This window comes from Sciurus carolinensis, chromosome 10, assembly GCF_902686445.1.
Source record: "Sciurus carolinensis chromosome 10, mSciCar1.2, whole genome shotgun sequence".
NCBI lineage: Eukaryota > Metazoa > Chordata > Mammalia > Rodentia > Sciuridae > Sciurus > Sciurus carolinensis.
The window spans coordinates 100,413,026-100,538,650 of NC_062222.1; the positions used below are offsets into that span (position 1 = coordinate 100,413,026).

The 125,625-nt window shown below is 39.8% G+C and overlaps 1 protein-coding gene across 5 annotated transcripts; it reads right to left on the bottom strand.

Annotated features, from left to right (window-relative positions):
- Window positions 1–13,497: 13,497 nt before the first annotated feature.
- Window positions 13,498–83,753, bottom strand: Dcun1d4 (defective in cullin neddylation 1 domain containing 4). 5 transcript variants are annotated; one of them, XM_047566943.1, is made up of 12 exons: window positions 83,636–83,706; window positions 66,674–66,775; window positions 61,333–61,403; window positions 61,139–61,178; window positions 52,433–52,547; window positions 48,968–49,059; window positions 41,968–42,038; window positions 36,839–36,930; window positions 30,926–31,034; window positions 18,983–19,087; window positions 16,886–16,988; window positions 13,498–16,762 (listed from the first exon to the last, which is right to left on the bottom strand). In XM_047566943.1, the coding sequence occupies exons 5-12, from the start codon at window positions 52,501–52,503 to the stop codon at window positions 16,707–16,709; spliced, it is 699 nt and encodes a 232-aa protein (XP_047422899.1). In that variant the 5' UTR covers window positions 52,504–52,547; window positions 61,139–61,178; window positions 61,333–61,403; window positions 66,674–66,775; window positions 83,636–83,706; the 3' UTR covers window positions 13,498–16,706. The 5 variants fall into 5 exon arrangements, with proteins under 5 accessions (XP_047422899.1, XP_047422896.1, XP_047422900.1 ...); XM_047566940.1 differs by lacking the exon at window positions 66,674–66,775 and having other exon boundaries at window positions 83,636–83,753; XM_047566944.1 differs by lacking the exons at window positions 66,674–66,775; window positions 83,636–83,706 and adding an exon at window positions 82,570–82,588.
- Between the last annotated feature and the right edge of the window lie 41,872 nt (window positions 83,754–125,625).

Genomic DNA, 125,625 nt, shown 5'->3' on the forward strand with positions numbered 1-125,625 from the left:
TTTGGAAGAACTCATGGGTGAGACCATCTGGGCTTGAAGTTTTGCTTAATTTTGTTTTGTAGGTTTTGCTGTTTGCTTCTTATTAAGCAGAACATACTGAAAAAAATGCACACAAATTTATACAGTGTAGTAAATTTTTAAAAATCTTTACTTATTTTATGTGGTGCTGAGACAGAACCCAGTGCCTCATACATACTCTACCTCTGAGCTACAGTCCTAGCCCCTATAATACATTTATGCAAACTGAATATAGACATGTAACCAGCACCCAGCCTGAGAAAAGAATATTATCAGCACCCTCCATGGTCACTTCTTGTCTTCTAGTCATTACTTCCCTTGCAAAAGGTAATCACTACCCTGACTTCTAAGATCCTGATTTAGTTTTGCTGGTCTGTACATTACAGAAAATCTATTGAGACTTGCTTTTTGGCTAAACACCTGTTTCATTTTGGTATTGTTTTGCATACACTTGAGAAATGTGTCTCTTCTGGAGTTATTGAAAGCAGTGTGCTACATAAAGTGAATTAGATTAAGTTTCATCATTGTGTTGTTCAAATGTCGAATATCCTTAATGTTCATTTTTCCATTTGTTCTATCACACGTTGAGAGAGATGCATTAATATCTCCCTCTGTGATGGTGGACTTGTCTATTTCTCCTTTTGCTTCAATCATGTTTTGCTGCTTTTATTCTGAAGACTTGTCATTAGATGGACTACATTTAGAATTGTTACATTTTCTATATAGATTGAACATTTTACTATTATAAAATTTTCATTATTGTCAATAATGCTAGTTATATTTAGTATTATCAATTGCCTTAAAATCTATTTTGTAGGGACTGGGGATATAGCTCAGTTGGTAGAGTGCTTGCTTTGCATGTAAAGGCCCTGGGTTCAATTCCCAGCACCATTGGAAAGGAAAAAAAAAAAAAAAAAAAGAAAGAAAAAGAAACAAATCTACTTCAGTTATTAGAACTGCTTTCTTTACCAGCCTTCCCTGTGATGATATTTGCAATGATCTATTTTATATCTGCCCTTTTATTTCACTCTTCTAGTATTGCAGATTTGCCTCTTTTATGCAGAATATAGTTAGGCTGGAATTCTGAAGTTCTTGGTCTTTTAAAGGGATCGACTTATTCATTTGTAACTAATGTAATTCGTGACATATTTGGGCTCAAGTCTACCATCTTGTTTGTATTCTACTTGTACCATGTATTCTGTGTTCATTTTCCTTTCCTTTCCTTTCCTATCCTCATTTTAGTTTTTATTACCCCACTGTATCCCTTCTATTAACCTGTCCTATAACCTTGCTATTTATAGCTATGATTTCACTTCAGCCTAAAGAATTTCTTTAGCAGATTTTGTACTACAAAGCTGCCAATGACATTTTTCTCTTGATTTTCCCGTTATCTGAAGTTGTCTTTATTTCATCTTTATTCATGAAGGATGTTTTCACTGAATAAACTCTGAATTGACAAACTTATTTTTGGTGTTAGTGCTGTGGGCATTGGTCCAATGTCTTCTGACCTTTATTGTGTTTGCTGAGAAGTAAGTGGTATTGCAGTTGTTTTTCCTTGTATGTAATGTATTATTTTCACCCTGGCTGCTTTCTTGGATTTTCAGCAGATTGACCATGATGTCCTTAGACATTGTTTTATTCATATTTGTCCTGCTTTGGATTTTCTGAGCTTCTTATATTTGTAACGGTATGTGCTTTACCAAATCTGGGGGAATTCTAGCCCCTAATTCATTCATTCATTCCTTCTGGCCTTCCTTCCCTCATTTTCCTTCTTCCTGCCTTCTAAAACTCCAACAACATATATGTTAAATCTTTGGTATTATCCCATAGATTCCTGAGCTAATGTTTCTTTTTTCAATCCTGTTTTCCTCTATTCTTCACATTGACTCTTTCCCTGTGGGTTTGCTATTTGAGGTATTGGAGGTATTGTTACTTTTTAACCTCTAGAATTCCCATTTAGTTACTATTTGTTGCTGAGATTTCTTATATTTTCACTTATTAGAAACAGCATCATTATAACTGAAAGGATAATAAACAAAAATGACGTTACCATGCTAATGATAATACACCCTTTAACATTCTTTTTGGATCACCTGAGGATCAGTCTTCCCTGAGTCTTCCCTTGGCAATGAGGGTATATTTTTCTGGTTCTTCATAAATGTAAATCTAGATTTTATCCTGGATATGGTGATCATTTTGGTGTGGAAATTCTATACTGTGTTAAATTTCTCCAAAGATTGTTGAGGGGTTTGTTTGGATTCAAATGGTAGACCTTGTTGTCTTTTGAGTGGCAAAAGTTTAACTTCTGCAGTTAAACTTTAGCTGGGCTACTTGCAATCTGCCCTGTATATCATAGTTCTGGGATCAGTTGAAGATTAGGGCAGAATTTACACTCAGAATTTGAGGTTTTCTGGGACTCTCTCTCACTTTCTAGAGGCTGTGTTTTTCCTGAAATCTGTTCTCTGATTCTTTGAAGTACTCTGAAGTTTCTATCAAACTTTCAATCTAGAAACTGTAAACTTAGGGACTTGGCTTATGCTGTGCTCTTGATTCAAGCGCAAACTTTCCTCTAGACCCTGGCTGATTTGCTCAGTGTCTTTAGCGAGTAGTTTGTAGTTTGTCTACAGTTTACAATTGCTATCTATGGTATGATTGCTTTAAGATATTGTCTCTGTTTTCCAGAAATTTTACTTATGTGAGCCTAAGTTTGGTTTATTTTTAACGCACTTAGAACTTTGTAGCAATCCTAAATTGGAACTTTTTAAAATCAGTTTAGGAAAATTCTTGGGACATTATCTCTTTAAATATAGTTTCTGTCACTTTCTCCTTTCTCCTTTTTCCTCAGGACTTCAATCACACATAGTTTAGACCTTTATACTGGGCCATAAATTTCTTGGCTCTTTTCTGTATTTTCTACTTTATTTCTTCTGTCTCTTTGCTCTACTGTAGATTTTTTTTCTGACCTATTTTCTTCTCGTTAACTCTATGTTGTGTCCAATCTTCTGTTACATCCAGTTCACAGGGTTATTAATTGTGTATATTGATTTTTTCAGTTCTAGGATTTCCATTTATTTTTTTTAGTTTCCAGTTCTTTGCTGAAATTCTGTCTCATCAATTTTTCTACATATTAAGTTACAGGAATTTAAACTCCACATTAGACAACTATAATATCTGAGTCTCCTATGGGTCTTTTTTCTATGAATTTTTCTCCTTTTAAAATAATTATTTTCCATTTTGCAGACCTAGTTAATTTATTATTAATTGTCAGGATTGTGTATAAGAAAATGTAGACATAATGTAAAGTTCTGGATAGTATTTTTTTTTAACTAGTGAAAGGTTTATTTTAAGGCTTCAATATTATTACAGATATACATCCAAAACAAAACCAAAAACTGACACCAAAAAAGCAGGCCAAGAACAGCTGGAAAAAATGGGTTTTGGACCTAAAAACTTTGGAGACTAAAACTGCCCCATCAGTTTCTCAAGGAAAAATGTTAATCTACCTTATATCTTCCTGACATTATAGATCTTACACCCACCTACTACCACCTGAATGTTTCACTCTATCTTAATTCAAATTCCTGAGAGAGTATGAAAGATTCAGTCAATCCTAGGTATAGATGCTCCTTGACTTACTATCACTCATGGATGATATACTTTTCCACAAGTTACTTCTGGTTCTGGTAAACAGTTAGGCTAGGGATGACCTTCTTAATCCCATCTGGGAGTGAACTAATTTAGAAGTGAGTTTTGGTCCTGTCTATTTCTAGCTCAACCTACCACTTAGACCCCTCAAAGTTTTTCAGGGTCCTAACCATAAGTCTGGGAGTTGACCAAATCTTATCCTCTCTGGAAGACTCTGAACTTTAGCTTCTTGCCCCATAACTTTTTACTTCCTTAGTAACTTTTCAATTCCTTCAAACATTTTAAAAAACATTTTTTCTAAAATTTTCCAGTTATTCTTAGCAGGCAGTTGTCTAAGATAATTTAGCCATTTTGGAAAGCAAAAGTATGTAATCCACATATTTCCAAAGAATGTTCTCATTTTTAGACCAAGAATTGTTCTTATTTCCTAGGTCTTTGGTCCCTCCATCTTATGGAGGATCTTACAGCTGATTTTCATATTAACAGTCACACCTAGTGGTTTTTCTTAAGAGCTTTCTGAAATCATAGGCCAGTGGGGCACATTATCTGCTTTTGCTATACGGTGAGGCTCCAAGTTCAGTCTGAGCAACTCGTGAATATAATGAGGGACTGTCTAATGCAATACATAGATCTTCTCCCATCCTAACCACCACTTGTTTCTTTGATGAGGTTGATTTCTTCCACTCTGCCTGATATGAGTAACACAATTTAATTCCATTAAATTAATGGGATACTTTGGGCAAACTGAGTTTTGAGTGGATCCTGTCTACTGTCGTGATGTGGGTCTTATTAAGAAACTGTCATCCCTCCTGTTTCTTAAGTGCCCAACCCCACAATGCATTAAGGCTGGTCTCACATAATCACAGTAACAGAGATGATGGCTGAGTTTCCCATGGATTCTCTGGTTCTTACCTCAGATGTTCTTTGAGATTACTATTTCAGTCAGTTTTTCAACATTGTGAACAAAATACCTGACAAGACTAGTTTAGAGGGGGAAAAGTTCATTTTGGCTCACAGTATCAGAGGTCACAGTCCATAGATGGCCGACTCCATTGCTCTGGGCCCAAGGTGAGGCAGAACATTATGAGAGAAGGGAAGCTGCTCTCCTCATGGCAACAAGGAAACTGAGGAAGTGGGTAAGGGGCCAGCGGGAAGGTGAATCATGGAAGGGAAGTGAAAAACATGAGATCAATCTTGAACAGACCATTACATAAGTTACATGAAGTGGCACAAATGGGACTCTGGCTCCATCTTTTCTCTCCTGACCTGTGCCTATGGCCTCATGGGGACTTCTCTACCACTAGATAACAGGAAGAGGAGATTCAGGTCTGGTTTATAGATGGTTCTGTATGATGTGCAAGTACCAAAAGGAAGAGGACAGTTGCAGCACTACTGCCCCTTTCTAGAGCACCCCTGAAGGACAGTGGTAAGGGAAGACCTCCCAGTATACAGAACTTCCATCAGTACAGCTGACAGTTCACTTTGCTTGGAGGGAGATATGGCCAGATATGTGATTATATATGGATTCATGGGCTGTGCCAGTATCTTGGTTTAGTGTTCAGACTTGGAACCTGATTATAAAGTTGATGACATGGAAGCATGGGGAAGAAGGATGTGGTTAGAATTCTTATGAATGGGCAAACACAAGTCATTTGTGTCCTATGCAGATGCTCACCAAGGGGTGATCTCAGCAGATTTTAATAATCAAGTGAATAGGATGACCTATTCTGTGGATACTAGTCAGCCTGTCCCTTGCCACCCTGTTTAACCCAACTGACTCATTAACAAAGTGGCCATGGTAACAAAGATGGAGTTTATGCATGGGCTCAGCAATGAAGGCTGGCCTATCTATGGCTCTGGAGTGCCCAGTTTGCCATCAGCAAGGTTAACACTGAGCCCCTGACATGGAATCATTCCTTGGGGTGGTCACTAGTGATCTGGTGGCAGGTTGATTACACTGGACTGCTTCCATTGGATGGGGCAGTATTTTGTCCTTATTGGAACAGACACTCAGAATATGGATTTGCCTTTCCTGCGCACAGTACTTGTAATAAACCTACCCTCTGGGAATTTATAGAATGCCATGCTTCATGGTATTCCATACAGCATTGTTTCTGATCAGAAACACCTCACAGCAAAAGAAGTGCAGCTCTGGGCCATGCTCGTGAAATTCAGTGCTTGTACACATTTCCTGCCATCCTGAAGTAGCTGGCTCAACAGAATTGTGGAATGGCCTTCTGAAAATGCCATTCATTTGGAAATACTTTGAAGAGCTGGGGAAAGGTTCTCCAGAGGGCTGTCCATGTTCTGAATCTGAACTACGGTGCTGTTTCTCTGACAGCCAGTACCCATGAGTCCAGGAATCAAGGAGTGGCACCAGTATTATCCCTAGTGACTCACTAGCAAAACATCTGCCTCTAGTTCCCTTGACCTTTACTCTGCTGGCCTAGGGGTCTTAGTGTTGAAGGGAAGAATGCCGCCACCAGGAGACAGAACCACGATTCCACTGAGCCCGAAGTTTAGACAGTCCCTGGCTGCTTGGGACTTTTCATGCCCCTGAACTGATGGGCAAAGAAGGAAGTTATAGTCGGTCCAAAGGGAACTTACTCCTCCTCCACAACCGAGGTAAGGAAGAGACTGTCTGGAATACAGCAGATCCTTTAGGCGCTTCTCCATTATTATGCCCTGTTCCCAAGGTCAATAGAAAAATACAGCTGCTTCAGTCCAAGCAAGACTGCTAATGGCCAGGACGCTTCAGGAACAAAGGTTTGGTTATAATCCCACCAGGTGAATAACCATGGCCAGCTGAGGTGCCTTCTGAAGAAGGTGTTGTAGAAGGTGGTAATTATACACACCATCTACAACCACATGCCCAGTTACAGAAATGAGAACTGTAATTAACATGAGTATTTCCTTATTTTGTCACAAATGCGTGCGTGTTCAAGTTTTAGTCAATGAATGCTGCTATAACAAAGTACCACAGAAGACTGGGTATCTTATACACAGAAATTTATTTCTCACAGCTCTGGAGGCTGGGATGAGGATGCCAGCGTAGTTGGGTTCTGATGCAGGCCCTCTTCCAGTCTGCAGTCTGTTGACTTTTCCTTGTATCCTCTGGGATAGAAAACTCTCTGAAGTTCCTTTTTATAAAGGCACTAATTTCATTCATGCACACTCCATCCCCATTACCTAGTTCTTACTAAAGGCTCCACCGCCTAACGCCATCACACTGGGGGTTAGGATTTCAACACATAACTTTTGGGGAGGTCACAAGCATTTGGTCCCTAACTTATTCTATGTATTTAAAAATATATTTTCTTTCTGTGATTTCCTTATCTTGTAAGATACATTGGATTTACATAAAAAGGTTTTGAGTACTGTTCATGTTATATCATAGTATATGAGATATATCAAGAGTAAACATGAAATACTTTTTCTTCTCTTCTGAAGGTGTGTATGCAGGACAGTTGTATCATGTTAAGTGAACAATGGCCTTACTGTCTTTACTTGGAGTCTGTGGTTTAAGATGTGTATGGGTGTACGAGAGGCGGGCTTGTGATGACTAATTTTATGTGTCGACTTGACTGGGTCATGGTGTGTCTGTGAGGGTGTTCCTGATTGAGATAAACCTTTGAATTGGTAGACTGAGGAAAGTAGACTGCATGCTTAATGTGGGTGGGTCTCATCAATGCAGCTGAAGACTTGAACGGAACAAACATGCTGAGAGTGAACTCTTGCTGCCTGACTGCACAGAATAGAACATCTGTCTTTTCTGGCCTTTAAACTTGTACCAGAACCTTGACTTTTCTTGGGGCTTTGTTGGCTTTTGGACTGGAGAATACCATTGGCTTCCCCAGTTCTCATGCCTTTAGACTCAGGTTGGAACTATACATTGGCTCTCCAGCTTGCTGACAGAAGTGCTTGGGACTTCTCAGCCTTTGCAACTGCATAAGCCAATTCCTAAATAAATAGTGTGTGTGTACATACACACACACGCACACAAACTAGTGGTTTTCTGGACACTCCTCACACACACCCTCCCCCCATAGCTTTGAATGCTCTGAAGTGTCACTTAACAGTGTATATTCACAGGGTTCCTCCATGAGTCTGAGCTTTAGGGTGGGGAACCAGGTGTTAACCCTGGACCCCAACACCATGCCTGGCACATGGACAGTATTCATGATTAACTGTGTGTCTAACTGTCCATCTCACTAGCATCCACGTTCTGCTTTTCTGACCCCTGCGTGCCTGGCTGATGTGATTTCTGTGCTGGCACCGGACAGCTCTGGCTGGACTGCACTGCGGGCTACCTTGTGCATGTCCTCTGATCCTTTGTGCATACTTTTTTTTTTCAAGTCTCCCCAGGTGGAGCTCCAGTGGCGCAATCGGTTAGCGCGCAGTACTTACAAGTCTCCCCAGGTCAGCAAGGAGGGTGTGCAGGCTCTAGCAGGTTAGGCCTAGTGGAGCTATGGCAGCTGCAGGGATGTCAGGGCTGGGTCCAGCCATCCTCATTTGCCCCTCAGCACTAAACACAGAGCACAACAGCTTCAGCACACAGGGCAGGGTGGGATGAGAGAAAGAGCACAGGGTTTAGGTAGAAGATGGAGGTCCCAGTCATTTCCCTTTCAATGACTAAGTGCGGATTTGAGCACATCACTGAAACTCTGTGAGCCGTTTGTTTGTTTTCATCTGTAAAGTGAAAGTTTAAAAACTTACCTCATGGGGTGGTAGTGTGACTCAAATGAAAGATTGTGGGAGAAAAAGCACTTTGTAAACTGTGGAATGTAATTATATGTTCTCAAACTTGGATCCACCCACAAATCAAAGTTATCTAAAACTTGAGAGAAAATCATCTCATTGGTACTTTTTCCAAACACACACACACATGGCTCTCAAGGAAGAGAAGAGATGGTTAGCAAATAATCACTTTCTGATGACCAAATGTGAGTATAAAATCTTATTTATACTGGGATCTATACAGTCAATCTCTAGTGATAAAATTATAGTTCCTGTTCAGAGTGTCACAAAGGAACAAGAAGCAGCCCCAAATACTTAACTGTTGTCCTCTATAGGAACTGACTGCCTTAACCCTTGAGCCAGGAAACATGGTGACCACAGATCTTGTAAAGTTCATTAAAGGATATTCTACTTAATCTGTAGGAAATATTTGTTAGAGAAAAATGAATTTACTCAATTATAAATGAATTCACCAACTCTGGGTTAATTAAAGCACCACCATGTATTTGATTGGTTTTATAAGTCAGAAAGTGTAGTACGTATCTATTAGAATGGTTAAAATTTTAAAAATTGGAATTAAAAAAAATTCAAGAGTGCTAAGTGCTGATGAGGATGCGAGGAGGCCCTAGAACTCTCATGTACTGCTAGGAATGCCAAATGGCATAATGACTTTGGAAAACAGTTTGGCAATTTCTTATAAAGTTAAATATTCATTTATCATAAGGCCCAGTAGTTTCACTAAATTCCAAAATAGCCAAGAGAAATACATATGTCTACCAAAAAAAATCTATATGTGAATATTTATAGCAGTTTAATCCGTAATTGCCCAGAGATGGAAACAACTCAAATGTCCATCAACACATTGTGACACAATCATTCAACAAAACACTACTCAGCAATAAAAAGGAATGAACCAAGGATATGAGACCAAATCTCAAATGCATTAAAAGCGAAAGTAAAAAATAGAAAGCTATATACTTCAGGATTCTGTTTGTATGACATTCCGGCAGAGTACACGTCAGTGGTTGCCAGGGCTTGAGGATGGAGGGAGGGGATTTCCTGCAAAAGGGCCCCATGAGATCCCTGAATGAGTCCAGCAGCCCACAGCGCTTACATACCTCAACTTTCCTAGTTCCTGGCAGACTTCTGTTATATCTTGGGCCTCCCCACCAAATTGCTGGGGTGGAGAGGGAACCTGGGTTTAAATATCAGCTTCCCAACTTTCTAGCTAAGTGACTTTAAAGAAGTCACTTAAACTCTGTTGGAAAAACAAACAAACCAGTTTTACCTACTATAGTCTTATAACAGATCACTCTGACATGAGGTCCATGGGCATCTCCCCACCAGCAAATTCTGCAGTAGTGGACACCAGCTGGATGTCCTCTATTTGGACTCAATTCTGACACTATCCATCCCACAGGTTAGGGGCTCAGTCCCCAAAACTGCCCTTCCCTCCACCCTCATCCCTTTAGATGCCAGTCACAAGCCTTGGTGGTTTTACCCATTTTTCTCACTGCTTAGCTATAAAATCAAGGTTTCTACACCCACCTTCCTTGGGTTCCATTAATTGCCTTGGTGGCTCTCAGAACTCAGGGAACAACTTGTGCTTAACCCGTTTATTATAAAGGATGGAAGTGAACAGACGCACAGGGTGAGGTGTGGGAGAAGGGGCATGGAGCTCCCTGCCATGCCACCCTCCAGGAACCTCCACATGTTCAGTCACCCAGAAGCTGTCTGAACTCTGTCCTTTGGATTTCTATGGAGACTAAGAGACTGTGTTGAGAACCCAGCAAGGCCTATCTGTTCAGATTCTTCCTGGCCTCTATGCAGCATCTCTCTCTCCAGGGTATGGGGCGGGACTCTCCAGGAAGGAGATTTTATGACTATCCTACCAAGGTTTAAGAACATTTCTTTAAGCTCCAAGACAAAAAGGCAGGAGAAGGTAAGTTTCTATGTAAGTTTCTATAACTTTCCTTGGTGAGAGAAATTCTAGATTGTTGTCTAGCTGGAGGGAGTTACAAGCCAAGGAACCACAAAGGAAAACCAAAACATATATCTTCATACTCTCCAAACCTCATTTTTTCTTCCATATCCTTCACATGAAGGTTGAAGGATGCTCAATGAGATTAGTATAAAGCATGTTGCCCGGCTGACCACCTTCCCTTCTAAAAGGAGTTAAATAATGTCAATAAACCACCACATGGCCTTCTTGACTACACCCCTAAATGCATTACAGTTTGCTGATATATCCAAGCTCCAGAATAACAACTCTCAAGATGATGCATGAATGTGCACATGACCTCTAAGGAAAACTCTCCACTCATTCCTGATTTCATCCCTGAAATGCCCTGTGCTCCAAAAGGAACTCTCAGCTCCAACCTAGTCAGTGTCTTTCTAATCTACCCTTTATAAGTGGCTAATACCAGTGGATTTAAGACCTCCCATTCAAGAGGGCCTTCCTAATGCTTCAACCTGTTTTCTATCTCCCCACTCTTCTCCCTACACTCTTACAAACCTAAAAGCCTGTTATCAATTCCACATAGGAATTCTGCCTAACACAATGGAAGTTTTTAATGTAACAATTATATTCGAACCTGAAAATCAACTTTGACTTGGGAGAAATAAGGACCTGGAAGGACTTATGAGGACTTTGTGAGACATGCAGAATAAGTTGCTAAAACGCATCTATTAATTTATCCAATGATTTCACGAGTATCTGTGATAGGCTTACATCCCTGTCCAAGCTGTTCTCAAAATGGAATAAATAGGAGCCATCACAGGTAAGGAAACAAAAATGAATGACCGAGCAGACAAAAAGATATGCAAAGGTTTTCAATATGCTTTCCAAAGTTGGCCCCAAACTTTTTAGTGACTTAGTTCACTTGTAATGAGTACAGCTGCAGCTCTTTGTCCTCACACATTTATCCTAAGATTCTAGAGAACACTGGTTTGTAATTTTAGATATTCAAATTAAGGCAATTCTGAGATGTCACTGCTGGAAAGTGTCAAAGGGAAAGAACCAAGCCTCTTGAGCTTTCTTTCCCACAGCCAGTATTCTTCACAGTCCACTTTCCTCAGAAAATGATTGCAAAGGAATTTCTTTCAAAGTACTGAACTTGTTTGGAGGAAGAGATTTACATTTTAAATGTTTTTTTTAAAAATTCCATTTAGTTACCATTGTCAATTTTTGTTTTTTAGTTTCTAATTCCTGGCACAGCCTATTCACAATGATTTCTAAGCAAGTACTTCTATACGTGGGATAATTTTTATTTCTTCTTAAGGCGATTGGAGATAAATGCTGGGAACAAATTCAGGCAGGGGAAAAGCCGCACATTATTCTACTAAATGTGCCAAAAGCAGTGAACATGCCCAATGTTGGATTATCTTCTGCCTACGAGCTCCAATAAGTAAACAGAGCCAGAAAGCTTGATGTGTTATTCTCCCACAGGACAGTTTTTCTTTCGAGCTATAACAGTTCCAAAGAGAATTCTTTTGTAACGAAATCATAAGAGCTTTTCTCTAATCTGCATAAAAGTTACTCTTCACCGGAGGATTTGGATCCTACTCCAGTGAGCTTGGTCTGATGTGATCTATCACAGCGAGCAAGGAAAGCAGGTCTGGCCTTTGGGTAGGTGCCAATCAAGAAAGGTGCTGTCCAGAAATAGCCCATTTTCCTCCTCCTGTAGCCCCAGGGTTAATGTTATGATCTTCAGTTATTTTTCTATGTGTAATGTTCTCCATTTTTCTTTCAGTTCACATTCCCCTGCCTCCCATTATTTTAAAGGGTATAAAAAGGTCCATTAGAGCAACCTTCCTGGATCTCCATCCTTCACAGGCAAATCTGCAATACATCTCAGCTGGTCTCTCCAAGTAGACATTAGTCATTCTCTCACCAGTCCCCTTGTTCCAACTGCATTGCTGGAAAACCTTCAATTCCTGCCCATTTCCATGTGGACTAATATTGTCCAGTAGAGTTCATCTTTTGTTGTTTTCCAGCACTAGATGATGTAACACATGCTTTTCTGTTTGTCACACTCTAGGTTGAGAATGCCCTATCCTAAGGCTTGTCACCTCTCCCCCACTTTCCATTAGTTTGGGATTAAGTTTTTTCTTTTATCTCCATCATCCTATTTCTGGAATCTTGAAGAACAGAGATCTTCTTGGTTTGATTCTTAGCTTTTGGCCTAATGACAACTGGAAGGACATCTATGTCACCAATTTAAACACTTTGCAACTAAATTCTGCTTTTTAGCAATCTTGTTTGCTACCTCCTCTTTCTAGGTTTCACTAAAACCCTTTAAATGTGTGTCAGTTCTTTCTGGATTTTCTTGGGTGCTAACAGGTCTTTGCTCAGACTGGGAACTCTGTTACCTCTTTCCTTACACAGTCTGGCCATACAGTCTGTGCCAGAGGGTCCTGTCCTCAGGCTGCTAACTTTCTAGTGTAAGGCCTTGTGGCGTGGAGCCAGACTGATAAGCAGCTTAACTGGATGGCAGCTCTGGGCATAGTAAAAATGGTTGTTTCTGCCTCGTTCATGGTCCACAGCAAGCACTCTAATTAGCTCGACATTTAGAAACACACAACACGCGGTAGCGAATTTTCTAAAATCACTATTCGTCTGGGAAGTGTTTTATTTCTTTTTGGTGATACTGGGGATTGAATCCAAATACAATGCTTTTATCCTTGGATATAAAATAAAATGGCAATCAAGGCCATTATTGGTACAAACGGGGGATTTTGATCTGGATTACACATCAGATAATATCATCAGTGTTAAATTTCCTGAGTATGACCATTTTATCATGGGAACACAGAATATTTTATTTTAAAATATCAGGTATGCCATATCAAATAATTCAGAAAGAAATATATTTATCTACAGAGAAAGAAGTGCACATGCACGCACACTCAGGAGTAGGGCAGGAAACGTGGTAAAATGTTAAATTTGAAGTGACAGGAATACAGGGAGATGTTCAGTATATAATTCTTGCATTTTTTTTTTCCTGTAGAAAAAGTTGAGGGGAAAAAAAAGGATTAAAAAACCAATACTTTAAAACTACCCATCTTTGAAGAGATAGAGAATAATTCACGAGTCAGTTCAGAAACCAAACACAAATACTTCTTTATTTATGGGATATCATTTTACATCAATTCCATTAAAACCTAAAACCAGTTTGCTGTACTCAAGTTAGGTGGCATAACAGTATTTTAGTTAAGCTGGGAGTCACAGGACTTGCACACTTTTATGAATGTAATGCAAATACTGACGACATGAAGCATTCACAGTTACAGGTTAGCTGCTGTTCATTTAACAGTAACCCCCAATAGAAATTATTTTATGAAAAAAGCAACCCACATTTTGGTCTCATTTACAGATACCCAACATTTTAGTTGGTCAATGAATTCTATACATTTATTATACAACATATGAAAGAATAAAGGATAAGGCTTACAGAGGTATTTTAGCAGTTGTAAGAATAAAAACCAAGGGCAAAAACTAACTTTTAAAGCTTTCTGTATAAACTTCAAAAGTACTCTAGAATGGAGACTGAGAGGCAACAGGAATCTGTTGTTCAACCAGAATCTAGGTTTGTCTAGTCAGATTTATAAAAACTTGAGAGTTCATGCTTCAAAAAAGATGCACGTAACATTACAGTGGATATTTGTGAAAAATTAAACCATGAAATTTCTGACCTACTGCAGCAGTAAACAGGTTAAAGTTGTATTCCCTAACAACAGAGTATTGCAATATGGCATTCAAAACTCAAGGGAAGAGAGAAAGGGTGTAGACTCAGGTACTAAAGAAAACCCAGAAGAAGGCACCCTAATTTATTTAAATTAGCCCATGCATAAGTGCTTGATGACTGTTCAATTCTGTGTGACTCAGGCAAATTCTTAAGAAGTATCTACCCTCTTTTCTCCCCTTTAATATAACTACATAAAATCAAGAAAACAAGGGCAAGCACTCTGCGACCAGCAGTCACAGAGGTTTGTGTCTCAAGACAGTTTAGAGATGACTTGGAGTTTTCTAAATATGCAAGATTATCCCTTTGGAATACTTACTTTAGTATCACATATCATAAGATACTTGTTTTTACTTGAGATTTCTTCTTATCATCAAAATGTTCACTGTGGATGAAATGGAAAATCTTCCCCTTATAACAATTCTTTTATTTTGGAACAACTGTGCTTAACTCCAGATGCTAACACGTTTAAATTAATTTCTAAAATATGATTTAGATTTGTTTTGCACAAAACAACAGTTGATCAAACTTAAGAATGGTTGCCTTTAAAGTGTGATTTTTAAGCTTCATTGGGGTACATCTGAAAATGAATCAATTCTCCACAGATCCAAACCTGCCTATGGCCAATCAACACTGTACTACACACGCATGAACCCTTTCAACACATCAGTCTCAATAGCTGTTGTTTGCCATCAACGTTTTCTATTCTTTCCAGATATTAATGTATGCAAAGTAATATTAATTGGTAAGGTTAAAAGTGAGACTACAAACAAGGAATGGTTAAGTATGCTTAATCACTATTGAGTTTTTAAAACTTCTGGTTTATTTCACAGCAAACCAAACCTTACTATTTGGTAGAAAAAGGAAGTAGTTGCATTCTACCATATCATGATTTTGTATATGCACACACACTGTATATACATACAAAATTTCTGTCTTTGGTGGTTCAGTTAGGGAAAAAAAATATGAAAATCTGAACACCGTTTGCAAAGAAACTGTAAAACAGTGGTCAAGAGTAGCATTGTCTGTGTGCTTTACTCATTTAATGCCATTGAAAAGTTCACATTTAATCTAAAAGATTTTTTTGGCCAATAATCCAAACATCTTCCAATCATTACATGCTCACGCCTGGATCTTTCTTACAACTACAGCATCACTTGTTCAAATGCACCATTAGCTCTTCACTTGGTTAAATCATTAGACTTTTGTGTTTTCACAAAACTTTAGGGACTGAGTTAGTCACTCAATAGCACCAGATAGTTGGGGTGAAAAACATGTTATCTATACATTTCCTCAAGAAGGGCAAGGCAAAAAGGAAAGAAAAAAAAAAAACCAAAACACAATAAAATACAAACCTAAAATACCATCCTATTCACTCATTTCCTCATCCACATAAATAATGGCTATCACCCTTCAGTACAAATAACTCAGATAATGACATGTGGCCCCTCCAGGAAAGGTCCTACTGTATGATCGGATTAGCTCAATGCTGGTGGTTTGTTGTCCACTGCCTGCAATGGACATGCTGCCAGGAAAAGCCTAGCATGAAAGAAACAAACAAAACAAAACAAAACACCACTCACTTATAGTATACCTTTTCCCAAAACACTAGGAAAGTAGACATCGCAAAAGCTCAACTAAAAATTCAAGCCACAACTAAAAGTGCTCTGCAGTTATAAATTGCCAGCGAACCAGTAGGTTTTCATGGAGGAGGCAAAATAAATTTGACTTTGAGTGGCACAGAAAACATCAGCAGACCAACACTGGCTACAAGAATGCAAAGGGCAGGTCGGGGGACCACTGAAGAAGGCTCATGAGAATTTAAACTCCAAATTTCAAAAGAAGGTGCATGTTAATTTGTTCATTTTTATCTATATTCAAGCTACTATAGTTTTAACACTAAAAAACAAAAACTCTTCCTTGCACGGTGGAAATGATCTGTGGCATGTTACATGTCTATACGGTCAAATAATTATAACTTTTGTCACTTTAAAATGCTAATATTGTCAAGTAAACCATATGATATTTGGCATATGCCACTGAAAAGTTATGACTGCTACTTCCTTCCAGAAGTTGGCCTCTTAAACAGTATGGTTAATTCTGGCAATTAATGTTTGCTTATGGTAACAGTTGTTTTCTTGTTTTCTGAAATGCTACATTTGAGACCAAATAAAGTATAATTGGTTCATTTGAAAAAAGGGACTAGAAATATGCCACAAAATTATTTTTACAATACATTTTTGCAGAAATAATCTCTAGGTGAAGCTTTTTCTTTTTATACACATATACAAAATTTAAACAGCAATATACACATAATCACAGTGAGGACGTTGGCAAATTCACCAATCTGTAGTGTAAATACAAACTGCAAAGCAGCCTTCCAAGAGAACAATGCTACACAGCAAGCAGAGCTGGCCCATTCAACAGCAAACACCAAAACATCCCTGTGAAAGGGAGACAGTGCAAGAAAAGCAGCATGCGCTTTGATACAAACAGCAATTTATGGCTAATGGGTGACATAACTGTGGTAACAGTGACTCTCTCGCTGCTATGCATAAAGTCCTAGGACATCTGTTTGTCTTTATACCACTCCACGAACTCGTCCAATAAAACTGGCCCTGGAGAGAGAGAGAGAAAGAAAGAAAAAAACACAACAAGATGGCTCTGAGGCTTTTCTCAGTGAGAAAGGCAGGCTACGTACAAGGATGTGGGTGGGGGGACACTCGGCACCCAGTACTTACATGCTCCATCTTCATCGTAGTTGCTGAGGTCAAGGTTAATTGTTCTGCTGAACTCCAGCACATTGCACCACTGGTCTTTGTTAATCACTTTATATTTTGATTGCTGATAGAGGGAAAAGGAATATGATTACACTTAAAATGAACAAGTAGGATGATTTCAATTCCTGTATGAACCAACCTAATAAAAGTTCATGTAGGGGTTAATCCCTTCCATTCAAACACTGATCCAGGAGGAAGCCAGGAAGAGCAAGAGTAGAATTTAAGATGACAATTTTCATAACAAAATATGGAGGGGAGGCAGTCCGATAACAAGAAGATCAAAGAAACACAATTTCATATATTCCTGGAAGTGAAATTTCTACACAGTGGAAGCACTTTCATGTCAAATGGGGATGGTACCTACTTCCTGGCAATGCCACAAGAATTAAGAGATAACTTAAAAATTTATGTAAAGCACTCTATCCAGTCCTTGGCACAAAGTGTTACATAAAGAGTAGCTCCCCTAACAACCCTCCACACGACCAGCGCTGCTCACTGCCCAGCTGCTGGCCTGAAGCACATACAGCAGTGGGCCACTTGATAGAACCTGCGTCAGTGCTACAAGTGGCCTCAGAACTAGGGTTCTTGCCTCTGAAGGAAATTACTGTTCAAATAATAAAGAACTTGAATCTGATCATAAGAGAAACTGGAATAGCTATGAAGTAGCTCCTCATAGTCCTTTTAGACAAGAAATATGCTATAGGTGTATTTTTAAATATAGTATCCCTAAATACAGATTTTAAAATAAAATTCGCAACCAACAATTTTTAAGTCCTTGCCACTAAAACAAAGGAGAACAATACAAATGCATAAAAAACAAAGAGAATTAATTAAGTCAATGGTTTTGAGGATGCAAACATAAGAAAAGCTAGAATCAAAGGATCACTGTTCTTTTAAAAGAAAATGTAAATTCATAAAAGAGTAAAAGCACAGACTATAAGTTTAACTTTCTACGCAAGTGGGATCAAAAACTAGTTTGAAACAGCTGGTAATGCTCCTGGAACTGCAAAGTCAAGTTTCCTCACAGCCAGGTCTTTCAGTTAAGGACCCTCCCCACTCAGCTGAGTCCTGCTCAGCTCACCATCTTTGTTCCAAAATAGCAAGCTTATCTCACAGGGTTGTCAGAGAAATGACAAGAGACCAGACCTAGAGGGGACCATTGGGTAAACAAATACTTACATTGAGTCCCAGATAATAATGTTAAAAGCAGTGTTTAATTAACAGTCCTCAAAGAATTGTATCAAGTGTTAGGTTCTTCTGAACTGTTACGTAAAATCAGTTGTAAGAAAGATTATTAGTTGAGGAGGGAAGCTGGAGTCTGGGAAGACTCTAGGATTTTCTCCAAACTCAACAATGTCTAGGGTATTCTTGCAAGCAAAGGGCATTTTTAAAAGGGCTGGGGCATGAGGACGAGGAGAATGTCAGAGACAGCCCAAGTAACTCAGATACCTCAGACACTTCCAGTGCTACAGTAGGACATTTCAACAAAACCAGCTCCTAAAACCAGCAGCTCAAAAATTCTGATCATCAATACTTAAAGTAAACAAAGAATGATGGAGTAGTGCTGGTTGCTTCTAACATAGATCTGAAGGAGATACTGTCAGTTTTCTCAAGTTGATCTAAATTCCCCAAGTTACTAGGAGATAAGAGTAAATAAGAATAGGTTACAAACTAATTTTAGTAAGAAGGCAGATAGCTGGTTTTTAACCTTTGCTTATAATAAAGCTAGAAATTCATCTAAAGCCATTAAAGAAAGAAAACCTTTTTTCCTATTGTTAAAAAGAGCAGGAAATATAAACAGCAGTGAAGCTTTTAAAACTGGGCTAAGAGAGGAGAGGCAAGGACAGAGCTGTAGCTGTATCTGATGCACCGTAACGTAGAACGATGCACTGCGCAACGACAAGAAGACAGGTCGTGCTGACTGACAGCAATTATAGCACCATGTTTACTATGAGTGATAAAATACGACAAACAAAAATGACACAAAATGGTTAAAGAAAGTACACTTGGTAGTTCTAAGCAAGCAAACATACATTTCATAAAATAACAATTTGGTACCTCTAAGAATTGGTGAAAAACTGGAAAAAGGGGCCAGATTTTTCCTAATAACAGTCCCAACATGCACTTGGCAGTGTTTATGTCTAGGCTGCGCTGGTCCTTTTCCTGTTTAACAAACAAAAACAAGGATGAGCCAGATGCCTCCAAATAATAAGTTCCAATAATCCAAATTTGTATTTCACTTCAACGAGAAATTTGTAAACAACTCATTTACCATACACCATTAAAAAAAAAAAAATCAAATGGAGACTAAGGCAGAGGGAAGGAAGGTAAGTCACACACAATGGAAATCTTGATCATTTTGGTATTATATAAATTTATTGTAATAAAGATTCAAGTCAATTGAATATAAAATCATGTAGCAGTATCTATAATCATTTCATGGAATAAATAAAAATCTATAACTTACTAACTTGCTTGTTTGACACTTCTGATAATTATAGAAATCATAATCGTTGATCCTAAAGCCATACTTAGTTAAATGGAATGTAAAGATTTGATTTCCATGCTTAGGAATCAGGTTTTCTTAACAAATATCATTTTTTCCAACAGTTTTAGTTCATGGGGTAAATATTTTTCTTGTACCTAGATGTGCCGGAATTAAATTCCACTTATAATAAATGCTGTGCTCTGGAGATTCCTAATCAGAGGATGTATTCAGCCACCTGTGCTGGGGGAAAGTAGGATGTCTACAATCCTTCTTACCTTAGATTTTTTAGACATGATTCTGCAAGCAAACTGTCCCTAACTAGTAACCAAGTGAAAGACATCTCATAAGGAAACCAGAAAAGAGATAAATGTAGATTAAGCTCACTCATCTTATATTTGCAATTAAAAATCCTAATTTCTCAATTCATCTTTCCAGTTTCCATTCTAGAACTACAAGTAGGCAGTTCCCATGAAAGGGAGAGAGGGCCTGGGTTCACAAGAGTACCTTACAAATCCAAAGCTAGCCTCCACGTGGTGCCTGAACTGTTGTAGAAATTTACAGAAGCTTTACAAAAGGACAATGTGCTTGGCTATCCCACTAGTGTGCAATCTAAATGCTCACCTCATTAAGGGAGGATGCTGTGACCACCCGCATCAGTCCCGTGTGCAGCCACACATACCTTCCACCCCAACAGTGAAGTGCTCTTTGGTACGCAGTGAATTTCTACCCATGACACTGATTTTAAGAGAAGAACTTAATACAGCAAATATAAGGGCCTCACTCAATAGCAAATGAGGGAGATGAAGATACAGAATGCTGCTTAAGGAAGATGTCTAATAGGTCAGTTTTGTTCTCAGTCATATAGTATAATGGGCAGGTCAAATGGCACCGTGCCACCCTTCTCTTTTAGAGGCTGCCCAACTCAAATCTGATGATGGCAGGGGCATCCCAATTCCACAGTTGTATGTGAACAGGGGGCCTCCTTCCCACAGCCTTCTCTGCCTGTCCCTTGGTCAGTACTCACAAAGGAGAGAAGGACAGTAGAAGAGGTGACCTAGAGAGTGTCTCTTGCCAACCAAGCTTCATTGGCTTGTTGCATTTCAAGTGCTCATGCTTCCGGGAAACACTGTGAAAGCATATGGAAAACAACCCCTTAGCCTGTAGCAGGTGTGGCAGACAGCAACGGCACACCATACCATAAAGCGATCCACAAGAAAAATGAGTAAATTGTTGAGAAACACACGCGGCACCACAGACCAGGCCAAAGTCCATTTGTCAAACAAAAGCTCACGTAGACCTGGGTTGATGACAGGGTGCTCAAAAGAGCATTCCTTTGCAGAGTTTGTCATCATTCACCAAATCCCCAAATCTCTAGTCTGGCTGTGAAATATACTGTGCTTTCTTCCATCATCATCAGTGCCTATGTCCCCACCACAATAGACATACACTAAGGTGACAAAAAAGAAAAAAGATACAAAAGGACCTGGACAGACTCTTTGCAACAATATAATCATCCGACAAACTGATGATCACGAAGGATTTCAACGCGTGTTTGGCAGTGATGCCAGAACATGGAGGAGAGGCATCAGACTCACAGGACCGGAGAGCTGAACAGCACTCACTCACTCCTGCTCTGCAGGGTGCCAGCCAGCAGCTCATCACTAACACCATCTTCTGCCTAGCAAATAAGAGAGAGATATTATGGATGCACTCACAGTCTGAACAGTGGCATCTCACTGACAACCAACAGTGCCTGTACGTGGACTTGTGCCTAAGTGCAAATGCCATAACTGGAAACACTCAAAATTCCTAGGAACAACACAGTTGAGAGAGCCCACAGCAAATGCCTACTAAACATCAAAATGGAGACACTCCCCAGGGTTCTCTGACTACAATGATCCCTAAGGGTATTCTCTGCAAAGAGGTTCCAAATTAAAAGTGAAATGAATTTCCCAGGATGCTATCAGGCAGCCATCAACATTATGGGCATCGAAAAGAAAAAAAAAAAAATCACCTTAACCATTTCAATGAGTACAGCAAAGAAATCCAAAAAGTCTTTGCAAGAAATTAAAATAGTACACTGTGAAAATCAATCCTGTAACCTTCTGCTCATGAAGCACCAAGAAGTAAGGGACAGACCAACAAATTTCTGTATCCCAAGGTGAGTATCTAAGCAGAAAATACCTGAGACAGCCTGCCAAGAGCTAACCAGCAATCCCAGAAGGCCGATTCAGATTAAAGGAGAGGGAAATGAAAACTTTTCTTTCTACCTCTTAACCCAAAAATGTATAATATTTACTAAACTTTAATTTTCTAAGATGAATAGAAAAATAATTTTGTGTTATTTCTCAAATAATCATAGAAAATGAACAGCTTTGGTCATACCAACTCTGCATCATACACAAGTAGATTTTATTTTATTGCCTTCCTTAAATATGGATTAAAAGCACAGCAGTTATAGAAGGGAAAAGGCCTTTAACAGTGCAGTTGCAAAACCAAAGGATCCCATTAGGAATAGTCTAAGAAGTTATATTTTATATGTGGAATAAATACACTCCTGAAGCTGAAGACTAATAACAGTTAATGTAGAATAAAGAAGTTCTATTAAGGTCTGATTTAGAGTTCCAATTTTTTAAAAGTACCTTTGTTTATGTAAGACTGTTCAAGTGTAGGTCCTCCTATAAGATGCCAACAACTAAGCTTTTCTTCCCTAAAGTGGCACAAGTGACTTAAAAAAGCAAAACAAAAACAGAATTTAAAAAGTTAATTATAAATATGTAAATTAAGTATATCACAAAAATGAATCTTTACATATTTAAAAGCATCCATATCTGCTAGAGAGGCCTCAAACTGTTCCAGATGATCTACTTCCAATTTTCACTGTTTTAATAGTTTGAAAATTACATGCAAAAAGAAGAAACTTTTACTAAAATTGTAATGAAAAAAAAAAAAAACTCAGCAGAAAAAAAAAATCCTGAAGCTTTTTAAGAGAAACTAGCTGGACTCAGGAAAAGGTATATTAGCGATTGTGATTCTAAACATAAATGAAGACCAACTTAGAAACTGTATGTGAAATCAAAAGGCCTCAATGAGACCCATGGCACACATCATGGCATTCTTGTGCTGAGACCCAGGGAAAATGCAGTCCTCCTTAACATAGCTGCCTACACCAACGCACGTGGGGTGAAACAGAGGCTCTCAAGAATTCAAATCGCAAACGCTGGTTCAGTTTGTGAAAGTGAAAATACAGAAAGCATTTTTTGAATGGTTAAAAAAAAAAAAAAAAGCATTAAAAAAACAAAAAGTCATAAAATCCAAGAGTAATCATCCACTTGTTGGGGGAAAAAAAAAATCTAAACTAATTATGCTCTTAAATAACTAAACCAATAATATTTTATGAGTAACAATATTTGCAAAGCAATTAACTAAACTCAACTTTTTTTTTTTTTTTTTTTTAGTACTGGGGATTGAACCCAGGGGCGCTTAACCACTGAGCCAATCTCCAGCACCACACCCCCTCTTAAAAATATTTTAACTAGAGACAGGGTCTTGCTGAGTTTCTTAGTGCCTCGCTAAGTTGCTGAGGTTGGCTCTGAACTATCCATCCTCCTGCCTCAGCCTCTGAGTTGTTGGGATTACAGGCGTGCACCACCACGCCTGGCTAAGCTCAACTTTTGACACCTCCTTTAAAACAAGAGAAAGATGTCTGTCGACAGGCACAAACTTTGCTTATTATTTTGTTTGGTACAATCATATTCTACTATACGTAAGCACTACTCTGACAAAATAAGTCATTACTGAAACCTGAGGTTTGCAGTTTCCTTTCTTCTAATTCTATGGTTAACTTGGGCCAAAAGGGTTCTTTCTTTAACACAAAAAATGTCCTAAACTCTTTTAATACCATTAGGATAGGTACTATTATCATTCCCAATTTATAGATAAAGAAACTGAGGCAGAGGAACTTAAAATTTTAACAATCAATAAATGGTAGAGCTGGAACTTAAACCAGGAAGTCTGATTCTGAGCCTGAGCTCTTTTATATAATACCATATTCCTTCCTGGGGTGGTAGTGAGGGAAGAGCAATTGAAACATTAAGAGATAAACAGGCCAATTTTGCTGGGCAAACCTGAGTTTTCATTTGGCAATAGCCAAGGAGGAATCTTAAAACTAACAAAGGATTTTTAGGACTCATGGACCTGCAATTAGATGACTACTACTTCATTTTACTCCTATTCTTGACCTCATCCGGGCTTACCTTTTGTTTTGTTTTCCTTATAATTGCAAAGAAATGTGACGGGAAAGGTGAGAGAGAAAGAGAGCGAGCATGCGTGCGAGAGAAGAGAGAGACAGAGAATGTGCGTGTGTGCACACACGTGCATGAGTACCTGTGCTGGAAGTTTGTAGAGAAAGGAGAACTAGACAAATATATCAGTTAGTAAGTGAGAAAATGCTTCATGTTAGAAGAGAAAGTAGGTCCAAACGTTCACAGATAAAGGTGAACGGCAGGAAGAATTCTCTTGATAACAGGAACTGTTGAACACAAGACCTTGTAAGTTTCCTTAGCAAATTCTGTCAGTAACAACCATAATCATTTCTAGTTTAGCTGTTATTTTTCTTGGAGGAACAAGTATGTTGACTTTGTGTGTCCTCTTAAATCTTCCTGAATCACCTCCTCAGAGACAATAAATAGAAGCCAATGGCACCTTCTGTTGGAACAGTGAGCACATCAAGAAACTAGTTTGATCTGGTAACAACTCACTGGTCACAAGAGCATTCCTAAAATGAGTTCCCCCAGGTGTCTCCTGCCTCCACAAGACCCCTCCATTGGACTGCTTTAAGGTCTATTTCAAGGAGTAAAAAGACAAAAGGCGCTACCCCCACCCTAGACCCTGTAAACACATCTCTCATTCTTAAGCTCACTCGTCTTGGTCCTAAAAGCTTCTCCTTCTTGGCATCCAGCAGCCTCACCTGTCCCCACTTCCTTCCTGATCCTATCTTGGTTCACCTGAACCACTCCACCAGGGCTTCTCTCAACTTTTGTACTCTAAGTCCACAAACTTCTCATTCTAAATCTGTTTCTCTTGGTATCAGGGAAGGATTACAATGCCTGGGGCGGGGCGGGGAGGCCCTACTGTTATGTGAACTCATGGTCTCTGCTTTTACCTGGTCCTCGATGCTGCTAATCAGTACCTCACTCAACCCAACACTCACCCTACTCAAAATGCCAAGTGCCAACCTCCCCCAGACTCCCAGAGCTTGCCTCCACTACTGAGAATGTTAAAAAAAAAAAAAAAAAATCAATTGTGCTGGCACAGACCAACTATTCAATCAAAATGAAAAATAACTGTATTTAGTCTTTTATCTCCTTCTCTTTATCCAGTCTTCTTGTTCTCACGAGATCCTTTTCAAAATGAACCAAGGATGGCACAGTGGCATATCTGTAGTACCAGTTACTCAGGAGGCTGAGGGGGGATGATTACTTGACACCAGAGTTCCAGACCAACTGGGACAACATAGTGAGACCCCCCATCTCAAAAAAGAAAAAGAACCAAGGAGTGGGGGAGGCTGTTATTTAAAGAACTCCATGCAATAGTTTGTATAATGAAAATAATTTACATCGAGGAGAAAAAAAACCCTATGCATGAAAACACTAAGACAAAATTCCAATTGTATCAGAGAACTGACCATTTGGCTCTTGACATTTTTATCTCACCATCTTTCTCTAACAAGACACAACGGGGTGGTGACAGTAGTTTGAGTCAGGAAAGACAGCATGGTTCTGGGAGGGGACTGGCCCAAATATCGAGAGCAGATCTCAGGCCATTAGCTGTCCCCTTCTCCCTGGCTCTGTTTCATCTCTGTATATTGGTAAGACTGGACCAGATGACCTGTAAGGTTTCTTTCAGCTTGGAAATTTCATGATTCTGTGACAATTATAAAACTATAAATAAGTACAGTTCAGAGAAAAAACTGGTGAAAAATAATATAAGTTTGTAGCTAATTACTAGTTTTAATTGGCTACAGGGTTGAAAGGTGAGGGAAGAAATGAATATCCACTCGGAACTGTAATTTTGGTGGAGAGATGTTAGAAGGGCCATTTATCATTTTATGGTATTATATTAGTTTCTTTTCTGGAGTATTTAAATGTAACTTAGAATACTTAACATGCTATTTTATTGTTTGCAATATAATATTTAGGATATTGAAATGGTCGGGAAGTTCAATTTTCATTAAAAGTCTGATTTTTAAAAGATCTGCTGTGTTGATTACAATGTATTATCTTCGGCAGTCATTTTCTATTAGGAAAAAAAAATACTGGGGGCAGGAGTTGAGCTCTGCTTCCAACCAAGGCCAGATTTCCCTTTTCATTTAAAAACAAGCAGAAGTCTGGACAAAAGATATGAATTTACTTCGGCTTTCACACTCTGCAGGAGGACCATGACCCCTGAGAAAAATCTAACAAGGTAAGTCCTACAGGACACACGCTGACCCTGTGGAGGCAGTTTCCAAGCTGTAACAAAGGAAAGGGAAACCTAAACTGAGCCCAGCAGTCTTGCCGAGTTGGAGAAAACAGAGCTTGGAGGTCAGGGAGGCAAAGAGAACTATACTTTGTGAGGAAAAATGCCAGTCAGGTGGGAGGCATACAGAGAGATACGGAGGTCTCCCGAGCAGTCTTCTTCAGTCTTTGGCTGAGGACTAATCTGCACACACATAAGGGGAAGGAACCTGACACTGGAGAGGAATCTACTGCTAACAACTAGGCGGGCACTCCCAGGGCCAGGTGTTGGAGATAGTTTGTAGTTCCATTAGTCAGCATGGAAAAATCTCAGGATACTCAGGGCACACTGAAGAGAGTCCTCGAAGGGTTTAGTAAGGCTAGAGCATCGCTAGAAGAAAGGCTGTTCTGACTAGCCCTAACAAAAGATCCACTCAAATTCAAGTAAGTTAACTACGCAGGAAAAAAAGAAATCCAACACTGTTTAAAGGACTATCAAAATCTAGTAATAACCAGAAACATAAAATTCATAATAACTAGCACCAACAAAAAAATACTAGAAAAGCAAAGACACTGAACAGTAGGACTCAGTCAAAAGAAAAATCAACCAATAGACACAGACCTAGAAATGACAGATGATAGAACCAAAAGGCAAGGCTGTTAAACATTTTCTAATGAACATATCCGAGATATTCAAGGAGAGACAAGGAAACATCATGAGGAGGAGAGAAATGGAAGATATAAAAAGACCCAAAAAGAACCTCTGGACATGAAAAGGGTAGTATCTAGAATGAAAAATATACTGTCTGGGATGAACAGGAAATTAGATACAGCAAAATAAAAAATTAATCCTAGAAGACAAAGTAGTAAAAATTATCCAAAACGAAAGGGGAGAAAACAGAAAAAAGTGAACAGAGTAGCAGTGCCGTGTGGAACAGGATCAAGCAATCTAACATAAATATTTTGTAGTCCAAGAAGAACAGAAAAAGAAATCAGAAGAAATAATAGCTGAAAGATTTCCCAACTTAACATAAACTCAAAAACTCACAGATCCAAAAAATTCAACAAATCCCAACTTAAGTAAGTGTAAGGAAAATAACAGTGCCAGGAACATCGCAATCACTTGCTGAAAAGCATGGCATTAATGCAGTTAGAAAGCAAAAGACATTTTTTTTTTATTTTTATTTTTTAGTTGCAGATGGACACAATACCTTTATTTTATTTATTTATTTTTATGTGGTGCTGAGGGTTGAACCCAGGGCCTCACATGTGCTAGGCAAGTGCTCTACCACTGAACCACAACCCCAGCCCCAAGACATTATTTTCAAAGGAATAAACAACAACAACAGACTTATCATGAGGAACTAGTATACAATGCAGAAGACAATGAGGAGATTCTACTGAAATAATAAAATATCAACCTAGAATACTTATCTGAGAAGTATCAGACTAAATTGAAGGTAAAAATAAAAGCTTAGAGAATCCATCACCAGTAGATCTGTACTGTGAGAAACATTAAAGAAAGTTTTTTTAGGCAGAAGGAAAATGATACCAGATAGAAATTCAGATCTATGCAAGAGGAATAAAAAGCACAGAAATGATGTATCAAATGTACATCATTTGAGTACTTGTAAAAGACATGTTTGCCTATTTAATACAAAAATGCTAACATCTTGTGAGATTTATAGCAGTAAAATGTATGACAGCAGCATTAAGTACGGGAGGGCAAATGAATGTGTGCTGTGGTGCCCATATGTGGTTCTTACATAAAGAGGTATATTATTATTTGAAGACAGACTGAAAAACTTTGAAGAGGTATACTGAAAGGCCTAGAGTAAACACTAGAAATATAAAATGGAGATACAGCTAATAAGGCAATAGGGGAAATAAAGTGGAATCAATGAAACTACATACCCTTAATTCCCCAAAAGGCATAAACAGGAATGAAAAAACAAAAACCAGATGAGACTGATAGGGGGAAAAATAGCAAGATAAGAAACACAAACGTAACCATACTAATCGTTACATTAAACATACATGATTTGAGCATATCAATTAAGGTAGGTATTTGTCAGATCCAACTACATGCTATCTATAAAAAATCCACCTTAAATACACAGAAATCAGTAAGTTAAAAGCAGAAGGAAGTAAAAAGGTGAATCATGCAAACTTCAATGAAAAGAAAGTTGGAGTGGCTGTTATTGGTATTTGACAAAGTGGACTTCTGAACAAGGAATACTACAGGAGATAAAATGAGATCCTTCACAATGCTAAATGGTCAATTCATCCAGAGGACCTAACGATACTAAAGTATGTCAAAGCCTAACATCTAAGCTTCAAAATACATGAAGAAACAAACAAAAGAAATGCAGAAGAAATCATTAGAAAATAGAATTAGGGAATTCAACACCTCTTTCTCAGTAACCGATAGAACCAGTAGCCAGAAATCAACAAGGATAGGAGACCTGAACAACCCATCAACCAACTTGACCTAATGGTCATTTATAAAGCACTCTACTTAACAACAGCAAAATATTCTTTTCAAGTACATATCAAGCATACATCACGGCAGACCATATTCTGGATCATAAATCAAATAGACTGAAATCTCACAGGGTACATGTTCTGGACCACAGCAGAATTAAATTAGATATCCACAATGGAAAGATTAACTAAAAAAATCCCACATACTTGGAAAATAAGCAACACACTTCTGAATAACCAATGGGTCAGAAAATAAATCACAAAGGAAAGTGGAAACCATTCTAACCAAATCAAATGAAAATACAGTATCTCAAAAACTGGGATACAGCTAAACAAAACAAAGTGGAAAAAAAAAGATTCATTAACAAATTAATCTTAGAACATATTGAAGCTGAACTGCTCCGGTAATCAATTAATGATTCAATATGAGTGGTTGTTATTCATCATTACATAAAAGAGCTTAATTCACAAATATTTTTCGAAATATTCCTCGAAAGCAAAGAACTGGGATGGCTGTTGTTGGTGAATGAAGGTAGAAAACACACAGTCTCTCAACCAATCAGGAAAAATGAAGGCCTGCACCCAAACTCCACCACGCAGAGATTATCAGGGCAACAGAAGAGAAGAGAGCAGAGCCCTCCAAGACAGGAAGATACAGGAAGCTGCACAGAAGACTGGAATTGGAACAAGTTGTGTCAGTGCAAACAGGGCTCTAGGCAAGGACCCTGAATGAGCAATGGCAGAAAGCAAAAAGGCTGAGAGACCAGGTGGCAGGCTCAGTGAGCAACCGCTAACACAACTTCCCCATGACACAGGCAATGTGAGGGGAAGCAGCTTGGGACCTGACTACGAGGGCCAGGAGTAAGCCACAGACTGGACTTGAAGTCAAAAGATCTTTGAGTCCTAAATCTACTGTCTACTAACAACGTGACCAGCCTCAAATTTTTCTACTTTCTTCCTCTGTGAAGTGCATGAAACCATCCCTGGCTGTCCCTGAGAGCTGCCATAAGGCCAGCTGGACTATAAATACCAGGAAGCACTTTGTTACCATAAAGGCAATGGGAAGTTATTGAAGGCTCTTGGAAACAGGATGGGTGAAGGAAGAGGAAGACACTACTGGAGTGAATGCTGGACGAGAAGTGAAAGACATGGATACTGGAGTAATGTTAAGAGTGCAGGTTAGGAGAAACAAGGGCCTCAACTGGGGAGCCTGCGGTGCAGGCATCAAGAAAGAGAAGGCCAGGAGCTCCTGTAAGATGAGCCACCATGGGCTGAAGTCAGAAAGAGTAAAGCAACGTGAATCTTAAAGCACGGCAGCTATCTGGGAGACACCCACCACCACAAGGAATTCAGAAAACTGCTGATTTAGGTGTAGGAGATAAAATATGATGCTTCTAAATGGACTTCTACCTGTACCATAAACAGCAGCTTACTATGGAAGGGGGGTTTAAAAAAAAAACAAAAAACTAAAAAAAACCTCTTGTAAGAAACTATTTAAAACTATTTAATCCTAGAAACTAGTACCTATTCTGAAAACATATGGCAACTAACTTCTATATACAATCATGCAAGTATCATTTAGTCAAATACTACATCTGAATTTCACCTTATTTCTAACATCAATGTATTTCCATGCATGTCATGATTTTATTAGAAGGTTGTAATAAAAGAAAAATGCACTAATTGTGGGCACCACAGAAAACTGCTAATAATATGTTACTGCAGAAGCATCAGCATTCGCCATGGAATAAACCTTTGGTACTAAACTGGCAGAACCAGAGAGAGTAAAAAGTGAAAAAGATCAGCATGATGATGCCAGAGAAAGAATAATTCATCACCAAGTTCTCTGCATTTAAAAAAAAGAGGGGGGGGGCAATCAAGAAAGCCTAGTCACTCAAATCCACTAATCACATAGACACAATAGAAAACATCACTATAGAAAAAAATACAATTTGTAAGGGCTGTGGCTTGTGTCTGAATGAATACAGTGCCAACTGGTGCCTCAGGATTCACCACCTATGGCGATCAGGCCAAAATGTTAAGCCTTGCTTCACACCAAAGAACCACTACTCTCACATACGTGGACTTGCTCACTATAAACAGGAAATTAGCTTATGTTTGAAATTCACACAATTTCTAAATCATATAATAGCACTCAAAGTGAAACTAGGTTAGATATGGTTATTTTATCTAGTACCTTGAGGGACAAAGGTTTATCGTTCTATAAGGAGAGCTTTTTCGAGTTTACCTAAGAAACATTTAAAACAGTTCGTTATATGCCCATATATGTTACTTTGATCACAAGAACTGGTAAAGGTCAAGGTCTGCCACTATAGCTTTTTGCTTACATACCAAAATCTTTAACCAGATCAGTTATTTTTTAAAATTGTACATGTATAAAGAAATACTAACTAGCATCCCGGGAGTAACCTTTTCATGATCTTTGCTGTGGTATGTAAAAACAAACCCAAAAGGCAATAAAAAGGGGCAGGGAGGAGAGGGAAACATCTGGATAGGTTCCAGAGAACTCACCCGTGCAAAGTCAAATGCGTATCTGTAAATAAGTTTAAAGTTTGTGGAATCATTTAATAATGATCTTAAGTAATCCAAAGTATTTCTGAGTTTTTCTGTTGTATCACATCTAGGAAAAAAAGAAAAAAGCAAATTATAATCTTTGTTTTGAAATTGGGACAATTAACATAAAACACAACACCAAAGGAAGGAATAAAAACCCTGAAGTTGGAACATGTCCGTAATGACCTATTTTTTCTATATTTTTAAAAATAAATTTCAGATTTACAGGTAAGTTGATAGAACAGTAAATAAGCACCCACTTACCCACACCCTCACTTCTGTCACATCTATGCATTCCTCTCATATACACGCACTTTTTTCTATATATTTGAAGCTGCAAATATAATACCACTGCACCACTAAACACTTTAATACTGCCATCACTCTTCACAGTCTATCACTGTTAACTTTCTCAGCTAACATACAATTCACATGCACATTTCCCAACTGTTTCCCAAATTTCCTTTACAGCTCTGTCATTTTTTAAGGGACCACAGTCATATTTGTGGCACATCAATTTGTCAGGTAATTTCCCCACAATTCGGTGTAGGCTCAACACTTGACAGGAACGCTCCATGTGATATTGTGTCTTTCCAGGATATCCGAGGAGGAGCTCATCATGTCAGCCTGTTTCACTACTGATACTAAGTTGATGGTAAAGGTGATGTCTAGCAGGTTCTCCATTTCAAGGTGGTTTTCTGCCTTTGGAGTAATTAGGGACTCTGTAGGATGGCACATTGAGACTGAGTGTCTTGTTCCTCAACATTTTGCTCAATGTGTAAATTTTCTGAACTATTTTCTTGATGCCCTGACATGACCACAAAAAGGCTACAAGTACTCTGCCCAGACCAGGTACACAATGTGACACAGATGGTCTCTGCCACAAGCTCTCCCCTTCCTGACCTAGTGATATTCAAATACACCAATAAAGTTCCCTCTTCCTTTCAGCTTGTGTCTGCCTTTGCCCATGGGTCCAAGCCCACTCTCTGAGAGTATCTCCCATATTACCCCTTTGTGGTGTGCCTGCCTCCCTCCTCTCCAGACCTGGGGGTATAATAAGTCTTTTAATTTCATATGGCTCTCCAAGTATAGTTTCTGAAGCAGTGTTGGAATGATCCCTAAAGTCCCCAAGAGTGGGACTTACTTCCCTATTTACAACACACATGGTTTTAGCATTCATTGTTGTTACCTGCCTGGATCAATGGGTACATCTGAAGATACAGGACACTGACATTCTAATCTACCATCCTACTTTTATCGACTGCGATTCTACTATAATAAGCGCTATGCACCTTTCCTATTTTCTAGATTTAAATGTTTTGCTTTTAATTCACTAAGTTATAATCTGTTACTGTCTTTATTCTTTTTTGATGTAAACTATCCCAATTTGGTCAGGGGTCCCTTAAAGCTGGCTCCAGTGCTCTCCGAACATGCCACACCAGATCTGAGCACTTCCTTGCTTTCTGGCACAAGATCTTCCAGCTTACCTTGTTCTTTGACTGCCCCAGACTTAAAATCAGTCATTTCTCCAGGGAGCCCTGGTGACCATAACCTATTTTTACCAGCATGTAACAGTTTCTACTTTTCATAAATAAATAGACTAATTGGTTATTTTTACAAATTAACTATTTGCAACATGCAGCCCTTAAAAATGAGAACCAAGAGTCACCGTTTTCATTACCAATATTAAAGCTTTTCAGTGCCGCATGTGGTTCCTTGTGTTTCTCGGTAGAACTTTTACCTACTTGTAAAAGTAGATAATACATTTAGGAAGTATTATCAAAATAAATATTTTGCCTACCTTAGGTACTAAAATATGGTTTATAGTAGAGCACACCTGTTTTTAGCAATAAATTTGTGGGAGTTCTTTTTGATAGCTAATAACCAAGTCCTCATGATTGCTCTATTAAGATGATAAACTGTCTAAAAGCCCAAAATTAGATATTTAATTTCAATGGAACAGAATAATTTAGAATGTCCTTTATTTCCTTTTATGTTGGATAACAAATAGATTAAAATTAGAGTATTTTAGAAGCCAGGAAAGGTTTCTTCAAGGGACTGACATATAAGCTGAAAGGTGAAACACACACAGGTCCTAGGTGTTTGCAGACAGGTGGGAAGGGCTCTCCAGATACTAGGAAGAGCATTTGCAAAGGCCCAGTGGCAGAACAGGACTAGAAGAAAACCACTGTGGCTGGAGTGGACAGAACAGGAGGGAAAGTAGTATGACAAGAAACTGCGAGGGAGGTAGGGTAAGACTATATAGAGCTTCTGTGATCCAAAGTGAAGGTTTTTTGTTTTGTTTTTGTTTTTTGCTGAATCCTAGAAACTATGGAGGCTACCTCCCATGATGGGAAAGATCAGGCTTGCAATCCTGAGCAGCTCACTCTAGACCCTTGTGGAGGAGGATTTGGGAAAGAAGAAGAGATACTGGAAGCTAGTAAAAGACCTGGTGCCAGAACCCAAATGAGGGCCAGAGAGACTAGAAAAATACCCAAGAAAGCAGTGAGCAGAGTAAGTCTGGGAGGCAGAGCAGCAGCAGGGATTACTTGGCAGTGGATACTCAATGTGAGTATATAATTAATAATATTTATTATTAACAATGGAGGAGGGTCCATGAGGAAGGAAGCTAGGCAGCCCAAAACCCCATAAGGCTTAGGCTCTTCACTAGAAAGGATCACAGACCAAAGCCACGGGGCCACTAGCCAGATCTGGACTTGTAGTTTAGTTCAGTCCTATGCACTGAGAGCAAGAAGAGCAGCTGCTTGTTTTCGCAGGTTGAAGAGCAGGGACTTCTCATGGAGATAACTACTACATGGCAAGAAGAAAATAAAACAGCTGCAGGTTTGGGGCAGTGCTGCACGGTGAACCATGAAGTTAGTTCTGCAGCAAGTCTCAAACCCCAACCTTGGGGAGAGATGTCCCTATGCTTGAAAGACACTCTGGAGCACAGAAAATGAACAGATGTAATGTTTTAAACATAAAATGCACGAAGCTCCACTTCATGTACCCAGTAAGGGTAGTTACATGGGGTTAGAGTGCAAATTGCTAATAAAGAGTTTAATCTGCTTTCAATGGGCCTTGTTCTGAAGAGCCTCTGGACTCACCCCCCATCTGGGAGAAAAAGCTGTTGAGTCAACTGTCCAGACCAGAGGTTGCCATCTAGTGGCCATGCAGCAAGGACACCTTCAGATGGGCTTGATTCCAGCTACGGGCCTGTGAAGAAATGACCCGTGAAGTTCAAGTGACAGCCCTAGACCTTTTGGAAAGTAGCCATCTCTTCAACCCCAGTTTTGTTCCCTATGCACTTCTATGCACCCTACAGAACAATAGTCACAGAAGTCGAGAGATTGTCACACTTTGAAGGAGCATCATTTCACAAAACAAAAAATGCAAAAATGTTGGGTCATTTCTTATTTGAATGATGCTGCTGCAACAGGTTCAGAAATGACACATCAGCACAATGATCCTCAAAGGTTATAAAATCAGAAGTGGCCTCCTCCATTACCCAGGAAAGGGCCTTCATCCCTTGACTTAACCCAAAGGTACTTAGCCAGTCCACCATCAGTTCTATACAAAGTTGGCTACAGTTCTCTCACTCTTTTTAGTCTATACCCCACCCTCCACACTAGCTTAATTCATCAGTGGCAATCTTAAACCCACATGCTGGAACAAGGCAGTTGGTAAACGGTCAGTCCGCCAGAGCTATGCTTTCTTGGGCTGAGCAGAATGGATCAGCCCAGCAGGAATGGCCGCCAGCCAGGTGCTACCACTCCACTTCTCATGGCACCTCCTGCTCCACACCACAGGCCTGGGGCTGGGGGGGGGGAGTGGTGGGGAGTAGCCGGCAATTCTTCCAGCATCAAGGAGACTCCGCTTTGAGTACCCAGGCGTAAGCCACATGTTGTCACTTTCCCATCCCAGTTTGGAGATATTAGCAGAAACACCAAGAAGTGACAAAATTGATTTAAATTCCGATTCCAAAACCCATGGACTTTCTATTTCTAGCATACGCGCAGTAGAAATCTCCTTTTAAACTTAGCATTTTAACCAAATATACTAGTGTGGCCTGAATCTTTGCCCCTTCCTCCACGACTAATATGTGGAAATCTTTATCCCCAAGAATATGGTACTAAGAGGTGGAGCCTTTGAGAGAAGACTGCATCATGAGGGAAGAGCCCTTGAAAGTGGAATTAGTGTTTTTATTAAAAAAGAATCTGCCTTTCCATCATGTGAGGATGCAGCTAGAAAACATCAACTCATGAACCCAAACATGCACTTTCACCACAAACCATAATGCTGGTGCCTTATCTAGGTCTTCTAGTCTCCAGATCTGGGAGAAATAAAACTCTGTTGTTTGTAAGTCACCCAGTCTAAGGTACTTTTGTTCTGGGTTTTTGTTGCTGTTGTTAGTTGTTTTGTTTTCTGGTGCTTGGCAAATGCTCTACCACTGAGTTAGATCCTCATCCCCTTGAGATACTGTTATGGTAATCCAAATGGTCTAAGATACATACTAGTGTATATAAATATAGGTTTTATCACATACACATTAATTCTAGCTTTGAAGACAAAACAGTTCAAAAGATGGACTATTTTCCATTTCAGTGCATGTAAATAACTACCCTGTGTTTTCTTATGTACTAGATATGTATGCCTTAAATATATGGGCTGATTTAATTAGCATAATTAAACAGTTAACTTAATAGTATTAAGAAAAATAATCCTATTCCTTATGAATCTTTCACCTGAACATTGTTTCCAAGACCCTGGCCTTAATGGACTTTGTCTTGTTCATACATTTTGTTTCCCCAGGTCTAGAATACTATGCTTGGCATACCACTGTCTTTCAAATATTTGCTGAGCAAGTGAATAATCTAGGGAGGCTGGAGGGGTTCTTGAAGTTGTTTAAACTATATTTAAACTACAAAGAACCTTAAAGGTTATTCTAAATAATTATCTCCACCTCATTGATAAGGAAACCAGTCTCTGAGTTTCACAGCAAAAACAGAAAGCAAATTCCTCTGTGCCTATACAGTGGATCAGGCTGAATTACAAAGACCAGGTGGCAATCACTTGTGAGAATCCACCTGCATCACACACCAGGACAAGAGTTCCTGAAAAGCCTGTGGGAGAACCTTGTGCCTTCAGAACAGAACCACAGACCTCTCCCAGGAAACTTCCTCTTTCACTTTCAAAGAAATGTGGCCCTCAAGACACATGGGCAAGTCCTGGCAGCCAGTAATATTCTTTTGGAAAGACAAAGGTAAAAAAGAACCTAAAACTATTAAAAAATGAATATCATACCCTCCTAAAACAAATAACAATGGACCTGAAAAATGATGTTGGTGCTGCCTCCAAAGCCTTAAAATAAAATCCTGCTATGGCCAATCACAAGGACACACAATAAATAAAATAAGAATTTATAAAACAAGACATCAAGTATTTTCACCCAGAAGACTTCACTCAACTTAAGCTATAAACCAGAGATATGATTATAATAAGTTTTTTCTAAGTTCTAAACATGTACCATCCAATACAGTAGCCAGCAGGCACATGTGACTATTGAGAGTTTGGAATGTAGCTAATACAAACTGACCAGATGGACCGTAAACATAATGTATTTTGAAGATATACTATAAAAAAAGAATGTAAAATATCTCCTTGATTTATATGTTGGAATGATAATATTTTTGATATTCTGGGTTAAGTATAATATGTTAAGACTGTTCTTATCTGTTTCTTTCTACATTTTTAATGCAGCCATTAGAAAATTTTAGATTATGTATACACTCAACTATCTCCTGAAGTTCCAGGAAACAGGAAACCACCTGGGGATGGCAGGGACCCCACTAGGGCACCCTCAGAACTTACTGTAGAGAAGTCATTCCTTTTGACCATTCCTGTAGAGTAAAATAACCCATGTTTTGTGCATCCAATTTCCAAGCTAGGACAAGCATAACTACCTGTTAAAACAAAATAAAACAAAGACAAATTAAATTTCAGCAGTTAAGTATATCAGCACCCTGCCAAATGCTTCTGTTCCCAATGGTTTGGTTACTAAAATTGAACAGGGTAACTTCAAAACTGAGTTCTAGTTTGGCAAACATCTAAAAAGCTTGATAAGACAGTCTGACAAAGGCCTGGAGAAACATGCCCTCTCGTGATGCCTAACAGTAGAAGAAAGAGCTCAACCCCTCCAGAGGACACGTCTACAGTATCTATCCAGATTAAACCCAGCTACTCCTCACCAATCCCACCCACAGTTATTTCACAGATATACCTACACAGGTACACAGACAAGGGACTAGTCAAACACTTCTTCACTAAATATATTCCAATCAAAGGAATAATGTAACACCATTAAAATGAATGAGGTAGAGCTATCTGTTCAAACATGGAATAATTTCCAAGATTTAAGTGAACTAGCAAGGTCCAAATACTGTTAAAAAAATAAAAAGGTGGATGGACGGTGAGAACTGTACACTGGAGATGCACCACACATACATTAATGTCTGTGACTGAGCCATATACACTGGGGAAAACCGTCTTCGAGTAGCTGGACACTCCACTGAAAGAGTGCTGTGGCTGGAAGGAGCCCAGGATGAGCTGGATGGCCCAGTCGCTCCCAGTGGGAACCAACTCCTCAGTGCCATTCTTGCTTTTATTAAATTTTTCAAAAATTGGGCAGATATCAAGAACTGTGACAACTCAGCTTATGCCACTCGCTGCTTGCTGCTTGTCAGTATCTCACGAGAGAAAGGATGGCACAGGGAACAAAGGTACATTATACTAAACACCTGCAGGTGTCAAGGCAAACCTACATTTCAAAAGAGCATCCAGCTTCAAGCTGTCCAGAGCCCTGCACAGGGACAGAGCTGAAGTCAACCATGACTGGGGCAGGAGGAAGTCTTCCTTCTCGTCCACCTCAAGGAAAGGTGAGGAATAACTAAGCAAGCAAGCATATCAGAGGGACAGGGCCTCTTAGGACCATCCTGCCACTCTACAGGGCTGGCCATCTCTGTACAGTCATTCAAACACCCCAATCCAGACTGGGGCCAGGTATACACAGTTGATGGGCACTCTCTGTTTGCTGGTACAGAAAAAGGCACTTAGAAGAAATATGTGTTTCTAAGATGGATTTGGCCAGGGACCAGGATACTTACATTTCCTTAATGTGATTTCTTTACACACAGACCCTAAGGGGTTATTGCTGGGATTAGAAGAAGAACCCACAACCATCACACCATCGTCCATGTGTCCAACTGGATCAGATGACCAGTTGTGGTGAAAGGAATTGGAATGATATGTAAACATGAAATAATGAGGCAAGAAGTCATTTAGAAAATCAATTTTGGATGATTTAATGAGGCTCTGAGAGCCCACATGTACATTAAAACTCCAAATCAGGAGTATTCAGATTCAGAAGATCTGTCCTTTTATCTGTTGGCCACAAGCTAGTCTTCAAACTGCAAGTCTCTAGCTGTATCTAACTAATGCCTGAGGGATTAAGGAAAAGTCTTTGAGAGTGTTGACTCCAGGGTTCTCCACTTTGGAAATTTTATCAGTAAGAGCCTACTACATTTCTGGGACCTCACATCAAGTAAATCTCTACATATCAATTATGTTTTTTTTTTTTTTTTTTTTTTTTTTTTTGCGGTACTGGGGATTGAACTCAGGGCCTTGTGCTTGCAAGGCAAGCACTCTACCAGCCGAGCTATCTCCCCAGCCCACCAATTATGTTTTTAAGCCACTAAGGGTTTTTTGTTTCTGTTTTTTTAGTTATTTTTAATTTAAAAAATCCAGATTATTAAGCAGATAATAGTTTTAATGACTTTTAAAAAGTCACTTAGAGACCAATCAGCATTAAGAAGTTTCCCCTATAGAAGAGGTTGTGAGTTCTTTAAATTATTCACACAGTAGTGGATTTTCTCATCAGTCCTCACAATTCTTGAAATCCTGATTCCTACATATGAATTTACCCATGTGAACTAACTCACATTTTCTAACACAAACCATGTAAGTTCATAAGCTTTGTCACTACTCAGCTCTTCACTGAAAGATCAAAAATTTCATTTAAAAACAAGTTAAAAAAAAAAAAAAGTGAGGGTGAAGAAGCAAATACATGCAAGTCTGTAGAAACAGGGCCAACCAGCCAAGGCGCCTTCACACAGGCAACCGCCGCTCACAAGCAAGGCCCTCAAGCTCACCAAGAAAGCCAAGTCCTTAAATAAAGGATTTTGCCCTTATCTTCTCATACATCAAAGTAGACAAGAATTTTATAGGCCTGCTTAAATTTCACAAGCTATGAATACCAGGCAAGGTGAGGGTTTTAAATATTTTTAAAGTGCCTGCTCTTCAGTGAAGACAAGGCATCATCTGTCACCTCATTTTTCAAATGTTAATGTCTCTGAAATTGGGACGCATTCACAATTAACAGCATATCAGAATTTATTTAGCCACACTTTTTCTTTCTTAGAGATGATATAAAATAATCCAACTTTTACTGGTGTCATGTTGGAACTAAAGTACAATAATATGTACTTGGAACAATATTCTGAATTTGGTCTTTTAGTCTTCAACATGATTTTACATTTCAAGACTTTCTTCCTACGGAAACAGAATTCTAAAGGGCTCCTGCCAAAAAACAATGGCAATAATAACTTAGAGCTCTGTTACTAGAACTTTGAAGAGCTCTGCCTCCCTTTCTTTTTCAGTCAGAATCAACCTCAGTGCTTCCTTGAAGCAGGCTTTCTTGCCTCCGAGGTGAAATGCTAAGATAATCCTTCCCATACCTGCAGACTGACTCTGGTCTCCACCTCATCTTACTTCTGGCCTGGGCCTCCTGTGGGCTCTTCTGATCACAGGCCCATTACTGTTTTTTGGGTAGAACCCCTAAGTTCCCTGCCAGGCCCAACTCACTCCCTGATAACACTGTTAGAAAATAATCGAGTTTAGCCTAGCCCCCAGCAGAAAATTTCCTTCTGAAAGGTAGTGAAATGGTCTTTTCCTATGTCTATGAACGAGAACTACTAATGACCCAGTCATTCCCAAACCTTTATGCCATGGTGAAAAATTTATCAAGATCCCTGAATTGGAACCCACTAAAATACAAGACAAAAATCCACATGAACAAGTAAAAGACATTCCAAAGGCACTTTGGAAAATTTAAGTGTTTACAAGATGTGGGGAGAGGGATGACAAGGGAGGCACAAAAATGGTAAAGGTAAAAAAAAAAAAAAAAGTCTAAAGAAAGTATCAGGCACTTCAGATAGAGTGCTAATCTACAGAATTTATGAAGAAATCAAAAAACTTAACACCAAAAATACAAATAACCCAATCAATAAATGGTCTAAGGAACTGAGCAGACACTTCACAGAAGATATACAATCAATCAACAAATATATGAAAAAGCGTTTAACATCTCTAGTAATTAGAGAAATGCAAATCAAAACTGCCCTAAGATTTCACCTCACTTCAATCAGAATGGCTATTATCAACAATACAGGCAACAACAGGTATTGGAGAGGATGTGGGGAAAAAGGCACATTCATACATTGCTGGTGGGATTGCAAATTAGTGCAGCCACTCTGGAAAGCAGTGTGGAGATTCCTTAGAAAACTTGGAATGAACCCATCATTGACCCAGTTATCCCACTCCTTGGCTTATACCCAAAGGGCTTAAAATCAGCCTATACAGTGACACAGTCACATCAATGTTTACAGCAGCACAATTCATAATAGCTAAACTATGGAACCAATCTAGGTGCCCTTCAACAGATGAATGGATATACTGTGGACTATATACACAATGCAATATTACTCAGTCATAAAGAATAAAATTATGGCATTTGTAGGTAAATGAATGGAGTTGGAGAATACCATGCTAAGTGAATTAAGCCAATTCCAAAAAAACCAAAGGCCAAATGTTTTCTGATAAGTGGATGCTGCTACATAACGGGGTGGGGTGGTGGAGGTAAGGGAAGAATGGAGGAACGATGGATTGTGTAAAGGGAAAAGAGGGGAGGTGGGAGGAAAGATGGTGGAATGGGACAAGCGTCATTACCCTATGTACATGAATGATTACACAAATGGTGTGACTCTACATCTTGTACAACCAGAGAAATGAAAAGCTGTACTCCATTTGTGTACAACGAATCAAAATGCATTCTGCTGTCACATATAACTAAATAGAATTAAAAAAAAAAAGTATCAAGTCTCAATTCCCAATTTTCTCTAAGAGCAAAAGAAATATGCACGGCACCACATGTAAAGTCTGAATGAAGGGATGACCTCTTGAGGCTCTTCCAGATACACACTCACTGAGGACACATTCATTAAACTACAGGCTGGTGTAAACCTGAACTGCAGTGCTTATGAACCAGAGCACGTGTATGAGCAGAATTTTTCATTTTAGTGTTAAGAGACAGTATGTGGGGGAAAAAAAACAACAATAACAAGATGCTAAGAATTAGGCAAAAATAAACATATAAAATAACTGATTTCTGTAAAAGAAATATTCATGCATTCATACTAAAAAGAGTCACTTCTAAGCTAAATTCAATTGGAAGTAAAAGATCTGTGAAAAATTCATGGTAATTACAACCTACTCAAAACCTTCATGAATAACTATTCGAAGTCTAGGACTAACTCTACATTAGACTGAAAAAAACTATTGAGGGGGACAGAGGTACACAGCATGCAGTGACTTGGTTCCCCGGTTGCTCTGTCATTACAGATACACATGCCCACACATTTTTAAAATATCTAGTCTAATTGCTTAATCACTATACCTTTCAGATATAAGAAGTTAAAGCAGAGATGGGGAAAAAAAAAAAAAATCACCATAATTACACCAAACCACTTACAAATCAAATGACATTTTCTTAGGTGGCCTCATAAAAACTAACCTACCATTACTTATTTATTATTGTTTTATTTCTAAAAGAACAAAAAATTTTAAGAAAAATGACTGATTCACACAACTTAGTAAGTTAGTCTTACATTTTCTGGTTCAACCCCAATGTCTTCACAAAATTTCTCCATGCCTTCAGGACCCACAACATCATCAGTACCTGCAATGAATATAATCTTACATAAATTAAATCTGACTGTGCACATGATTACTACTGTAGTAGTTAGTATACTGTCATTGAATAAGATTTATAGGCCATAACTCCTTTTGGAAGAAAAAAAATATTCTGGAATCCTTCATATCTTTGGAATTCTACAGTATTGTACATGTTTTTTTAAAAGTCTCACCATTTGCCCAGGTTGGATTTAAACTTGTGTTCCTCACATCTCAGACTTACAAGTAGCTGGGATTATAGGCACATACCACTATACCCAGCAGAATACCGATCTGTTATGTTTCTACAGTGCTGGGGATGGAACCCAGGGCTTTGTGCATGCTGGGCAAGTGCTCTACCACTGAGCAACACTCTCAGTCCTTGGTACAACCATGGTTTACCACCAAATCCTTTATAGAATATAGTAGATATCATTTATAGCTAAAGATAAGGCTATCTGAGTTCAATTCCTGCTCTTTAAAAGCTTAAAAAGTTCCACTCTTACTTTGGTAATAATTTCAATACATACAATAATTATTAGGAACACAGCAAATAATCACACACTAGTCTCTACAAAATTAACTGGAAAACAAATGTCTCTTTAACACAGAAATGAACAATCAAGTGCAGCTGTTCTTCCATATCTTTGTGTTCATTATCTGTGGATTCAACTAACTAGGGATCAAAAATATTTAAAAAATAAATTTGTGTCTAACTAAATACATATAGAGTTTTTTCTTATCATTATTCCTTAAACAACACAGCCTAACTACTGCTAATATAGCATTTACACTGTATTAGAGATTATAAATAGTCTACAGATGACTTAAAGTATATATGAAGAAGTACATGGGTTATACACAAACACTGTACCATTTTATATAAGGGACTTGGGCACTGTGGATTTTGGTACCTCCAGGGATCCTGGAACCAATCACCAGCAAGTAAGGGACGTCTATAGTTATTTTGATCTTGATATAGGCAACAAGCTACTATAGCTTTAGCTCTGTTTCCCTCTAAAAGAATTGCTCACATATTCCATCTCTACTTTTTCCCCCATTCATAATTCAACTATTGCAATTTGCTTTCTTCTACTTGTCTTTTCATTGACATTCTTCTAAGATCACCAATAACCCCCCAATTGTCCAATCTAATAGATACATTCAATCTTTATTTAACCTCTTTACAATCTCTGAAAATTAGAAGTGGTTCTTCAATCACAAAAGTGTCTCCTCCCATGGTTTTTGGAACACCTTCTCATTTGGGGTTCTTCCTTCCTCTCCTGGATTCTTTATGCCTTCTTCTGCTTCTCCTAACTTATTAATTTGATGTACAGAGTTCCATCCTCAAACTTCTTCTAGTCCATTCTACACACACACTCTAGGAAATTTCAACCACTCCTGAGATTTTCAGGTACTATCTAGATCTCTTTCTAGCCCACACTGCCCCCCTTACTTTTGGACTGTCTGCTACATCACCCACTGATTACCCCACCTCCTGTTTAACTGCCGTAACTAGACTTATCTTCTGCCCCAAACCCACTCCTACGGCATTTCACTTTCAAACATCATCTCACACAGTGGAGTCCATCACATCCATATAAAATGTGGCCAAGCCTGCTTATCCTGATGCATTCCATCCCAAATGGTGGTATCACCTGAAGTGAAAACCTGGGAGTCATCCTATATTCTTCTTCCCTTCTCCCACATTGTCCATAGCCAATTGATTACCAGTCAAACTTCCAATTTACCTGTTCAATATTCTTAATGGTACCTCTCCTGCACCTCCCTGGTTGGGGCTTTATCTTTCACTTAGAACTCCTGATCCATTCTGCAAATAGGCGCTAAGAGGTTGTCCATCCCAAACAAAATCCCATGCATCAGTGGCTCCCCACTGACTAAACATAAAGTCCAAGTCTTTGGCATGTTGAATAAGGTTCTCTATAATCTGGAGAACTTTCCTCTTCAGACTTTTCTTTCTACCTGAAAAGCAAGTTTCCTACCCAAACAGCTATTGCTAAATGAATAAAAATTAAGATCCAGAAACACCTACTGATCTGCAGTTGTGCTCTGCAGCATGCATACCCAACACCATACTATACTCTGTACCTCAGCCTGCCTCTCTCTTACCTCCTTCCCCAGCTCTGCTCTTCTTCCCCAGTTAACTCACTCAACCTTTAAGACTGGACTCAGACAGACAGTCCTCTGTGATCCCACCCAATGCTGTGAATGGTCCTCTTGTGTTTAGTTGCTGCATTCAAAAAGCACCAGTTCATCTCTATTTCCCTCAGAACTCCTTGAGAGCATCAGCTGTTTTTACTCTTTCTACAACCTCAGCATCTGGCATTGCTCAATACAGGTTTACTGAATGATGAAACCAAAACCAAGATCACTCTACGATCCCTCCTTAGCCTCTAGATCTAGCAAGTTGCCAAGTCCAGCAAAACCTTCTATCTTACTATCCGTTTTATTCAGGTAACATTAACTAGGTACATCCTGGAGTATGCACTGTGGTAACTGCCCGGAAGACAAAGAGGGAATAAGATGGTCCCTGCCCTCCATGAACGGAGATAAAGCACAGAAATATTTTCAATACAAAGTGGTAAGTGGACTGCCATAAAGTGTTAGGGCAGTTGTTCTCAACAGACGATGAGCAAGAAAATCACCTTGAACACTTGCTGGAAAGTCTTGTATCACCTGCTTTTCAGAAATTTTTATGTTTACTTTCAAATGAAATTGTGTATCATGTTCATGTATTAATGTACCAAAAATTTCTAAATTAAACAAACGTTTAATTGATTTTTTCCTAATGGTTGAGGTAAGGAAACTAACGATATATAGAAAAAAAACACAAAAAATAAAGAGGGGACTGGGGTTGTGGCTCAGTGGCAGCACACTCCCCTAGCACTTGTGAGGCCCTGGGTTTGATCTTTAGCACCACATAAAAATAAAATAAAGGTATTAAGTTCACCTATAACTAAAAAATATTTTAAAAAATAAAGAGGAAAAGAAGAAAATTCCTCAAGAAGGTAACAGAATTGAGTATGTAGAACAAAACTTTTTTTTGTATTTAAATAACAAATTTGTGATAAAAAGGAAAATAATGGCATCAAGAAAATAGCTGCTTTGACCAGATTATGAAGAGCCTGTGTTTGTACTGCTAAAAGTGTATTTTATCCTAAATATATCAAAAGAAACATTATTTTAAATGTCAATGAACATTATCTAAAACCTACCCATAATCCTGCATCTATTTTTTTTTATTCCCTTTTTTATTCCCTTCAATCTTTTCCATACATTTAAATCGACTTGTAATGATATTGTTCATTGGAGTCTTAATTCTATTTATAGCAAATTCATCAATTCACCTGTACAGTTAAGGTAACATTCTTTATCAAGCTAATCAATATGCCACTGGCTAACAAAGTGGTCAAAAAATGGAGTTTGAGAGATAAAAAAAAATTATATTAAAACAATCAACTGTGGAATGCCTTGAGTGACAAGATACTAGAGGTATATTTGGAAAGGCAGGTATACTAACAAAACTCTAGAAAAAAACAACACTCCCACTTTCCTACCACCTTAGGTAGGCATTAACATAACTTTCTTGTGATGGCCTAAGACCCTCATGCTTAAGTTCCCATTATTAGACCAGGCTGTATCACTGAGGCAAAGGGATCCTATAGAGTTTCTTTGGTAGTTTTTAACACCTCTTCCTCCACTGTCACACCATTTTGGCACTTTTTGCAACTGTCAATGCCTAACTTTAGCATTATTCCTGGTCTCTGATCTCACTTGTGTAAACCAAAAGAGAATTTTGCTACAGAATTAATCTAAAACTGAGGGACTATAGTCAAGGCTTACAGAACTAATATGACCTATGTAAGTGTTAATGAAACTTTAAAAAATCAATGTTGGCACTTGTGTATTTGGCTTAACGTCTTTCTCTTAAACATATTTCAGAAAGTGGAAGTTACTTGATAAATTATTTATGTAAAACTGGCTATTTTCATTCTAATGAAAATAAATGGATCTCCTTTTTCAGATGGAGGTCTAAATAACACACTCCCCAGCCAACTCCATTGCAAATCACAGAAAAGTGAAGTACCAAGGTAGAAAAAAGTAAAACGTGTAAACATAGAGAGCAGGAAAAGGCCCCACTGGGGGCAGTGGGGGAGGGGGGGACCTGATTTATCGATCTTCTGAGAATCCACAATTGAACTGATAGGGATTTTGAAAAGGTGAGAAGCTACATTCTGGAATTTGCAAAGCAGTGCTGGGGTTAACCAGTCAGTGTGAAGCTGAGACAGGCTGGGCTCAGGCTGGAGGAGCCAAGGAAATCAGAAAGCAGGGTGAGAAACAAAACTGAGAACTTTGGAAAGAACTAAAGGTCCTTCTGGGTGATGGATCCCAGGCCCCAATAGTGCCCCCGCCACTCCTGATTAAAACATAAGGAAGTCAGGCTTCACCACAACCCAAACAGCCTCTCTCTCTCAGAGAAAGGAATACAGCCAGGGCATTCAGGCCTTCCTCAGGTGGCCGAACAGCCAGCAGCCACAACTGCAGCGCACCCTGCAATTATCCTGGTTCCTCTCACAGTTCGTTACTCTTGAATAATACTGACCCGCACTTTCAACTCATGTGGTTGACATATTCAAAGTAAAAGCAAGTAACTGGAGCTTTCAGTGATTCCCAATTCCCTACTGAAAGTATACAAGGAAAAGGGCTGGGGTTGTGGCTCAGTGGCAGAGAGCTTGCCTAGCATGTGTGAGGCACTGGGTTCAGTTCTCAGCACTGCATATAAATAAGTAAGTAAAATAAAGGTCCATCAACAACTAAAAAATATACATGAAAAAAAATACAAAAAAAAAAAAAAAAAAAAGAAAGAAAAAGGGGGGTAGGTGTAAAAATAGGAATAGCCATATCCACACAAACTTTTTGCTGAGATGAATTACAAGGAATCACCCAGCAGGTATCCCAAGGAAACTAAAAAATGTGGCTGAATTTTTACTTCCAAAATGTCATCTTTCTTCAATCAGAGAATAGCAAAAAGAGAATCCACTCTGCTCCCTTTTTAAAGAAAAGAGTTTACACTTGCCTATAAAATAAGACACAAAAAGTCAAAATAGCTATGCTACTATGGTGGGGTTCTGTTGAAAATTTCCTTTTTACACTATATTCTCATAAAAATAAATATGGATCAATATTGGAAAGCAAAAGATCTTCATAATTTTTCTTTATATTTCTTTTTTTTTTTCCACAATATCTTTATTTGGTTTTATTTGTATATGGTGCTGGGGATCGAACCCAGTGCCTTACACGTGCTAGGCAAATGCTCTACCACTGAGCCCCAGCCCCAGCCCCATAATTTTTCTTCAGTAGAAAAATGCTTCACTTCTTCAGCACCCATTTCCAGAACCCTTGGCAAAGTATCAACCACTTTTACTAGGATTACAAAATGTCTTCAAGAGACTCATGACCTAAGGAAGTAAACATGAAAAGATAAATTCTAATACCATGTGACTATATTAGTGTCCATGTCCTACAAACAAAATCCAGTTCAAACTAATAAATGAGGAGAATCCACTAGAAAGATACTGGGACAACTTCCCAAAATCCAAAGAAGAATTAAAGGAATCAGGGATGTAGTCTTTCAAGTCCATCAACAGGAAGGGGGGAAAAAAAAAAGACATTCTTTTCCCAGCTTAAATCTAAGAACTCCCAGAAGATATGGCCCTTCTAGAAGGACCAACTTCTGTAGCCAAGGGGACAAGACTCATCAGAAAAAGGATAGTGAGGGTAGGGTAAAAATGGCCAGATCAGTCCATAGGGGGAAATCTTCATCTTTATACTCAGTAAAAAGGGATTAAAACAAGTTATGAACAAAGTCCTAATTTATGGACAAAGAGGATTATGAATATAATTGAGGGGCTTAAAAGATATACAATCCTAAGAATATAGTTATACCTTAATATAGAATTAAATGATAAGAACTTAATACAGGTTTTTCACTCACCAACAAATGTTCATCAAGAACTAAACAGAACAATTACTGTTGGATAAAAAAATGGAGAAAAGCCTTACAACGAAGGTACACAGAGTTATTTGTCGTTTATCCCATAGGTAGCAGGAGTTTTTAAACAAAAGGCAGGCGGGTTGGTGGGCAGATTTTGTTAAAGAATGGCGTAAATGATCTGTTCCTTCTTTTTTTTTTTTTTTCTTTCAGTAAGACCTGCTCTAGAACAGAAACTGATAACAGGAAAACAGGTTTGAAGGTTGTTGGAATTGTCAAGTTGACAGATTATGAAAGGGACTGAAAAAGGTAAGAAGAAAAAAAGTTGAAGAGCCTACAATTCGACTTTATCCAAAAATGTTTCCTTTTCCTCCTTTTTACACCATTCACAATCCTAGTAACAAGTTGCAGATTGCAATATTAAAATATCCAACCAATTATAGTAAGTGGCAAAACTAAATTTAAGACATTTTTAATGGAAAAAACAAACATTTATGCCAAATGATATTTCAAAATAGACATTTTAATATAAAGAAATTCCATTGTACTACAGAAGGGATCAATGTGGCAAAGCTTATTTTAACTTCAGCACTTAAATCAAATAATTAAACATTATCAGCATTCTACATAGGTCTCCTAGCAATCCCAAGTATTTTCCCCAAGTGCATTTCATCTTTTCAGTTCCCTTCTAATGTTCTGAATTCTTTGGCTTAGCTGCTGGCTATAAATAGGACATTTAGTGATTTGCTTCAACTATATCCCTCCCTTCCGCTCTCTCTCTATTCAACAGGGACACAAACACAATACACAACATACACACAAGCATAAATTTGAAAAGTGTACACTTTAAAATTCTTTAACCTCCTCTAAAGTACTTCTTATTTTCCTAAGGGCAGTCTTCCACGATATAAATGATTACCCACCTGCGTATTCATAGAACCACTCTAAGCACCTCTTATTTGAGAAGGCTTCTTCTTCAGTCTTTATTCTAGTTGAATCATATTTTCTATACATGCTAGAAATTGAAAAGGCAGTTGTAAGTTATTTGAAGATACTGAGTTCTTTTAAGTAGCAGATAATTTTTACACTTTTACCTAAATAAGACATTTACTCATCAGTATTTTAAGTATTTTAAAGAGGCTATTCCCTGGATTTGCAAACAGCTTTTATACCCACTATACTGAAATATAGTCACACACCTTAACATGAGATTATTACTTTTTTTTTTTTGGTCAAATATCAAGTAATCAGTAAGAACTAAGTCCAACAGTAATTTGATACACTCTCTTCTCATAAGCTAGAACTTACTACAGAATGATAATTAGACATGGCAAGAAATGTCTAAAGCGTTTTTTTTTTTTTCAATTAATGATCTCTCCTAAAAATCACTCATGTCTCTGCATTAAGTTCTCTTGGTTTCTATGTCTTACAAGACATGTCAGGCTGAGCACAGAGCACAATATAAGGAAGATCTGTCAATAGTAGACAACTCAAGAGAACACTGAACAAGTACAAAGAAACATCAATTCATGTTCAAGCTTCCAGGAAAAAAAAAATTCAGGCATAAGGTTGACAAGAGAAAGTGTCTTGAATGAGTCCTTGATTGGTATGTCTTAAACCCTCAGAGGAGAGAAGCATAGGGAACCCTGGCTCCTACACTCTCACGTTCCACACGCTGGCCATGAGGTCTAAGCTAGAGAACTGAATCTAGAAGCACAGTCAATGCCTCCTGCAATGTGGCAGCAATTCCTTATTTCCTAACCAGGGATGGAGGACCCAGGGCTTCCCCACATGGAGAGGGGAGAGTAGGCAGTGGCTTTAAAATCATGACTTGCATATAAAAAGTATGAGTATACACACTCTCATCTACTATTTGTATATCAATTACCTAAATAGTTATGGTTAGAAAGATTTATAAATAGCTTTTATTTATGTAAGAATATACAAGTAAGATAAAATTCTTTTTTTAGTGAACATTTACTCCTGACCTAGACAATCAGATTATCTGTATAGACCACTGAAGAGAGATTCCTGGTTTCATAATTTTAAAAAAGAAAAGACAGCTATAAAGATATTAAGTACTTAAAACTGTAAACCACGGCCATGTGCAGTGGTATAGACTTGTAATCCCAGGATCTGGAAGGCTGAGGCAGGAGGGTGGCAGGTTCAAAGCCAATCTTAGCAACTTAGTGAGACCATGTCTCAAAATAAAAAATAAAAATGGCTAGATATGTAACTCAGTGGTCTAGTGCCACTAAGTTCAATTCCCAGTACCAAAAAACAAACAAACAAAAAACTGCAAACCATAATTTTTCTGCAAAACATGGGCACACTACCTGGAAATAAAGGTAGATACTGGTCAAGGGTTAAAACAGAACTGCTTTAATCCTGGGCCTAGACAATTCAAAGCCTGTAAGCAGTCAAACCTGGAACCCTTTGTAGGACACTATAATATTTTATTTTTAATTACTTAAAACTGTTCTATATAAAAATGGACCAAGATCATACAGTGAGTGGAGTATTCATTTGACAAATGAATGAATGAATCCAGATATCTGCTATTATTACACAGATGAGCCTAAAAAACAATAAATGAAAAGAAGTGAGACACGAAATACCATTTACATAAAATGTCCATAAAAGGCACATATATCTTCAGGGATAGAAGGTAGATCAAGCATTACTTGGGGCAGTGAGTGGAACCGGAAGTGGCTGTGACTAGGCATCAGGGATGTTTCTGGGATGACGGGAATGTTCTAAAGCTGGACTACAGTAATGATGTTCACAACTTACTTGACTAAGAAGAAATCACTTTTGTATACTTCAAATGTTTGAACTTAAGAGTATGTAAGTAAATTGGCTTAAGAAAAAGACTAAAAATAAAATTCACAAACTACAACTCACCTGCCAGTTTTTAATCTGATTTTACCATATTAAATTATATTAGATTGTGGTGCAAAAATAATAAGTAATAAGTGTTCTACAGACACAAAATGCTAAGTGATTATTAGACTCAAACAATTCCCTGATAATAACATTCATATTGCCAAGAAGATATCAAGTAACCTGGCTTAATAAAACTGAAAAATACTGGTCAAAAGATTGTGAGTAGGGCTGGGGAGATAGCTCAGCTGGTGGAGTGCTTGCCTCGCAAGCACAAGGCCCTGAGTTCGATCCCCAGTACCACAAAAAAAAAAAAAAAGATTGTGAGTCATCCCAGCAACTTGAGATGCTGAGACAGAAGAATCCCATGCTGGGGGCCAGCCTGGGCAACTTAGTGAGACCATTCCTCAAATTTTAAAAAAATTTTAAAAGGGCTGGGGCTATTGCTCAGTGGTAGAGTATAGAGTATACCCGGTTTCAATCCCAGTACCGCCAAAAAAAAAAAAAAAAGAGAGAGAGAAATTGCTAGTGATTATCTTCAAATTATTATCTTCTTTTAGATAATATTTTCTATTCATTTGAAATATGAACAGTGACATTATTTTCACAGTCCATCTCTGTATTCCTCCAACTGAGTTGTAGCAAATGTATCACAGTAAGAAACAAACAGAAAAATCTCATCTAACTCCCCTCAATTTATAGATGTGAAAATTCTAGACTGAATGAAGTGACCCATGGAGCCAGATTGGGGAAAGATGAGAAAAGACAGAAAAGATGATGCTTTTCACTGTTTAAAAAAAGAGAGAGAGAGAGAAGGGTTTGGTGGCATGTGCTAGTGGCTCTAGCTACTCAGCAGACGAAGGCAAGAGGATCGCTAAGCTCAGGCACTGAAGACTACTCTGGACAACATAGTCAGACACCCCCATCTCAAAAAGAAAAAGAAAAAAAACTGCTTATTAAAATCAAGGTGAAACAATAAAGATAAACATTTAACAGGCCTTTGGAGTCACCAAAATTAACAGTTTGCTTGTCTAAAAGGGAAGTGGTTTGAACAGTCTTGTTTTTCAGTTGTCAAATCCTCACCCATCTGAGAAGGAACCTCTGTGTGGCTAATGTTCTGAGTAGGTGTAGAACACGCAGTACAGGCGTGCTGCTCCAGCCCTGTGGCTGTAGTCAGAGAGTGAGGCCCTCTGAAAGAACAGACGACACTTCTGTGGTCGTCACCAGACACCACCGGTAAGGCTTTCAAAGGAAAGAAACTTCTGCTCCTCCAGTTTAAGTGAATCCACAAAGTGAGAAAACTTTAATCTCTAAAAACTCAAATTATTTTGGTTTTGTTTTATAAAACCAGACATAAAATAATCATTTAATAATTTCACTTTGAATGATAACCTGGCAGAACCAAAACAATGTTCCAGGTGGTAGGTATCTACACACTAAGAAGACCCAATCAGTATTTTCAACATGCATGTCATTAATTTGAACGTATGCTCTCTGTACCATACCTATCATGTCTACTTTTCTTGGCAGATAAGTCATCTCCAGAGGCAGGTCTTCTCTTTTTCCTTGGGGGCATCACTTTACTAAAGCAGTCTGAAGAACTGCAAGACCGCAGGCTTCCTATAAAGAAATTCAGAATATAAAATTAAGGCATGTTACAAGGTAACTCCTCTAAACTGTATGACTGCTAAATTTAAAAACAGCCATGGCTTGTATTGTGAAGTGTTCAGATGTTATCAGTAAATACTATAGAGAGAAAATGGTTTGTAGTTCCTCTTTGAGAAAATGTTAGTCAAGGAAAAAACCTAGCAATGACACAAACAAGTGAATACTTCCCACCACCCGAATCATATCAGAAATAGAAATGAGCTCAATTTTACTAATGGAAATACTAATGGAAATTACCTAAATGTTTGGCTTCTCTTACATGCCAATGTTCCTTCAAGAGAAATTGTACAGCTATTGCATTTATGTATTTCATAAGGCAAGGCCAGCTCAGTCAGTAACCTTGACTCTGAAATACACACCAGCACATCAATTCTAACACCCAGAAGCTTCAAGGGCTATATGATTGGGGGTTGGGAGAGAGGAACACAAGATTTGGATGGAGGGGCACGAGCACAGAATCTGATGTGACCCTGAACAAAATTTGCACGATAATTTTTCTTGTTTCTGCCACTTGAAGAAAACTCTGCCACTCTGAATCAGGGCTTACAGTCAGGAAGCAAGGCTTTCATTTAGTAAAAGGCATTAAAATTTAATAATAGACAGTAAGAAGTGCAAAGAACACTTAGTGAGCACTTCCTGGGAGTCTGCCCTCTTCTTAACCTTTGCAGATACTAACTCAGGTAAGTTCATAACAAGTCGCTGAAGAAAGGACCACAGTTGCCTCACTCGGAAGAAAATGCAGAGAGCCTAAGTGGCAAAACTGGGATTTAAACTCAGGCAGTCTTGCTTCAGACTGTCCTAAACCATTATAAATTACAAGACAATTACAATTAAATATCCCATTTTGGCATAAGTGCCATCTGATATGTCATTTGGTTTCCACAATAACCCTGAATGACAGGCAGGGCAAAGATAATTATCTATGGAACAGATGGGAAAAACCAAGGTTGAAACACTCAAGTGACTTTTCCAGATCTGTGAAGTGAAAAGTGCTGAATTCTGGGACCCACATTCCTCCTCCTTTCTTTAGCTCTTATTGAAGGACCTGGACTTTCAGGGAGCTGTGAAAGCAAAAGAGCATGTGAATGCTGAGGTTTTGGCAACCTGCACTCAACGAACCGTTGCCAGCTGTTTGCTAACTGTGTGGCGACTGCTAACCTCTCTGGGTCCCTTGTTTGCAATCTGAAGAAGAGGACAGTGATCTCTCAGGATATTCATGAAGAAAAATATCCATCTAGTTAAATACATAGGTACCAAGCAAGCACCTTGTTTAGGTACCTGCAGCAGAGGTGTAAGGGAACCCAAGAAGTCCGGCAACAAAGTCAGCTCTCAGCCACTATCTGCTACCACTCCTTCAAGGACAGTTATGGTTTGGATCTTTAATGTTCCCTGAAAAATTCATGTGTTAGGCAATGCAGGAATGTTCAGAGGTGATACAATTAAATTATGAGAGCTGTAACCTCATCAGTGGATTAATACATTTGATGGATTAATAATGTGAATGAACTACTGGGTGGTAATTATAAGCATTGTGGGGTGTGGTTGAAGGAAGTAGGTCACTGGGATGTGACATTGGACTCTATCTTGTCCCTAGCTCTTCTCATTCCTTCTGCTTCCTGGCTGCCATGAGCTGAGAAGCTCTCCTCTGCCACACCCTTCTGTCATGGTATTCTGTTTCATCTCAGGCCCAAAGTAATGCAGGTGACTGAACATGGACTGAATTTCTGAGACAATGAGTCCCCAAATAAACTTGTTAGTTATTCTGGTCACAGCAATGAAAAGATGGCTAACAGACAGGAAAGTGAAGACTGAGAAGCAGAGACGTAAGAACAAAGTGGACACTAAAAAGGGCTAAGAAAAGAAGGGACAACCTGGGCAGGGAGAAAACCCAGGTTCTCCACTCCTCTGTGATGTCCTGTAGGCTTCAAGAGAAAGTTTCAAGGTGGGAGTGTTCAAATGCTGCACAGAGGTCCATCAGGTAAGGAGTGAAGGCACACACTGCATTTAATAGCACGGACGAACCTGGAGAGTGCAAGTCAGATAGAAGGCGGCCGGGGAGGGACATGAGGTAAGGAAGTGGACAGGTAAGTGTGCAGAGTTCCTAAGGACACCTACTCTGAACAAGGAGAGGGTTGTCAGTAGCTGAAGTTACAAGGCTACTAAAAGCAATGATCAGGGCTAAACCTGAATCCCAGGTCACATTTAGGCTTCTACCACTGTGCTAAGTTCCTCTGATGATATGCTTCAGGGACATATCAGGCAAAAACACACTTTCTGTTTTGAGGAGATGACTAAATGGGCTATAGCCCGAGCCTGTTATTACCAGCACCTGAGCTCAAGAAGCTTGCTCACTCAGTCCAGATTTCACGCAGGTCAAAACAAAATGACTTCCAGCCACCTTTCCTAGGAACCCAACAAGACTTATCCTTCCAAGAATGGAAGTGGAGGGTTCTTCAGACAAAAAGTACCCAATTGTCTCTCACCACAACAGGGGAGAAACCAGAAAAAAAGAAAAAAGCCAGACAGAGTGCTGCCCCCCACATACTCCATCTTCCCTGTAAAACAGCATACTGTTTACAAACACCACCAAAGAATACCAAAAGGTCCAACGAACTGCAGTGACCCAAGTTTTCACAGATTATCAGTTTTCATATATAAGAAACAGATTTACCCTGGTCTATTAATGCCTCAAGATAGGGTTTACAGAAAGAAAAAGTCTGCCCTGCCTCGTTGTGAAGCTGGTGGCACTGCCCAGAAATGAAGGAGCAGGCCCAACACTGGAAGGCTTGCTGGATGTGGATGTGTGAAGGAAAGCCATCTTCTACCAAGAGCAGTCATGGTTTGTTTCTGAGCATATGGCCCAGTGACAATCAGAATACTGAAGAAAAGGTACGGTCTCGTCAGTCCTAGGAAATCACCATTCCAAAATGAAGTATTCTTCAAGAAGACTTCTACCAGCTTTTCTACCATCTGCTTCTTCATGAAAACTGGTATTATCTGGCTTTCACTTACTCCTACCTTTTAAGAGTAGCATGTTTTTGGTAAACAAACCTTATAAGTTAATTCATCTTTTCAACTTTTTCTTATTGATGAATGTTTTCCATTAAAAGATTCACAAACCACCCTTTCTTGTGTCTGTGTAAAACTTATTAATATTTGAGACTCAAGCCATTCCAAATTTGGCAATTTACTCTTTTATTTATTCAAAACATTTATCTCCTAGTTAAGAAGCATGACTTCCTTTTCCATCTTTCCACTCTTAAGCATCAGCATGAGTGAGTGAGTGTTACAGAGCCATTTTTCACAAAGAAACCATGCCCCTTTGCCTCCCTGATGTCACCACAGTCCAGGCACTCTCTCACTTGCAGCCCTGCTCATAGCCACCTCACAGGAGGGACACAATCAGCTCACTTGGGAGGAAAGTTCCCAAGGACCACACACAGCTCAGTTCTTCTGGGCATAACCACCTAGAACCCAGGATGACAGTGAAGTTTCAGGCTACAGAAAAAGCAATGTTTTAATGCCATGGAAAACAAGTTTATTTAAAATAATAATTTGCCAACATGAACTAAACCAATAAAATACACAGAAAGCACAATTAAGGCTGTTTCCTCCAGACCTGCTCCCTGTCCCCACTCCTCCCTCATTGGCAGATCCTAACAAAGCAAGGGTAAAAACTAGAAATTTTAAAGTGCATATACTAAAGTACATCTTGGTTTGTGGGTGCTGGCTGGTTCGCTTGTGCATACAGAGCAGCTAACGCAGTATCTTGTTACAATGAAAACATACACATATTATTGAGTCATTCAGTAGACTCTCAATACATATCTGTTAAATAAATATTCTGATGACACACATAAATCAAATTCAGCTTAAAAATCAGTATATTTACAAAGACTTAAAATACCTATGAGTAGATAATATGCCATCATTTCCGATTTTTTAACCATTTGTCAGCAAAACAATTTTAAGTTTCCTGGCAGGTAGAATTTTTTTAAAACACAAATATTAAAGGAGTATTTGCTCCTTGAAATAACTCAGTGGCAAGTCTTTTTATAATAGAAACCTTAACTCTAAATGGTTATGTTCTAAAAATTTGTATTTATTTGTAATATTAAATTTAGAGTTCATTGACAATTTGTATCACTTCGTCTACTTCAATTAACTTTATCTTTAAACTACAAAAAAATTTAGAAAGTAAAAAACGTACACAAAATGTCCTGGAGTATTTATTTGCTTCAGAGAAATGAGCTACAAACCACCTAACATTACAGGTAGAGGCCAAATATCAAGACTGATGTTTTAACACATCAATGATAATTATAACACTCTCCCCCAACAACCCCATGCTAGAACTCTAACCCAGGGCCTCATGCAAGCACTCTACCACTGAGCTATATCCCCAGCACAACTTTTAAGAGTTTTACCCTTGCGAGTCTAAGAAGTGTTTCTAACATTTCTACACTGGATGGGCAGTGAATTTGAAATCAATCCTCTCACTGCTAGAAGTTCTTTCTTAATGCTGTGGTGTTTGTATGATCCTTAGGGATGCAACAATGTATAGTTTTTAACCCCAGGTTATGATTGGAGTTCAGGTTCATTCTTTTTGGTTCACTATTTCAAAAGAACAAATTAAATATCTTATAAGTGACCATATTTTCAGATAAATCAGTCAATGAATATATATAGTCTTCTTCTTCACAAATTAAACAACAAAGTGTCAACACTTTTCAACAAGTCTAATCTAGTATTCACCTGGATCAGACCAAAGGCCCTTTAATGTCTAGTCGGCTTACTCTTTTGATTATAGTTTAATTAAGCATGTTATTCTTAAAAAATGATGCCTTGGTAGGTGTTTCACTGATTTTATATATTTATCGGTCTTGCCTTATGGGCCTCAGTAAAGTGAGTCCCTGTCAGAATTCATTTCTCATATGACATTGCAGCTCAAGTGTCCAATTTGCAATCATGCCCAAAACAAGTGTCCAATTTTCAATCATTCCCAAACAAGTGGTCTAGCAAATTAAAGAGTATTTCTGACTTTTTCAAACTTAGAACAAATGCATGTTCCAATACAAAAATCTCACTGCCAAATGGGAATGAAGGCAGGCAGGGGGATGGGAACATGAAAGACCGTAGAATAAATTAGACGTAACTTTCCTTTGCTCATAAATGAATACCTGATCAGTGAAACTCCACATCATGTACACCCACAAGAATGGGATCCTAATTAGATTGGGTTGCACTCCATGTATGTATAATATGTCAAAATACATCCTACTGTCATGTATATCTAAAAACAACAAATAAAAAAAATCTCACTGCCTAACTTCATTTTAGTGAGCTTGTTGCATCACAGTCTTGGTTCACTTAATGACATTTTACATGGCTCACTCTGCCGCTTCAGTTATTTTTACATAGCTAGTTCACCTCACTCCTCACTGAACAATGGCATAAACATTTAATAATTTCAGTTGATAAATAGATTGCATTTAAGACATCTTTCCAGTAGCTAATATCTTATTTCATTTTTGAACAGATCACTGCACTACTTGCTTGCTTGAGTGAAACTATTAGTTTCTAAATGCACAATTTTTTATCCTTCTATGTTAAAAAATTTCCTTTCCCTTTCTTTCTAAATACTACTGACTTCTGACACCTAGCATCAACTTCCTGTTTTTGTTCTGTTTTGCTTTTATTTTTTTATTCATTCCCTCTATTTTGGGTTGCTTCTCTAAGATTAACTGCTAATTCTCTCTCCCCCTTGGGAGGAAGATTAACAACACCAAAGAAAAGTGTTAGAGAAGACAGCCATTTATGACTTGGGTTTGGCTTTTCCACATGCAATCTTTATAGATGCAGCTCAGACTCCTGATGGGCCAAGACAGTCAAAGAAGCATCTGAGTGACTAAACCTCCTCAGATTTCAAACATTATAGTTTTATACTGTAATGTTTTGAGTCCGCTTTGTTGGGTATGAGAATCACAAGTGATTCTACATATAACCAGAGAGGAAAATGCCAGGCATTTACAAGTCATCAGATACTGTACTAGTAGTCACACACCAACCATCAGACACAGCTGCTGTTCCCAAGAGCAAAAGAGGGGCATGAGGCCAAATGCATTTTCCTCTTTCCTCTTCCTTAAATATAACTTACAGTTATTAAATTGTCACATTTCAGGTTAAATATTTGAATTTGAAATTACTATAATTACTCACTTAAATCAAACCTTCAAAATTAACTATATAATGTATAGAATTCAGAATTTAAGAGGATTTATTACCATATCTTAAAGAAAAATAACATTAGGGCTTTACAAATGCAAAAATTCAGTTTTAAAAATAAAAACTACACTTACTCTTAAGATGAAAAAAATCCTCATTCCACAAACATTATTTCAGAATGAGAAACAAAGTGGTTTTCTTCCCTTAGCTATTAAAACTGGCCCTGAAAATTTTATTCCAACATTACTGAAAATAGCTAAAAGTTAAATATACAAGTGTGTATTATGAAGACTAGAAAAAACATGATATATCCATGAACTAGAAAATTATGTAGCCATTTAAAGTGAAATAAGATTTTATAAATGTGCTGCCATAAAGACACTCAGTGCCCTAGAATATTCCTGCAGTTTCTGCCCCCTTGTTTCTTTCCTCCCTGAAAGCAGGAGTATTTGGTCTAATTAGTGATCCAGAGAGAGGAAACTGAGCAGAAAGCCCCACCCCTCTGAGCAACTTTTTGATTTACTTGCTGGCAGACATATGAAGCCTTCCACCATCACAGTGGGTGATGTGAGAGGGCAGCCCATAGACCAGCCTATACTTAACCTAGTTGTGGCTTTGCCTCAGGAGAAATACTGAAAAAGACTGATTAGTCTTGCTGCACACCTCAGCAAGTTTTCCAACAAAACTGTTACTTTAATCTCTTCCCTCTGCTTAATTTCCAATTGATTCTGAACCAATTTAAGAGGTGGGAGTCCTAAATCTCCAAGGTACACCATTAAATAAATAAAGATACAATATAATCTATATAGTAAATCATGGATGCTAAATGAAAAAAACAAGCATATACAAACACATATGAATGCATAAAAACATCTGAAAGAACCAACATTAAATACTGCACTGGAAGAAAATGGTGGGACTGGGAGATATGAAGGAGGACCATCATTCTTCACCCCCATTTACTCTTGTGCTATTCAAAATTCACCAACAAGCATTGCTATAACCTGAATGTGTGTGCCCCTCCAAAATTCACTCTTGGAATCTAATCTCCAAAGTGTTGGTATGAAGAATGGGGGCCTTTGGGAGGACTCAGTCCTCTCGACTGGGATTAGTGCCCTTATTAAAGAAGCCCAAGGGGTTGCCTCCCCTCCCACTATGTGGGGATGCAGCAAGAAGATGCTATCACTGAGGAACGGGACCTCATCAGACACAATTTGCTGGTGCCTTCGTCTTGGACTCCCCAACATATAGAACGATGAGTCATCAATTTCTGTTGTTCATAAATTACCCCGCCCAAAGTACTTTTGTTACAGTAGTCCAAACAGATTAGGACAAGCAGGGATTCATATATTATGTAGTAACTTTCTAATTTTAAAATAGATTTTAGTAATTTTCACTGGAAGTTTAGTAACTATAAATCAAATGCCAGTTTCTCCTAACAGTTCAGAGAAATGGTCTCAAAGTATGGTCTCCAGACCAGGAGCATCAATATCACCTGAAAGCTTGTTAGAAAAGCACACTCTGGGGTCCCGCCCATCCCAAATATACAGAATCAGAAACTCTGGGGGTGGAGCCTGACAACCTGTTCTGAATAAGCCCTCCTCAGGGGATTATGCTAGCTATACTTTGAGGAACACAGGGCTACAGAGTAATTGCAATAATCTAGCTTCAGTTTTCTCACTCATAAATCATTACCTATACAAAACACACACACACACACACACACACACACACACACACACACACCCCTACCTTTCAAATCAAATCATTTTTGGTTCAATTTAACATTTATGGAATACCTCTCAAACAGAATTACTGTAGCACCTTTTTAGTATAAACTAAAATACTTTGGTTGAGAAAAAAATGGTATCTGAAAACCAAATGATATCTTAAAACCTAGAGAATTTTCAGCCCCTTTAAGGGAATTAAAGTGCTTTGCCATAAACCAGCATGTCCCAGAATAGACTTTCTCCTAGAAGGAGCTGTAATATGGCTGCCTTAACTACACCCTTAAAGACCTCCTCAACCAAGTAACTTGTTAATGCAGTGTTAGAACAACATAGAGCATTAATGGTTAGTATTTCTCTTTCATAATTTTTATTAGTAAGGGTATTTAAAATTAAGTAGTCAGTTACTTGAAAAGCTAAGGCAGGAGGATCCAGGTGTGAGAACGGCCTGCGCAACTTAAGAGAGACCTTGTCTCAAATGAAAAAATAAAAAGGGATAGGGATGTAGCTCAGTGGTAGAGCGCCCCTGGGTTCAATTTCTGGTACAGAAAAAAAGAAAAAAATTGAAGTAGCGGTAGCATTTACAGATACCTGTTTGGTGATCGTCTTGGCCAACGTCTTCTGTTAGATTCTGCAAGAAATATGTTTATTATTATCAAGAAATCACACTGCATACAGCAAGTATTATAAAAAATTGGTATCTTATCCACAATTTAAATATTTTTATCAAATACACTTGTACAAAATGACTAAACAATAGTTTTATCTTTAAAAGACTGACTTACTAGCTTATTAAGGGTGTGGTAGATCTTATGAATATTTGCCAGTGTTGAGAGATGAGAGTTCAGCTGAAAGTCTTTGAAAGAAAAAGGAAAAAATTCAGTGTCATTTATTTCCCAAACTGCAGAGATGGTTTAAAAGTAAAAATAAACAAATGTTGATATCTCAATTAATTTATACTTACATACAAAAAATGACATGCAACTACTGACCTGTCTTCTAGAAATAAAGTCTGACAATAATATTAAATTCCCAACCGAATGTTCAAGTTCATGAAATTTTCATGTGAATTCTAAGGTAAAATGAAAATACTGCAGTAACTGTAAAATCCTGTCAGCAGTGAACTTGAATTTAATAGAAAGATATAAATAATGTTAGCAAATTAAACAAGTCACACAAATAGAAGACAGATCTCAAAATGTGTTCACTTTCTCCTTCCCAGAAAATGATAGAAAAGCACTCCAATGTCCAGTATTTCTTACAATATATTTATTTTGTGGTTGATTATACAGCAGAGGAGCAAAACCCCTCCCATTTGACAAACAGATAAATCAAAAAATTGTCCTGCAGGCCAGAGCCCAATGATGGGTCTATGGGAACAGTTGCAGGCACTGCAATGTTAAAGTGTACCACAGAAGTAGAAATCATACTACTAAGGAAACAGGTCTAGATCAAAGAATACAACCATGCTTCACCCCCATTCATTTCAGAATCACACACTAAGGCATGCACAAGACTGATGAAGTTGCTCCATCCTAGAATCCTGCACAACATAAAACTATATAGTTAGTCTTATTAATTTCTCATTTCAAATATTTTTGTAAACTATGCTTGCATGAATATTAGGAATAAAAATACAAATTGAAAGTTTATGAATAATTTCCTACTTGAAAAAGTATCAATGGAAGTATATTCATAAAACATTAAGATTTACATTAGTTCCTTTTCCAACAACAAAGGTAAAAATCAGAGTGACTTTGAAAAGATACTATAAATATCCAACCAATGCCAATCTAACAAAAAAGAAAAGAAAAAGGAAGCCACCCTTCATTGGAATTTTTTTTTTTTTTTTTTTGAACATGCATGAGATGCAAAGGGCAGACCCAAAGATCAGATTATACCACATTTTAAGTTGTCTGCTGGGACTGGACCTTCTGGGCTGCTACTTCAAATCCTTCAAATCTAAAAAGCAAGTTGGCCTCCCTGCCACTAGTTAATTTCTAAGACTTGCTAGGAATCTGGTTCTGGCAGGGTGCAGGGCAAGGGGATCTGGAACAGTAAGCCCCTGACATCTACAAGGGAGCAGCAGAAGCAGCAAACTATGCTTGTGCATACACATGTGTACTGCTCAGGCCCAGTCACAGCCAGCTAGAATGGTCCAAAGAACCAATTATGGGCAGAGAGGCAGCCAGAGGAGGGCCTCAGGCTCTAAACAGGTCTCAAATATGGACACATTTGTTTGGCATCTCGATAATCTAGCCATGCTTAAAATTATGGCATTAAGTGGCACAGAATCTAGAACTTTCATCTTTATTGGTTATAAAGGCACAAAAAAAGTTCAGAAAAACATTTGGGGTATGCAAGTGTGTGTGTGCACACTTATTTACTTATGATTACATTTAATGAACACTGATGGTGGTCTCCAAAACCAAAAGTGACAGCCTTCTCCTGACCTCTAAACAGTTACAAGGAGCCAGAATGTCCAATTTTTGCAGCTTCCTCATCTACCACATCACCACAAACCCCTTTTTGTTCTCTCTGAATTTAAAAACAGGAAGAAGACAAATGATACATTCCATTACCACCTTGGAATGTTGAACACTCCGGGTCCCCCAAAACAAAAAACTAACACATAAAGTTTGAGGCTGTAGATTATCTTTTCACTGAGGCCACAACAGCTGGGAAGAGAGAATGGGGCATGCCAAAGGTCATACATGCAGTGAAGTCCTCCTGACCCCCTCGCTACATTTTGTCATTTCACCATCTTGCTGTTTATTCAATGTTAAAATTCACATCAGAGAATCTAAGGGAAGAATTCAAGTTAAGTCTTTCTCCTTCCTTTATGTGACTATGAAAGAAATAGAAAAGAAACACAAATTATCCTCAATCTGGAATTTCAGGACTTCATGAGCTGGGCCCTACCCAACTTCTTTCACTATACCATCCCACAAAACCCTTCTTTTCTAACTCCACATTCTATCCAGTGCCCTCTATTCCCAACAGAGTCCAAGGGTGCATACACACACTCACTCTGTTCCTGCCAAAAATACCACTTTGCTTTACAACCTCACTGTGAAGTTTTAACACCTGGCTCGAATCTCAGTTCTAACACTTATTTCACTTTCCTTATCTGTAAGATAAGACTATGAAATAATCCTTCACAGTGTTTCTGAAAGGATGAAAATATGTAATAAGATACCTATCACAATGCCTACATGTGTCAGGCACCTACCACAATGCCTGGAACACAATAAATAAAAGTTATTGATTACCACTATATTTGCTTACAGCATTCTACACACCAAATGGCCATCTAAAATAGTACCTACTTTCCCTAGTTTCAATTCAGGTCCAAAGTCAGAAATTTCCTTATGACTGAGGCATGTGGCCTGATAACATCTCTACAGCCTATGAGAGCATTGCTATATTTATATACCACCAACTGATGTTTATAATGACTGCAAGTAATCTCAACACACTGGAAAAAATACAGGAGTGTTTTACAACCAGATTGTATATGTGAAGTTTCACTTCACAAAAGGTAAAAAAAGTATAATGATTCATTTCACAAATCACGTTATAAGTCAGCAATTATCCTTGTCCTATCCAGTCTCTACTAATACCACCCACAATTATGTCACCCAAAAAATATATACAAAAAGGAAAAAAAAATGAAACCAAAATGAATTACCTTTCTTTAGTTTCACCAACATAAGAAGTTAAGAAGACATGAATTCAGGGGGGGAAAGGACAAAAATAGCATTAAAAGATAAATTCACAAAGGTTAACACAAATTGGATTTATGGTTCATCTGTTCAGTGCTCAGGGCAAGTAATAGACCTTGAAATCTAAAACAGATTTCACATCCTTAAGGCATAGATATTAGGGGTAAAGATCAAATGCTTTACAGAGAACATATTTAAGGAAAGCACTAACTGATTCATAAAAATCTCCTTCTGCTCATATTTCAATTCCAAAGGATAAATGCTAGGTTAAGTCAACTACATTCCATGATCCAATGGCTTTCCACAATAAAGTGGTGTCTGGGCTTCATTCTCCTGAGTGACAGGCACAGTCCTCTGTAGTCTTTATTTTAAAAGCAACGATTGGCTCTTCAAAGAGGTACAGCCTCTGTTTGACAAATAGCTTGCCCAAATTATTTTCTAGGTATTCTTCAAGCTATCAACAAATGCAGACTGAGCACAAAATTGTCTAGGATTTTCTGTATTACTACTCACTATGCACAATATAAAAGAAAAAATGAACACCACTAAGGAGGTCAAAGTCCATTTTCCTAAACTACCCTCTCTACAGAATCAGTTATGGGTAAGTTCAGACAATGATTGTCAATCAAAAGAATCGAATTTGAAAATTAATTTTGTTAATGGCGCCTGAGGGCCAAAAACAATTTAAATATATAAAAAGCAAATGCTTTCCTTTATACCCTAATAGTCGCTTACAAAATATAACTGGGAGAAGAGCTCACTTATAACAACAACAAAAAGCAATAAAAAAAAAAAGAGCAATAATACATTTGTAAAATACAAATGAGGAAACAAAAAATGTTTGCTGAAAGACATAAATGTAGAGTCATTACATTTCTGGAATGGAAAGACCCTAACTGTAAAGCAATCGCTTCTCCTTTCAATAAACTACAAACTGAATGCAAATACCTATCCCACCTGCCCTGCAGCTCTTCAGCCCAAAAAAGACATACAGAAAGGAGTCAGGGAAGCTTGGCAGACTGATTCTAAAGTTTATTGAAGAACAACATATTAGACTAGCCAAGAAACTTGATAACGAGTGAGGAAGAACTTACTCCATCTGATATCAATAGATATTATAAAGCAGAGGCTGATAAACCCTCTGTAAAGGGCCAGATTGTAAATATTTTAGGCTACCTGAGTCTTTTTCCTGCTACCACCACTCAGCCATTGTAGTTCAAGAGCACTCATAAATAATACATAAATGAGCATAGCTGCTTTCCAATAAAACTTTATAAATAAACTGGGTGGTAGACTACATTTGGTCTGTGGGCCTTAGTATGCCAATACCTGGTATAAAAACACAGTAACTATTAACAGTATGGTATGTGTGCAGGAGGATAAATCAATGAAAGGAGTTGATAAACATGTTTGTATGTATTCATGTATGTATAAATAAAAAATATATAATTAATGCAATTAAATATCATGTAAAATCCATAGAAACAAATTATTCAGTAACAGAGGGTAACTGTGGAACAAACTAAAATTAATCCCAATCCCATCCAAAAGGTACACATGAAAGGGAAAGCTATTCATGGCAAAAGAAAACACCTTATTATGGGCTCAGGACACTGCACACACTGCTTCTAATCATCTTCCCCTTGCTCATTCTGCTTAGCCACAGTGGGTTTCCTGCTGTTATGGTAATATTCCCTAGCACACTCACACCTCAGGGTCTTTGTACATGCTATTCTCTCTGCCTTACATAATCTTCCCTCTAGTGCAAACACAACTTGCTCTCATGCATTATCAGGTTGCCATTTAAATATCACCTCCACATAAAACCTTGTTAGGTCAACAAACAAGATCCCTTCTGCACTCTACCCCCTGATGATGTTTTACTTCTTTTTATGACATCTGTACCACCTGATATTCTACCACATATTTGTAAACTATGTATCACAATGTTAATTCTACTAAGGCCAAAAACTTGATCTTGCCCACTGCTGTGCCCCTAAAGCCTAGAATAGTACCTGGGACATATTAGGTGCTCAATAAATATTCAGTAAATGAATGAATGCAGGTATAAAGGTACCAAGACTTAGACGATATGTTCAGAGGATTTCATGTGATTTTCAGATGTAAGAAGTGTCATGGTAAAACAAGGAAATTCAAAAGAAGAGCAAAGATAGCAAATAAAGAACCTGCTTTTGAGTTTAAATTGAATATCAGAATATATAATTCTACCAGAGGGTATGCAAATTTAAGAGATAAACATGGCACATTCAAGCAGCACCAACTCTACTCAATGGTAATGTATCTACAACAGCTTTACATGATATGGCATGAGACTAAAGAAATTTCAACATGCTGGGTGCATACGTGATTCCAGAACCCTGGAAGTGCCTATCTCACTAACCTGTGCACTGCAGAACGTTGCTGGAGAAGTCTGAGAAGCACTCTTGCGGAAGTCTGGGTGCTGTGGGAGTGTTCTAATCAGGAATCTGCTAGAAAGACCACTCTAGGACAAAAGTGTAACAGGGATGACAGGAGACCTGGATTTAGAGTGGCCACTGATGGAGAGAACTAGAAGTGACTGATGTGGGAAATAAATAAGTAGGGCCTCAAGTTAGACAATGGCAGTAAAAGTGGAGAGGAGAGATCCTCCATACACTGGATTTGCAGAAAACAGCCATATAACTCAGAAAATTCAATTTTATTCACTTGACAAGTGGGAAAAAAAAAAAAAAAAGGACATTTCAGTTGTCCCATTAACTGTCCTCTCTCTACTTAACACAAGATGTGACACATGACTAGTCACTCAGTTTCAGTTTTTACACGCCAATCATAGTGCATCACAACACTGGATAAGTCTAGTATTTAAAGAAATGCATTTTTCATAAAACATGGTCCCTAAATGCCTGCCAGCTGCTCCAACTGGTGCTCAACTTAGGAGCCAGTGATCTGTTACAATGCTGGAGGAAGGAACTGGCTGTGCTGGATTCATCTGAGATGTTGTCCAATGGAGTGCCGACTACAATTATTTCCAGTGGTATTTTTAATACAAGTGATGTGCACCTTAAATGGGAACATCAGAAACAATTTCCATACAAAATGTGATTGTACTGCAAGAATGAGACCAAGTGGATTGCATACAGGTGATGAGAGACACCATGCCCTTGTGTCTGATTCTCTTCATTCAACTAGCTCAAGCAGGATCAGACAGCTAGCTGGCTGTGGCCAGACTGGGAATAAATCAACATCTTCGAACTTTTAATCCAAAACTGCTTCTTTCACTCTAGTTTATTTGTAAGCATTCTAGTTTATTTCTAATCAGAACAAAAAAAGTTCAGCTGTCTTCACACTCCATAAAGGGAAAAAGGCAGCAGCATTTCCTACCCAAGGTTGTTAATCATCAAGTTCACAAACTTAAAGTAAATAAATATAAAAGAAAAATATTAAAACAGGCTAAAACAATCTACCAACTTTTATTTAAGAGAAAAAAATGGGCCAGAGAAATAAAATAAATAAAGGGCATCCAAATAGGAAAGGAGGAGATTAAATTATCCCTGTTTGCAGGTAATATATATATAGAAAAACCTAAGGATTCCACCAAAAAAAAAATAATAATAATAATAATTAGAACTGGCATGAATTCAGTAAGATTGGAGGATAGAGAAACATATAAAAGCAATAGCTTTTTTATACTACAACAACAAAATTACTAAGAAAGCAATCCCACTTATAGCACTACAAAAAATAAGCAAAAACCTAGAAATAAATTTAACAAAAGAATGATCTTTACAATGAAAATTACAAAATCTTTTTAAAAGAAATTAAAGCAGACACAAAAACATGGAAAGATGTCCTTGTTCATGAACTGAAAGAATATTGTTAAAATGTCCATACACCCAAAGTGGTCTAGAGATTTGATACAATTACTATCAAAATATTAATAACATTCTTTACAGAAATAGAGAAAACAATCATACAATTTGTGTGGAACTACAGAAGATGCTGAATAACCAAAGCAATCTTGAGCAAAAAGAACAAAGCTAGAGATTACAGCACTTGACTTTAAAACATACTACAAAGCAATAATAACCAAAACAGCACAATACTGGCATAAAAACAAACACAGAGACCAACAGAAGAGAACAGAAAACACAAAAAGAAACTTATACATCAGCAGCAACATAAAAGACAACCAGAACATTGGAGCAAGTATCTTCAATACATGATGCTGGGAAAACTGGATAGCCATACTCAGAAGGAAAAAAGTAGACCACTCTCACCATATACAAAAATTAACTCAAAATGGGTCACAGACTTACTATTAAGACTCCAAAACTATGAACTTGTTAAAGGAAAATATAGGGGAAATGCTTCAGAATACTAGTCTGAAGATTCTTTGGATGATCCCCAAAGTACAAATTGGCAAATGGGATTACATCAAATTTAAAAAGCTTTTGTAAAGCAATGGAGAACAATCAACAGAATGAAAAGACAACTCACAGAATAGTCAAATGCAAACTGTTCATTTGACAAGGGATTAATTTTCAAAATATATAAGGAACTTCAGTCAGGAGCAAAAAGAAAGAAAAAACCAAATAATACAGCTTTAAAATGGGTACAAGAAAATGAAAAAAATTTAATAAAAAATTGGGCAAATAACCTGAACAGACTCATCTCAAACAATTATACAAATCACTGAAAAGCATGTGAAAAAATACTCAACATCATTGATCATTCAGGGAAATGAGAATCAAAACCACAATGAGATATCTCACTCCGGGTAGAATGGCTATTATGAAAAAGACAAAAAAAAAAAAAAAAAAAAAAAAAATTAATGCTGAGAATGTGAAAAAGGGGGAACCTTGATAACTACTGGTGGGAATGTAAATTGGTAGAGTCATATGGAACACAGTGCCTCGAAAATCTAGAAATGATATGTAAAAGAAAGGAAGGTTAGTAGAAGAGGGATAACAGGAAGAGGGAGGAGCAGAAGGGAATTGGGGATTGAAATCAAATTCCTTACATGTATGATTTTGTCCAAATGAAGCCAATTACTATGTATAATTATGATGTATAATAAAAAAATTAAAATGCAGCTAGCATCTGATCCAGCTATCTCACTACCAGGTAGATATATCCAAAGTAAGTTAAATCAAAATGTCAAAGAGGCATCTATATTAGCATGTTTACTGTGACACTATTCACAATAGCCAAGACATGCAATCAATCATCATCAAAAGATGAATTAAAAATGTGGTATATCTGTGTAGATACACATACACATATACATACATACAAAACAGAATATTATTCAGTCATAAAACGAATATAATTCTGTCACCTCCAGCCAACATGAGTGTAACTGGAGGACTTTTATGTTCAGTAAAATAAGTCAAGCAAAGAAAAGACAAATACTTCAAGTTCTTACTTACATGTAGAAGCTAAAAAGTTGATCTCAAGAAAGTACAGAATAGAACAGTGGTTATCAGAACTTGAAAAGGATATGGAAAGGGAGGAATGGATGGAGAGAGGATAGTTAAAAGGTACAGGGGTGCAGCTGGGGTATAGAAGAAATAATTTCACTGCTCTGTATTACAGTAGGATAAATATGGTTGACAACAATCAATAACTAGTACAGAAGACTGCAAATGTTCCCAGTGCAAAGAAATAATACATGTGTAAGGTAACAAATACATCAATGACCCTGATCAGATTATTACACGTGGTATACATGTACTGAAATGTCATGCTATATCCCATAAATGTTCCATTACTATGTGTCAATTAAAAACAAAAATATATTCTTTAAAAAAGCTTGTATCTGGTATTTGAAAATAATGTATGTTGTTTTTCTGATTAAAAATGTTGTCCATTTATTTCTCTACCAAACTAGTAAAACTGTCTAATAAAGCTACTGATCATTTTTTAAAAACAGAAACAACAGTGCAGAAAAGATATATAATACCAGTGTTATGGACACTTTATGGTCACCAAACTTTCATGAAAGTATTTTATTATTAGCTAAACTCCACCCTGCCAATCAGTGAGCAATGTTCTCAGATATAAACATTTTAAATACAGCACTATGCACTTAATAAATGCTTTTTTGATGACAATGAAAATGATGAAACAAACCTGTAAAGTTTGGGGGACAGGGTGAAGGCAGAATAATGACCATGTTGTTGCCAAAAAAGTGAAACAAAACTGAACAAAATTAAAGGTTATCAAAATCAGCATTCATTCTAAATGTCTCTGGGACAGAACAAAACAATCTAGCAGTACAGGGTTATGCCTCTCTAACTGGGAATCAACATGGAAGCCTTAAAGGGTGCTCCAAGCCATGGGTACATAGCCAACCTCCTGAAAAGTCAATTTTACTGTGTGACGTGGAAAAAGAAAAAAATTTCTTGTTAAAACCAAATGTGTACTATTGTTGAGAGCCACTGTTTAGGCTTGCCTTGCTTCTTTAAAACCTCTAGAAACACAGCCCTCTTTCCTTGCATTTCAGATAGACGAAGGATAAGGATGTCACTGGTGTGGAGTAGGGACCCCCACCAACTCACAAAGGATATGTCACAACTTCTGATTTCAATCACTGAGATTTTGGATGTCTTATTATAAGAATATTTTATTCTTATAAAAGAAATCAAGTCCTTATGAGACCCCACATGATGTCTTATAGAACCTCATTCCACTGTCCTTGTTCACTGTTACTCCAGTCACACTCTTCCTCTTATACTCAGGAGTGGCATTTACTGTGCCCTTTCCCTCAATGACACCTGACATTGACAAGGCATAACAGTTGTCTTCGTCTTCACTGAAATATCTACTCAAATGTCACCTCATCAGAGGTCTCCTGTTTCTCTATCCAAAGCAGTACCTTCACCACCACTGGATTCAGACTCCATGGCATTTATCACTTCCTGATATATTTTTAAGAGCTTTCTAGAGATTTAATTCACATACCATATAGCTCACCTGTTTAAAGTGTACGATCCAAAGGGTTTTAGTATATTCAAGAAGTTACACAACCATCACCAAAATCTAATTACAAAATACTTATCACTGCATTAGCAGTTACTCCTCAATTTCCCCCTCACTCCCTTCAGCACTAGGCAACCATTAATCTACTTTTCCAGATCTACAGATTTGCCTGTTGTGGACTCATACAATATAAGGTCTTTCATGATCCCAACACTGGGTTATGTACATTTACATCTTTGTCACTCTACTAGAGCTGAAGTTTCAGGAGGACAAGGACATTTTTCCTTTATTCACCACTCTATTTACACTACTTAGACTAGCAAGGGCCTTGTACATGACAAGTATGACTAAATAGGGGAATTAATGCTTTAAAAAGTCACTAGATTTAGCAGCATGGAGGTTACTCCTATGACCCCAGCAAAAATTGCAACGACAGAACTGAGGCCATAATAAACTGAAGGGGCTGAGGAGAGAAGAGGATGAGGAACAGAACATGCCAAGAATGGACAAGCTGAACAAGAAGCTTAGCTTTGAAGGGGAGAGTAGATATGCACATGGACTTGAGAATGTGTGGAGTACACGTTTTATATGGCAGAACTTGAGCATATTTAAAATGCTAATCTTAGATTTGCTTAATATCCTGGAAGGTTACCATGGCCAGAGCATAGAAAGGGGCAGGTCAGACCACGAGTCAGTGCAGACCTGTATCTGAGCTAAACAATACAAAGCATATGTATTTTAAAAGTATGAAATGCAAGTTTAAGAAAAAAATTACATTAAAATGCATTCTACCTCAAAATGACTTGGAATATAAAATCTACTATCATAAAGTGAAGCATACTGTTAGTTGAAACTATAAAAAGAAGTGTTTTAAATGATCTACAATACCGATTTACAACTTCGCATACCAATTGATAGTCATTAGCTGAATGAGATGGCACAGGTCTTAGCTTCATTTGTAAAATAAACATACACATTTGAGGCTAAGTGATTAAAACAAAGACTTGAAATGACTTTTCCACACTGCAAGACCAGGAAAATCCAGAAGCTAGGTTTATGGATCAGTTTCATACTACATGGCCTTCATTGCTAGATTTAGCAATTTCTTTTTCTATAAAATGCATGACAGTGCCTGTCCCATACGGATACTGCAAGGATTAAATAAGTTACTGCTGCCATGTGCTTAGAACAGAGCCTGACACAGAACAGGTACTGCCCTGGTGTTGGCTATTATGTCAGAAGGTGAGGAGGAATGGTCTGTCTACTTCCCAGGGTGGGGACACTGGAAGAGCTGCTACACCTTTTGAGCCCTCTCCCTCAGGGCCAAACCAAACCCATCTCACTCATCTTCTTACAGGAATCAATTGGCCACACAGGAGACTCACAAAACACTGATGCCAAGGCCCCAACCCAGAACAATTAAATAGAAATGGAAGTGAGTGGTCAATCTTTTCTCAAGCAGCCCCAGATGATTCTAATGTGCAGCGCCCTCAACTCAATTCTACCCTGACAGCAGCCAAGCCGTCCTGGAACAACCTCAGGGGAGGCCCCACAGGACTCTAACTCACTCAAGGGCATCCCATCTATATGGAATAAAGGTCAAGATCCAGAGAAAAGGCTCAGGGCCGAAACCTCCAGGTGACAGCAAAAGGAAACAAAGGTAGCAGGGGTGGGAGGTGTTAGCTTTGTTCACCTCATCTATAAATATTTGCTACTTACAAGGCACAAAAGTTGAAAAGGGGTGCCAGGGAAATGGAAAATTGATAAGGAAACCAGGTCATTGCAGGTGACTCAGCATTTTCATCAAGCACAAGATCCAAAGTGAAAGCCATCCAAGCCAACCGCACCTGGCTTTTTCCTCCCAAGTCTCTCTCAGAGCCCACAGAAGAGGACAGGAGAAGAAACCAACCACCCAGGAGAGGGGGGTGCCACCCAGCACACTGCCCTGCTGTGCGATCTCCAAGGAGGCAGTCACTTCAGGTGGCACAATTTGGCTACATTCCCAATGTAACAAGGGAAAGGGGCTCTAGATTCCTTCCCACCCCACCTACCTACTGAAAACAGATCCACGAGTCATTCAAAGGAAAAACCATCCTTAAATCTTGCTAATGTTACCAGGTCCCACAGTTAGGGGAGAGAAGGTCATCAGAGAGCCTGGGTTACAGTCCCAGTTGTACTGTGTCCTAGCCGAGTTCCCTGCACATTACCCAACCAAATTCAGCCTGCCTCAGTGTTCCTGATACACAGCTGGAATAACTTACAGGATCCTCTCCATGAGGCTACTGAGAGGATGAAATGAGATGATGCATGACAAACACTTAGCACTGCGCAGGCCCCTACCACACACCAATTGAGGCTGATTATTTTAATTCCTACAAGGCAGAAGAGTCTAAGATGAACAAAACCTAAAACAGCAAAAAGTAAAGACAGGCCAGAGGAACAACAAGGTGATGCATCTTTAAAACTATTAATTCAATAACCACTGGACTTGACTGGACAATTATCCTCAATTTCCTGTTTAACTAAGAATGAGTAACCTGTAGTCAAATTTTGGGAATGGTATCTGTAGACAGGAGATATTAAGAGGGAAAAATATTAAACTTACCCTAAACTACAAGAAATAAATAGAAGGAAATAATTTCAAAATGTTACACAAAAGCTATCAATAGCTCTACCAAGAAGTCTTATATTTTCTAGCCTTTCTGCAAGTAGACTATCTCCTGAGTTTAAAACTTTCAAGAGTATTTCAATACACATTTAAAATAAAATCTAAGACAAAAATGACTACTTCATTAGCAAATGCCCCTCAGTTGATGAATGGATAAAGAAACTGTGGCATATATATATACAATGGAGTATTACTCCACCATGAAGAATGATAAAATTATGGCATTTGCAGACAAATGGATAAAATTGGAGAATATCATGCTAAGTGAGATAAGCCAATCTCAAAAAACTAAAGGACGAATGATCTCGCTGATAAGCGGATGAGGACGTATAATGGGGAGTGGGAGGTGTTAGGGTTAGGGTTAGGTTTAGGGTTAGGGATAAGGAGGGTGGTAAGAATGGAGGAAGGAAGGACTGTGTAGAGGGAAAAGAGGGGTGGGAGGGGTGGGGGGGAAGGGAAAAAAATAACAATGAATCAAACAACAATGCCCTATGTAAATTTATGATTACACAATTGGTATGCCTTGACTCCATGTACAAATAGAGAAACAGCATGTATCCCATTTGTTTACAATAATAAAAAAAAAAAAGAGGGGGGGGAACTTTTCCTTGCCATGATTCAGTTGCCCAGTGAGATCTGGTTTTTAACTGCCTGCAAACCAACAGGAGAAGGGATGAAGAGGAGTAGGAAAGGCCATTTTGAAATCCTAAATCCTGATTCTGCTGGGATCACTCCAAGAAGAAAAGAACCAAAGGCAAAATGGAGCTAACCGTACCAACCTGCTCTGCTATCATTCACAAATCCAGGAAAAGGGAAAAAAAATGGAATTTCGAAATGCTCATGGAGTTACACAAAGGATTAAATGAAAAGCACAAATAAAATGTTAAGAATAACATCATTGGCGGTGGAGAGACACCCAGATCCTGGAGTCACAACGCCTCAGAAACTCAATTCAACACTTCCAAGCTGTGTGCGCGAGAACAGTCCACCTTTCTATACCTCAGCGTCCTCATCTGTGAACTGGGGCTAAGAGGCCCCACCCTGTCTGCAGGGGGCTGCTGGGAGGATTCTGTGCCTGTGTTTGTCCCCCAGGCCTTGCACCTCCTTTCTGCCTCTGCCTCACCTGACTGCCCTTCCTCCTCAGCTTCCCTTCCTCTGTGCCTCCTCTCTAATCAGGCCTAACCCCTCCCCTGCACCCCTGCACCCCTGCCCACTAGCTCACCACTACTCTTCCTGCTGCCACGGTTCTCCTTCCCACCCTTGCTGCTCCCTCAGCTCGGGAGCCCACCCTCCTATCCACCTGACCCCGCCTGACTCAGCAGCTGTCATCCATCACTGCCCATTACTTCTCTCCCCTAAACTGAACTGCCTGAAAAGAAGGCTCCTTAAACACTGCGCCCCCACACCCCTACTCCGCCTTGTTTGTTACAGCAGTGTCTGGCAACAAGAACCCTCAGATGTTTGCTAACGGCTTAAGTAAGGGAACGTCTCACTTGAGTCTTTTCTCTCCTGCAACCTCTTTTCCTCTCGCCGGGTTCCTTATAAGGCCTTCACACAGTAATCATTAGCAACAAAAACACTTCATGTGTTTTAGCTCGTTTGCTCCTCAGGACCACTTCTGACCTTGCCTTCTCCTTCTTTCCCCTGCACTCACCCCAACTCTACTCCCAGAACACCAACTCCTTGCTGTTCCTCACATCCAGGCGTCTCCTGTCAGAGCCTCCACAGTGATGCTCCCTTTGCCTGAATGGCCCCTTCCCCCATCAAATCTTATCACATTGTGAGGCCTTCCCTAACCACACTATTTAAAACTACTAGCCTCTCTCTATCACACTCAGCCAGGTGCCTGTGCTTACCGCTCCCCCCTTACCATACAAAATGTACCATGATTTACTTACTACCTGCCTCCTGCCTCACACAAGAATGAAAAAGTCTTGAAAGATGAAGAACAGGACCTGGTACACAGCAGATGCTCAATATTAACAGTTGGTGCCTAAACAATTCCATGTCCCACCACAAACAATAGGTAGTTTTATACATGAGGACTCAGCGCACAGAGTAGTTGAATAACTCACCTACAGTCACATAGCTAATAGATGCAGAGCAGGGATGTGAATTGACATTTTGACTCTAGTGCCCACACCTAACAACTAGGCTTTCCTGCCTACAATCTGACCCACACGGCAATTACATCATTACAAAGGAGCATGTCTTTGGGTCACAGAAAAGCAAGAAAAACCTTTCACTGGAAAATCTTCCAATAGAGCAAGTGATCTAACTCAAGACAATCTCGCACAGTAAAATACTAATTATCAGATTTATCATTTACACAGCACTGGTAGTTTTTCTTTAGATTTAACAGTTCAGTGTGTGAAAACAAGAAAGAGACTTATTGTTCCTTTTAGTACTATAACTAAGAACAGCAAAATGACAAATTATCAACTAACATAGAGGAAGCCATGGGAAGCCAAAAATCTGGTGGTGGTTTGGGCCTCAAGAGGACTTGAGTGACCTTTCTGTAGTAATGAACATGTTCTGTATCTTAATAGTGGTCACACCAGTATATATTTGTCAAAATCCACTCAACCATAATTGGTACAATTTTATAACAGGTACATTATACATCAATATGGTTGACTAGAAAATCTAACAACTATCAAATACGATTTTGGGCTACATGAAATTAATATTACACTTACACGCACACACACACAAACCCACAAATATTTCCACAGTTCATATTCCCAAGCCAGATCCCAAACGATGCACCAGCTCTTAAGCATCGATCAGTAATCAGAAAAAACAGATCCATCTAATGAGATCCAGTGAACTGGTGAATATGTGGTTCAATCCTGCCTGAACAAAGGCAAAGGCTACAGGAACCACCTACAAGTGACATTACCTGTGTTCCCCTTCAGTCCTTTGGGTCACCTCCGAACAGAGCCCACAGGCAGCCAGGGTGAAAAGGGAAACCAATACACTTCTCCACAAGGGCTTCTACTATGTATTTAACCACTGACAGGTCTGAACATGGATGTGTCTGAATTCTTAGTTGCCAGCATCAGAAACTAACCCTGGCTAGATAAAACAGAAAAGTGATTTTTATATATTGGAGAGCTCACAGAATCTCTAAGAAACACTGAGAACTAAACCTATCAGTTATACAACCAAAAGAACACTGTGGACACACAGCAAAGTACCCCACAGACAGGACAAGAACGAGACTGGGCTTCTAAAAATAATAAAGATGCCACCACTGAACACCCTCTGGAATGGCCACCATCAGTTCCTACCTTCTTCCCATTATCTGCCTTCACCTTCAGGTTCACATTTGGGGAAGTGTGTATCTAACTCCACCTGTTAACGGTAGGAATTCCCAGAGGAAGAGCCAGGGCCCCAGAAGACTGACAATGACCATTATACACACAAATGCCTGCTTTGCAAATCTTACTGATACAGACAAGCAAGTAAGGAAAGGCTTTCAAACACATTCATGGGGGGGGGGGGGGAGAAACCTTAAGCCAGGCATGGTGGCACACGCCTGGTAATTCCAGCAACTCAGAAGGCTGAGGCAGGAGGATCTCAAGTTCAAGGCCAGTCTCGAAACTTAGCAAGACTCAGCAACTTAGTGAGACCCTTGTCTCAAAGCGGAAAGGGGGGGAATCCTCAAAGATGGAACTAAGAAAAAAGTCATAACTAGAGGTAATGGCAAGCAGGGGCTTTTCATAATACTAAGTGTTTTATTCAGTATATTAATTTCAAAACCCACAAGCCTACCTTCCTATGCTGAAAATAACCCATCAACAATGTTTTCTAAAGAAAAGCAATTCAAAAGTGGAGTAGAAGGTACTTTAGGAAAAAAAAAAAAATCCTTAGATCTGAAACTGTCATACAATGATTACTAAAACATATAATTCTATCTAAAATGTATTTCAGTGTCTTTCTTCTTAAAACACAATTTTAAATGCATGTTCTGCTTAAAAGAATAATTCTCAAGAGGTTCCTCTTCTAACCTGAATTTCAAAATAAGAAAAAGAACAAGGTATGAAAAGCTATTAACACCAATCCATGCTGACCAACTGCAGCGCTGGCAGTACTGATGTAGAACTCACTACAGATAATTTTACTTTAAAAATTTTACCTCCAATTCACACATTTTACTTTCTAAATGAAGAAAGTCTTTCAGTGTTAACTTAAGAAATAAATCCTTAGGAATAGGATATGGTGATAAGACAAAAAACAAGAAAAGTTGAAATACTCTAGGCTTCCTAAACAAAAGACCTGCCATTCCCACCCTAACCTTCTGTGACATGAGATTAGAAATGGACACAGACACATTTAGACTCCTTCTGTCGCCTCCCACATCACCAGCATTTCAATCTGTCCACACCTTTAAGACTGATAACTATTAAAAAAAAAAATACTCCTTAAATTAATTTGCATATGGCTGACTTTGTAAAAGAAAAGAAATTTAAAGGCAAAGAATAAAAAAGTGAGTCTGCATCCCTGGGAGGAAAAAATGTAAGATAATGAAAAAGGACTCAGAAGCATGCTGGATAGCAGCAGGAAGAACAAAATTTTCTAGCTAATTTACAAACTACTCAATAGCTGACTCTTTAAGTTCAATCCAATATATAAGCACTAAGCAAAGCATCATGCTATCACTAAGTGGACAGATACAGTCCCCAATCTCAGGAGGTAATAATCTAATTGGAAAGAAATTAGTAAGCAAGCAGTAATTGTCAAAAAAACATGAAGCTGAGCAACACAAGTAGGCAGAACTTTGGAGATCTAATGGGGGGGAGCTGAGGGCAGTTCACAGAGGCTGTTCATCCACACCTGAGTTCTCATTCTGAAGAGTCCACATTTAATTGAGCAGCTGGGAGACTTCAAGTTTCTCAAGTAGGCAGGGGAATCCTAAGTGCAAAGATCATTCAAATGGTGACTGAGAAGACAAAACAGAGGTTGAGCCTGGCAAAGACACTACTGGTTATCCCAAGAGAAAGATGGGTCAGACCCACAGGTGCAGGAAGAGGGGATGTGTGAGGAAGAGATGCATCCTCTCCCTCTCACTACCGACCAGGGAAAGAGAGGGTAAGAAATGCCTAAGGTTCCAGTATGGATTATTAAAAGTTACTGCAGTTTCATTAACCAAATGAAATAAAATTAACTGGTTTTGGTTTCTTCTTTGACTACTAGGAGGCTCAGAGTAGGTCTATTTTCAACAGACAGCAAGAATTTCAGTGCAACCTTCTAAGTCCATATGCAATTTATTTTCCTTCACTTGATAGGATTTTATATTTAGTAAGTCATCCCTAATTCTTTTAGGATAAAGCAGAAAATAAATTAGCAAGAAAAAAAAAAAAAAAAATGAGACCAAGCCAGAGAGAACCTTGTAAAGTAGCTGGTTCAGGCATATAACCTGTAAGCTGCCAATCCAGAGCCTTTTCAGCACCCTTACTCTACCCTAACAAAGGCCACATCCTACAACAGAAGCCAAAAAATGTCAGTCTTTTACTTGCTTAGCCTCCCTCAAAACTAGCAGTAGTATGAAATCAGTTCTACCAATGACACTGAAACAAAAGTCTTCAAGGTGAGCTTCTAGAAAAAAGGCCCTAAGAGGGAATTTTAAGGAAATACACGCCTTCCTTCCCTGATTTCTTACATAAGCATGATGTCTGGTGCTGCAGCAACCACATTGCAAATGTGAGGCTAAGAGCTTGGATCAAAAGACAAAATACTTAAAAGGAAGAAAAGATGCAAATGAGACAGAATAGAAAAGGCCCTGAACAGACACCTCTACGATTCTCCCTCCCCATCAGTAAGCTGTCTTCAAAAGATGTTTCCACAAATGACCAGGACTGGGAGCTGTTCACTCTTCCCCCAAGCTTTCTGCAACACCCTGGCATAGAAAGTCTGTCAATATACAACCTTTATAGGGTGGTGGCAGTGAGTGGTCTTTTGAGAGCTTAATGCAGACAGGCCAAATACACATGAGCAGATCACCATGTCAAATGTAAACCCATGCTAAGTGTAAAATCCTGACAAGACGAATGCAGAAATACTGGGATCATGTGCAAGAGCTGTGTGCCTGCAGGAGCCCACTCTTTGTCTATGTAGGCTTTACCCCTTAAGTCCTTGCAGAGCAGGCCATGCTGTTTGCCACAATAAAGCTCATTCAGATGGTTTTGCTTGCTTGCCTCTTCATGATCTCTATCTGGAGTTGAGCAAAAGAACCCAGGGCTGAGTTAGTGATGCTAAGAGCCGGGAAGACTTGTAACACAAACAGCCTTGTTCTTAATGACATCATTAAGTCACTTCATAGGTCTCTAAAACACCTATTTCTATACTTCCTGCTACTAGACAACAATAAGCCCTATTATTTAAGTCATTTTTAGTTAAGTATTGCTGCTTGCCAAAAGCACCCTAACTGACAATATAAATCATCAGGTCAGTTTCTGACAAACTTTATTTTTATACTGCTAACAGGATTATTAAATATTAATTTTTAGCTAAAATTATCAGGTGATTATTATTAAGATGAGAAAAATGCAAACATACATCATAAACAGGAAGAAGGAAATAGATTAGTAAGAGCTGCTATAAGTAGCTAAAGATAAAAACAAAAGGAGACAATGATAAAAGTTTGAAAAAAAAAAAAATGTGATCAAGTGCCAGCAGGAGCACATCTTGGAGCCAGGAACAAAGAAAGAATAATATGTATACAGAAGTCCTCAAAGGTGGAAAGGATGAGGGGACTTTCTTCTGGTTCTATTATAGACAAAGCTACCTAAAAATTCTTTCCAATATAAAACAGTCGAAACCACTAAGTATAAGGAACACCTGTTTAAATGCAAGGCAAATTCACAAGAAAATAAAAGACCTTCCCAAGGAACCAACATCAAAGAGGATCCTAAAAAACAGAGCAAAAAGTATAAGCTGATATAGTGCAGGAGCCCAGGCCTTTGGGAACTGGAAGGGACAGGAGTTAAGCACGTGCAATGGGCACTTGTCCTTTGTAATGTACTAGAACCACAGAAAAAGGTAGATATGACTAGCGTAATATTTTCTTTAACTCTTGAAGACAATTATAGACAGCTCTTATATATTTTCAATCTCTTTGCTTTACTCTTTGCAAAAGCAAATCCCAGAATTAAATGCTTGTTTTTGAAATATGTCTGTATTACACATTTACATATTACAAAGGTTTTTCTTGGACATTTTAACCACAGGCTTAAGGCAAATATGAAAGATATACATTATTTCATACACCAATCTTTTTCAGACATTAGAAAAAGAATCATTATGCAATAAACATGGAATTTCAATATATTTATAACTATACCAAACTGCTAATCTTAGAGGACTTTTTGGTAAGATTTTTATCATTAGGGTCATTAAAATACCTTCTAATGACCATGTAACCAATACTTTCCTATTAGCTATCACAAAAATAATCATAATTTCTATCTAATGTTACGAACCTCTACATTAGATTTGGGAGTGATCACTGTAAAGGGAACTGGGGAAAATGTAATGGTTGGGTATCTACAAGCTGAGAGGAAGGTCTTTAATATTAAAGACAGAAGGAATTCAGCCCACAGTTAAAAAGCAAACAAACAATAGTCTCATTTGCTTCCCACACTTACTGAAAGCTGAAGACATCACATATTCCCTGTACTCACCCTTCATATGTTCATGCTAGCTTTATGAATAGGGCAATTCCACCCCAAATTCCATCAAGCCACCTCCATCACTCAATTCACTTCAAAAATTCCCTTTATCCTTTAGCAATCCAAATAGCCCAAGAAATAACAACAAATAGTTTATATCATCTTCATAAGGGACACATCTGTCTCCACTGCGTTCCCATATTCATATGACTGCACCTTTCAACTTAGGCAAGCTTACACGTACGATGCACACACCTTCCTAAATGCTGCTTTAGCGTTGCTTCTTGAACCTATGTGCTAGATGGATCTAGACTAAGCATTTATTCTACAAGGGGAAATGCAGGGGAAAATAAACTCGGAGATCAAGAGTCCAAGAATAAAAGGACTGGGCTTGGCTTGGGCTCTCCCTCCCGGGCTGATACAGTCCCAGGGGACTGGAAAGCCTCCCGAAAGCGCGCCCAGGTCGCCTGGGGAATAAAGCACGAGTTAGCAGGGCAGGGAGCCTCTGAGGGGCGCGCTGCATTCTGGGACTCGTTTCCACAGTTACCCACGTGCACCCAACCCAACCGCGGCCCGGCGCGGCCCGGACTACAAGTCCCAGAATTCCGCAAGACTGCCTTTCCCCTTCACACCCGGCGACTGGAGCCAGACCCTAAAGGAAACCCCTAAAGCGCCCGCCCCGCGCCAGGGGTGAGGTCGCGCTCCCTAGAAGCTGCGCCGGGCCTCCAGCTTGACCCTCTCGCCAGGGAAGTGGGTCCCGAGGCATCGGCTTCCACACCTGATGACCAGAAATTAGACAACTGCGTCACAGACTGCCAAACCCACGGACCGCCAGGGACCCCGACACCTCCCCTGCGCAAAACCCCCGCCGGGCCTCCAGGGCCCGACCCCTCCGGCTCCCACCGCGGAAAACCCGCAGCCCGCGCCCCTGCCCCGCCTCCCAGTCCTGCAGCCCGAGCCCGCGCCAGCGCTGACCTCGCTTCCCGCCGCTCCGGGAGAACCGTGGCCAGAGCCAACCTCGGGACACCTCCCCCGTCCCCTCCACCCCAGCCCCGCCCCCTCCTCTCCGCTCGCCCTGAGGCTCTGGGCTCCCCCCTCAGAGGGACCGGGCCTCGACCGGGGAAGAAGCACCCCTCCCAAACACACCGTCCGACGCCCCCCGGCCCGGCGCGAACCGATCTGGACATGACAGTACTCCTGCCACCTCCCCTTCCTAACTAGCTCTTCACCCCCACTTCGCCTCCCCCACCCCTGCCCCCATCCTCCCATCCCACATCCTCCCCACGCTCCTCTTCCTCCCGATAACCCTACCGTCCCAACACCACCCCCCCAACCCTCACCACTCTCGGTCACCCTACCACCCTTCCAGTGCCCCTCCCGCCCGCCGGACTCCCCAACTATTCCATCACACCCCAATGCTTCCCACTATCTCGCTCTCCCGTTACATCAGCCCTCGTCCCTTGCCCGCCCTCCTGCCCCGCTCGGCCGCGGCCCCCGTTCCCCCACCCCATTGTTCCCCCCACCCTCGCCATCCAGCCCTTCTTCCCATTGTCCCCGCCCCCGCGCTCCCCTCGCACTCACCCGCCTTTCTCACGGAGCCGCCCGCACCGCTCAGCCCCTTGGAAATCCTCACCCCTGCGCCCCGCTCGCTCGCTCGCTCCCTCTCCCCCGCCGGTGCCACCCCCGGCCCTGCCGATAGCGCCCGCCGCCGCCGCCTCCACCTCCATTCACCCCGGACACTCGGGTCCGGGCCCTTCATCGCACGTCCCACCCCCCTCCCCCCAACATTGAAATGGAGCCAGTCCCCACCCCCCTCACCTCCTCCCGCCCCGGGCAGGCCGTCCCCTTCCCCCCACGCCCGCCCCCGCCCCACGCCGCCCGCGGCGTCACCGCCTGCCCGGGCCCGGGAGGGGAAGGGGTGGCTCCCCGTCAGGGACTCCCGGCGCTTTTCGGGACAGGAGGCGTGGGGCGGGAACAGTGGGAGCCTAGTGGAGAGTGCTGGCAATAGCTCGGACCGGCCGGGTGGCTCTCCACTACTCACTGACAGCTGCAGCATCCGAGTGCATTTTCGGGCAGCTCACACCCCGCTCGCCGCCCAGGCTCCCGCGCTCGCCTCGCGGTCCCCCCACCGGCTCACCGCACCTCGGCTCAGAGCTGAGGACCCGCCGCCAGGCACTCCGGGCCCGCCCATCTCGCCCTCTTCATTGGCTGAACCGGGACCGAGGGGCCGCCCCTCTTGGTCTCTCATTTGACAAAGGGTGTGCCGATAGTGCCGGTCTGGAGCTGGCACGAGGCCCCGCCCCTCGATGTCTAATACGATTGGTCCAGGCCCCCAGTCTCCGTAACGCCCCTGGCGGAGGCCCAGCTATGGAGTAGCAGGTTGGGCCTGACCGCTGTCAGTCATCCCCGGGGGTCCGAAAGCGCGTGTAGGGGCGAGGCTGGGGAATTGGTCCACCTTGACCCTGAAGCCCCGCCCTGAGGCGGGCGGGATTGGTGGAGCTGGAGACCAACCGAGAAAGATGGGTCGGCGTCTGAAACAAAGCACGCGAAGTGTTCCCCAAAGAACTGAGAAGGCGAAGCGCAGCTGCGGGAGCTTGAGTCTCGCTGCTTAGAGTAGCGAGGTCCCTACGTCCCTATAGTCCAGCGCGTCTCGTTCTTGTCTCCCACCACTTGTCCCGCACGCCGTATAGCAGCTCTGCAGAAGCCCAGTCCGCGCCCAACTTGCACTGGGACTTCTCTTGCCAGCTGTTTCCTACCACAGGAAACTGGAAAAAGAATTGCCGCGTCTTCATTTCCAGCAAATCCTTTGCTGGAAACACCCATTTCTCCCACAACCAGCTATCCTATTTCCACTTTCGCAGAATGCACTTGTTTTCCAAAGTCAACGCACCTTTTTCCCCTTCGTCACAAATGAACTGTTTAAAAGGCTTCGAATGCTACAGGCACTGTCCGTCAGACACGTCTGCGTGTCACAGACAACGTGCACGAAATCCAGGGCCACTCTATGCTCCGAAGTCAGGTTGGCACATGGGCAAGTCTAGGGGCAGATCGCCAACCCACAAAAGACAAGTAACTCATCTAAGAAAACCTAAGTCATTGACGCGGAGAGACCAACCCAGAAAACGAAACTGGCTGTTTGGCAAAGGGAGGAGTTAATTGCGATGAATTCTGATCCTTGTTTCCTAAGTCAAAAATTTGCACCGTTTTTGAATGTCGACGTTTTTTTCAATCCTTGAAACCAGTTCACCACACTCACCACATTGTGGTAACTGAAAAATATTTCGAGGCATTCACGGACAACCCCCTTCCCAGTCACGCACACCATTTCCCCCGATTAGTCCAAGCATCTTGCAGATCCCGCCACAGAGCATGGATGACACTACGAATGACAGGTACAAAAAGGGACAGTCGTTTTGATTTCAGATTTCCACAGACTTTTGTTGCAGCGTTCTGAAATATAGATTTCAAGTCAGGACATAAATGTCAGGTCAAAAAAAAAAATGTTTGAAAGTAGGGCTCAGACAAACCAGTTCCTGTGTCCCATACCACTCTCCTTATCATATGCTTCATCCCTCTTAATCCTTAATTTCTCTTTAATCAAATGGTATCCTTATGATTTCGTCTCATCATTATCATTCACTTTGCCTAATCACAATTTTACCTGAAGTTATTACTTAATGTTCCTTCTTAAGACAAGAATCTTAAATGGAGCATCCTTATCACATGACAGAACCTAAACTAGGCCCTGCGGAGATGGGTGAGTATCTCTGGATTCTGAGATAGTCTGTTTCTTGTTGGGCAACAAAGCCTGTCCTTAATCTAAGTAGGCATGCTGCTCCTGCATTATTTATCCTGTTTGTTTTAGCCTAATCTACACACAGGGAATAAAACATGTTTGTATATGTGTGTATATATATATATATATGTGTGTATATATAATCTTTTGTACATGTAATATTTGTATGTGTTTGGATTTTTTGTTTTACTATTTATCATGGTGTTTCAAGGCTGAGACATAATATTTTGCAAAGAAAAGGGCTTACTTCTTGACTCTTCTAAATTAAAACAAACCCATAATTTGTTTTAATATTTTCCATATTGACTTATTTGCAGCACACTTTATGATTACATACTGGTTAAGCTATATGAAGAAACTGCCAGCTGATATTTTCCTAGTTCTTAGCACTCCCTTGGTACATATATGGTATCCATTAAAATGTACAGAATGTACAACCATTGCTATTTTTCAACATACCTTTTAGGTGGGTCAGTATAATTATTTTCAAGTAAAATACAGACTTAGAGTAATTTGGCTAGATCTTTGTATATATCAGCTATAGCCTGAGGATTGAGAGGCAAAGTTCATTCCTAGTCCACTAAGTCTCACTGCCATACATGTTTTATGAATAATGAAGCAGTATAATAAAATGTCTATCGAATGCCCTGCAAATATTATCTGGTCATTTTAATAATCCACAAGATTATAAACTTTTGAGTTAGGAAACTTGTTATATTTATCTTTTCATTTCCCTAGTAGCTAGTATGGTGCTTTCAAAGAGCAGGCACTGGTAATTATTCCTAAAAGTGAACTGAATGTTGACAAATATGAAATTGTATATATGGAAAGAAACTTGAAGACTATCAGATCCAACTTCTCATTTTAAGAAATGAGACTTGAGGGGCTGGAGAGAGAGCTCAGTCGGTAGAGTGCTTTCCTTGCAAGCACAAGGCCCTGGGTTTGATCCCCAGCACCACAAAAAAAAAAAAAAAGAAAAAAGAAATGAGACTTGAGGTTCAAAGGAATTGAATGTCTAATCCAAGTCACTTGTCTAGTTAATAATAAAGCAGTACTTAAAAACTGAAGTTTCCCAACTGCTAGTCCAATATCAAAGCTTCAAATTCCAAAGATAGGCAATCTACTCTTTCTTCCTATTTGAAAGTTTTTGTCAGTATATTCTATGCTTCATATTTGGAGTATCACCTTTTAAAATGAAGGAAGGAATTTTTTCTATATATAATACATTATTTCAATTTTATCATTGTTAATATTTCTAAATAACATGAGCCCTGGGGGGAGACTTACTAAGATAATAATACTATACTTCTGTGCATTTATATTCAAATTCAGGGGGGAATTAATAGTTGAGTATCATAGGACATGATGGATAGAGATTGGGGGATGCAGCTATGTCATTTCATTTCACTTATTTACTGCTTTAACATAATGCCATATTAAAGAAAGTTAACTCATGTTACTTGATACCTGATTTAATAGGACATTTTCTATTTTAGTTATACAATATTAATTTTAATCAGATATAGTTTAAAGTATCCCAAGCTTAGATTAGAATTCTATATGGAAAAGTCTGGTAAGAGAAAGAACAGCAGAGGTCATCAATCAAATTTTAAACTTTCCCCAAATTCCACAAATCCCACTATAGCATGCTTTTGGGTTTGGAGTACAAAATGTAGAAAGCATAGCCATCAAGGCTGAAACGAAGTTGGGTCTGCTCAGACAAATAGATAAATATGTCTTGGGAAGATTTGTAGTGAATAAGAAAAATACACAGTAGGGAGGAAATAATGCAGCAGCCTACGATAACAGTAGGAGACTGTGTGGAATCCAGTACACTGGCATACACCTATAATCCCAGTGACTTGGGAGACTGAGGTAGGAGGATCCCAAGTTCATGGCCAGTCTGAGCAATTCAGAGAGTCCCTGTCTCAAAGTAAATAACAAAGGCTGGGGATGTAGCTCCTGGTTAAATGCCCCTAGTACAAAGAGAGACAGAAACAGAGACAGACACACTGTGTGGAACTCACTAACTGTAGAACTCACTAACCTCATTTGTTTGACTTGTTAACTATTCTCCCTAACCTCATGACAACTCAATAGGGTACTAATGTTATCCCCAATTTACAGATAAGTTAACTGAGGCTTAGAGAGCTCCAGTAACTCACTACCCAACTAATAAGTAAAAGCGCTCCTAAGTAGCCACTCCTGCAAGTGATATTTCCATTGCTGGGCTTTGATTTCTCCTCTTTCTAATTAGGCTAGTATATGCCCTACAGAACTCAGAAATTTGTTTATAAAATACAATAACATGGATGTGAAGGTGCTTTTAAAAGTTAATGAAACCAGGGTTGAACATTTAGCGTCTTGGGTGCCTTTGTGGATAACTAACTATATATTATGGAAAGTGTGAGTTAGAAAGATTACTTCCAGGTTACTAAATCCTTCTTCATTTTGCTCTTTGGACATTATTTCAACAGCAACTCTCTACTCTATAGCATATTCTTAATGAGATTATTTATCCAGAGTACCTAATGAGGCTCTGCTGAACATAATAAATTCTGTACTTTGGTATTTTCTCTGAGAAGGGACAGCCTCTTCAGCCTTACTGGAATTAACCTTTTAACCAATGAGGCCTGTGTTTTGGGGAACCAGTTTCATCTCTTAAGCTTTTAATAACAAAGAATGCCACTGTAGCATGTTGCTTTTCACATAGATCACAAAACAGTCTTGCACACAACCACTTACCAGATGCTACAAGGATAATAAAACTGTTGGTTTCACTTTTTATTTTTAGCTATTATATATTTATTTATTGTAAGTTGGGTTCTCAATGAATTGGATTTTTTTCTCTTCCCACATTTTTTTTTGGAATTGCAGTTGTACATAATGATAGAATTTGTTGTTACATATTACTATATGCACAGTGGTTTTGCTTTTAAATACCTGCAGATAGACATGTCCTAATTATCAGACTAATGGAGATAGAGGTTGTCACTTTTTTCCATTGTGCTAACAAGAACATCCTTGCCTCACACTGGCAGTGACCAGCACAGAAAAGGTGGTATCATTTGCTGTCTTCCTTTACTATACTTTTTCTTTCTTATGCTTATCTTACCCTAATGGGCAGAAAACTGAAATTTAGCACAAGAGTGACCTATTTACAATCAGTACTAAAATTCTACAATTTACATTTTCCTGTAATGTGGATTTACAGTGCCCATTAATGGGACTTCCATTTTTTTTCATCAGCCTTCCTTGGGGGCTATACTGTATCCCCAAAATAAAATCCTTAACAGATGGAATGGAGAAGAATCTTCTGGAGCCAACTTTTTGCTGGGCATTTGAACTTGGAGCACTTTTGTCATTTTTTTAAGAAGCAAAACATAGTCCTTCTGGAACAAGGTGGCCTGGATTAAGATCCTACTTGCTCCACCACGTAAGAAGAAATTACTTCACATCTCTGTGCCTCAGTGTCCTTATCACAAAATGGTGAAAAAGATAGGCTCTCCCTCATCAGGACATTGTGCACATTAGATAAATGACTATAAGTAAGGTGCATAGTAATGCCCATTGCATGCTCCATAAGTAATGCTATTGTGACACTACAGTTCCATCACCTTCTCAGATAAACACTTCCCCATCACGTTCAGGTTGTCACTCGAAGCTTTCCTTTTCCTCTAAACTGGACCATGATTCCATGGTCACTATGATTACTTGGCTTCCTTCTTGTCTGGATTCTAGAGTTTACAATGAACTGAGTTAGGATACAAAAGCACCCTTCACCAGGACATGCTACTAATGTGAAATCTGCCTCGTTCAAAGCTAAAATATGAGACTTTACACCATATGAAAAAAAACTGTGTACCCATATGAATAATCGCTTCAATTCAAACTCTCTGAAAAATAGCTTAACGAGAACTGATTGATACTGGGAGTTCCAGATATGGAGAATTCCTATGAGTATAGAAAGATGGCATCCTAAAGTAAACAGATTGTAGTAAATTACAGGGGCCACTAAGTGAATAGAGACACATTGTGTTCCCATAAGGAATAATTTCTCTTCCCTGTACTTTGAAGTAATATTACCCTTCTCTGAGAGCATAAAGCATTTTTAATCTGCTATGCACAAGGTGAAGGCAAATGTCTTTAAGTATTGCCTTTGAGCAGGATTAAGATGCAGACCCTACACTTATAACCATTGAATGAGGCATTAAACTTGTCTGGGCCACAATTCCTTCATCTATAAAAATAGGAATAATATCCTCAAGGGATGAGTAAGGGCTAAATAAGATAAAATATGTAAAAGCATTTATAAATGTAGAAGAGGGAGCAGGAATGAATGCGTGAGCTCCAATTACATGACACCTTCCCAGGTTCCCTTGTGAACGTAATGCAAGCCTATGAGGTACAGCTAACTAATTTTCCCACTTAGGGAAAACTCCAAATAAAAATAAGCCTGTACTTTTGAATTTTCTAGATAATTCTGCTTTCTTTCTTTATCAAGAGACCATCTAAAGGATCCCTTTGAAAAGCTAAGGATTTTCTAATTATACTTAGATTTGATATCAGTGTTTCAATTTTAATTTCATTTAATAATGATTTTTTTTAACCTCTCCTAGCTAACTCTGGAGAAATTTTCATTTATTTTTGAAACTATCTCTAACTTTCAAGATTTCTTGGTACATAATTATCAGGATAGCATTAATAAGCTTTTTTGTTAATCTTTTCCTCTGGCACAGCTATAGGATGCTTAAACTCTCTTCCTTTTTACCCAGGGCCTTTTACTTTATGGAAATCACACCTGCCTTGGGAATTAAAAGAGTATTTGAATTAAAATATATTCATTCGTTACCACATGTTCTTCTCTGAATTGGGTGTTTTCACCTTACTCATCGTTGAGCTAATCAAATCCTAATGATACTGCATTTAATTCCATTTCAGAAGGTATAATTTTCCAATTGAATCTAAACAATGCATGACCTTTATGGTGACATCCATAAATATAGCATTGCTTCAATTACTCCAGCTAGCAGGGAATGGACAGAAAGAATAACCATTTCACTTGGACAATGGCTTCAGTGTGTTGTCGGGCTCTTCATTTCTCCTCGCCTCCTCTAGCCTGCTTCCATGAATACAGTGTCTTTTCAACATCCCTCTCAGGGCAGTGCAGGAAACCCCATCCATCTCCAGACGTCAGTGGCTGCTCTGCAGCTGAGCATCTCATTATGGCAAAGTGAAGCATTCTGGGAGAGTGGATGGAGAAGGCAGACAGCAGTAGGAAAAGGGGGAGGGAAGAGAAGGACAGGAACTGTGGAAAATACATGATCACTTCCATGGTGAAGGTAACAGATTATGGAAGTCAGAACTTCCTATTCTAGAGAGGAAGAGTATGTGGGATGTCATGAATAAGCAGATTCCAGGTCCTACAACCTGGTTATAGCTGCTTTAGCCACCACGCCTCCCAACACTCACCCTTGAACCCCCTGTTGAAGCTACCACTGGAGCCATGTTGGTGGGAGGAGAACAATGAATTTAAGCAGTTGAGAAAAATTGATGGCTTCTACATTGAAAAAGAAAAGAATTTGGAGACACACATGTTTGTGAGTATGCAGTCATGCATGTGTATGCACACACGTGCACACACACCCAATCACTAGCGTACCTCATTGAAAAGTATTTTCTTCCAACTAACCTAAATGCTTACCTTTTACTCTGTTACCCTGCCTTAGCCAAGATGGGTTAAAGTGAATGCACTTAACATTATGGAATCACAGACCCTGGTAAGATCATTGAAATGATGATCTTCTATGAAAGGCCTGCAACCCCACCATGTCCACCCTACGAGCCCCTTTCACTAGGAACTCCTAAATTAGGCATTCTTTGGAGTTAACAAGTATTTCCTTTTTACAATTCAGGAGCTTTCAGCAATAGTCAGTGACTCTCAGTAATTCCGTTAGTAGGAGATTAGTTCCACTCTGTTAGCTTTTCTCCTGAGTTCAGCATACATCTAAACCTGCACTCGAATAATGGGAATTTTGTTGGGAATCAGTGTATGAGGGAAGTGGTGACAGGGGAGGAAGGCACAGCTCAGGGACAACAACTTCAGGGCAGTGTGAAGGCTTGGACATGGAGCACGAGAGGAGGAAAGCTCTTTGAAGAGGAGATGCCAAGAACAAACTACATCTCTTCCTCAATTTTTCTCACCTCCAGTTCCAAACTGGGTCCTAGTGAAAACTTCTTTTTCTGGTTTAGTTAAAAGGTATCCCCCAAAAAAAGCTCCTGTAAGAGAAATGCAAGGAAGTTTAAAGGTAAGATGATTAGGTTATGAGAGTCTTAATCTGTGCATTAATGCCTGGTTAGGGATTAACTGGGTGGTAACTATAGGCAGGTAGTGTGTGGCTGGAGGATGCTGGTCACTGGGGGCTGCCCTTGGGGGTTTTATTTTGTCCATAGTGAGCAAAGTAGTTTCTCTCTGCTTCCTGATTGCCACATCCTGACCTGTTTCTTCCTCCACACCCTTCCGCCATGACGTTCTGCCTCACCTCCGGCCCAGAGCAACAGAGTTGGCCATCTGTGGACTGAGACCTCTGAAACCTTGAGTGCCAAAGAAACTTTCTCTCCTCAAAAATTGTTCTTATCAGGTCTTTTGATGACAGCAGTGAAAAGGCTGCCTAAAACACTCCCCCAGGCTATAGGTTCCCAGGTTAGTCTCCCTTTGCCTTCACTCCCATTCAATGGTTCCATCCCTCACCCCCTGAGCCCAGGCCCTGATCAGCTACTTGAGACCAATAACGCCCCTATTGCCACCACACTCTTGGCCTCCCAACTGTAACTTCCGCAACCCAGAGTACAATCAGTCACCCTGAAGGTCCAGCGTAGAGCCCCAGCTTGCCTTTTATTCTTCATCCTCCCATCTCAACATCACCTTTTCTGGCTTCAAAGCTCTATCATCACAACCTAAGTTTGTTCAAAACTAACATTCACATTTTAAAATGATCAAATCCAGATAGTAGGCTGGGGAAAGACATATCCGTAAACATCAGAGTAGCACTGACTTTGAATCAGGTACCATTCTGAGTGTACCCATGTGGACTGATTGAAGCCTTCCAACCATCCTCAGAGATACAGACTTTTGTAAAACTGGTTTTCCAGGCGCAGAGACTGAAGCACAGATAGGTGAAGTATGTTGTTCAAAATCACACAGCCAGTGAGTGGTGGAACTGGGGGAATTAAACCCAACCTTCTGGCTTCAGATCTGTATTTTTAATCACTTGTGCAAAGCTGCTTGGTGTAGCATTTTACAGAGTGCTGCTTGTCCACCTCTGACTCCCTTCCCCCACACACTCCAAGTCTTTTGATGTGGAGCTGTGTCAATTTTTCTACCCCCAGTAGGTGGTCACACCTAGCATAGTCCTTGGAGCCAAGGTGAGATGATCTGCCAATCATTAGTGGCAGCATGAATCAGGTTCCCCAGTTCCTGGGTATGGGCTTTTACTTCCTTGTTAAGTAGATTAGAGGATCCAGAAACAGGACCACACATTGGAGCAAGAGTGGAGCACAAAGTAGCAGAGTGTTGTTACAGACGCTGTGGGCTTAAAGGGTTGCACCATCCATGGGCCAGAACTGCACCAGCCCCTGGCTCCCATGCTCCCACATCCCCTTTGTCACTTCTCCCTTTCTAGCTCCTCACTGCTGGTGCCCAGAGCCCCTTACCGTGGTTCCATAGTGAGTGAGGCTGACCTATCTGTCCCCTAACCATGTTAATAAGCTAAAGACTGAAATATGAGTTGAGCAGCATCCTTGAGGAAAGCCACAGAGGGTAGCCTGAAGACCTAGACAGGGACAGATAGCTGCCAAGACTTAATGATGCTGGCAAGGATTTAGGACCAGATGTGTGTGTAAGAAAAGCCTCATGTCTTTTTAGCCTCACAAAATGAAGACACTTTCTCCTTCCCTTCCTCCCTTAGTCACCTTGCTATAGTTTTGGTCTTGAATGTCTTCCAAGGCCCAAGGCCCATGTGTTAAAGGCTTGGTCTCCAAGGTGGTGCTATTGGAAGGTGTTAGAACCTTGGGGTGGTAAAGCCTAGTGGGAGGTCCTCAGGTCACTGGGGATGTGCCTTGAAGGGAATTTGGGGACCCTGGTCTCTTCCTCTCTCCCTTTTTCTACCTGACCTATGATGTGAGTGGTTTAACTCTACCAGTTGCTGCCACCATGATGCGCTGCCTCACCACAGACCCAAAGCAATGGGACCAACTGAGCATGCTATGAAACCTCCAAAACCATGAGCTAAAGGAAACCTTTTTCATTTTTATCTCAGGCATTTCATTATAGTAACAGAAAACTGACTAATACAAACACTCGGTTTATGCTACTGGAGCACAAAACACCCCCAGAAGTGTATAGACCCCAAGATGAGCAGTCTGTGAGTCATTCACCCTAGAGAAGCTTCTATTCAAGATCTATTCAGACCAACTGGCCCTTATCGAAACTTGCCTGTCCAACGTTGCATCCCCTCAGATCCTCGTGGATGACCAACTTGGTGTTCTTGCATAAGCTAATTCAGGGGACAACATAGATGAGTTAAGATATTACCCTTTACAAAGATATCTACCAGAAAGAAAGAAAAGAAAAAGACTTTTAACAAACAAGTGACTCAACACCAGCCCCCAACACTCTTCCCCAAGCCAGTCTCTCCACCCCTAGAAGTCACCCTGGCCCTCTCAGTGTACAACTCCTAAAACTCACCTCCATTAAGCCTTCCTTGACTGAGGCTCCCCACAGTCATGTCTCTTTCCACTTGTTGCCTATAGCACTAGAACAGAATTTGGCAACAGAACCAGAACCAGAACAAAAGGGAATGGAATGTTGGGACTGGGCCATCTCAGAGGTGAGCTCGGCACATTCCTCCATTTCACAGATGAGGAAACAAAGAAGCAGAAGTGACCATCCCACATCATACTGAGGAGTGATTGGGGGACATCAGGAGATGTTTCTGTTTATCTTTCCCATTTTTCACTGGGAAGACCCCCCTCTTCTTTTGGGGAACTGCTCAGCTGACTTTTATCCAACAAAGCTGTGATGGGGAGTGCCAGTCACTCCCAGTGCACATCTGATCTCAGTGGAGCTGATTAGCATCCTTCTCTGAAATTTTTAAAGTTAGAATGAAAGCAGCCTTTTCAGTCTGTGGGCTCATAGCTGCCAGCAATCATGGCCCCCACCTCATAGAAGAAGCCAGTCCTAGAGAAATAAATAGCAGAAACACTCATTTGTTCATTCATTCATTCATTCATTCATCCACCAAACAAGGGCTTTTGATGTGACAGACACTGCACTCGCCTCTAGGAATAACCCACTGAACCAACACAGTCTTGGTTGCTGTCCTCATGGGGCTTAGGAGCTTGCAGAGGAAACGTTCCTTAAATAATCATGCAAACAAAGTAAAGTCACCCCTCCAGCAAGCAGTGGGAAGAACAGCTACAGTTTTCCAGAGAGCATGTCATAGAAATTCTGACTCAGGCACTATGTATTTTGTACACTGCACAAAGAGCCAAAGCTAAGGGGGCAGTTGGGCCCAAATCCCACTTGACTCTGCTCATCATGCCATGAACCCTGGTGTGAAACTGTTTTCCCAGAGGAGGGGCCACCCTGTTGACACCCTGGCACTGTCCCCTCTTTCTAATTTTCCTTGAATGCTGACTAAACCAGCCAAGACTCTGGGGTGTGATCCAACCGGAGAGATGAGTTGGTGGGAGGGGGAGTCTTCCCTGGGGAGGTGACTGGAGTCACATGAACTGTGAGTAGTAGATAAGCCAAGTGGAAAGGAAGAGCTTTCCAGACACAGGGAGCAGCCCATGCAATGGCCTTGTCTCCACGGCTCTCTAGTCCCTGGTTCCAATTGCTGATGTCCTGATCTTCCAGGGGATTGGTCTCATAGCAAAACATCCTCCTCTCTCATTCAAATTAGGTTTCTGTCACTTGCAATTAGGAGAGTCCTAGCTCACAGAGCAAAGCTTATCTAGCTGTCCTTTCTCCCTGTTCCAGCCAGCCTTCATTATCTCTGCAGGTCCCACCCTCTTTAGAAGTTTCCTTAGAAACTTCTACCCTCACCTTCAACACAAGAGCTCTATCCTTGATGAATTAGCACTGTCTCCAGCAGATAGTAGAAACTCAATTAACATTTTGTGGACCAAAAGTTGACCAACTCTTTACTAGTGGTCATTTGCCCACCATGACTGGACAAGGTGATGAAGTACTGAGGGACAGGGTGTCTCTTCTGTACTTCTCTTCTGTACTTCTGTCACTCACCGAGTTCATGCATGTGTTTCAACTGGCCCTGGACACATGCAATCTCAAGCTGATGCTTACGTGATTAGTTGGTTCTTATTTGTCTAGAATTTGGCTATGGATAGCTAGAGGGATTGATTCCATAAGGAAAAGAGTCAGCAGCTTTTATTCTGCCTCAGCATGTTGAGAGCCAGTGGGCCGCCTTTGAGATGAGGCACTTTCCAGATCTGCAAGTCTATAGCTGAATGTTCAAACTGGTTTTCACTCTGTGCTTAATATTTATGAGGGTGCTGTGTGGGGAAGTCAAGCAACTTGAAATCCTGTGTGATTCCGTCAGCCGGGAGAAGTCTGTTTTCCCACTGGTCTTTGTGTTGCTACCACATTAAGGGCAGCCTCTTCTGGGCATATCCTTCCTCTCTGACTCCAGGGCCTGAAGCTCTTAGCTTCATGCTATATCTCCTGCTGATACCATTAGTTTTGTAAGAGAAACTTGTGTTTGAAGCTTTGGGGACTCATATCCCTTTTTAATAAGCCAGACCTAGACTACCCTATGGGTCTGCAGAATAAATCGGGATTTGGGAATAAAAATCAGAGATATGTTGCTTTTCTTTGCTGAATCTTTGGTTAGGAGGGTCTCAAGAAATTCTGCCATTCTTTCTGCAGTTGATCAGATAAGAAGAGAAACAAAGATGACCCATCCACCAGATTCTATCTGCAGGTTACTCACCAATACTCTAGAAACCAGGTGAAGGGGCTGCCAAAAGCTTTCATGCCCAGATTTTGGAACAAAGCCACCAAAGACTGAACACTAATTCTTCCACTCACCTTGGGACGCCTTAATAGACCTCTCTGATCAAGATTTCCTTATCTTTAAAATTGGCATTGTCTTAGTCCATTTCTGCTGCTGTAACAAAAGCCCATAGATTAGGCAATTTATAAGGAGCAGAAATGCACTCGTGGCCGTTCTGGAGGCTGCGAAGTCCACAATCAAAGCACCAGTGTTCAGTGTTTGGTGAGGGCTTTCTCGCCTCATCCTCACACAGTGGAAAGGGTGAAAAAGCATAAAAAGCAAATTCTGTGTCCCCTAAAGGCAGAAGACAGAAAGAACCTTGCAAGTTTCCTCAAGCCTTTTTTTATAAGGCACTGCTCCCATTTATAAGGGCTCCACCCTTATGATGATATAATCACCTCTTAAAGGCCTCACCTCTTGGGCTGGGTTTGTGGCTCAGTGGTAGAGCGTTGCCTAGCATGTGTGAGTCACTAAGTTCAATTCTCAGCACCACATAAAATAAATAAATATCCATTCACAACTAAAATATATTTTAAAAAATGACCTCACCTCTTAATATTACCATATGGGATCAGGGAGGATTTCATTGTTTGAATTTGGTGGGGACACATACATTCAACCATGGCTGGCACAATAGCACCATTGACCTACCAAGATCCTTGTGAGGACATAGCAGACAATATACTGTGGTAGACAGAACGAGGGTTCCCAAGGATATCTACATTCTAATGCCCCAAACATGTAAACATATTTCCTTACATACAACAGGGACTTTGCACATTTGGTTAAGTTAAAGATCCTGAGATAGGGAGTTTATCGTGGATTCTCCAGTTGGGTCCCATGTAATCACAAAGGTCCTTAAAAGTGAAAGAGGGAGGCAAGAGAGTCAGCGTCAGAGATATGATGAGGTCGGAGGGAGGTGATCGCTGGAGGAGCCATAAACCAAGGAAAGCTCCACAGGAAGGCAGAGCTCCCCCTAGCTCCAGGAAGAGTAGTGCTGACAACACTTTGATTTTAGTCCATGAGACCCACTTGGAACTTCTTCTCCTCTTCCTCCTCTTCCTCCTCTTCCTCCTCCTTCTCCTCTTTCTCCTCCTCCTCCTCCTTCTTTTAGATATATATATATATATATATATATATATGACAGTAGGGTATACTTTGACACATTATATATACATGGAGTATAACTTCCTGTTCTTGTGGTTCTACATGATGTAGAGTTTCACTGGTGGTGTATTCATACTTGAGCATAGGAAAGTTATGTCCGATTCATTCTAGTGTCTTTCCTATTCCCATTCCCCCTCCTTTCCCTTCATTCCTCTTTGTCTAATCCACTGAACTTCTATTCTTTCCTCCCCTCCCACTGGTTGTGTGTTAGCATCCACATATCAGAGAACATTCAACCTTTGATTTTGGGGAATTGGTTTATTTCATTTGGCATAATAGTCTTCAGGTCCATCCATTTACTGGCGAAAGTCATAAAGTCATTCTTTCTTATGACTGAGTAATATTCCATTGTGTATACATACAACAAATTCTTTATCCAAATTCTATTGAAGGACACCTCCGTTGGCTCCATATTTACCTATTGTGAATTGAGCTGCTATAAACATTGATGTGGCCACGTCACTGTAGTATGCTGATTTTAAGTCCTTTGGGTCTATGCCAAGGAGTGGGATATCTTATAGTGGTTCCATTCCCCCACTTGTGACTTCTGATTCAAGAACTATGAGACAATAAACACATGCTATTTAAAGCCACTAAACTTGTGGCAATTTGTTACAGTGATATAAAGCACATGGAGCACGTGAAGCACTTGTTCCAGCCCTGGCCACTTTCCATACATTGTGGAGGCTGTTACTATTATTTTTGTTTCCTTTAGTCAGATCTTGTGTTAGTCAGCTTTTTCACTCTGTGACTTAAAGGCCTGACAAGAACAATTTTAGAGGAGGAAAGTTTATTTGGGGGCTCACAGTTTCAGAAGTCTCAGTCCATGGACAGCCCCATTCCTCAGGGCTCTGAGATGAGACTGAACATCATGGTGGCAGAGTGTGTCAGAGGGAAGCAGCTCAAGACATCACACTAAGAAGCAGAGAGAGAGAGCTCCAAGAAAAAGCACAAAATATAAACCCCAGAGGTACACCCCAGGGGCCCACCTCCTCCAGCCACACCATACCCGTCTTCGGTTACTCCTCAGTTAATCCTTATAGGGGAGGGTTTCAAGATGGCGGACTAGAGGGCGGCTGCATTTCATGTTGCTCCAGGATGCAGGATTCAAAAGAGGAGATAGTGAGAGACTTGGGACCAACTCAAAGCCACCGAGTGAGTCTCTCCCGTTGGGGAGGCGTCCTGGATGGGGCGGTAGCCCTGGAACGCAGGGAACTTTGTGAAGTAGAGTTGCCCAGCGAGACGCCCCTCCCCCCACTGGAGCGGTGAACTGGAATAACTGGGATCATCGTAGAGGAGGCGGCTCAGCACGGCGCTTGGTTTCGGAGTAACCACTGGGGCTCCGGGCGGCTGCCTGAGGAGGAGCTGCGTGGCAAGCTGTTTGGACTCAGAGTAATTGCTTCTGAACACCAGGGGGTTGCCCGCAGGAAGAGGAGGAGCGTGGCGGGTCGCTTGGTCTAGGAGTGACTGCATCAGAGCTCCGGGTGGCTGCTCAGAGGAGGAGCAAGTGGTGAGTTGTTTGGACTCAAAGTGACCACTCCTGAACACCGATGGCCTGCCTGGAGGAGGAGGAGGAACGGGGCGGGTCACTTGGACTCGGAGTGACTGCCTAGGACTATGGGTGGTTGGCGGGAGGAGGAGACGCGAAGTGAGTTGCTTGAACTCCTAGTTACTGCGTCGAAACACTGGGTGGCTGTCCGGAGAAGGAGGTGTGTGGAGGGTCTCTGGGACTCGGAGCTATTGTACGGGGCTCCAGGTGGCGGCTCAGAGGAGGGGCTGCATAGCCAGGCAATTAGGTGCAGAGCAGGGTCCCAGGACCTAGGCGGCTTCTTGCTGGAACAGCCACACAGAGACACACCTAGGGGTGGAGCGAAGGTACCAGGACTGCGGGCAGATTCTCTGAGGAGAGACAGCCTAAGGAGACTCACCTGCGAAGGGTGAGGCTCCCAGGCCCAGGAGGTAGGTCCGGGCCCCTGGGAACGTTGCAGAGGAAGGCAGCCCAGCCCAGGCGGTAGTTGTAGATTGAGGGGAACCTCTAGGAGGGGAACTGACCAGCAAGACCTCCCCGCCGGGTGAGTCTTCCCTGCCGGGTGAGGTCTTCCCACAAGGACGGTAAAACCAGAGACACAGGCACAAACAGGCCTTGCCTCAGCCCGCAGCCTAGTTCCCCTTTGGTCAACAAATGGAGGCACCTCTGCCCACTATCAGGGAATATACCTCACCTGAAGACCACCACCCCTAGAGAGGCAGCTTCCTTGTGGAGCACCACATTATCAACTTCCTCCAAGACTGCAGGCTACTGAAGGATAAGAGGGGATATACTAGCAATCTTCAGGGACATTATAAGTCAATAGAGGAAATCTGCAATATCTTAATGACCCACTGATTCCTGAACAATATGAGAAAACAAGGGAAGAAAATGCCCCAAACAAATTTAGATGTTACCTCAATAAAATCCAATGACAGCATGGCAGAAGAAATGACAGAAAAGGAGTTCAGAATGTACATAATTAAAATGATCAGGGAAGCAAGTGATGAGATGAAAGAGCAAATGCAGGCATTGAATGATGAGATGAAAGAGCAAATGCAGGCATTGAATGATCGCACCAATCAACAGTTAAAAGAGCAAATACAGGAAGCAAAAGATCATTTCAATAAAGAGTTAGAGATATTGAAAAAAAAACAAACAGAAATCCTTGAAATGAAGGACACAATAAACAAATTAAGAACTCCATAGAAAGCATAACCAATAGGATAGAACACCTGGAAGACAGAACCTCAGATATTGAAGACAAAATATTTAACCTTGAAAACAAAGTTGAACAAACAGAGAAGATGGTAAGAAATCATGAACAGAATCTCCAAGAACTATGGGATATCATGAAAAGGCCAAATTTGAAAATTATTGGGATTGAAGAAGGCTTAGAGAAACAAACCAAAGGAATGAATAATCTATTCAATGAAATAATATCAGAAAATTTCCCAAATCTGAAGAATGAAATGGAAAATCAAGTTCAAGAGGCTTAGAGGACTCCAAATACACAAAATTACAACAGACCCACACCAAGGCACATTATAATGAAAATACCTAACATATAAAATAAAGACAGAATTTTAAAGGCTGTGAGAGAAAAGAACCAAATTACATTCAGGGGGAAACCAATACGGATATCAGCAGATTTTTCAATCCCGACCCTAAAAGCTAGAACGGCCTGGAACAACATTTTTCAAGCTCTGAAAGAAAATGGATGCCAACCAAGAATCTTATACCCAGCAAAACTTACCTTCAAATTTGACGATGAAATAAAATCATTCCATGATAAACAAAAGCTAAAAGAATTTACAAAAAGAAAGCCAGCATTACAGAACATTCTCAGCAAAATAATCCATGAGGAAGAGATAAAAAACAAAGAAGCAAATCAGCAAAGGGAGGAATTATCCTAAAGGAACTGTCAAATAAAGGAGGAACCAAGTAGTGTAAAAAAAATAAATAAATAAATAAAATTTTAAAAAATGAACCAAATGACCGGGAATACAAATCATATCTCAATAATAACCCTGAATATTAATGGCCTGAATTCATCAATCAAAAGACATAGACTGGCAGATTGGATTAAAAAGAAAGATCCAACAATATGTTGCCTACAAGAGACTCATCTCATAGAAAGAGATACCCATAGACTAAAGGTGAAAGGATGGGGAAAAACATACCATGCACATGGACTCAGCAAAAAAGCTGGAGTATCCATCCTCATTTCAGATACTGTGGACTTCAAGCCAAAGTTAGTCAGAAGGGATAAAGAAGGACATTTCATACTGCTTAAGGGAAGCATAAATCAGCAAGATATAACAATCATAAACATCTATGCCCCAAACAGTGGCTCATCCATGTATGTCAAACAAATCCTTCTCAATTTTAGAAACCAAATAGACTGTAACACAATAATACTAGGTGATTTTAACACGCCTCTCTCACCACTGGACAGATCTTCCAAACAAAAATTGAACAGGGAAACCATAGATCTCAATAACACAATCAATAATTTAGACTTAACAGACATTTATAGAATATACCATCCAACCAAGAGCAAATACACATTCTTCTCAGCAGCACATGGTTCCTTCTCTAAAATAGACCATATATTATGCCACAAAGCTAATGTTAGCAAATACAAGAAGATAGAGACACTACCTTGTATTCTATCAGATCATAATGGATTGAAGTTAGAAATAAATGAAAGAGTAAAAAACAGAAACTACTCCAACACCTGGAGATTAAACAATATGCTATTATATGATGAATGGATAACAGAAGATATTAGGAAGGAAATTAAAAAATTCTTAGAGGTAAATGAGAACAAAGAAACATCATATCAAAATCTCTGGGACACTATGAAAGCAGTACTTAGAGGAAAATTTATTTCATGGAGCGCATTTAATAAAAGAAGTAAAACTCAACAAATAAACGACCTAACACTACAGCTCAAAGCCTTAGAAAAAGAAGAACAGACCAACACCAAAAGTAGTAGAAGACAGGAAATAGTTAAACTCAGAGCTGAAATCAATGAAATTGAAACAAAAGAAACAATATAAAAAATTGACAAAATAAATAGTTGGTTCTTCGAAAAAATAAACAAAATTGATAAACCTTTAGCTACACTAACAAAGAGAAGATGAGAGAAAACCCAAATCACTAAAATTCGGAATGAACAAGGAAATATCAGAACAGACATGATTGAAATACAAAACATAATTAGAAGCTATGGTGAAAATCTATACTCCAACAAAATAGAAAATTTCGAAGACATCAACAGGTTTCTAGAGACATATGAATTGCCTAAACTGAACGAGGAGGACATACACAATTTAAGTAGACCAATTTCAAGTAATGAAATAGAAGAAGTCATCAAAAGCCTACCAACAAAGAAAAGTTCAGGACCAGATGGGTTCTCAGCCAAGTTCTACAAAACCTTTAAAGAAGAGCTCATTCCAATACTTCTCAAAGTATTCCATAAAATAGAAGAGGAGGGAACCCTCCCAAACTCATTCTATGAAGCCAATATTACCCCGATACCTAAACCAGACAGAGACACATTGAGGAAAGAAAATTTCAGACCAATATCCTTAACAAACATCGACGCAAAAATTCTAAACAAAGGGCTGGGGAGATAGCTCAGCTGGTAGAGTGCTTGTCTCGCAAGCACAAAGCCCTGAGTTCAATCCCCAGTACCACAAAAAAAAAAAAAAAAATTCTAAACAAAATTTTAGCAAATCGCATACAAAAACATATTAAAAAGATAGTGCACCATGATCAAGTGGGTTTCATCCCAGGGATGCAAGGTTGGTTCAACATCAGGAAATCAATAAATGTCATTCACCATATCAATAGACTTAAAGTCAAGAATCACATGATTATTTCAATAGATGCAGAAAAAGCATTTGACAAAATACAGCACCCCTTCATGCTCAAAACACTAGAAAAAATAGGGATAGTGGAAACATTCCTTAACGTTGTAAAGGCCATCTATGCTAAGCCCATGGCCAGTATCATTCTAAATGGTGAAAAACTGAAAGCATTCCCCCTAAAAACTGGAACAAGGCAGGGATGCCCTCTTTCACCACTTCTATTCAATATTGTCCTTGAAACTCTGGCCAGAGCAATTAGACAGACCAAGGAAATTAAAGGGATATGAATAGGAAAAGAAGAACTCAAACTATCCCTATTTGCTGATGACATGATTATATATTTAGAGGAACCAGGAAATTCCACCAGAAAACTTTTAGAACTCATAAGTGAATTCAGTTAAGTATCAGGATACAAGATCAATGCACATAAATCTAATGCATTTTTATACATAAGTGCTGAATCTTCAGAAAGAGAAATTAGGAAAACTACCCCATTCACAATAGCATTGAAAAAAATAAAATACTTGGGAATCAATCTCACAAAAGAGGTGAAAGACCTCTACAATGAGAACTACAGAACACTAAAGAAAGAAATTAAAGAACACCTTAGAAGATGGAAAGATTTCCCATGTTCTTGGATAGGAAGAATTAATATTGTCAAAATGGCCAACTACCAAAAGTGCTATACAGATTCAATGCAATTCCAATTAAAATCCCAATGATGTACCTTACAGAAATAGAGCAAGCAATTATGAAATTCATCTGGAAGAATAAAAAACCCAGAATAGCTAAAGCAATCCTTGGCAGAAAGAGCGAAGCAGGGGGTATCGCAATACCAGATCTTCAACTCTACTACAAAGCAATAGTAACAAAAACGGCAAGGTATTGGTACCAAAATAGAAAGGTGGATCAATGGTACAGAATAGAGGACACGGACACAAACCCAAATAAATACGATTTTCTCATTCTAGACAAAGGGTCCAAAAATATGCAATGGAGAAAAGATAGCCTCTTCAACAAATGGTGCTGGGAAAATTGGAAATCCATATGCAACAGAATGAAACTAAACCCATATCTCTCACCATGCACGAAACTAAACTCAAAATGGATTAAGGACCTTGGAATCAGACCAGAGACCTTGCATCTTATAGAAGAAAAAGTAGGTCCAGAGCTTCAACATGTCGGTTTAGGACCAGACTTCCTCAACAGGACTCCCATAGCACAAGAAATAAAAGCAAGAATCAATAACTGGGATAGATTCAAACTAAAAAGCTTTCTCTCAGCAAAGGAAACTATCAGCAATGCGAAGAAAGAGCCTACAGAGTGGGAGAAAATCTTTGCCAATCATACTTCAGATAGAGCACTAATCTCCAGAATCTATAAAGAACTCAAAAAAACTCTACACCAAGAATGCAAATAATCCAATCGACAAATGGGCTAAGGAAATGAATAGACACTTCACAGAAGAAGATATGCAAGCAATCAACAAACATATGGAAAAATGTTCAACATCTCTAGTAATAAGAGAAATGCAAATCAAAACCACCCTAAGATTCCATCTCACCCCAATTAGAATGGCGATTATCAAGAATATAAGCAACAACAGGTGTTGGCGAGGATGTGGGGGAGAAAGGTACACTCATACCTTGCTGGTGGGGCTGCAAATTAGTGCAGCCACTCTGGAAAGCAGTGTGGAGACTCCTTAGAAAACTTGGAATGGAACCACCATTTGACCCAGCTATCCCACTCCTTGGCCTATACCCAAAGGACTTAAAATCAGCATATTACAGAGATACAGCCACATCAATGTTCATAGCTGCTCAGTTCACAATAGCCAGATTGTGGAACCAACCTAGATGTCCTTCAATTGATGAATGGATAAAGAAACTGTGGTATATATATACAATGGAATATTACTCAGCCATAAAAAAATGATAAAATTATGGTATTTGCAAGCAAATGGATGAAATTGGAGAATATCATGTTAAGTGAGATAAGCCAATCTCAAAAAACCAAAGGACGAATTATCTCGCTGATAAGTGGATGATGACACATAATGGGGGGTGGGAGGGGTTAGTGTTAGGGTTAGAGTTAGGGTTAGGGAGGGGGGCAAGAATGGAGGAAGGAAGGACTGTATAGAGGGAAAAGAGGGGTGGGAGGGGTGGGGGGGAAGGGAAAAAATAAGAGAATGAATCAAACAACATTACCCTATGTAAATTTATAATTACACAAATGGTATGCCTTTATGCCATGTACAAACAGAGAAACAACATGTATTCATTTGTTTACAATTTAAAAAAAAGAAAAAAAAAAAGAATTCCATATTACAAATTAAAAAAAAAAATCCTTATAGGGGATTAATTCACTGATTGGGTGAAGGCTCTCATAACCCAATCATTTCACCTCTAAACCTTCTTGCATTGTCTCTCACATTAGCCTTGGGGGGATACCTAATATCTGAACCATAATGGATCTCTTGTTATAAATGGCTGTAGTTCAACCTCTATACCTTAGGTTAAAAGGTAAGGAGATTTTTTTTTTTTTTTTTTTTTTTTTTTTGCTCACATAATTTGAAACAAATCAAAGCTGATGTAATTCCTTTCCAACAATTATTTATTGAGCACCAGCCCTGGCATGAAGAGGGGTCTTGGCAGCTGACTTGAGGCCACATTAGAAAAGATGATGCTCCTGCCCAGGAATTTGTGTCTTACGAGAGTGACTGAAGGTGTGAGGGGGATTAGAGACGGGCACTCGCCTGCAGCAAAGTTGGAAGTCCAATAGTGAAGCAGGGGACTCAGGAATAGCAGGGTCCAGCATGGTGCAGGAATTGTCTGGGCATCACGGTACCAATGGCAGCATCTGAAGCAGACCATTTCTATGGCAGGATTTGATTTTGTCCTGAACTGCTGGGTTCTTGCTTGAGTTAGGGGTTTCAATCTTCCTCACATCTGCCATGTGAACGTTGGGGAAGCACCCCAACGTTCTTCCGCTGAATTCCTCTTCTGCATAAGTTAACTAGAGTCACGTTTGTCATGTGCAACAAAGAATTCTACCAAGTTCAGAAAGATAATCCAACTTTAGTGTCAAAAGGATCCAGAAACTAGAACTCAAAAGAACTCCTTATCTTGTTTCTACTTCCACCTGTTTTGACTTGTGGTGGTGGTGGTCTTGTGTGTCTCACATTCTTCTCAGTCTAGTGGGGACATATTCTCCTACAGTTTGGGTTCATTCTTTATAATGTTTGATCCCAGAACCCTGATTGGCAGGGCTTAAATCACAAGCTTACACCTGAGACTAGCAGTCTGGCAGGGGATGGGATGGCCAGGCCTGAATCGCATGCTTTCTTCTGGGGTCAGGTGTATTGGATATTATGCTTGGGAGCCCCCAAAGAACAACATGAAGTTACTAAGGAAGGAGCAGTTCCCCAGAGAAGGTGAGAGTGCTGTTTCCAGAAAACTAAAAGAAAGAAACTAGAGAAAGAAAACTAAGCAGAAAAAATTTTTAAAGATATCTGCTTCATAATTATTGTTGTCATTTTGTGAGAATATACTCACTGGTTCAAATAATACTCCTTCATCCCTTACTATGCACAAAGCACTGTGCTGTATTCTAGGGGCATAGCAATTAGCAAAACATAAAAATTTACATTCCTAAGTAAATGTATGATTACACAAATGGCATGAACCTACATCATGTGTACATCGTGTGTACCACAGAAATGAAAAGTCGCACACATTTGTGTACAATGAATCAAAATGCAGTCTGTAAAAAAATTTAGAAAAATTTAAAAATAAAAAAAAGTAAGGAAAATGAAAGGACTCTAAAATGCCAAATCAATCTTGAAAAATAAGAATGAAATGGGAAGACTCATACTTCCAGATAAAACTTAAACTACAAAGTTACAAGACAATGTGGTACTAGCATAATGACAGATCAATGGAATAGAATTGAGAGCACAGAAATAAAATTGTGAGCATTAATGGACAAGTGATTTCCAACAAAAATGCCCCAAGTGCTCAATGGAGAAGGGTAGGCTTTGCAATAGATGGTTCTGGGACACGAGCACCAGGAAAAAGTGGAGCTGCTGCCTCACACCTTAGAGAAAAATCAGAGACCTACACGTAAGAGCTATAACTGTAAAGGTCATTTTAAAAACAGGCATGAATCTTTATGAACGTGGACTAGGCAGTGGCTTCTTAGAATGACACAGAAGGCACAAGCAACCAAAGAAAAATTTAAAACTTCACCAGAATTAAAGACTTCTGTGCTTCCAAAAATCATCCAGAAAGTAAGAAGACCATCTCCAGAACAGGGGAAATATTCTCCTCCCATGGAGCTAGTAAGAGATTTGTATCTTGACTCCGTGAAGAAATTTCATGCCTCGGGAGCAAAATGACTCCCATAGCACAAGAAATAAAAGCTGGAATCAATAAGTGGGAGAGATTCAAACTAAAAAGCTTTTTCTCAGCAAAGGAAACTCTCAGTAATGTGAAGAGAGAGCCTCCAGAGTGGGAGAAAATCTTTGCCACACACACACTTCAGATAGAGCACTAATCTCCAGAATCTACAAAGAACTCAAAAAACTGTACACCAAGAATACAAATAACCCAATCAACAAATGGGCTAAGGAAATGAACAGACACTTCACAGAAGATCTACAAGCAATCAACAGATCTATGGAAAAATGTTCAACATCTCAAGTAATAAGAGAAATGCAAATCAAAACTACCCTAAGATTCCATCTCACCCCAATTAGAATGGCTATTATCAAGAATACAAGCAACAATAGGTGTTGGCGAGGATGTGGGGAGAAAGGTACACTCATACATTGCTGATGGGGTTGCAAATTAGTGCAGCCACTCTGGAAAGCAGTGTGGAGATTCCTTAAAAAACTTAGAATGGAACCACCATTTGACCCAGTTATCCCACTCTGACAATACCCAAAGGACTTAAAATCAGCATACTATAGTGATGCAGCCACATCAATGTTTATAGCAGGTCAATTCACAATAGCTAGATTGTGGAACCAACCTAGATACCCTTCAATAGATGAGTGGATAAAGAAACTGTGGCACATATACACAATGAATATTATTCAGTCATAAAGAAGAATAAAATTATGGCATTTGCAGGTAAATGGATGGAATTGGAGAATATCATGCTAAGTGAAATAATCCAATCCCAAAAAAACCAAAGGCCTAATGATTTCTCTAATAAGTGGTTGATGATACATAATGGGGGTTGGGGAGGTAAGGGAAGAATGGAAGAAGGATGTTGTGTAGACAGAAATGAGGGGTGGGCAAGGCAGGGGACAGAAAGATAATAGAATGAGGCAAACATCATTATCCTATGTACATGTATGAAGACACAAATGGTATGACTCTGCGTTGTGTACAACCAGAGAAATGATAGTTATACTCCATTTGTGTGTACAATGAATAAAAATTTAAAAAATAAAGACAACACAAATTTTAAAATAGGCAGAGGGTCTGAATAAACATTTCACCAAATAAGATAGGCAAATGTCCAATATGTACACAAAGAGGTACTCCACATCCTACTTATTAGGGAAATGCAATTCCCAACCATAATGAGATACCATTGTGCACCTACTAGGCTGGCTGTCATCTGAAAGGGAGATATAACGAGTGTTGGTGAGGGTGTTGGAGAGCCAGTGTTGGAGAAATCAGAACTCTCATGCATTATTAGTAGAATGCAGGATAGAACAGCAACTTTGGAAGGTGCTTGATAGTTTTTCAAAAGGTCAGAATAGGGTTGCCATATGACCCAGAAATTCTGCTACTTGGTATGTCCCCAAGAGACCTGAAGACACAGGTCCACATAGAAACCTCTATAAATTTTCGTAACAATATTATCCATATCCATTAATTGATAAATGGATAAATAAAACATAATATGTACATACAATGGAATATTATTTACTTAGAGGAATGAAGTACTGATATATGTTGCCACATGAACCTTGCAAAGATGATGCTAAGTGAAGACAATCAGCCACAAAAGGTTGTGCGTTGTTTAATTCTGATTTTTGAAATGTTCAGAATAAGGAAATCTACAGAGACAGATTATCTGCTGCCTATGGGGAAGGCAAGAAGGAGAAGTGAATGGGGTTTATGGAGGAAAGGGGTAAAACATGCTCTAAAATTGATGATGATGATGGTTGGACAAATCTTTGATTATATTAAAACCCATCGAATTGTACACTTTAAAAGGTAAATTGTGTGGCATGTGAATTGTATCTCTAGAGCTATTAAAAAATCCAGGCCCTCTCCTGGCACAGTGGCACGTGCCTGTAATCCCAGTGACTTGGGAGGCTGAGGCACAAGGATCACAAATTTGAGGAACAATAGCAAGATCCTGTCTCAGAATTTAAAATTCCTAAAAAGGCCTGGGGATGTAGATCAGAGGTAAAGGGCCCCAGGTTCAATCCCCAATGTAAAAAAAATCATGTCCTTATAGAGTTTATATGCTAATGGGAGCTATGGAAAACAAATGGAGATATATATATGTATATATATATATATATAAATATATATATATATTTTTTTTTTCAGTGTGGTTAAGACAAATGATAAAGCAGAACAGGAAGTTCCAAGGAGGGGGTAAGGCTATAATTTAAGTAGTGTTTGAGAAATCTTCAGTAAGAAGGTTTCATGTGACTAGAGTCTTAGAAGATATTAGGGCATGAGTCATACATATATCAGGGGAAACGGTGCTTAAGTAAAGGAATAGCAAGTGCAAAGGCCCTGGGGCAGGAGCATCTTAGTCATGTTTGAAGAACAGAAAGGAAGTCAATGTGACAGAGGCCAAAGGAATGAAAAAAAAAAGAAGTTGAGGTCAGAAAGTTAGGGGTGGCAGGCATAGACTGATGACATGAGCTTTGTGACCATCTTGAACTCAGGAAGGGAAACCTGCCTAAGAATAGAGCCAGTCCAGCAGAGGATAGAATCAAGAGACAGAGAAGAAAACTATGTCAAAATGTCATAACTGAGAACTTATCACAGCACCTAAGGACAGTCCTTATGTAAGTCACGTTGTTTTGTTTTCACTTAAGCCACATTGGACTGGGATGTGAGTCTTAATCTAATAGAAACTTTAAAAATTGACCCGTGTTTCCCTCCTTGGCTTTAATGAATGTGATCATTTGCTCCCAAAGTTCCCATCACTGTTTCACTATACCATCATAATTAGGTTTGCAGAAGCAGTTTCCTCATTACTTCATTTAACTTCGGGTAGAAATGTCAGCAGACCATGTGGAAGGTTATTTAGACACTGTGCTTTCAACAAAAGAAGAATGCTTACCTAGGTTAGCTTAGTTGGTGACCCTCATAACTACTGATTCATATTTCTGTTCCAGGTTTTGGTACCCAGGAATCTGAAATGCATACTTCTACTCTTGAATCTAGGTGCTTGATCTTGAAATTATTGGCTAATTATATCTGACAAGAGCCTAGTGTCCAGAATACATAAAGAACGTTTACAATTCAACAACAACAAACAAATTTTAAAATGGACAAAGGACTCAAAAGGACATTCCTTCAATGAAGATACACAGATGATCAATAAGCAAATCAAAAGATGTTCAACAACATTAGTTATTAGGTAAAGGTAAACCAAGACCACAAGGAGATGCCACTTTACACCCACTAGGATGATTATAGTTTTTTAAAAAGAAACAGAAAATAACAACTATTGGTGAGATTATAGAACCCCACCCATTTCTGGTGAGAATGTAAAATGGTTTCGCCATTCTGGAAAATATTTGGCAGTTCCTTTAAAAACCATTTGATACAGCAATTCCACTCGTAGGTATATACCCCTAATAACTGAAAGCAGGTACTTGAGTAAAAGCTTGTACAAGAATAATAGTAGCACTGTTCTCAATAGCCAAAAGGTGGAAATACCCCAATAACAAAAGGTAGATGGAAAAACAAGTTGTCATGTATACATCCAACGAAATGAAGTCCTGACACATACTGCAATGCAGGTAAACCTTGGAAACTCTTTGTTAAGTAAAAGAAGCCAGATGGTATAATTCTATTCACATGAAACATTCAGAGTACATAAATCCATAAAGGCAGAGGGAGTACAGTAGTGCAAATCATATCTGATAAGGGCCTGGTATCCAGAATATATAAAGAACTCTTACAATTCAACAAAATAAAGAAAGATGTGAAGAGAAAACAAACGGAGGAAAGGAGAGAGTGCAGAGTAACTGCTTAATGGGTACAGTTTTCTTTTTATGGTGAGGTTATAAAAATATTTTTGGACTAGACACAGGTAGTAATCGCATAGCATTATGAAAATACTAAATACTCACTTGAAAATGGTTAATTTGATGTTTTGTGACTTTTACCTCAATAAAAAACATAATAAAGTGTTCAAACATAGACATGTTATTATTAATATAAATAACCAACTAATATAACTCAAACTGTCATGGCACTGTAATCTAAAGTGTCCTCCCATAAAAATATGGCTTCCATTTTTCTTTCCTTTAATTCTCAACCAAGTGCTCACCACTGTGTCCCACATGGAGATGCATGCGTTGTTATGTAGGTATGAACTTTGGGATATGAATTCATTCTGCTCCCTTTATATCTGTGGGCTTATTTTGAAGGTGACGCCCCTTTCTGGTGCCTTTGTTCAATTATCCATCCTATTTCACCAAGTCTCAAAGGTTTGTAGGTCTTAATTTTCCCACATTAATACATCAAACCCCATTTGGTTTACCACCGTGCCACTACGCTAGTGTGTCTCAAGAAATCTGTACGACACCTGCATCAGAATCACCTAACCTCAAATTCTGACCTAATGAATCAAACTATAAGGGGTAGACCTGAGGAATCGGCATTTTTATCAAGACCACTGCCATATTGCCTTCATATATGGACATTTGAGACCAGTAGCTTTGTTCTTGCATCTCCTTTAATGATTATTAATTCATTCAATCAAACATTTATTAAGTGCCTACCAGGCACTGTGTTAGATACTACAATTAGAAAAGAAATTTTCCCACAATTTGCAATGAACTGACATAAATTGCAAACAAACTATATCAAACCATGATGTGCAACAGAAACTATCTAAACTTCAATTATTAACAGCAGCTTATTTAGACCTAAATATTCTAAGATGTGACCATAGTAACAGTAATTCTACATGAACTGACCTGTTCCAAAGACAAATATCAGTTCCAGCAATTTGCCAGATTTACAAATTCTGTCACTCCCTGCCCTAAAACCACCTTATGCCTAACTCCAGCCCTCCAAAACCTGAAAGTACTCTTCTCTAACTTCCTTGGAGATCTGCTGTGATAGAGTTTTCTTTGCCCAGTCAGTTTTCTATAAAATCAGTTTGTATAATCAATAGGTTTCCCTGGTACACTTTCTGTGGTGCATCAACAGCAGATCCAGATATAAAAGTTATTTCTTTCATGAATTGTTATTTATCTCACTTACTGTTACTTTGCATTCTGTTATTTGTGATGCTTTCCCTAGCATCTAAAATTATTATTTCATGGACATTTTCCTCTTGAGGCACATCGATCAAGATACATTCACTGGCTACCTTTCTACACTTTGATGACAGAATATAGGAGCAGTTATTTCAGGAGTTCGGGAAGCAATAACTCCCAACCCCATAATCTTCAGCAATTTAAAATCTCTCTGAATCCTGTGACAACGAGGACTGTGATTTCTGAAGTGCCACTGTGGTGTCTCAATGTGGATTTTGTCTCCTTCATCCTGTGCAGGAGCTGAACATCGTATTCAATCAAAAAATTCCTTTCTTCACTCCTGGAAATCTTTATTGTTTCTCCCCCCACCCATTCTCCTATTGTTTACTTGTGCACAATGCATAAGCTTCTAAATTTATCCACCATGTGTCTTAAAATGTTTCCCCTCATTGGTTCTCTTTAACTTTTCCCATTGAGTTCTGGGAAGAACTGCTCTCTTTTTTTTTTTTTTTTTTTTTTTTTGCTCATACTGGGGATTGAACACAGGGGCGCTTAACCACTGAGACATGTCCTCAGCCCTTTTTTATATTTTTTTACTCAGAGACAGGTCTTGCTAAGTTTTGAGGCTGGCTTTAAATTTGCAATCCTCCTGCTTCAGTCATCCAAGCCACTGGGATTACAGGTGTGTGTCACCGTGCCCACCTAGCTCTGTGCTATTGAATAACACATCTTTGAGGGCTCCCCCCCAATTTTATGAATATAATATTTTTTCAAATCTCTCTGAGTTAGAGTTGCTTGGGAAGTTGTTACGTACTGAATGTTTGTGTCTTCCCAAAATTCATATGTTGAAATCTTAACCCCAAATGTGACGGTATTAAGGGGTAGGATCTTTGGTAGGTGATGGGGTCATCCCTTCCCTCACAGAGGGGATTATTGTCCTTACAAAAGAGACCTCTGCGATCTCCCTTGCTTCTCCCACCACATGAAGACACAGAGAGAGGACCTCATCTGTGAGCCAGGAAGCCAGCCCTTATCAGATACTGAGTCTACTGATGCCTGGATCTTGGCTTTCCAACCTCCAGAGCAGTGAGAAATATATATTTGTTGTTTATAAGTCCCCCAGTATATAGTATTTTGATGTATCAAAAGTCCAAACCGATCAAAACAAGCCCTATCCCCCCCATGATGGCATTGGGAGGTGGACCTTTGAAAGGCACTTAAACATAGACGAGGTGGAGGAGGTGGGGCCCACGTGATGGGATTAATGTCCCTATAGATAGAAGTGTCTCCTGCGTCTCTATCACATCACGCGTAGTGAGAAGGCAGGTTACCAGCAATTCAGAAAGAAGACTCTCACCAGGAACCAAACAGGCCAGCACCTTGATCTTAGACTTCCCAGAGTGCAAAGCTGTAAGAATAAACACCTGCTGTTCAACCCACCCGGTCTGTGGTTTTCTGATATAACAGCCTAAGCTAACTAAGACAGGAGCTAAAGACTCCTTTCTGCACTCGCCCTGAATCTTCCTCAGTGCATATCACAAGTCATGGTCGTTTCACCTACACCTGGATCTACCTACCCCTCCTCCAGCATCACGCTCTGAGATCACTCTCAGTCAGTGTCTGGATTCCTTAGCACCACAAACAACAAACCCGGAAAACTCCCTAGGTGGGTCAATCCTCCACCCTCCAGCTCCCTTCCCCTTCCCCACAGCTTTCTGCTGTACTTCCTTACCAGTGCCAGCCTTGTTATTTGCATGCCCACACCTGTTATCCTCCTTAGAGTTTTTATCGTACCCCTCTGCAGCCTAGTGACCAAAGAGACTTCCCTCAAGGAACGCTGCCCAGCAGCATGTTTCTCCCTGTGGTGGACTCCCACGATGCCAGGCCACCTCCCGTCTCATCCCACTCCTGCTTCTGTGGCCCGGACAGCATCCTCATCTCCTGAGGGCAGCACATCCCCCAGCTTGAATCCAACTTTGGACCCAAATGACCCTCCCTTAAAGAACACTGCCTGAAAGTCACATACCACTTCCTCTTATATTCTGTTGGTAAGAATCTAGTCCCATGGCCCTGCTTAGGTGCAGGAAGCTGGGAAAAGTCATCTTTCTTTCAATGTGTCCCTGTACCCAGGTAAAATTTGAAGATTCTTACATAGGACCAAGAAGAACAGAAATATCGGGGGGACAGCAGACTCTGCTACATTGGTGTGTCTCAGTTGTGCTTTTTATGATCAGGAAATCTATTACTAGTGTCCAAGATTACTAATGAACCATTTTTAAAACATGAGCAAATTCAAGATCATCCCTGTGTTAACACGTATTCTCTTTCCCTTACCTTCTTACAAGATTTTTTGAGAGGTTAAATTCGACAGTAGAGAATTGAGTAAAATACACTGACAATCTTATCTACACCTCAGTCTACAATGAATTACTACTGTTCATCTTGTGGCATTTTTTAGTTCTTTCTAACGCGTGTGGTTTTACTGAACCTGAAAATGTTAACAAGAAAGTGTCATACATTTATCTTAATGGCAATCATCTTGGCTCTTATGAAGGTGGGGGGGGGAAGAAAAGGTTAAGAAATCTTATACCAAATAAGTTCTAAAGTGCTTATCAGCTCTACAACATCTGTGATTCAGGTCACATAAATCCTCTTCTGCATGAAGCACTTGCAATAGAATCACCTGGGAAACTTATTAACAATAGATTCCTAGGTTTGCTTCAGACCTACAGAATCAAAATCTCTGGGGTTGAAGCCCAGAAATGTGTCCATTGCATGAACTTCCCAGGAGACTCTTACAAAGGCCAAAGGTTGGGAGCATCGTCCCAGGTGTTTTAGTGAAAAGTGTTGACCAACACTTGCCACTAAACTAGATGCTAGGCTGAAGCATTCACAGTCAGAACTCTGAACGCTTACTGTACCAGGATAATCAGAAATGTGGTTTTACTTGCTGTTCCTTGAGACAGTGTGATGTTGAACTGCTTACAATCCACAGCATCACCCATTGCTTCTTGCCGCTCCTTCTTGCAGCCTGGAGCTTCAGTGAAAAATAACATGCAGCTTTTGGAAAGGGTAAATATATGTTGAACAACCTTATTCACTGCTCTCTCCATCTGCCTTTATTGTCAAGGTTTCACAGTGTGTGATATATCAGGTTATGGGAGACTGGAAGGGGCTTCATTGGCTTCCATACATATAGCACGCTGATGTGTTTGGGGACTAATATATCTACTCCAGCAGATGGAAGAACTTAAACTGCTGATTCTGTGTGGTCTCCAGTTAGACAGGGAAGGAAGAATGGAGCATCTGCTTTGTGCTCAAGGCTCACTATGTGCTTTGGGTGTACATGAACCCACTTAGCTCTCACAACTGCCTGCGAGATAGTGACATCTCATATCATTTTCATTCTCCAGGTGGTTTAGTAACTCACTTATGATCACCCAGGAAGAAAAAGAGGCTAAATGATCTCTCCATCCCAGGGTTAACTAACAAAATGAGGAGATAAAGGGAGAGGAGAATTTGTGGTTCCTGGGTCAGCAAGTTTCCACTATAGCATCATCTTCGGAGGTTTTTGCTGGAGCAATTCATAAGCAAAAGCTTCCTAGAGCATCTCTCATAACTGTGTGTTTATTTGCAAGTATGTTATGTACATTGGAAGCCCATTTGCTCTTCAAACTTTAGTGGGTATCAAAATCATGTAGTGAGGTTGTTAAAGTACAAATCGTCAACCCCTTCTTCAGAGTTTTTGACATGGAGTTGCTCTGAGATGGGTCTCAAGAATTTGCATTTCTAGGATGGAGACTATCATGCTAAGTGACATAAGACAGTCCCCCAAAAACAAATGTTCTCTCTGATATGCAGATGCTAACACACAATAAGCGTGGGCAGAGGGGGGAAGATAGAAGCTCATCGATCAGACAAAGGGCAATGAAGGGAAGGGAGGGGGATGGGAATAAGAAAGACAGTAGAATGAATCAGACATAACTTTCCTATGCTCATATATGAATACGCGACCAGTGTAACTCCACATCATGTACAACCACAGAATGGGATCTTAATTAGAATGTTATACTCATGTATGTAATATATCAAAATACACTCTACTGTCATGTATATCTAAAAAGAACAAATGAGAAAAAGAATTTGCATTTATAACAGGTCCTCAGGTGATGTTGACTGCCTTTCACAGATCTCCTTTGCATAGTGTTGCTATAAGTATAACCCCAATATAGAAATTTGAAATATTATATATAAGGGAATATAGTAATAATTCTGATGAGTATTTTCCCTGCCCTCCAGAGAATTGCCTTATGCAGATCTAGAGGTAAGAGACCCATGTTGGAAGCCATTGCACTAACCTGAGGCACACTAGCTTTCCTGCTTGAGAGGCAGGCTAGATAGCAACCCACAGACATTCCCTAAACCTCAAACACTGCCAATAAAGGAGATAACAGGGGGACACATCAGATGGGCACAGCATAGTGCTCAGGCACTCTGCCTTTCATTTCAGTGACTCTATTCATATAATCTTTCCTCTGCCTTCATTTTCCTCCCTTTATGATAACAGCTAGCATCACTTTTAAGTAATGCAATCTAGCACTCCTGTTGTTGTTCCTTTTATGGAAATTCTAGCCACTGCAAGTTCACGGGCTACTTGATACCCACAAAGCAAAATTGTTCCAAGTGAACGGTGCTTTGACTGAACTTTAATTTTGTTGTGACTTTAAAGTCCTGGCTCTTCATAAGCGAGGAGCAGTTTGGCATGGTTTTGTTCAGAAGCACCTGGAAGGACATCTCTCCCTGCTCACGCATAATGTTGATTTCCAAGGTATTCTTTAGTGCTTTCGCCACTTGGTGAAAAATGAGGCAGGTTTCTATGCAATAAATAAAAGAAACCTCAGCACTTTGAAAGAGGAGAGACCACAAGGTGTTTGCAAAGACTTAGAGGACAAATTGAAATCTAAAGGGTACTTTGGCAGTAGGCTCCACGGTAATAAGAACAAAGGAAAGGGTTTGCTTTTACATTGCTTCAGTGGAAGAAATATTTTGAAGTAAAGGGAAATGGAAACATAGGTTATTAGTAAAGAAAATGTGCTTTCTGCCAGAGATAACCCTAGGATTTCCCATGAAAATTCCTATTCCATTTCTATTCCCTGGGCAATAGAGCAAATGTCATGTACTGAGAGGTACTTTTCAAAAAGTCATTTTTAATGTACAGGTAAATAACCTTGGAGCATGTCCTTGCCTTAATTGGATAATGTCTCAATTTTAAAACTAGATTCCAAAGGACTGATGGTATTATGGTGCTTTTTCCATGGGTGAGCCCCTTACTTGCTCAGAACTCAAGATAACATTAACCCATAACATTAACCTCACATGTGCTTGAACCTCCACCCCAATAACTTTAAAAGAGGAAGAACAAGCCAGGCACAGCAGTGCATGTCTGTAATTCCAGAGACTTGGGAGGCTGAGACAGGAGGAACACTAGTTCAAGGCCAGCCTCAGCAACTTAGCCAGACCCTCAGCAGTTTAGTGACCCTGTCTCAAAATAAAAAGAACTGGGATGTAGTTCAGTGATAAAGCACCTCCGGGTCAGATCCCCAGTGCCAAAAATAGAAACAAATAAATAAAAGAAGAAGAACAAGCTGGGCATAGTGGCACATGCCTATAATCCCAGTGACTCTGGAGGCTGAGGCAGGAGGATTCCAAATCTGAGGCCAACCTAAGCAACTCAGTGAAGCCCAAAGCAACTTAGTGAGACCCTCTCTCAAAAAAAAAAAAAAAAAAAAAAGGGTTGAGAATGTGGTTCAAGTGGTAAAGCACCCCCTGAGTTTGATCTCCAGTACAAAAAAAAAAAAAAAAATGCAGAAGAACAAAAGGAAGCCACATGAGCACATTATGTTCTTATTTGGGTCCAACAAGAGGTCCAGCAATGTATGCTCTGTATACCGTTGGGATGAAGAATACATTGACCTTGGAATCAGCAGTGCTGGGGTAGTAACCCACCTTCCCCACGTACTAACTGTACTATCTGGCAAGTCATTGATTCATCTAGTCTTAGTTTCCTCATCTAGAAAATGCAAATACCACCTCCTGAAATCTAGTTGCGTCATGACTGCACACTTTTCGCCAACTCTTCCATTAAAATATGAGGTCCTGGTCCCCACAGCTTGAGTTTAGCCATTACTTTGGTGAAGAGGATACAGCAGAAGTGATGTGGTTCCAATTTCCAAGGTTAGGCCTTACTACTCTGGAAGCTCTCATTTATTATCCTTGGGCCCTTGAGTCACCATATATAAAAGCAAACTCCATAAAGAAAACAGCTGTGTCCAGCCTTTCAGCCAAATCATCAAGACACTTCATACCGGAGAAGGTAGCTTGGACCCTCTAGTCCAGCTGTAACTCAAATGCCAGCAAATGACCCTGCTCCATGCTACATGCAGTTGCAGTAGAAGGATTAATTGTCCAGCAAGTTCTGCCCAAATTCCTTACCTGCAAAATCTTGGGATATAGTTTATTATTCAACCATAGATAGACTGTTGGCTGGACAGGTGATTTTGAGGATCAAAAAGAAACTGTATATGCAAAAGGCCTTCTAGAACTACAGAGTAATGTGCTTTATCAATATTATATGAGAGAACAAATGCAGTCTTTGAACACCAGAGTTTTTAATTATTAATTTTTGTGACATCTGTCTTTACTGTTTAGTGATGAAGTCAATTACCATCAGGTGACAGTAGTGAGGATTAGAGAAGCACAGTCAACTTCTTGTTTACTTTGATGAGGGTGAGGGCTTTGTGAATAAAAAAATATTAAGGCAAACTCCAACTGAAAAACAATGCACCCAAAGACTAAGTTATTTAATTGGCTAAGGAATTTGGAACAATGATTTCTTTTCTATGACTACATTTACCTTAGAGTATTTGAAGAAGCAATTTTCATTAACAAAATATCCAAAGAATGTGGTATTCTAATTAAATATATGAAAATTTCAGATAATTCAATGCTTTTTTGTTAAAAATATTTCCACATACTTTAATAGTTTTTTGCCTTAGGAGTTTAGAAAACCAAACTCTTGAAAAGATAGTATTCCAAAAATTAACTTGTAAAGTGAGTATTTGAAACTTAAAATGCACTTTGCCAACGAAATAATGCTATAAATAACATAAGACAGAAAACCAATGGAATTCCAAATATTTCTGCAAAATATTACATTTTAAGGTTTAAAAAAAAAACTCACTGCCAATGTCATGTAGCAACCTTTTTTTTAAAAAAAATATATCCTAAAATATATTCAGTCAGATAAATCCCCTTTCAGTGAGATTGAGAGAGCCCTCAGGATGTCAGAGCACTGTGGAATGGCAGCTTTAAGATGTCGAGGCTCCATCTGTCTTGTTGCCTGAGCGTGTTCAGAGCTTAGCAAAAGGAAGCACTCAACAATGTTCTCTGTCAGTCCCTGAGGCAACATGGCACCGTGACTCAGACCTGCTTCAGGTCAGATACCTAGCTTTGATTCTGCCCTGTCTCTTGCTAGCAGCCCTGCCTCTGGCTAGCAGCAATGGTGATCAAAGGCCAGAATTTCTGAGCCTCAGTTTCTTCAACAGTAGAATGAGAACCATAGTGCCTACCACATGGAGCTCCTGTGAAAATTCCATGGAACAGTTTATGAAAAGGCTTGATGCTGTTCCTGGCACACAGTGAGTGCTCAAAGCATGGCGGCAACTCTTACCTCTGTTACTGAACCCAGGCCCAGCCCATGTGTGGCTCCCAGAGCATCCACGGCCTAATTCAGCAGTTTCAAGAAAAGACAGGTGGAGAAAAGAAGTACAAGGAGCAACTTTTACAACTTCAACTTATATTTCTTTTAGACATCATATTGACAAAAACGTAAGCTTTACCTATATTTAATACATGGACTTGTAGTAGTACTTGTTTGTAAGTGTTAAGTAAATACATTGGGAGTGCTTGATCGATTTTTTCCAACTAATAGAGCTGCACACTAAATATTTGCAAGCAATTGACTTAATCCTTTAAATAAGTCACTGGAACAGCAGTCCCTGAACAAAAGTGGACCTTGACCTAGACAATGGAGCCCTGCTGTGGGAAGAGGAGCTAACTGTCCTTAGCTACATGAGTGACATTGAGTCTCTATCCTAGCTCCCATTATAGGCAAGGCCTGGCCTTCTGAAGAAGGGAATGGAATTAAAAGATAGAGGAGAGGGAACAGAGAGAGGCACAAATTCAAATATCCAAACACCCTACTAAGTGAACTATCAGGGACAAGGCAGGCGGCAAGCAGGTTTGGGATCCCTCTAGTCAGGGTATCTCACAAAATGGGGGAGGCATATTTTCCACAGACTTGCAGATAACTCACAAAGTTGAAGGGAGAAATGAGTCCAAGAGGTGTCTAGGAAAGGAAACTCTACCAGAGATGGAGACAGGGCTTGTGTCCAGGGGGATAGTGGAAAGGAAAGAGAAAGAGATATAAGAGGAAGCTCTATCCAAGTGGGGCAGTGAGTCCAGGTCTGGGTGCCATCTGTGTAGATGAGTCATGTGTGCGACATATACAACTTAAGTTCTTGTGTCTTCAAAGACTGAGGACTTAAGCCCTAGCTGCCGAATCACCATTTGGAATGTCAGTTTTTATGGGGTACAAATTTGAACTGTGTATCTGATCTTTAAGATTACCCTGGAAATCTCAAGTTAAAAAAAAAAAAAAAAAAGGAATTGAATACCTAAGTGTAGCTACAATGAGGGCTTTAAAAGTCAAAAGTTATTACAGATTTTCAGATTCAAAATAAATAAATCATTGAGGCATCCTACAGGTTTTAATTTCTAAACAAGTAAATAGCTGGTCATGGTGGCCCACACTTGTAATTTTCAGTAACTCAGGAGAATGAGGCAGGAGAACCACAAGTTCAAGGCCAGTCTTAGTAGTGAGAAATGAGAAATAAAAAGGACTGGGGATGTAGCTCAGTGGTAAAGCACTGCTGGGTTCAATCCCCAGTACCAAAACAAACAAACCAATCAGCAAACCAAGTAAGTATCAGTCTCCATAATCCACAAAAGCACAAAGCTTCTGGAGACCATTATTATTAAAGTGGAAAAGGTCCTGGAGACTAAAAAGTGAGATAACCACTGTGGATCATGTCCGGTGGTGACTGGGCCATTTCTGGTTCTGACATCACAAGGAGTGAGTGAGAGGGAATTTCAAACAACACTGATATACGGCCCTGGTTGTGGCTGGGTTTTCTGTCCATAAGCACAAGGAGCTCCTACTTGGTGACCTGTTGAACTCACAGGGAGTTGAGCTCATTTGGTGGTTTAATGGTTTTGATGTTTTGGGTTTTTTATTTACTTTTTTCTTTCTTAGTATTATTAGTTGTTGTTGCTACTTACAATGGTAGAGACAGTAGCAAGGTTATTTAACAGCATGGCAGAGCCTCCCAGCCAGCTCCTCCTTTGAGGAGGCTCTTGTGAAGCAGTGGGGAGAGCGACTTTGCCCAGGTGAAACTGGCCCACCATCTCCTGATGGCAACAGAGGTGGCTGTGAAAGTCCTGACAAGGTAGAGCAGAGCTTCCCCATCAGTACATCCAACCGGATATCACGAAGACTGTGAAATACCCAAATGTGATCAAACTCTTTCATATTATTGAAACCACTGAAAACAACTATTCGGTGGAAGAGCATACAAATGGGGGACAGCTGAGGCACCACATCCTGGTGGTGGCATGCAGAAAAAGGAGGCCCAGAATGTTCAGGCAGGTCACATACACCATGTGCTACTGCCATGAGAAGGGCATGGTGCATGAGATCTGAAGCTGGGGGACACCCTCGTAGGTGGAGAAAACATCAAGCTTCAAACTAGATAACAGGGTCGTGGTTGGACAGAAGCTGACACATTCTGTTCCACTCCCCTGTACCGTGCCCCAGAATGCTACTGGTGGGGAAAATATGATGGCCCAAGGGTGGACATGTGGAGCCTGTGTGTTCTTCTGTGCTTCATGGTCTAGGAGTGTCTCCTATTTAAGCAGACTACCTCCTGCATGCAAGGTATGTCATCCCTGTCACGTTTCCATGTTAGTGTTAAGTATCATCAGTCAATTACTGACCACTGACCCATGCAGATGTCCACAGTAGACCAAATCATGGGACAACCATGGCTGAGCCAGGGTAAGGAATAGTCACAGTCATTCTAGCAAGCCACTCCCTAACCACCTAGACCCAGATCAAAAATGAGGATCATGTTTGATGTGGGTTACAACCCATACCACACCCAAGTATCTTTGGTTAACTGAAAATTGATGAGGTGATGGCTATATATCTGATGTTCCAGCACCAGGCCACCCAGGGGGCAGGATGCACAACCCAAGTTAAGCCTGCACATCCAGAGGCTGGGTCTTACCCATCCTTCTCAGATCCTTCCAGCTTCACTCTATCTCCAAAGAAGGTTGCCTGTGAGTCTGCCCTTCACACCCTCTGAGGGTCAGCTGGTGGACAGAGGACAAGCAGTCAGTACAGAAGGGAGGCAAAAGAGCCAGCCTGCCTGCCATTCCCCTCTGCAGTATGAAGGGGAGGACCCCACTCCCAGGATGGCCCCCAACCATGTCCGAGTACTCACCCACTGTCCAGCCCCTGGGTGAACAGCAGTGAATGGTAGGCAGAAAGAAGCAAGTCCTCCCAGGGAGCCTCATCGGAAGAAAACTTCCTCTCTAGAAGGCAACCCCAAGGTGAGCCTGCAACCTGTACCAGACAACAGCCAGGGATAGAAGGGGTGACTAGGGTTTCCACCTATATTCTAAGGACATGTTGCTGCATGCCATTTTACTTCCTACCAGCTGAAAGACACAACTTGGGTTCAGAAACAGAGCGCCAACACTTGGATTCAGAAGCAAAGGTACTCCGTAAATACAGTAAGTACGCCCCAAAGAAAGTGGACAGCTGAGACAGACAAAACCAAGTAGGTGGAGCAGTCAGCATTTTATTTTATTTCACACATGCTTTTATTAATGTCATTTTCAACTGACACATCATAACTCAACATCTATGGTAAACAATGTAATGTTTAGATAAAGCTATACCTTCTGGGATGATTAACTCATGCTAATCAACATATCTCTCAACTCAGAAAGATCCCACAGGATCTCACTTACACAGAACAGCTGTAGAAGGAAGGTGTGCAGACTGCCTAGGGCTTCACCGCACAGATTCCAGTAAGGAGGCCATCTGGATCCTCCTAGAGACAAATGGGTCCCTCCACCCACCGGGAGAGACATCAGAGACCATTTTTCCTGGGACACTTGTCCCTGCCCTGCTCTTCTCTGTTCTTTCTCCCATGTTTCTGGGATAGCAGAGATGGTCCTTAGTAAATTTGTTTCTCACAAATCTTATAATAAAATCAATTCCTCTGAAAAATGAAAAAAATTAGCTTGGAAATGTTTTCCCCACCAATTATGTAAGAGGCAATATCCTAGGGAAGGTGAAATGCTGGGCCAGTATGTGAGTTTTCCATTGCTGTGACAAAACACACGAGAAATAAAGAAGGTTTCAGTCCAAAGGTAATGGCTCCATTGCTTTTGGCCTGAGGTGAGGGACAGTGGGAGTATGTGGGAAAGCAAAGCTGTTCACCTCATGGCAGCCAGGAAAGTGGAAGAGAGAGGGAAAAGAAGGGACCAGGGTCAAGATACACCCTTTCAGGGAAGGTTCCTGGTGACTTACTTCCTCCAACTATGCCCCACCACCTACAGTTTCCACTTCCTTCCCAGAGTCCATCAATGGACTAGTGATGAATCCATCAGTGGACTAATCCATTAATGAGACCAGAGCCCACATGATACAATCACTTCCCCAAAACCTCACCTCTGAACATTGCTGCATTGGGGACCAAGCCTTCAATACATGAGCCTCTGGAGACATTGCAGCTCCAAACGGCAACAACTAGGGATCAAGAAAACTTCATGCTTGTTCTATCTTTTCTATTATGAGCACTGTCCTTGCATAAGTCACCTCGTGCTCTCCAATTAAGTTTTTCATCAGCAAAATAGGAAAGTTAAATTGTGCAATCTCTAGGTTCCTTTCCAGCCCTGTGATTATGAATTTCAGGATTCTGATATGGGCATTTTCTCTAATATACCTAAAAATTGAATGCAGTGGAAAATAATATTCTATTAAGGGTGTCTGATTAGTTGTGTTGTTTCAATTAATGTTTGATTAATTGGTTCCCATTCTAAGCCTTCTTTACTGTTTTTAAGTCTGAAATTATTTAACCATGTTGCTGCTTATAGAGCAAAGAGAGTTTAACATATTAACTCTTCTAGAGCTCCTTAATATGTATTAAGGTTGTCTAAGAGAAAAACAGAAATAGTGAAACAGAGAGAGAAAGATATTTCATGGATATTAGCTTAATGGAAGCTATAGCTAAAATAATCAAATGATTCCTAAATCCATGGGAATCAAAATAGCTACAATGGTTCCCCTTACCTGCAGGAAATATAGCCCAAGTCCCCCAGTGAATACCAGAAATCCCAGATATTACCAAATCCTATATGTACCGTTTTTCCCCCTATATTTACCTATCTATGATAAGGTTTAAGTTATAATAAATTAGGCACAGTAAAGGATTAACAACAACAATAATAATAAAATAGAACAATTATAACAATATACCACAAAAATATGTGAATATGGCCTCTCTTTCAAAATATCTTATTGTACTTTCACATTTTCACCTAAAAAAGCACTTTATGGCTTCTCTTTGGCATATCCAAATTGCCTGCCTCACAACTTTTACATTTTGGGAATGTTATTAAGATAAGTGTTACTTGAACACAGCACTGTGACATCATGCCAGTTGATTTGATAACCTAGATGACTACAGGTTATTGGGCAAGTAGCATATACAACATGGATACTCTGGACGAAGGAATGTGATCATCTTCTGGGCAAGATAGAATGGGATGGTATATGATTTCATCCTACTACCCCAATGAAACAATGTTCAATTTTAAACTTATGAATCATTTCTGGAATGTTCCATTTAATATTTTTTGATCACTGTTGACCTCAAGTAACTGAAACCACAGAAAGCAAAATCATGGATAACAAGAGA

Bases quoted from the DNA above. Each gene is read 5' to 3' on its own strand.
- Dcun1d4 (XM_047566940.1), bottom strand. From the start codon at position 83,660: ATGCACTCGGATGCTGCAGCTGTCA. The intron at 61,404-83,635 runs GTGAGTAGTGGA...TTTCTTTCAAAG, and splicing joins CTCGGATGCTGCAGCTGTCA to ACTTTCAGCTGAACTCTCAT. The intron at 31,035-36,838 runs GTAAGTTCTGAG...TTTTTTTCCTAG, and splicing joins AAAGGAATGACTTCTCTACA to ATGTGATACAACAGAAAAAC.